A 144,179-nucleotide genomic window follows, 5' to 3' on the forward strand; every position below is an offset into this window, starting at 1 on the left:
AAAAAATCGATTTTTTTCAGATAAGTCAACTTTTTATATTTTCGACAAAAATTAATTTTTTTCTCTAAGAAGTCGATTTTTTATATTTTCATAAAAAGTCGGTTTTTTCGGAAAGTCGACTTTTTTTATTTTCGACATAAAATCGGGTTTTTTCCGGAAAAAGTTGACATTTTATATTTTCGACGAAAAATGGGTTTTTTTTCGAAAAAGTCGACTTTTTAAATTTTCGATACAAATCGATCTTTTTCAAAAAAGTCAACTTTTAATATTTTCGATTAAAATTTTTGGTTATTTTTAAGAAAAGTCGACTTTTTATATTTTTGAAAAAAAACGGTTTTTTTTTTGGATAAGTCGAATTTTTTCATTTTCGAAAAAAATTGTTTTTTCTATTAAAAAAACGGTTTTTTAACGAATAAATCGACTTTTTAAATTTTTCGCCAAAAAATCAATTTTTTTCCAAAAAAAGTCGGCCTTTTAATATTTTCGAGAAAAAATCGGTTTTTTTTTGGAAAAATCAACTTTGTATTTTTCGACAAAAAATTGGTTTTTCTCGAAAAAGTTGACTTTTTTATATTTTCAAAATAAACAATCGTTTTTTCTTTCGAAAAAGTCGATTTTTTATATTTTCAACAAAATATCAGGGTTTTTTTTTTCGAAAAATTCGATTTTTTTATATTTTTCGACAAAAGTTTTTCTTTTTTTCGGAAAGAATCTAAAATTTTATATTAAAAAAAACGGATTTTATTATTTTCGAAAAAATACAATTTTTTTATATTTTGAGAAAAAACGACTTTTCTTATTTTCGACAAAAAATCGTTTTTTACAGAAAAGTCTATTTTTCATATTTTCGGAATAATCGATTTTTTTTTAATTTCTAAAAAATAGTGAGTTTTTTATTTAGTATAAAATATTTTTTATTTTTTAAAATAAAATTAATTTTAAATCATTTAGTTTCAAACAAATTATATTTTGGGACCCTTACTTTGGCCCAATAAAAAACAAAAATATGAGAGGGCTTTGAAATATGGGGCAAAAAAATTAGACAATTTTTTTATCGACCTCTATAACTTCTTAAGAACACGTGGCAATTTCCATAAATGCCTCTATAATTCGGAGATGCATCTCCGAAGACATCAAAAAGGGTGATTTCGGATATGTATCTTTGAAATCATTTTTTTTATTTTAAAAAAGATGTTTCCGGAGATGCATCTCCGAAATCACCCTTTCGAAGATGCATCTCCGAAAACACCTGCGTTTTTTTGTTAATTCAAAACAACCTCCCCCTCTTTTCATTCTACCCAAAACACAAACTTTTCAACACAACCCCCATTTCTTCCAACTTCTACACAAACGAAACCTGCTCTACAACTCATTTCAACTATTGACAAGCATACAAAGTCTCATTCAGCATCAACTCCAATCATCAACAAATTGTAAGTTCTCTTATTTTGAATTCTAGGTTGTTTATGTTGTTAGGGCACTTATAGATTAGTAAAATGTTATAAGTTTAAGTTATTGTATGTCAATGAGTGTGTTTAGATAGGAAAAAAATGGATTTTGAAGCATTTATGGCAAGAACTGGGTTTCGGCAGAAATAGAATATCGCAGGTGTTTTCGGAAGTGCATTTGTGAAATCACCTCTGACAAGTTTCAGAAATGCACTTCAGAAATGTAGTCTGAACTGTTTTTTATTTTCTAAATTGTTTCAGCGTCTTACCGGTTTCAATTTTTTCAGGAAAATGTCAGGAAAACCAGGCATGACTTAGACAGGATAGGGAGACCCAGACGGCATCGGCTCGACACGAGCGGGCTGCACAGCTAGCAGCGACATGGGGACAGGATCTAGTACGAGTACCCGTCCAAAATGGATGAGGCGCCTGCAGGTTCCTCATCTGGATCGAGGAGTAGGTTGGCTCGGGCGTCTTCCTCCCGTGAGGTAAAGGAGGATGTGATGGAGGAGCATCAGTAGTAGATGGAGGCACCTGAGGAGGAGGGGGTACCCAGGGTGGAGGCTTGGGACGATGAGGATGAGGGCTATCCGGGAGGGCCTTCTGACACATCTCTGTTAATTTACTACCACGAGCATGTCGCTCGACGTGTTTGGGAGGGAGAGGTAGTTTTTTTAATTACACTTTATAATTTAATCGTTTTTTATTTAGGTTTTTATTGCACTTTCTTCTAATGGTCTAACTAACATTGTTTTTTGTTTCTATTTTTGTTGTGACAGGAATGGGCGACCATAAAATTCGTGAACCATGCGCGGAAAATATTTGATCTGTTTAAACCATGGGCCCAGTGTTTTAATGACGTTGTAGCTAAGAGCGGGCTTGGTGGGTTATGCATGACCGGATATAGTACCATAAGCCACAGCATGCAGGGGGCTTTTGTCGAACGGTGGCACAAGGAGACATATTCTTTCCACTTTCCTGTTGGGGAATTGACGATCACCCTACACGATGTGGCCTGTCTGCTCCACCTGCCGATCAGAGGGAGGTTACAGGACCATTTTCGGATACAAAGGGTTGAGGCCATAGAGTGGATGGTGGACTATCTGGCTATGGACCCAAACATGGCTGATTATGAGTGCAGAGCGAAGAATGAGGCGCATATCCGATTCTCCAGCTTGAAAGAGCTTTATGAGAACCACTTGGTGGCGGCAGCGGAGTCCGAGCAGGAGGGTGACGGGCTTTTGTTGAGTATCACCGTGGTTGTGCTTTGCGGTGTTGGTTCATGTTCTTGGTAGGCAGTGCACTCTTTGTGAACAAAAGTGCAACCTACGTCGACATGACTTATCTCTAGTACTTTATTGATCTGACTAGAGTTCACGAGTGGAACTGGGGGGCCGTCATTCTGCTATACATATACTAGGAGCTAAATGAAGCCTCCAACTAGAGGACCAGACAGTTGACTGGATCTTTCACACTCCTTACGGTACGTTTCTTTTTAATTATGGTTCATATTTTTTTAACATATTATCGTATTTGTGTATCAGGGGTGGATCATCTCATACTTCCACCGCATCCACGACTTTGACATTGATCTTGTGTACGATGACGCCATGCTTAGGGCCGCACGATATGTCCTCCAAAGGGGGAATAACAAGGTGGGCCCATATCGCGTGTACCTCGACCGCACTGTTCACGATGAAATCTATTGGACACCCTTCACTGATTACGGTAATGTTGTCCCATTCGAACGCACCACATTATATTCTAGATGGTTGGCATGTGGGTGAGACAGTGCATGAGACAGTTTGGACGTGTGCATATGATATTAAGGTCTCCGTTTGAGGTTGCTCCTGACACCGTTACCCGAGTGGGTCTCATCGCTATATTTGAGGAATGGGCGCATCATTTGGTGCCATAGGAGTATCGACTTATGGTGGCCACCTAGAGCTGACACTGTGTAGATGGGTACGTGACATGGTTTTATCGGGTGTCACATTCTTTGATGACGCCTAATGCTCTTGGAGAAACAGCAGGTCGAGGATGACCATGCCACTGATCTCTGGCTCATATGCCAGTGGATAAAGATGCTTGGGCAAGATGCATTGGACAGGGGTATCATTGAGCAGGGCGGTCCAGATGCAGTTGCCATTGTGGAGAGGATGGTCAGTGATGAGGCCGACGCGGCGGCGTATAGGAGGTAAAGGAGGTCGCAGGGTGTTCGCATTAGGCATACTCAGCAGCAGTTGCCTATTTATGTTTTATTCATGACTTTTTTGAATTCTTGTTGTAATATTTTGACACTGATCACTTACCTGCATATTTATAATATTTTTTGTATTTATAATATTGGTATTTTATTCTAATTTACGTGTTATATTTTGTTGTCTAAGTTATATTTTGTCGATTAATGTAAAATTTGGGATTAATCATTGTTTAGAAAAGAAAAAGAAAAACTCAGAGCATATTTCGGAGATACATCTCCGAAACTGGTCTATATGTTATTTCGTATATGCATATCCGAAAACATCCAAAAATAGATGTTCTCGGAGATGCATCTCCGAAATAATTGAAAATGTGAAATGGGTGATTTCGAAGATGCATCTCCGAAATCTAGGGATATTTTGGATTTTTTAACAGGGGTCTTCACGCTAGGGGTCTATAAAGAAATTGTCAAAAATTATCATTTAGTAAAAGGCCTAAAAAAATGGGTCATATAGGGGCCTAAAAAAAAATGGGCCATATAGGTTTTTTTTAAAAAAAAATTCTTTGTAGATCCCCCTATGAAGAGGACCTCCACCGGAAACCCAAAAATACCTCTGCTTCGGAGATGCTTCTCCGAAGTTTTTTTTCTCAAAATTTTCCCATAATTCAGAGATGTATCTCCGAAAACATCAATTGGGGGTGTTTCCGGATATGCATCTCCGAAAACACCAATTTCACATTTTTTTGGTGTTTCAGAAATGCATCTCCGAAATATGCATAAACCTATTTTTTTTTTCTAAACAATGTTTAGTCCCGTATTCTATATTAAACGAATGCTTAATGTAAACATTGCTTGATAAAAACTAAATATAACATGTAAATTGGAAGTGTCCCTAGGCCCTCCCGGGTAGCCCTGCTCCTCCTCCTCCTCTCCGTGCGGAAGGTCAACATCAGGTATCACCTCCTCCTCATCCTCCCGTACCGCCTGATGGGAAGAAGACACCCGAGCCAGCCGACTCCTCGATCCAGATGAGGAACCAGGCTCATCCATCTGGACGGGTACTTGTGCTATACCCCGTCCCTGGGTCGATGCCAACTGTGTCGTCCGCTCGCATCTAGCCGACGCTGTCTGGGTCTCTCTGCCCTGTCTAAGTCGTGCGGGGTTGCCTGCCATTTTCCTGAAAAATTGAAATCCATTAAAATGTGATACAATAAAAAACTTTAAAAAAAACATTTCTGGGTTAATTTCGGAAGTACATTTCCGAAACTGGTCAAGGAGGTGTTTTCGGAAATGCACTTCCGAAACCCCCTGCGAACTCCATTTTTGCAGAACCTCCACACCTTGCCCTAAATGCTCCAAAATGAAAAGTTTCCTATCTAACTATATACAGTGACATATAATAACTTCAATGTAATACATTAGACTAATTTCTAACACCCTAATATCAATTTCAATCCTAAATTTCAAGTTTTAAAAACTTACAGATTTGAGGTGTTGTTGGAGGTGCTTTAGAAGTGGTCTTTGAATGTTGGAGAGCAATAGGATGTTGTTTTGAAGTAGCCTTTTAGTGTGCTTCTGCAAATGCTCGAGAAATTTGAAAAATTTGAAGTTTAGGGTAAAATGGAAATGGGGGAGGCTGTTTTGTTTAAAAAGCAAAATGCGCGATATTTCGGAAATGCATCTCTGAGGTGGTGTTTTCGAAAATGTATTTCCGAAATAATTTTTTTTAAGTAAAAATAAGGTGTTTTCGGAGATGCATTTCCGAAATCACTCTTTTTTTTAACTTCGGAGATGCATTTCCTTTTTTTTTACTCCTCCATTTTACTTCTCAATGGCTTTAACAATTACCCGTAATCGATGAGAATTCACTTTTGTTAGCGAGACCTAGAAGGCTAGAACAATTTTATGTTAAATTTGCAAAAACCCCGCATCAATTCTTGAACAAAATCTTATTTCATGGTGGTAGAAATCAATAATGGCAAATCAAAAGAAATATAAATTGTTAAGTCCTTTACACTACAGAATTTGATGCAGTGTTCTTATTTATAATCAAACTGAATTAACAGCATTCATTATCATTGAAACTGAAAAATGCTAGAGCAAATCATACAGTTTTTGACAGAAACTATCAACACATGAAGATTCTAAATTTTCGCTAAGTAGGAGGTTTCTTATTTTTGCATGATTTGTTCTTACTTCTCTTCCAATCTCATTCTCATCATCCATCACATTCTTCACAGCTTCACACACACTTTCTTTTGTAAACAATCCATCTTCGTCACCTTTCTCAACTTCCACACCAAGTCTCAACTTTCTACTCATCACTCTTGCATTCATGATATGATCAGAGCCGGCACGTGGTAACAAAACCAACTGGCACTTGTTAACAAGTCCCTCGGTTATAGAAGCAGCTCCACAGTGTGTTATGAAACATCCAACAGAAGGGTGTTCTAAAATCAGTTGTTGTTGAATCCAACTTCCATAAACAATTCCTTTTCCTTTAACTCTTTCATTGAACCCTTCAGGTAAAGCTTCTTCAATAGACTCAAATCCATTAGGTGGTTTAAGTGCGGCAAGAAACGGAAAACCTGTTAACTCAAGACCAAGCAACAGCTCTTGAAACTGATTTAGTTCTAACGGTCCTTCACTTCCATATGCACAGAAAATAACAGATTCATGTTTGAATCCCTTAAGCCATGATTCCCATTTTTCCTCCAAATCCGTATTTGATGGCTCGGGTAATAGAGGACCTGAAAGAAGAACAGGTTTTCCAAAAACAGTTTGAAGATAATCAGTATATAAACCATCGATTTCTCTGCAACCTTTGAATGCAACTGCATCCGAAAATTCGGTGCCTATGTCAACGCGATCGTATAATAAAACACCGCTGCCAAATTCTAGCTTCCTTGCGGAAGCTAGGAATCGAAGTTCGTGTGAATGAAGCTTGATATATGAATCAGGGAACTCTGAAGGTGGTTTCATGAGATCAACTTGAGTTAACTCTTTTCCTCGGCTTTTTCTCGGTATATTTCCAAGGTAAGCGGTTGATATTGGATTCCATATCAAGTATTGAAGACTTTTGATACCATGTTTATGAGTCAAATTCGGTAGCCAATATTGAAAATCAAAGAAAACAATTTGTGGATTTAGTTCCTCTAGAAGAAGTTCAATTTGTTTATCAGTTCGGTCCATGGCTGTAGCAATAAGAGGGAATAAAGAAAAGGGTACATCAGAAGTAGTTTCAGCATTATGAGGAAGGCCATCAACATGAGGAACATTGAGAGGGAAAAATGTTATAAGATTTGGATAAAGGTTGAGATGAAGTAACTTGTTGAGTGTGTTTTTAGGAATGAAGAATGAGATTCTGTGTCCTCTTTTGGCTAGTTTGTTGGAGAGATGAAGGTATGGAGTTAAGTGCCCCATAGCAAACCATGGAAACATTGCTATGTGCAAAGAAGCTGCTGAATCCATTGTTGCTACTGAATGGAATAAACTAGGGAGACATATATAATACAAGTGGAAGTTAATTAAGTTCAAATTGTGTACATTGTGAAAAAGACAAATTGAATGTTACAAAATATGCCGCCTATTTGATTCCACTACTCAGCTGTTGGCATGCATGAAAATATTCTGAAATTATTATTTATAAATATTTTTTTAGAGTATAATTTAAAAAAATTATGACACTCTCTTTTATTTAAGTATGTGTTACACCCATAAAAAAGGAAGTAAGATAAAATATTGAACACATTTGCTGGTGCTAGCCTATATAGTGTAGAATACTATTATAAAAACAAAAACGCAACAATTATATGCTGAGTGGTGGTGACAACTTTCGGTAGAATATATTTTCGTAGACTAGTTTGGTGTAGGGATGGCAACGGGGCGGGTCGGGGACGGTTATTATCTCCTCCAAATTCAAACCCGAATCTCAAAACAATCTCCGTTCCCCGCCCCAAACCCAAACGGGATGAAGAATTAAAACCCAAACCCGATCCAAATGGATTCGGGTTGGGTTCGGATATCCCCGCTCCACCATCATCCATTTAGTAAATCTATTTTTTTAATAGAAATATTTACTTTTTCCAAAATTAAATTACTTTATAAATAATAAAATGAAATAATTTCAAAAAAAATCATATATACATTTTAAATGTTTTAAATAATAAATTTAAATCAAAATATCAAAACTTTGGCTATGTATTTACTATTCTAAATTATCAAAAATATATATTAATATATATAATGAAATAAACGGGGCGGGTTCGGGGACGGATTTGGGGTGGGTACTAGTGTCCCCATTACCCGATTCGACCCCATATTTTGTAATCGGAAAAACCCAAACCCAGTCAAAACGGGTTTTCCCCGTCAACTTCGGGGCGGGTTCGGGTGGGTACCCGCTGGTATGGGTTTTGTTGCCGTTTGGTGGAGTATTAAATGGATATTAAATAGACATAAAATAAAAAAGCAATTTGAAAACCTTATCAAAAAACAGAAAATCTTATGTCCAGGATTTGTTTGATTAAAAAACTAATTAGTACAACTCTTTTCATTAACTTGATATTAAATAGACATAAAATAAAAAAGCAATTTGAAAACCTTATAAAAAAACAGAAAGTCTGTATGTCGCTTCTTCACAAAGTAATTTTTTTTAATAATCTTCATTTCAAATCCATAAAGATGAGAATGGGAGTATAATTAATCAAGAGTTAATCTTATCTACGAAATATTTCTAAATTCAATGTCCTTTTTGGAATTTCGGTTGGGTCGGTCTCCCATTTTTCTCTGACTTATTGATTTTGATCGGTTGACAATAATTCTAGCAGTATGAGCTCTAACCTGAATCCTATTATGTGGATTTCCATGACATACAAAACAATTGCAAAGACCCTATATTGTGATTGCATAACAAGTGAGATGCAAATGTAACATAAATTAGGTCTCAACAAAAATACATAAACCTCAACAATCATAAAATCTGTAACATCTCAACATTTTGTTACAAAAATTGTATGACATAACAAAGACAAAACAACATTTTATTCCCTGATTTAAACAAAGGGACAAATATATAAATCCCAACAATCATAAAATCTGTATAAAATCATCTCAATATTTATGATTCTGGTAAAAGAGGAGAAAAGAATGAAGACAGAATGTATATAAAGTCTCTACACTGCACTACTTCTTTCCCGCGCCATTTTTCAACTCATCTTGCACCCAATTGTTGAGTTGACTATGACACGATAACGCGTCCTTAATAGCAGTAACAGTTTCTGTAATGATCTCATAGATAGTTTGAACAGATTCAGGAGGGATACTTGTAATAATGCTAGCTTTGTCAATCAGATTAAAAGATATAGTAAGAAGACTTTCGTTACTAGCAGTACTATTTCCCTTATCACCTTTTTTGGGTAACCCTCCCGGAATTATAGCGAACCCCGAAGGAAATGCAATTACATTGTCCGGGTTGGATCCTTTCGCGAGATGAATCAATGCTGATTCGTCTAGCGGAGCATAAATCACATAGGAAGCTGCTTCGTCTGCGTAACTCTCTTGCAGGTAAAAGATTTCAGTCTTGTCCTCGGAGTTCTATCATTGACAAGTGAAAAAAAGGTTAAATTTTAATGGTAAAGAGCTTCTTCACTTTGTAATTTGAATGGTAAATAAGAGAAATTAAGCTTACACTTGCTCGCAGCAAAGAAACGCGATTCTCTAGATGTTCGCCGACGGTCATGCATGCGAATTGTTGAATTGAAAGGGATTGTGAAAGTATATCCCACTACAAAAAATAATAATAACTAAAATTGTACTAACATTGTGCTATATTGATTGATTTGTTTAGTTTTTTTGGTCATACCTTGTTTCTGGATTTCTCGTGGCGAAGGAAGTTGAATAATCGATTCGGGGAGATATTAAGCCAAATAGTAGTACTAAAAACGATCGTTGTTCCAACGGGATTACTTGAAGTACCAGGCATATTATTCGGAATCATAACTCTAATATCGGTTGAACCGGGAAATGGAGCGAGTCGCATCCATGGATTGGTAGTTGTTGCGCTAAGATTTGCGCAAAATTTTCTCATCATTCTATCAGCCAGTTTCAATAAACTAGCCCTTCCCCTTTGAGGTATAAAAACTGTTTGTATCAAAAAAAGAAACTAGTGTAACAAATGAAAGCAAGTAACATGATTTGTTAAGTTAAATAAAAAGACTTAAAACAAACATTCTATGATGGTAAAAGTGACACATGTGAGGTGTGACTTTTAATTATATCATTTTCTCAATTCCCAAATTATTATCATCAATGTGTTAGCGTCGTGTCTGGTATAAGTGTTTGTGTCAGTTTTTTATAATTACAAAGGAACTGTTTGGAAGAATCCAAGTTCAAAACAAGAAAAATAATCTTACCCTTCCCATCTGAATAAAATTGTGTAGCCTCAAGTGTTTTAGACCAGTCAAAGTGTCGAACAATGGAAGCTAGCCACCGCGTTGCACCAAAAGACAAACCAGAGGTAACTAATGGCTTGAAAAGATCATTCAATTGGCTATGATCAGCTTCCACATGCTCCACCCATGTAACCTAAATTGAATACAACATCAAACCAATTTTTAAGTACTAATAACAAATATTCAATAGTACTTATGCTTGAACTAAATAAGTATCAATATACTTTGCTTATAATTGAGATTGAAATGAGTATATGTATATAACCTTAGAGCATCCATTAGGCATTCCTTTGATCAAACAACCGGAAGGTCTTCTTCGAAAATTGTTAGATGGATAAGGGAAAATATCCTCCAAAGATACATCAACAACAACCCAGTCGTTCGGAGAGAATTGTTTGCAGTATCTTGCAAAACAACACTCTCGAGTCGGTACAACAGGACTAGGCAAATGAAATTCCGCATTCAGCTACAATATACAATACAATTAAATTAAATGTGAATATTAACACCTATGTTGAAATCTTCATAAATATCAGAAATTATTGTATGCTAAGGTATTGTTGGAGGAAAATCACACTGATTGCAACTCAACTCTTAATTGTTGGAAGAAAATGTCTTAATGATATTATATGCTAAGATATTATGCAACTCAATCCAATAATTGTTGGAGGAAAATCTCATTGATTGCAATGCATTAATTCATAGAATCAAATCATTATGATAAAAAACTTACCACATGCAATTTCCCATCATAGCTTCCTTCTACACTATTCATAAAGCTTCCAAGAATCGTAGCTCTTGAAACAATTTTGTGAAATGTCATCCACCATTGATTCTAATCAATAGCAAAATAAAAATATTTCAAAGAGAGATACTATCGTTAATTGTTGATTGCACTATACTAAAATCAAAAATTAAAAAATAACATGATTGAAGGAGAAAAAACCCTACCACATTCATAAGTAATTCAACAATGTCTAACGGACCGGCGTTAATTATTGATGTATCTCGGGAAGCTTCCATCCGTAAACCTTGTACGGAATTTTCATTTGACGTTGAATTGATTGGATTTCCGTACAAATCAAAGCTAGGTAAAGCTTGAAATTCTCCGACCTCAGCCAATTTAACAATATCCATTAACGCCGCATCAACACGGCCAGAATATTTCAAATATTCAATATTGTTAAGAATTTCATATCGATCTGGTTTATGTTGATGCCATAAAGGTTTACCTCTAATTCCGATATTACACAATTCATTCATAGCTGAATTAGCGCGATCGAAGATTCTAATACTGACGGGCTCGGCGAACATTGAAACGCCGAGAAGAAGATCACTTGCTCGTTGCATGTTGAGTGACGGGGTTTCGGCACAAAGCTCAAAATTCTTAACCCTAAAATTTTGTTTGTATTATATTATAATAAAGTAACAATAGACAATCATTTGATAAATAAATAAAATAAATAAATACTCAATCTTTTGACCATATACATCATTAGTTTATATATTTAAATTAAGCCGGAAACAGGAATAGTGAAGCAGAGGGATTAGGCATGAAAGGTTTATTAACTAAAAAAGTTAAGAAACTATGAGTATTATGGACTTAAAATTTTAACAATTAGTCGAAATTTGGTTTCTTGATGCTGATGATTGGAATAGAAAACTTCTACTAGAGTTTTATTTGTTGATTAAGAGGAAAGAAGAGAAGCATTCAGAAGAGAGAAAGTTTTGCGTGGAGGATATTATGAAATTTCAGTTAGAGTGTAATGTAACAACTTCATATACTCCCTATTTTGTAGTTGTGACTAGAAATATTCTATTCTAATCTTTAGAATGAAAAACCAGGTTTAAGATTAGGGTTTAGAGGGTAAGTTTATTCTGGTTTAAATGTGGAAAAATAAATATAGATTCTATTTTATTATTATTTAATCATAATAAATATTTTGTGAGATTCTTTTTGCCATGTTTTAAATTGTGAAAATTTTTTAGAAAGTGTTTTCGTTAGAGGTTTTTATAGTACCAGCTCAATCATTTGACCTACATCAAAATAAAAATAACTCAATTATTTGGCAATGTATATTTGTTCATATATATTTAATTAATTTACTTTAATGAAGGAAAAATTATAGCTGAATATTTGTATTAACATTCAAAATAACAACGATTTTTTTATAAAGATAAGACTCAGACCATATAGTTAAATAAAGTTAAATGAATTTTTGCTATTGATGAAAAATATCTTCTAAAACATTCTTTTATAGTAGTCCTCAAAATTTATGGGTGTACAAATCCGATCCAAAAAAATAAAACAAATTATTCCAAAAAAACTCAAAATCACAAAGAAAAAATCTAATATTTTTTATTGTTTGGCAAAAATCGCTTCAAATTGAAGAAGACTGAATCCATATATTTTAATATTTATTTGTTTTTATTAGTATGTTATATCACATCAATTTATTTTTCTTTAATGTTTAATTTGATTTAGTATTATTTATTACATCAATTTATTTTTCTTTAATATTTAATTTGATTTAGTATTATTTATTAGTTCATTTATCTATTTATTTTTAAATATTTCTTAAACGTAATCTATTGTTTTGTAATTTTAATTTTTAATATATTATATTTGGATATGACTTTAAATTTATTATTTATAGTATTTTATAATATTAATATTAATTAAAAAAGATATAGTTAATAATTTTGATATCCAAAAATCAATTTAAATTAAATCATCCAAAATTTGATGAATTGATTTTTTTTTTTAATTACTCATCAAATCTATTTTGACTCATATGGATATTATTTGTTTTATCGAATCCTTATTTAAGTTTTTTTTGGGGATAAAGTGACGGTGTGCATAAAATCTATTGGATTAATGGGATAAAGTGTGAGAAATAGGTGGTTTAGGGGAGTGGAGGATAAGACAGTTTAATTTACTTTGGTGAAGATTGCATGTTGAACGGGATGATTTCCGATATAAGGTTTTAGTAACAAAATATGAAGTAACAAGGTGTCAGTGTGATGAAGAGACTTGTCTAGAGTAAAGGAAGGGTCGAAGGGACGAGATGATTCCAGACCGATGTTAAATGACCATTTATGTAGTTTACGCTCAAGGTTTCGTAGTCTATATGAATTGACAAAAGATGAAGATTACTGTTTATTTCAATTTTAAAAAAATGAATTTTTTCTTTTTATTTTTAAAAATAAATTTTTTTAAAATATTACAAATTTTTTTAAATTTATTTTTTCTAAAATGAAACACTAATTTTGACATTATATAACATAAATATATATTATTGAAGATCAAAATTTAGTTAAAATCACAATTTTTTCAAAAAGTTGTATTTCAAAAATGATTTTTATGAAATTTTGATATTCAATTTTTTTCCCATAAATAGATGAAATACCTGAAATTATATTTTAAGAATAATTATTAAAACAAAAATTTCTTTGTAAAATTTTTTTCCATTAAATTATAGACCTGTTTGTTTCAGCTTTAAAAAAATAAGTTTTTTCTTTGTATTTTTGAAAATAGATTTTCCAAAATATTATAAGTTTTTTTATATTCGTTTCTTCTAAAATGAAACACTAATTTTGACATCTTAGAACATAAATATAGTTAATTGAAGACCAAAACTTTGACAAAATCGCAATTTTTTCAAAAAGTTGTATTTCAAAAATGATTTTTATGAAAATCTATTTGAAATAGTTTCAAAATTAAGTGATTTTTTGAAATTTTGATATCCAATTTTTTTTCCATAAATAAATATTTAAAATCACATTTTAAAAATAATTATTCAAACAAAATTTTCAATTGAAGCTTTTATAAAAAATTTCTAAATTTACGTAACACTATAAAAATTATTTTAAAAAAAAAAAACCAAAACAAACGACCATAAGTTAGAGTTACTCTAAGGATCTAGGTATGTGGCGGAGGAGACTTTTCCCTTGGAAGGAGCTGGTGCTGGTGATGGGGTTAGAGTGCTGTTCTTTGTTGGATAATGTTGTTTTGCAAGATAATATTATTGATCGTAGAGAGTGAGCTGTAGATTGAGATGCTACTCATTTGGAACACAAAATCACTGACATTTGAAATATCTCATCAACAATAAAATTCTTACTAAAGACAAATAAAATTCCTACTAAAGACAATATGTAGCGAAACATTTATTCCTTTAGTGCCAATTTTTTGGCCAAATATAGAGCAGTTGGGCTGAAAATGAGTCGAATCGAGTCGAACTCGTCTCAGATCAGTTTGACTCGTTAAAAATTAGCCGAGTTCGATTTTGAGTTCGAGTTCATGGCGAACTTTATTTTCAGCTCAAACTCGACTCATTAAGAATTGGCCGAGTTTGAGTTCGAGTTTATCTCGAACATTTTTTTCAGGTCAAACTCGACTTGTTAGAAGTTCACGAACATCTCGATTCAGCTCGTTATGTTTATCTTGTTAGGTTCAACTCACTTATTTTACGGACTTAAAAGTAATTTTTTAAAATCTATTTTTTTTACATATATATTTGACATTTTAAATTAATATTTTTTAAATAAAAAATATAGAAATAAAATAAAAGTTATAAGATTGGAATTTATAAGATGTTAATTTTATTTATATAATTATTTGTATAAATATTTTGCTCACTAGAGAATATAAATTATCAATTAAAACTATTATATTAAAATAAAATATGATACTAAGATTTAGAGCAAATATTTAAACCTACTCTTAAAGATAATATAATTTATCTCATATATAATCGAGTTGACTCATGAACCTAACGAGTCGAACTATGTATAGTTCAAGTTCAGCTCATTTAGTTAACGAACTTAATTTTTAGCTCATACTCAGCTCATTTGGTTCATGAACCTAGTTCAACGATTTAATTTTCGAATCGAGTTTCGAGCTATTTTCGAGTTAGTTTGATTCATTGCCAGCCCTATAGAGCAGTGTCGTGTAGTGGCATAGGATTCTCAAAACAAAAGCAATTCTAGCACAAGAGCCGTAGAACCTTTTCTTAAACCCATAGAAGTAAAGGGTTTTCAGCTCATAGCGGAAGGCCCTGGCTCAAAAGGAAGAGTTAGCTTCCGGGAGGAATTTATCCCCCAAAAGGTGCTCAGCACATCTACAGTCCTTTCCACAATCCCTCTGCATATCTGGCATAGCATCTCCCGCCCCCCAAAAGCGGGAGCCTGAACTACATTAGCAACGACATCAGCGCTCTTGCCCTTCAACTTTTAGTAAGGAGGCTTGTAATTATTTCACCCTTTCATGCATAATTAGTAGATGATCCATAAATTTTTGTTGAGGAAATTAAAAGAGTAATTTTTTGGTTGATATAATTAACCATAATTTGTAGTGAATCCAAAACATGAGAATTATTATTTGCATAATAGTTAAGAAAATATTGCTAGCTAATATTACGTACCTAATTAACAATGAAATCTACTACTGCTAGAGACCTTTTCATTAAGTAATATTAGTTTCTTAGCAAACAGGGACGACCCAACACATCTTGAAGTCTGAAATAAAATTTAAAATTAACAGAGGGAGAGAACATATTAGTTAGGCATAATAGCTGAATGCAGTGTTACTTTTAAGAAGCATTGCGAATGTCATTGGACCAACTCCTCCAGAAAAAGGTATAACTGCATAGGCAACTTTTATGGCTTCTTCATAACAAACATCTCCGGCCCGAGAGCTACTTTGATCCTGTCACAAGAATCACACAAAAGTGCAATGGTTAAGCAATCTTCCTATCAAAATATATACATCAAATATGAAATTTGTTCACCTAAAAGATGGAACAAAAAGTATACAATAACAAGACCTTGAAATAAATCTACTCACATCTACTGGGTTGATTCTAACATCGATAATAATTGCACCCCATTTTATCCAGCTTCCCCCCTAACCATGTTTGGTTGCCCAACAGCAGAGATGATGATATCTGCTTGTTTTGTGATATCTTCTGGGCTACTTCCTCACATGGCAAGTTGACCAATATTCAATGGGTAAAAATATCTTACATCTTTCTGATTCTAACTTCAACAACAAAATCGTTAGGTTATGGCTTATATAGTTATAGTTTAGGTAACAGTAAACCAAGCTACAAGCATAATTTATTGTTGAGGATCAATGAGATAAGGCATTAGAACGTATTTTTTACGTGGAAGGCATTCCTCACCTTTCAAGTAGATTTTGTCGGGTTGAATTAGACGCAACCAAAATTATAATACGGGATCAAAGTCTATCCAAAAACAGCTGGGCCACTCATTATCGACCCACTAGGGTCACACTATATGTCTAGTCCAGGGTGTGAACGTGTGTGTCTTGAGAGTACAATATTGAAAGAGATTGCTTAAAAAAGTGTTTTTATATGGGAGACGGAGACATCTCTCACCTTACAAATGTGTTTTGTCGGGTTGATTTAGACCTAACGCAAATTCTAATAGTCGTTTCTTAAATGATGAATGATTGCTGTAAAAATACATATAAGCTAATTATGGGCTGAATGAGTGTAGTAATATTCTTTCTGAACGAATCTAACAAATACATATACTTACAACGGAAGGAAGCTAAATTGGAATAGACCATGTTTCCCTGCATTCATTCTTCACTGCATTTACGCATTCGATATAATCGGGATTGTTAGATCAATATCAGACGGTTCAAATTTTAAATCAATATTTTTTTAGTTTTAAAATATATTAAAAACTACATTAAATCTAAAGCGTCTGATCTTGATCCAACGACTGCGGATGGACGGAATCTGTGAATTTGACCAAATAGTAACAGCTGGGAATCTAATTTCAATTGGTACCCCTCAAGATTAGCAAAACTACTAGCAACTACACCACATATGCAATCTACCAGAGAACAAAGGAGAGAGAAAAAAATTATAACTATAACTATAACTAACAGCTCCAAAAAGGAAATGAAGTTAGAGGTCTCGAAACATACAGATGGTAAAGGCAGTTGAACAAGAATCCCATGAACCGAATGATATCATTGTAGCCTAAAATATACTTCAAAACTGCCTCTTCTGTGGAATTTTTTGGCAAATTGATTTCAAAAGAATTTATTCCAACAGATTCACAAGCCCCCTTCTTGTTGGCACATAAGTTGCAAAGTCCTTTCTGATCTCCAACAAGGATAACAACTAACCAGAGTCGTCTTGAGTTTTTGAGGCTCTTGTAAATTGGCCAAGGTCCAATCATGACAAAACAATTAGAGCTCCTATTTAACCATTTTTTAACAATAACAAAGATTTTATGAGGCCTTTTTTAAATACGGTTTAACCCGTGACAAATTTTAGGCCTATACAGTAGTTTGTCATGTACGCCTTCAAAGATGGCTCTACAGCTGTCCCTGGGATTACACCCACGGCTTCTTTCATCTTGGAAACTTCACGGCTACTATCTCATCTCTGATTTGCTTTGCCTCTGATTTTCCATCAATCACCTTAACAGAATACTCGGTGGCACTATCCACTGCATACAGTCAACACAGAAACATATAATCATAGGTAACAAAACCTTTTCCTAGTCAATAGTATGCAGAGGAAAAATGCATAAGTATGAACATGAAATGTAAATACAGGCACTTAAAAAAATCTGATATAGGGGCTAACTCATGAACCTACAATCTCAAACTAAGAAGCGATTACAACCAGTTAACAATAATCTAATGGCTAAAAGAACAAAATAACCTTTCAAGAAACTAATAATCCCTTTCATCCACAACTAATATTAATATGTTGACTCCTACTTCTTAAGAATGTCTCAAAGTTGGGACAAATTATCATAGTATTAAATCTAATAGGAAGTTCATTCAGACAAACAACATTTTAAAGCAACTGCAACCACAGCCACAGTGACATAGATGCATGTAGTATCCCAAAAACTCATCAAAGCACTCAGTAAATTGGTTGGAGCAACGTGGACGGGATGGGGGCAGCGGAGGAGGAAATTGGTGGTGGATGAAGGAGAAGAGTGGCAAGAGTGGAAGAAGAAGAAGAAGCCGTTATCATGTAATAACTCAGTAATAATCTACATGCTTGGCTTTGTTGTGCAATGTTGATAGGTGGCAGAGAAGCGATCGCGGCGGTGCGGAGCAGAACTGTCTATAGCCACTAAGGGTGCAGGTGCGGCGCGTGTGGTTTGTTAAGGAGGAGACAAACTCCGGCCCCATAAAGCCTAAACTTAATTAAATAGGGAAATTTCTTTATTCACCTCCCTATGGGTCACCTCAGCGAAAACTCCAACATGTCCTGCTTTCGGAGATGTATCTCCGAAGTATTTTTTTTTTTAATTTTTCCAGATTTTTGAAGTGTATTTCCAAAAAAAATCTTAAAAATTAAAATTTTGATTAATTCTGATATGATATGCATCTTCGAAAAACAAAAAAAAAATTAAAAATTTCAAAAATTAAAAATTAAAAATTTTGGGATATTAATTAATTACATATCATAAATTATCAAATTTATGATAATGAATAATAATAATTATATATTTTGATATAATTTATGAGTTATGAATAATAATTATTATATATTTCTATTCTGATTTATATTTTAAAATCTAAAATAATTTTAATTAAAATAATTAAAATAATTTCAATTATTAAAATGTAGTTATGAATAATTTCAATTCATGTTTCTAGTGTTGATAATGATATTGAAAGAGATCAAGTAAGACTAATTATAATAATAATAATAATAATAATAATAATAATAATAATGATAAAAAAATTATTTTTCATAATGAATAATGATAAAAAAAAAATATTTTTCATAATTAAAAATGAATTATAATTTTTTATTTAGTTTAAAAAAATTAAAAAAAAGATTTTGTCTTAATTTTATTTAATGAATAAATTTTATATTTAATTCTATATAATTCAAAATTTACTTATGAAATTAAAATGTTTTTAATTTATATAAGTTAGTAAAATAATTTTTAACTTTAAAATTGTTTAGAAAATTTTGATTCACCTTGATTTTATACCAATTAATTGTATTGATTCACTTTGATTTTAATTTTTTAATAATTATTGAATTCTTTCGAAAGTGTATATCCGAAACATTTCAAGACCAATTTGATCTTGAAATATTTCGGATATGCATCTCCGAACCTCTTCAAAAAAAGGGGTGTTTTCGGAAATGTATCTCCGAAAAAACCTTTTTTTAGTGTTTTCGGAAGTGCATTTCCGAAATAAGACAAATTTAATAAAAAAAACGTTTCGGAAATGCATTTCCGAAGTTAGGGGTATTTTAAGTTTTCGTCAGAGATGACAAAGAAGACATGGGTGGATAAAGAAATTTTCTTAAATAGTACGTTGGTTTTTGACTATCTTAAACTTCAAAAAATATATATATATTTTTAAACCTTAACCTTCTCAGAGAGTCTCACGAAATTTCTTTTTATTTTTAGAATTCTGAAATTCATCTTCGAATGCACTATTTTTTTTTAGAGATATTTTCTATTTTTCTAAGCGAAAACAGATATTTTCGGAGTTCCATTTTTAAAATATCTTAATATTTGATTTTGGGATTTTTTTTTTTTAATATATTTTTAAAATAATCCAATATTTAATAAAAAAATTAAAATAAAAGTGTATCAATTATATTAATTATATATTTAATTGTACTAATCAAGATATATAATTAAATATATATCATTTTAATTCAATAGTTATTTTTTTAAATTCAAATACAATATTTATATTATTAATTGAATAATTAATTATTCTTTTTTTTTTGTATGAGTTCGTTAAAAAAATGTCTAAGTGGGAGACATCACAAATTCTTTTTAATAGATGGATGCAAAAACATCAATATAGGCGATTATTATACATTTAACTTTTTTTAGTATTATAGTGAATATTAAATTTAATTTAAATTGTATTTATTTATATAATTATATAAATCAATTGATAATTAAATTATATAATTATATAATTAAATACAAAAGAATATTAAAATACAAGATAATTAAATTTTTTTACATAATTTATAATAATTAATTATTCAACTAATAATATAATATTGTATTTGAATTTTTTTTTAAAAATTATTGAATTAAAATGGCATATATTTAATTATATATCTTGATTAATACACTTTGATTTTAATTTTGTAATAAATATTGAATTATTTCGGAAATCCATCTCCAAGACCAACTATTGGAATCCATCTCTGAAAACACATTGATTTGAGGTGTGTTTGAAAATACACTTCTAAAGGATATTTTCGAGTTCTCAGGGGTTTTCCCCAACCCTACAAGGTGCACAAGGAAGTTCTAAAAAAAAGAGTTGCTATTTCGATTCATATATATTAACCACACCACCGCGAAAAGTTTTTAATATTTTTAATGTTCAGAGTTACATCTTCGGACGCACATTTTTACACACAATTTAATGAAATTATTGAAAACCCTTGTCATGTTTAAATTTGGTTCAAAGATGTATCTCTGTAACCCCTCTTAGTTCATTAATCTGTTATTTTTCGAAAATGCATCTCCAAAATATGATATATTAGTTCAAAAGAGCAACATGTAAAAACAATGGCATAATGGAAAACCAACATAAATAACATCAAAATAAACATTACATAAATTTAACATTTCATGTCATTATAAACAGGTTCATTACAAAATGGAGTCTTTTCCAATAAGTACAAACTTCATTCCTACGTATTGGTTTTTCAAGCTCCATCTTCTTTGAAATTAACCAAGCACATGGAAGACCAAAAGTTTTCCAAAGTGTACATCCTTACATTGAGTTATATGAACATGTTTTATACGCTCGCTTGGCTTCATGAAAAATAAAACTCAATATCGGCCGAGATACGTTACTAACTAACTGTGAATAAAGGATGTTGTCTTTGAATCGGTGTTCTAACACAGTAATTCTCTGACCAAAAGATATATGTATCTCATTATGTTGGTTTCGAAGCATTTGGTTCACGGCGTCACAATCTCGACAAAAATCACATTTACTGTTTCCCAACCAATTTTCAGTTTATTATGTGCATATTTAACTTTTTTTTATTCCAAAAATACAAAACCAATTGAGTAAGTCATCTCCCTAGAAGTGACACCAACAATTTCTAAGATTGGTAGTCTATTCTTGTTTGTTTTGTATGTTGAGTTAATGAGCACTTACAGAAAAGTTGTTGAACAACTTCTCTAAGTCAGGATGACTCCAAAATATATCTCGAACGCTAACTTTATCATCACAAACTTTGTACCTCAAAACATAGTTTCCATTTTTCAAAAGCTTCAACAACTGTTGCATTTCAGATCTTGGTCCTCTTACCGCCTTGTTGTCTCGAGCACGCATGTTGCATGTTTGTTTGATATTTGAGATATTTATAGGTCTTTTCCATTTCAAAGATGTGAGTATGTTTTTCGGCACCGCCATGTTTAATGTCATGTCTGAAACAAGATATTTCTCCTCTAAAACAAGGCGACATCCAATGGGATAGAATGCTAGCTTGTCAGTCTAGGCATGATAATGTATACCGGAAATGACATTAAATTTCCATGTCTTATACGCCATATGGTATCTGCGCAATTTAAATGGAAATTCACATTTTCTCGATCATGTGTCATCTTTTTTAAACTTCATAATCCTTGGTTAGTACGTGCCACTTCTTTCGCATATCATTATTACAAATGCTTGTCTTGTATCCGAACCATTATCACACCTTCCAATTACAACGTCAAATCTCATTTGTCTAGCCTCTCCATGGGACCATTGTAGCATATGTTCACCAACAATAAACACTTCTTTATTTGTAGATTGTGCACGAGCATCTACCTTGACAACAATTGGTTAAGCACCCAGTTTAACATCATCATTCACTTCATCTGATTGAACATCAACATTCACTTCATCAAGTTTAACATCATGCTTGACTTGGATCAGTTTAACATCCACGCCTACAATAGCTTTGGGAAACATATTCGGATGCACCATATCTATTACCACCAATAATAGAAAAATAGTGTGAAAACTCAAACTATCAGGACAATCCAAAGATGCACATCCAGACCACCACTTTGTCCGGAGATGTATCTCCGGACTAAACGTTCATTTTTAAGCTAAAAACTAAGATTAATGCAAGTAATAGGGGACGAAATGAATGATCTTTACCTGCAATTCCAACTTGTTTTACAAGAATGATGTTTTGATGTTAAAAAGTTGATTGAGAATTAGAGAAAGGTTTTGTAATGATTTCTTGTTTTAGCATGAAGATGAAGATCATGCAATGCAGTATTTTATCACCTTTTCTTGCTGGGCATTTTTGGAGATGCATCTTCAGAAATATAACTGAGTTGTTAGTTAAATTAGTTGAGTGAATATCAAAACCCCATAAACGAGTGTAATGGGGTATTTTGGAGATGCATATTCGGATACACCTAAACAATATATGGAGATGCATCTCCAGGCCATATTTTTTGAAATTGGGGTGAAACTCATAAAAGAGAATATTTGTGTGATTTTATGTGTGTTTAGAGATGCGTCTCCAGACGTATGAATGGAAATTCGGATTTTCAAAGGTGTAGAATGCTCATATAAGGTTGGAGAAAGCATTTCCTTAAAAAGGGGATTGCTTTTTCCAACCTCCCTTATTAGTGCATAGCCACCTTTATAAAACTTGAACTTATTCTTGGAAAATACGGAAGTTAATATTCGGATGGCCCCAAAACACACCAAAACACTTTGTAAGTCAATTACCTCATTTTTCCCAAAATATAATATGGAAGTTAACATCAGTATTTATGGAGGATGAGTTCGTAGATTAACTTCTGCAATAGTCCTTTAACACATTTTGAATTCAAAAAGTGTGTTTATTTTAGAACTATCGGTGGATAATACAAAACTTCTGTATTAACCCTCATGACACTAAATTTTTCTCCTGGGCAATATTTATGTTAAGATTTTGACGTACAATCAAAATATCATCAATATATGTAATCAAATCATATAAGATACAATCAAAATACCATAAATAATTAAACTAAATCATACACAAATGTAATTCAATCAAAATACCATATATTAATTCAATAAAAATGCAAATCATATATTATTCACGAAATACAACAAGTCAATAATGTTATTCCAACTGATGTTAACCATTATCGTATCTCGCGAAGCTTCGATTTGTAAAACATGTACAAAATTTTCCTTTGACATTGAATTGATCTTATTTTCATATGAATCAAATTTAGGTAAAGGTTAAAGTTCTTCGACCTCGGCCAATTTAACAATATCCATTAGCGTTGCAACGACCCGACCAAAATATTTCAAATGTTCAATATCGTTAAGAGTTTCAGATCGATCTGATTTATGTTAAAGGTATAATGGTTTACCTATAATTCCGATATTCCATGATTCATTCATAGCAGAACATGCACTATAAATGATTTTAATACTAATTGGCTCAACAAACATTAAGATGTTGAGAAGAAGATCATTTGCTCGTTGCATGTTGAGAGACGGTGTTTCGGCACAAAGTTCAAAATTCCTAACCTTAAGATTTTGTTTGTATATTATTAATAAGTATCAATAGTCAATCATTTTTATAAGTTTTAAAAATTTAAGGTCAAATTAAAATTTTGAAAAATAGGGACCATGTTGCAATTTTAAAAATTTAAAGACCAAATTGTAATTTTTGAAAATTATTAAGGACCTGTTTTCAAATTTTCGAAAACTTTAAGGGTCAATTTTTAAAATTTGGAAAATACGTGATCCAACTTGCAAAATTTAAAATAATAATATATAATTGACACTCACATTTTATGGAGTTTCCGAGAAATTTTAAATTATTTGATTTTAGGTGTCAAAATCATTAAATTTAGCTTGGACAAATTACGTAATATATATTTCCATCATTTTAACGATCCTTTCTATTTTTTTTTATTCAAACATTAAAAAAATTTCTATATCATTTTAAATTTCTTTAAAACATTATATTCTCTCTTTAAAATATTTCATCCAAACACATTTTTAATCTATAATTTATGTTGTAAAAACAAACAAAAAATGATTTCTTTTGTTTTTGTGAAAACAAGTTATATGTTATAAGAAACTCTTGAGATTTTTAGAACATAACCGATCTCTAAAAAATGACTTTTTTGTGACACTCAAAATTTATCATTGAAAGCCAATATTTCATACGTAAATGTTATTAGGATTTTGAGTGACACTCATCGTTGACTTCAAGTATAAGAGGCGTGGTGTTATGCTATATTGAAATTCACAATAGGTTTTTAGGTAGGTCTGACAATTTAGCTATAGTTACTACGACTGTCATTATATGCTAGGTTAATATTCAAATTCTTGAAAATATATCTACAGTTTTTTTCCAAGTATATGTGTTACTATAACTTCAATAAATAATCTTTTAATTTACAATATTTTTAAAAAAAATTATATTAAAATAAAATTACTTACTAAAAATATTTTACGAAAGCTAAATATATAGAATTAAATATTTATGCCACTTTATACTAAATTCAAATATTTTAACACAATAAATTTTATTACATTTAAATTAATCAGAACTATTTACAAAAGAATTTTTGTTTTTTACAACAGAAAACTCAACGTATTTCTTTCAACACATGATATTCAATACAAGGACTTATCAAATGGATAACATTACGCCTAACTCAAGAATTGGTCGTATTCGCAAGGAAATGGACAACCAAATTTACTTGACGTGTAATAAGCTTCACCTCAAAGTTGGAAAAAATATGTAATAAACTTTTAATAGACATAATAATCAAACTAAACTTAGAGCCACCCCTGTGGTTGGAGTGGATGGCTTGAACCACCTTGTTGAGAGACGCTTTTGAAAATAAAGGAATCAAGGTTGTGAGAATTGGATTAAATTCTACTGGGTCGAAAAGTAGCTTCTAGATCGATTTATGCATGTCGTCGAAGTATGTTCACATACTGGTGTTGAAGACCTACTACATATTGTAGTCGAAGTGTGTTCTATTATGTGGGGTCGAAATGCTAGGGTTGTTAATATTTCGAATTGGGTCTGTTTGTAATGTCCAATTGTATAAGTTAGCTTGTACCCTAAGTTAGCTTGTAATGGGTATTTGTGAAAATGTCCATTAGTTTAGTATGTTTAGGTTTATTATAAATAGCATACTATAGTCACTCATCATTCTATATTGTAAATCCTAATTTAAAGTGAAAGGATTATTTGTTATTCTTGTAACACTTGTAATCATGATTGAAAGAGAAAGTAAAAAATAGCAGTTATAATCAATTCCTTTGTGTTCTTCTTGCTTCCCATTGTGTTTCCTATTATACTTTATTTTTGACAACAAAGATGCATAGATATAGCATCTTCATTAGCTTTCTTAAAGGGCCGAAGTTTCTGCTTTGAGGATTGAGAGAGTACCAATACCCCAAACTAGTCTATAAAAGAATTTATATTCTTATATATTCTCTAGTAAAATTATTGACTAATTATAAAATCAATAGTGGAAGAAAGTTAAGTCCACCATAAAGAAAACTTTGGCATATCTTTGTTGGGCATGCCCTATCTGTCACCATATGAATTGTCAAACTCTATTAGTTTTGTTTTTCAAGATTCCAAAGTCGTCATACATTTCATCATCATATTTATCTATATTAATTAACTCTTCATTATTAACATATTATATTTCGAATATACTCTTTATATGTGCCTTATGTTAGAACTAGTAGCCACCAAACTCAACTAATTATATTACATCATATGTATTTGTTCATCTTTGTTGGTTTTTCAAAATGAGTTCAATAAGCAAATCTCCTTCGGATAACAACATGATAAATTTTGAGTCCTCAGAAGAGAGTAGTTGGACTAAATACTTTGAGGATTTCTTTAACAATGATCATAACAATATTGATGGTGATGAAAAACAATTAAGTGATCACAGTGCACAAGGTGGCATGAAGTATGTTAAAAGCTTGAGTTTGAAGAAGAGGAAGAAAATCAAAACTAGTTTGGTTGATCATGATTTGGAAGATACTGCAAGTTCTCCTATCAATAGCCCCAAGGTATGAATTTTTGTTTATGGTGAAGGTGTATATGAATTAAATTAAATTTTAATGGGTTAAAGTTTAGTTATATTTATTGTAGTTCATTTAATTCGATTTTATAATAAAAAATTTAGGCTTTATATATGAATCAGATATTCAAGGCAAAAGAGAAGGAAGAAATAGACCAATTTTATGAGGTTAGTTTGATCGATTCAATTAGCACTGATGATTTATTTTTTAGTAGTTTTATTGTTTGGCTTCTATTGGGGTGAGATGATGATTGGTGTCCTACTTTTCTCACTTGGTGTTAGTTCCTTCTTAAACTTTTAAGGCCATACCTAGGAATTTAAATTTAATTACTATTCAATTCATTTGTGGCTAGGGTTTCTATTTAATCACCATGTATATAATTATCCATCTAATACTCTTTAATAATCAAGATAAAAGATTCGATCGAGAGTGTGTTCCTCTAAAAATGACAGTGGAATTGGTCTCTTTGGATTAGTGGTCGCAAGATCAAATATCAAAATAAATAAATAAACACATTAATTACTAATAATATTGATTGGTGTCTATGCTATGAGTATTGTATTTTTATTGATTTTGTTGACGGTGAGATTGGTTCCCTTGAATTAGTCTTTTGTAAGGCCGAATACCAAAATTAAAAAAAAAACTCTTTAATAACTAATATTGATTGGTGTTTATGTTAAGAGTATTATATATTTGTTAATTTTGTAAAATTGATTCAATTTAAAAATGAGATGATTGTAAACTTTACATTTAAATATATTTATGTAAATGTATCAAAGTAGTAAGTCATTCGCTACATTGAACGAGAGTACAAGTCAAGCTCTAAGAGCATAATTATCGGTTATCTTTCAAGGTTCCTACATAGTTTTTTAGAGAACTTTGTCAGAGTTTAATGGATAATTGAATGGGAAAGCCGTTCTTGAGTTTGCAAACGTTATTGCAGTAAACCACGGTTCTCCAACTATTTGCTTCCTTTTCTTTAAATTTTTGTATTAAAAATATTCAAATTAATACAAATGAGTGGTATATTGTGGGGTTTAGTGAGACCCATTTTAAAACTTTTGAAGAGTTATTTGGATATTTGAGAAATGTAGTTGAGTTATTTAAATAATTAGAAGAGTGAAATAATATAAAATATTGAGTAGGACCCATGCATTTAAAGAACTCAAAAGGGTATTATGGATGATGATGCTCTAAGTGGTCATGTTCATAGGTGGAAAAATCGTCATCCTTCGAGGAAGGACATAGGCCTTATATTCTCGTCCAAAGAGCTATGTATGAGGATTAGATTTTCACATATCACCAACCCTTAAAGACATCTAGCTTCACATATTGCATGCATGGTCTCTACTATTATACTCTCTATAAGTACAATTGATGCCCACTGTGGGGCTTTAGTAAAAGTGACTTAGGGCATTCTCTCTTAAGAATTTTTTATAGTTTGATTATCATTTTACAATGGTGAGGGCTACCTAAAGTAATGGTGATCCAGATGGCATAACAAAAATGCAGGTCGTTATGGAACAAATCTTTCGGAAGGTGTACTATATTGAGGCCAACCCTTATCCCCTAGTCCCAAAGTGGAAGGTGATATAGAGAAAGATCCTAATAAATTGTGTAAATATCCTAAGATCAATGGTTAACACACAAACAAATTTCGTCAACGAAAAAAGAGATATAAGGTGCATCGTCTGGCTATGGATGATGATCACAACCTTCAAGGCACTACAGGCCCATAAGTCTTCAGCCAAGTAGATAGAAAGAAGCATGAGAGACACGTGGATGAACCAACACGCCACATTCTCAACACCAACGTCAGAGGTTTCGCCGGAGGAGGTATGCATGTGGTAGGTCTTCTCCGAATCCCAAATCTACATAAATGTCAAAGGTTAACTTTTTACACAAAGGATGTTTCTGGGATATTGGCCCACGAAGATGATTGCATGGTCGTCAATGTGACATTTTTTGGGTTATCGTAGATCATGGAAGCTTTGTTGTTGTCCTATATACGGATGCCTTTGAAATATTATAGCTCGAATCAAAACATTTACAACAATTCAAGGGTTCCATGGTAGATTTCTCAGGAAAATAGGTACAAGTCCAAGGACATATCTTCATTAGAATTATTTTATGGACTGGGTGAGAGGGACCAAATCCATAAGGATCAGCTATTTAGTTGTAGATGCCTCATCATCCTACAACATCATCATTGGTCATCCAACCATCAACAAATTAGAAGCCTCCGTTTCAAACTTATAACTAACCTTGAAGTATCCCATGGACGATGGGTGTATAGGCGTCATAAAAGGAGACGATGAATTGGCTAGGAGGTGTTACCAAGACAACCTTAGAATAAAAAAAGGTGGTGGTGATCGCATGCGAAACACTAAAGTCATACCCTTAAAGCGTGAATTTCATGTATTTGAACACCATAAAAGAGTATTCGAAAGACACATTAGTCCCTACTAAAGATCTGAAAGAAGTCTAGAGCGACAATGAGATGAAATTAAGGTATGGTTCCAAGAAAAATGAAAAATGTGATGTAAAACTTAAGAAAGTAGTGGCTCTGATCAGAGTCGGGAGACTATTTATTGACTAGGAAGGTTCATATAATATGTGTGCGAAGCTGTCACATGGTGCTTGCGAATTGGAAGAGCTCAACGGTGAGGCCATCCATAGGTTTTGAAACTGAACGAGTTTAAGGCACTATTATAGCTAATATTTTTTTATTTTAAGTTAGTAATGCAATGATGTAAATCACCATCACTCCATTTATTGTTCTTATGGTTTAAAAAATCAATAAAGTAGTAGGGTGTTACTCTTTCCCCTGCAAAAGCAAAGGCTTTTAATAATGCACCTTATTTTCTAAGCTTGTCATCTCCTACAATTCAATAGAAGGCTACACATGAATATCATTGCACTCTCTAGGGGATTATTGCATCCTCTTGGGTATTATTGCACCCTCCAAGGTATCATTGTGCCCTCCGGGGTATCATTGCATCCTCTGGAGTATTGTTTCGACCTTTGGGCTAACATTATGCCTCTGGAGTATCATTGCATCCTTTAGTGTATTCACTGCATCCTCTGAGGTATCATTTGTCCTTTCAGAATATCATCTCACCTTTCAAGATACTGTATCACCCTCAGTGAGCCTTAACTTCACGCAAGAAGTTATTAGCCCAAAAACTCACCCAAGTTAAATCTTACCTTCAACGTACATTGAATTTTCAAAATAATTTATATGAGCAGACATTCGCCATCGCCAAAAGTAATACCTCTAAAAAAGGAAAAACATGGAAACATATAACACAAGATAAAAAGATCAAATTCCATAAACATTAAAGCCCTAAGAAGGGCAAGATTACCAAATTCAATATCTAAGAATGGCCAGATAACAAAAGTCATTTAAAATAATCAAAAAACATCAATTACAAACTAACAATAGTGATTAGTTCTCTGGCACAAGGAAGGCATTATCCTCACCCTTACTGGGCCTTGTCTTGACTTAAACAAGCCTCGACTCTTTTTTTAGATTGGGGCTAATATGAAGTAGGCACGATTTCCTTCCAGAAGATGGGGGAACCTATCCCATAATGATATCCTCCTCTTCATTTTCCTATACAAGTTTTCCATATTTGATAACCTTCAAAAGCTATGGCTCGCTTTAATTGAGATCTATATGCAAAAAATAAAACTTGCGCCTTCGCCTTCTCAAAGTCCAATAATGTCTTCTTGTGAAAAAAACTCTCATTCGTCTTACTCAGAAAGGTCTTCCATTTTTCCCACATTCTTCTCCTTCAGACCATACTCTTCAAATATAGCTATTCATAAAAGAGCTTTCATCAACATATAAGTTCCTATAGTTTGAAAAATATTCCTTGAGCTAATTTTCCTTTCCCTGTGTAGGTCATTTGACGCATCAATGTGATTGTATATGAACCTGGTGTTGTCAAAGCCTTCATCCCATAAAGAGGACATCTTTTGAATTTTAGGAGAAGTCGTAGAAGTCGCTCCTTGGGAGGATTCTGCTATACTATTATCAAAGGAAACTCCATTTTCCAAGTCTATAGGAGCACCCGCCTCCAAATGGATATGAGTCTTCCTTGAGTTGATTTTGTTCCTTATCTCTAGGAGAAGTAACGTTGTTTGTGGGAGGAGGTCTCACAACTGAGAAAGGTGTAGCCTGAATGATTTTTCTTTTGTTCAAGGGTTTCCTCTTCTTCAGAATACGATTCAGCAAACCAAATGAGACATTTTCTTTTCTAACAATGACATGTGAGCCATCTTCTTTGCACAAAAACTCAAAGGTTAACAAGAAAATAAATAAGTAGAATCAAAGGCAATACAAACAAAACACTCTTACGTAAATAAGCACCAATCACTAGTTTAAAAGTCAACAATCTCCTTCTTCACTTCACCGAGTTTAACTTAGTCTAAACCTAGTACCGACATAGGTTATCACGAATAATAAAGAGGAAATTGACGTGGCTCGTCCTCCTATAATATAACATCAGAATAATTGATGTTACCTGCACTGGAACAAACTTACCCTTCAAATCCTTGTAATTCAAAGATTAGAGGGTGAGTTGCCCTATCTAAAAAGGATCTTAGAGAAACTCAACTAACCTTATCAACCTTATCTGTCCCATAAAAACAAAAAAGAAAATGCCCACAATAGGCGCGATCTCGAGGGCGTCATAGAGGATCTTGAAAATCCTCATGAAGGCCCGACTCTTAGGATGGAGTTACGAGGAGGCGATGTTGATCGCCTTCAAGATGTCAGCCTTAAAGACGGAGAATTGAATTTTTACTCCCAAGTCGGTTAAAACACCCATATACAGACAGATATACTAACCCTTAACCCATTGAGGATATCAAATTTAATCATTTATAATTATTATTTGTATCATAATATTTTTATTGAAAAAAAAAAACTATTATAACATAAATCATGTTTTATAAAATTTGTTATTAATCTAAAATAGTTTAATATAATATATCGATATGGTACTGCAAAATTAACGTTTTATAAATTTTAATCAAATAGGTTAATTTTAATGAATCACATTAACATATCAAATGATTTTAAATTAATTTAAATTTTATTTGACATTAAAAAAACAATTTTCTTTAATTTTTTTTTTTTTTTACTTATAGACTGAAATAGAGCAAAGCTCCTTTATTGCAGCGGCCATATAGATTGTGAAGAGATTTAATGTTGGTGAATATTTTTCAACTAAGAAGTTGTCATTTTAATGTGTTTTATTTTTGCAGGAGAAAAGAAATAACCAAGGGGAAAAAGATGAGAGGAAAGAAGTTGAATTTAATGAAAGGGATACTAATAATAACCATTCAGAACTGAATAAAAAAGGCTTATGTTTAGTTCCTATGTCTATGGTAATCAACTATATAGCTTGATTATAAGCTTCATCACACCTGTGTTGCGCTTTGTATTTGTATTGTATATAAACAATAAGAATGAGTTGAAAAAGTAAAATAACACTGGAATTTGCGCATCCAGGGAATCGAACCCTGGTCAGTACCGTGGGAGGGTGCTATGATACCACTACACCAGATGCGCTTGTTGGAAAGCTGCGATATTTTGTTATAAATCTATTAAGCATCTAATAAAAGTGAACAATGACTTGGGCGTGTTATATAAATCTATTATAATAATGTTTTGTTTATTGATAAAGAAAAGCATGATAAAACTTGCAATTTCGATTACTGGATCCATTCTTAACTATAAAATTCAACTTTTTATTTTAATATATGGTGCTTTTAAAAAAGTATGTATTAATATTTTATTTAGAGATGGAAAACATAAATTTATTTATCTCTTAAATATCGCTAGTTGTATATGGACTAATTATAAAATGTAATGCATTTTATACAAATTTATTAGTATTATTATTACTTTTTAATATTTGTAAATTTTGTAAGTGAATCTTATAATAAGAGAAGAAATGAATATATTGGATGATGAATGTTTAACCGAAAAATGTAAACTCAATGTTGTAAATAGAGGTGTGAAAACTAGATTCATTATGTGAATGCACCATGGGCCGGATTTTACATGGTTGAACTTAGTTAATGAACGGATCAAGTTATATATATTGGAAAAAATTTATTCCAACCCATGGTCCTAAAAAAATCCTCCACAACTTCGTTTTTTTCCCTCTAAAAACCGGAAGTATATTTCCAATTCGCACCACATCTGTGACAAATAGGTCAAATATGGTCTATACCTTCAAAATGTAAAAAATCATATCGGAGATATATCCACGGCTTGGAACCGGAAATATAATTTCGGTTAGTAGAGCGAGAATTTCTACCACCTTGCCAATTTATATATAACTGGAAGTATACTTCCAATATTATGACAACTATATATAGCTTAAAACAGTAACCAACATGGTCACCTTTTGATCACTCTATTTCTTCACTTTCCATTAAACCTCTCAAAAATCCTTCCATACTCAATCCATTTTTTCACTATAAATTTTCATTTTTATGGTTCATCATATCAAAAGGAGCTCCAGGAAGTGGAATTTAAGGTAAAGTTTATTCTATTCAATCCTTATTCTATACATTATGCTGTTTTTGAAATTTAAAAATAGGTCACGCGAAAATCAGGGGAATATTTCTGGTTTACAGTTGAACTAAACCGGAGGTACATTTCCGGTTTCTGCTTGTGTTTATTTTCCCAATAGAACTGATAATTATGTTGTATATTACATTAGGTATGGTGCATCCTGATAACATTCCCAAACCTAATGTATGTCAAGTTGTTTCACCACTCGTATCTCCTATCGTAACAAAGGTGGTAGATATTCACAAGCATTTTGAAAATGGAGAAGAGTTTGAATTACATGACGACACGTTGCATTGGATTCGTACAGAGGCTACGAAACTAGGATTTGGTATTGTGATTGGAAGGTCCGATAATGGTACGGTTAGAAGAAATACATTTGTGACTTTGACATGGGAAAGAAGTGGGAAATATATTCTTCGTATCCAAAAATTGAAACGTGACGATAGCGGTTCAAGAAAATGTGGATGCCAATTTAGGTTGCGTGGTTATCTTTTGGCAAATGACAAATGGAGATTTAATGTGATGTGTGGTTTACACAACCATGATCTAAGTCAAAAGTTGGTCGGTCATACAATTGCATGTCGTCTTCTTTTGTATGAGAAGACATGTGTTTCTGACATGACTTTAAACTTAGTATCACCCAAAAACATACTTGCAACCTTGAAACGCAAAAGACCCGGAAATACATCAAATATCAAGCAAGTTTACACTAGGCGTTATCAATCCAAATTAGCGCTTAGGGGGGATCGAACCGAGATGCAACACCTCATGAAACTTCTAGATGAAAACAATTATGTTTGTAGGCACCGACGAGGTGATGATGGGGTTACAGTAAGAGATATTTACTGGATTCATCCTGACTCTATTAAATTGTTCAATACGTTTCCTACCGTGCTCATATTTGATTCAACGTATAAGACCAATAAGTACAAACTTCCATTGTTGGAAATTGTTGGTGTCACTTCGACTGAGAAAACGTATTCTGTTTGTTTTGCATTTCTAGAGTGCGAAAAAGAGGACAACTTTGCATGGGCTTTGGAGGTTTCTAGGTCAATGATGAAGGATCAAGAAGATATGTCGTAAGTCACTGTTACAGATCGAGAGACAACATTAATGAATTCGGTTGCAAGTGTATTTCCTACTTCCTACGCTTTACTTTGTAAGTATCATATTACTAAAAATGTGAAAAGTAGGGTTAAACTCGCGGTGGGGACAAAATACATTGCAGGTGAAGATGGAAAATTGGTCAACGCGGGCGTTACTGTGGACAAAATTATGGTTGCATTGAATGTGATAGTAAATGCATCTACAAAAGAGCTATACACTGATGTTGTTTTAAAATTCAGGAATGTTTGCGGAAATATCCCGATCTAGTGAAATATGTCGAAAGCACAATACTTGATCAATTAAAGGAGAAGTTTGTTTGTGCTTGGACCGGTGAGGTTATGCATCTCAGAAATACAACAACAAACTGAGTTGAGTCTGCTCATGCTTTCCTGAAGAATTGGCTGGGAAATAGCAAGGGTGGTTTGATTACAGGTTGGGATAATGTGAACTAGATGATACTAAACCAACATAGCGAGATACAAACATCACTTGGTCGTAGTATCATAGTGTTGGAACACAGGTTCAAAGACATCACTTTATATTCTCAGTTGGTGGGTAATTTGTCTCGGGCAGCTCTAAATTATATTTTTCACGAAGCCAAATGTGCTTCTAATGTCAGTTTTGACAGCTCAAAGTGTGAATGTACAATTGTGAAAACATATGGTCTCCCTTGTGCTTGTGTCATATCTTAGAAGATGAAAGTTGATTGTACGATACGTATGTATGAGATATCTAGTCATAGGAAGAAAGCCAGTTTTGAAGATGACGGTAAAACGAAATACGAATGATCAAGTATTTCCATCTTGACTGAATAGGAAGCGATACAAGAAAGATTTTTGAAAGCCGATGATGCCACCAAACTCCTCATCAAAGAGCAATTGAGGAAGATTTTGTTCCCAAAGACCACAGACTTGAAACCACCATTTCAATCGGTAAAAACTAAAGGGGCACCTAAGAAGGTGAAACCCACACCGGGCGATAGTTCAACTACAGGGAGTCCATCATATTTTGAACACGTTGACAAAGTTTTTCCCGATTCACTTACTCCGAAATATCAGAAAAGTGCTTTCAGAGGCCCCCGTATTTGCAAACCACCTACAACACCGACTCCACCAAAAATATCATTCATCGATCACATGCCAGTTTTTATACATAGATACATTGAACGAATCGTCAATGTGGGGGTGACAGTAACTGTGGTTTTCGAGCTATTTCCCGTTTGCTCGAGAAAGGGGAAGAGAATTACATTATTGTCTGACACACCCTGATTAAAAAATTGAGGGGAAATAGAGATTTATACACACGTGTGTTCGGGAGTAAAGAGAGAGTTGAAGAAATATATGCCTCTCTTGTACCAAGCATGAGTGGATTCGCACCGGAGGATAAGTGGATGTGTTTCCCTGATATGGATCATCTAATAGCAAGTGCGTATAAGAGGGTGTGTATTAATCTTACGAGATACAGTTTCTCGGAGACTTTTATCCCTCTACGCATTTCTCCAACACTAAACCCTAATGATCGTATCATATGTGTTGGGTGGGTTTCGAATCCCCGACATTTTGTTCAAGTGTTTTTGAAATTGGGATGCCCTATACCACCTACATCACTGGATTGGACGATTCATTTCACAATCCCGTCCGAGATCTGGCTAGACCAATTCATTGAAAGGATGCAAGACTACAACAAGTTGAACAAAATTGAAATAGAAAAAATATTGAAAAGCCAAAAGGGGTGCCTCCGGTGGATTTAGCCGACGATAACTTTTTCGGCTCATTTACGTAGTTAGGTCTCATTTTATTGTAAATGTCATCTTGTTCATATATTATGTTGTGGAAATATAGTCATTTTTGTAGTTTGGCCAACAATACATGAATTTTATTTCCTAATGTTGTTGTTTCTGTCTTATCAACTTTAGGGAACTAACCGGAAATATATTTTTGGTTTAAAACCGTAGTTGCACTTCCGGTTTTTGCCTTTGACAAAAGGATGGGATTTGTATGGTTCATGTTTGCATCCAGCTACTATAAATAACCTTATTTGTCATATTTTTTCTTAACACAACACCAAAAACCAGAAAATGAACATCGAATGGCATGTTGGAGTTATCCACTTTACCAGCGCCACATCATCACGAGAATTTAAGCTCACCATGTACACCCCAAGGAAGTGAAGTTTGGCGAAAGAGGCAAGAGAAGAGAAAGAAAACCTAAGAGAGAAAGCTTGAAGAGGAGAACCATTAAAGATTTGTGAGAGTTGCTTTTTATGCTCAATTTGAGGTAGGGGATTGGTTCACTTATGGGTGTTTTATTTACATAGATTATAGAGAGGGGTCCTTACCCTCTTATTCTTCCTTTTCCTTCCTCTACTGATGGAGCTTGAGGTTAGAGATGGTTGTGCAAGCCTCTCTAACCAGGTGTATTTGATTGATGTTATTTAATATGTTATGATACTGAATTTATTGCTATGTTGTAGCATGTTGAATTTGTTTATGGGATTGTGCATCTTATTGATTAAATTTGAGTATAATCAATGATAATGGATATGTTGTGATGATGATGAATTGATAATAATAATATGTAGGAAATTAGTCATGAATTATGAGAAGTCTTGTGAGTTTGATGAGAAATTTGGTGATGTGTAGAATCTGTCATAAGTTTGTTTTGATGTTGAATCAGTAGTGAGAAAACGTTTGGCCATGTTAGAATAGGTTGGGATAGGTTTAGAATGGTGAAAAGTTTGAGAAGGTGAGATAAAACGTGTGATTTCTGAAAAAATTATAGACAACAATCGATTGGTCCCCCCTGGAACAGTAAATTGGTTCACTTAATTAAGGGAAAAATATTTTACAGCAAGCTCTGACCAATTGATTGATCCACCAGCACCAAATGATTGTATCAATCAATTGGTCCACCAGCAACATTCGATTGTTTCCAATACATCAGTTATTAGTTTTCTTGTTTTCGTCATAACTTGAGTTTCATAAATCCAATTGTGGCATACTTTGAAGCGTTGGAAAGCTAACACTTAGTACTACCTCATGGTGGTTTCATAAGAGCTTAAATGTGTAATTATGGTTAATTCTGATGAAAAAGATTATTTTTTATGATGATATTCTAATGATTGATGTGCTTATGTGTTCAATTTAGAAATGTAATTGATGTGTGATTTAGCCTTATGGATTATTATAGTTAGCAAAAAGCTCTTCAACCAAGAAAGTGTCGTTTTAGCAAAAAGCTCTTCAACCAAGAAAGTGGATTATTATAGTTACTTTTCCTATTATACCCTTATTTATTTTTCTCTTTCCAAATAAATTCAATCATTCACTCTCTTTTTCCAATAACTAATTGAAAATTTTGAGGTGGAGTTATTCAGAAAATAAGGGTATAAATGACAAATTATAACATTAAATTATAAAACGACACTTAAATAGGAACAAAAAAATTCTTCTAAAACGACACTTAAAAAGGAACGGGTGGAGTATGTTTTAATGCATGATAATTCGTTTATTTCTTTAAAATTATGAGTTGGGGGCTTTAGGGTGTTACACAATACTTTTAAATATTGTTATAAACATCGGACCGAACCGGCTGGTCGAACTAGGAACGAGAGAGGTCTCTAGCCTGGTTTAATTGTTGGGCCGAGTATGTTATTGAACCAATGAAAACATGCTAGAACCGGCCAAAACCGATAAAAATCGACGAGTTAAATGCTTGTTTTTTTCGGACAAAATGACGTCGTTTTGATTATTTTTAAAATAAAATAAAATATAAATAGACTTTGTTCAAAACTTATTTGAAACAACTTTCCTTTTTTTGCAATTAGATCTTGTTCAAAATTTATTTGAATTTGTATTTTGTATTATTTTGTTGTTTGTGAGGACTAAGTTTAAAATTTAAATTTAAAGAATGAGCATGTGAAATTATGATATTTTAAAATTTTGAAATTTTGTAAGTGTCGTGATATTTTTAAGAGACTGGGTTATTCGATTCGATCAATTTAATAAATATATGGTTTTGATATAGATACTAGTTTATTCAACCAAATTATCCGATTTAATTCAATTTAATCTTATAATTCGCTCATTGACTTTGTGATTTGATAAATAAATCTGTAAGCCAGTACCCTCGTTTTATTAGCAGGTTTTTTAAACATTGCTTTTAAAAACAGAAAAGGTAATTAAATTTTTATAGATAGTTAATAGTACTACATAAGAAAAAGTGTATGTAAATCTAAATTATTAAACGGACCCAATCTAATAAATACTCCATAATTAATAACAAATAGATTATATAAATTAATTAAGTACTATGTTTATGCATAAACGGAAAGAGAAAACATGAGTGCGTATCTGTCTGCATACTCACGCAAAAGCTAACTAACACTTGAACAAAAAGCTCATTCTTCTCCACCGATCCATCAAAAACATTCACATTCACCACTCAAATCTCAATCTCTGAGATTTGAGTTTTCTACCTCTCTCTCACATTCTTCATCTTCATTTTCATTTTCTCGTCAAAATCTCACTCTCTCGCAACCATGATTACTGCAGGCAGAATCAAATCCGTCGATTTCTACAGGTCTCAATCGAATCTCATTCTCTTCACCATCACCATTGTTATTTTTCCCTTTATTCTTTCGCATTTGTGCATTTCGCGTTTTTTGGATCGTTTTTGTTTGCATGCGAATCTTCAGTTGCAATGCCGTTATTTCCGTTATTTTGATCAGAAACACGATGTTTCCAATTTCGTTACGTTGATTTGGATCATGATTTGGTGTAAGGGTTTTTGTATTTATCGTTAAGCCCTATGGTATAATCATTCGCATTGAAGGAAAATTAGCGATTTGGTTTTTTGATATATACTACTGATTCTACACTGTAATGAACCTTATCTGTGCTACTATTTATTTAAGAAATTGCTTGTTATATTGTGATGTGATAGCTCATTTTATATTGAGTGTCCAAAGTGTTATACTCACAGCTGGTTAAATTTAGAACTGATAAAGTAAATGTGGTATGAATAATGTTAACAAGTTTTCAACATATTGTATTTATTGGTTAAAATTTATATGGGTCCCACTAGATTTATATAAATTCATATGGAACCTATATGATTTGGTGGGAGTGGGAGGGACCCAATGAATATCCTGCCATTTGTACTTTTTTCCTATTTCTAAATTCAGCTTAATCTGGGAAAATATAGATTAAAAAAGAGAAGATGTTTGAGACTGAAAAGCAAGATATGCTTGGATAGATTGAAAGATACATTTAATCTGTAAAAGGAAAGGTTGTGAACTTTGTAGCACTGGTACATTTGAAAAAATGTGTTAGTGTCGGTGTCCTAAACCAACACGACTTTGTGGTTACTTTTAAAATTACTACCTATAACGACATGTCAGTGTCTGTGTCGTATTTCTAATGTCCATGTTTCATAGATTGTGAATGCATAAATGTAACTTAAAAGTCTTTAACATTTGTCTTCTGTCAACAGAAAAATCCCAAGAGATTTAACTGAGGCATCATTATCTGGAGCAGGGTTATCAATAGTAGCAGCTCTCACCATGGTGTTTTTATTTGGAATGGTCAGTAGCTTTTGCAACTTCTGTTTTAACATATGCATGATTTGCCTTGGATTGATATATACTCTATGCCTGAATTTAGTTTTGTCAAGTATCATATTGATATATATCATGTAAACTTGTTGCAGGAACTTAGTGAATATTTATCTGTCAGCACCTCTACATCTGTGATCATTGACAAGAGTTCTGATGGTGACTTTTTACGTATTGATTTCAATTTCAGGTAGAAGATTTTGATCTTTATTTTAATATGATTTTTCTCTAAGGGTATGTTTGGGAGAGAGGGTTTTTGAGAAAAATGAAAGGATGGATAACATGTTAAGTATTTAATTTCAAGTAAATACTGTATTGTATAAATTTTGAATTTTTAAAAATTGAAACCTAATTTCACTCTTTATTCATTTTTATAAACACGTCACAACCCTCTTAATTCAAAATTAAAAATCTTATCCTTCAATTCTGTTGGAATTTCCACCTTAATTGCGGTCCACCCCTAGTTGCCTTAGTTGCGGCATTTTGGCTTTGCCCTCATTGCAGCCCCTAACACCTTCATTTTGTTGGCTTTGAAGGGGTGGATTTAGTCCCACATTGCTTAGAGATATGACATGTGTTGTGTTTATAAGTGGAGACAATCCTCATCCTACAAGCTGGTTTCGTAGGAATGGATTAGGGCACGAAGCCTTGGATTGACAGGGGGATAGTTTTGTTTCTCATATTTCAATATTTGATGATTAATTCCTAAGAGTTTCAATTCATGTATCTACTGTAGATAGCTGTAGTATTTCTTTGAATACGCGCAATCAATTTTGGCTATTTTAAGCTCTCATTTTTTCTCTCAGTTGTTTCTTGCTGATGGCTTCAATTTATCTTGTTTGTAGTTTTCCTGCACTTTCATGCGAGTTTGCATCGGTTGATGTGAGTGATGTGCTGGGAACAGTAAGTATCTATTATTCCATCTGACCATCTCTAGCAAAAAATATTTGTTCTTCTGATTTAAGAAATTTTGCTCACTTAGGATTATTAAAAACTTGAATGAGTTATTTTCCTCCTTGCATTCATTGCAATGCAGATAACCTCTAGAAAATACTGTATATTTGTTCTTCTGGAAAAAAAGTTATTGTTTTATTCAGCTACCTACTTCTAACCTTTGGAGCAATTATTCATTAATGGACTTTAAAAGTTCTATATGCACATTCGTGATTCTTGTAATAACTTTCATGTAAAGCTTGAGGCCATGGCATAGAATTATTCAAAGTGCTTGATATGGATACCGTGCTTCAATCATGTACTATTCTTTATATTAAAAAAATGACAAAATCTCCCTCTTCTCATGTATTTTATGATTTCCTAGCCTATGCTATAATATTTTCTTATCTTTGTTATTCTATTATTTTGCTACTTGTCCCTTAATTTGTGACTTCTTGATTTCAGAGCAGGCTGAATCTGACAAAAACAGTTCGCAAATTTTCTATTGATTCAAATTTAACACCCACCACTGGGTCTGAATTTCATTCTAGCCCGGCTGCTAATGTCATTAAGCATGATGAGAAAGTGGACGAAGAATCTGTTGAAGGTGCTTTTGTATTCACATCAGAAAATTTTGATAAATATGCTCATCAGTAAGTGGGTCAATCATGTAGTTCATTTCATTCATTTAATTTTTAGAGTTTAGTTATGTGAGAGTTGAAGAGTTCTTTTCCTCTCGTCTCTCCACTTGTATAGTAGTTGCACATTGTTTACACTACTTTTTACACTGGCAGATTTCCAATTACAGCTGTAAATTTTTATGCTCCTTGGTGTTACTGGAGTCAACGCCTGGTAAGTATTTCATCTCCATATCTCTCTTCCTCCTCAATTTAACAAATATGATGGTTCCTAATATCTTTGTTGTTGTCCAATTACATTTACTTCTATTTTTCTATAATCAATAATTTCTTATTCCTTTTGGGAATTTGATGAGATTATGAATGATTTTAATGACTTGTAGCAAATAGTTGTCTTGGATGCTTAAAGCATGATTTAGATTTTAGACAATACTAGCTAACTTTATTGTATAGTTTTTAATAGAAGAAAAAGTAAATTTGAAAGATAAGAGAAACAAAAAGTATATGATGAATTATTAGATCCTATGATTTGAACTTCTGTAATTTTTTTAAAAGATACGAGGACCCTACAATGACTTGTTGAAAACTTTTGCAAATTTATGATTTGAACTAACAGAGCTTGTGGTAGTATCTCCAAATATGATGTTTTCTCTAATAAAATGATATTTCTCTCTATGCTTAGTCCTCCCTTAAACAAACTATTTGAGCCAAATGAGCTTACAAGTAGCCGATGTCATGGTCATGGCATTTAACTTCATAATTTGCTTCTGCACTTGACCTAGCAACATTATTTTACTCCCTTTTTATGGAAATAAGGTTTCTTCTAATGAATATTCATTGCTCGAAGGTGGATTTCATATGTAATGGTTTAAGGTGTTTATGCATACATTACTCTTTTATATGTTTCCTTTCATTCTCTTCTGTATAATAGTTGAAAGTGGTTGTTTATATATCATTCTTCTATCTCCTTTCTTTCAGAAACCTTCATGGGAGAAGGCAGCTAAAATATTAAGAGAGAGGTACTCTACATTTTTTTTGTGTTTTTCTTTTTTCTAAGATACCGCGATTGGAAATTCTACCTTTTTATCTCTTTCGTAAACTTAGTAACTAACTTGGCATCACTTTACTAACTCAGTGCCTTGTTTGTACAATTGCATTTTTATTTAGATATGATCCGGAAATGGATGGTCGAATACTTTTGGGGAAGGTAGATTGCACTCAAGAAGGAGACTTGTGCCGGAGGTGCCTTTTTCTTATGTTTTTTGAATAATTCACTTTCTTGCTTGTAAAATTTGCGAGAATAGCCAGAAATTTATGATCATTCTCATTGCAACACTTGAAAAATTTGTAATTCTAGTATATGCCAAATTCTCAGTTGTTAAATCTTTCTCTATTAGCTTTTTAATCCACTTGCAGAGGGATTGATTTCGCAGAAATTTAGTTTATTCTAATTACTCCTATATTTCTTTTTTATTTTCAAACAAGGTAATATGATTTTAATCTCGAAATCACTCCTTCCTCCTTTACCTCTTACAAACAAAGCATTGGTCTTAGTAATTTTTCTTTCATACACCAAATACTTCATTAGAAAGACATCAACTGAAACAGCTGAAATTACTTATTTGAATTTTACCAGAAATTGGATATACTAGAAATGCATGTTGTTTTATCCTTTAGCTTTGGAAGATACCCATTCTTTTGACCATACTATGTGATGCATTATATCATTGCATATATGAGTTACTTCCAGGAAGTTTCCACCATTTCTAAATTATGTGTTGTCACAAATAGATGTCATGATTTGATATATGTTTAGCTTACTGTGAAGGTGGAGATTAGCTTTAATAGTTAGTTGAGCATTATTGGAAGTCCATCTTCTTCATCGTAGCTTGATATTTTCTGTTGTCACTGGCTAACTTTGTTATTTTTCTCTTATCATTTCCCATCCGTGCCTCTTATTTCACTAATATTTTCTTGTATCTTGTTATCGATATCCAGGCATCACATACAAGGGTATCCATCCATTCGTATCTTTCGTAAAGGAAGTGATGTCAGGTAACAATGGAAAATCTTTTTTATATAGGAAAGAATCACTACAGACTCATCTGCTTTTCCTTTTTGGATATTGTGTACTTTCTTATTTTCTTAAATATATTACATTTTCCCATGAAAATGATATAAGTTCCTTTTTCTTATTTTTTTTTTTTAAATCATGGGAATGATCAATTTTTCAAAATCGTGTTTAGAGTGGGGGTGATGATCAAATGCCAATAGTAGTGACAAAGACAGTGGGAGGATGTTAGGATGCAAGTACTATAGCTAGATCAGCTTAATATTGAACGAAAGACGTGGGATGTAAATTACTCTAATCTATATAATGTAATAGTAATGAAAGGTGACTTTGGGTTGTTTTGTTCCGATTCCTCCATGGACTTACCAGTGAATCAATTTGATAGACAACGACAATTCTATTTCAATATGTAGTTCACCTTTGTATTTATTTGTATAAATTCTAAATGACTAATATCTTAAGAGTTGCATCCTGAATATTTTATCACTTCGGTCTTAAATTTGGTTTCTAAAGTTCTGGATCTCTGAATATATCTAGTTTTTATTTTTCAGAAGTGACCATGGACATCATGAACATGAGTCATATTATGGAGATCGCGACACAGATACCCTTGTTAAGGTGCAAGTTATATTTAATTTACATTAGCCTGTCTTGAATCAACTTTGCTTTGAAGTGTGTATACTTTGTGTAATTGAACATCACTATTTATCATTAGAGTGCAACCTTCCTTATACGAAGTGTCTCTACTGCAGACAATGGAGACTGTAGTGGCGTCTCTCCCTTCTCAGAAGCTAGCTTTGGATGATAAATTAAATGTTACAGAGAATGCAAAAAGACCAGCACCATCAGCTGGGGGATGTAGAATTGAAGGATATGTACGTGTTAAGAAGGTAAACTCCCCTAGGGATAAAATTAATCTTCTAGTGTAGTGCGGGAAAACTCCTTTGTGCTTCCTAGTTTTTGAATGTGAGCATGAACCAAAATTCTTTACACTGATCTTGTTTTAAATTTGTCTTTTGCCTTTTAATAGAGGCTTTAGTTTTTTTAATATTATAACAGTAGAAATAAATGATATAAGGCATACGACATCCTATTTTTTCCTCTGTATTTTGATTATTATGCTGAATATTAAGCTGTTTTACACTCTGCAGGTTCCAGGAAGCTTGTTCGTCTCAGCAAGATCTGATAGCCATTCCTTTGATGCTTCTCAAATGAACATGTCACATGTCATACACCATTTATCTTTTGGAAGGAAATTGTCACCTAGGGTTATGAATGATGTCAAGCGCTTGATACCTTATGTTGGTAACAGCCATGACAGACTGAATGGTCTGTCATTCATCAATACCCATGATTTAGGAGCAAATGTTACTGTAAGTTAATATTTTGCATAGAAGTCTCATAATTTAGTAATTTTTTTGACTGAGCATGTCACTTTTTACGGTTGGCATCAGGAATATTTATTGTTAATGGCGGGTTTTATTGACCTGCATCTACAAGAGCGAGATGTAATAGATAGCATCAATATACAAGGCCAGATGATGTTTTATTTATTTTTGGAGGCTATAATAGACCTCTAGATCCTTCTTCGGAATGGATACCACATTCCTGTGTTAATTAATTTGGAAATAATTGTGATACATTAGAGTCCCTTCTACATTAACCAGAGCTTAGAAATCAAAAGCTTTGCCCCCTATGTATGTGGAAGTTAGACCAGTAAAAGACCTCCCTTAATCTTCAGACTTCAATCTTGAAACTTTTCAACCTATAGTTGCACTATTTAAAATATGCAAGCTTTTTGGATCTAAATATGTTTGGGTTGGTACTATTTGGGTGTTAGTATCCTCTGAGATAAATATGAATTTGGATTGGGCCTAACTAAACCTTACAAAACCAGTTTATAAGGTAAGAGTTGCCAAAACTTTATAAACACTACAATGAGCAATATCTTTAGACAATGTAGGACTAAATCCAATCTTCCACACCCAAAATGAATGTGTTGGAACTTGCAAGGAATACAATCCAAATGCCACTGTTAGGCTACCCAATTGCCCCCAAGAAGTCAGAGGGACAGACTGCAAAAAACGCAGAATTTTCAACATCACAAATGTAATCTCTGTTATCATTTTATGGCTTTGGCAATAGTTATGCTTTTCTGTATCAATGCCGATAACTAGAGAAAGATTAGCATCTCTAGTGCTTGGGGTTTCATTTCTGTCAAAGTACTGCATATTAATTTGACTTCTATGCATGCAGATGGAGCATTACCTTCAGATAGTCAAAACAGAGGTCATTACTAAAAAAGACTATCAATTAGTTGAGGAGTACGAGTACACAGCGCACAGCAGTGTGGCACACAGTTTACACATTCCTGTTGCGAGGTTCCATCTTGAACTTTCCCCCATGCAGGTCTGCATATGGAGATTATCGGTTTCAATGACTTTCTGCTCTCTTTTAAATTTCTTGTTGATTTACTGGTTTTTTGGGAGCAGGTCTTGATAACTGAACATCAGAAGTCTTTTTCACATTTTATTACAAACGTCTGTGCTATTATTGGGGGTGTTTTCACGGTTTGTATCTCTGATACTGTGGCTCTATACTTTTATCTTCTATCGAGTTGTGGTCCTATAAATATATTGTTCACTATTTGTTTTGTTGACTAGTCTTCCTTGTGGTTTCAGGTAGCTGGAATTGTGGAATCAATTTTTCACAACACTGTTAGGATAATGAGAAAAATTGAGCTGGGCAAGAATTTTTGATAGATAGTTGGAGATTTTATCTAGGTTAGGGCTTTTGATTCACTAAAGCACTTCAATGAGCAGGTTATTCGGCAGATTGTTATCTATAGATACTCTATATATAAATCATAAAAATGTAGCATTTTTCTATTCATTTGGTAAAATGATCATGCCATGGATTGCAAGCACCGCCACATTTTTATACTTGATTGCATTTTGGTAAATAGAATAATCGAGAAGTTATACCAGTGCTGTTAAATGGCGACGCCATGGCGGAATGGCGTGGCTGATTTTTTTACAGTCGCCATAGGCCATTTGTGAAGGAATGCCTACCATGGTGGCGCCATAGTCTACAATGGAATGCTTATATGGCAGACTATTGCCCATTTATCATATGCCATCGGCAACACTGACTTATACAATAATAACATATTATGTGAGATCCTATATCATAAATAATTAATTCAACGTTTGTGTTTGTATATGCACATTGAAAATCAACATATGTTGGTTTCACTTGTGAACATAGATTTTTGGGTGTATTTGAAAGGAAAAGGTCTGTAAGTTGTCATAAGAAGTTTAAAATAAGTTGAAAAACAATCTATAGATATACTATAAGCTATTTTTAAAAGAGTTATATGTATAAATTAATTAAACATATATAGTTTGAAATATGTAATCACTTGTTTTAAAATATGAAATCACATAGGACAATTATATGATTAGCTTAACTGACAAGGAGTCGAAATTGTTAGGTTGAACGTCATTATCAGGGTTCGAATCCTAGTACTCACAGTTGTTTGTGTGAGATTTTAGGACATGCTAATAATGATTACAAATTTTAAATAGCTATCCCTTGTTGGCTCAAGTTCATGCATTCCTACTGTTATTAGTTATATCAGTTTTGGTTGATTTCTGATTTGATTATTATTGTTCCATTACTTATACAATAAACAAATAACATCTGGCATATTTACCAACTCTATGACTCCTACATAACATGGGTTTATTTATTTCAAGTTCAACTTATTGAGTATTCTTACAATCCATCAGGTAAGAAGCACACAAAAGGGTACATTACTATATATTACCACCTTATTTTTCACCTCTCCTCGTAAACAAATATCAAACGGTTCCATAAGAAGAAAAAATAAATAAATTACAGAAATCATACTCAACCACTCATACTTTTCACTTGGAAAAAACCAGAAGTGAAACCATGAGTGCTCCAACAGAACAACCAAAGCTAAGCAAGATTGAAGAAGCAGCATTAGGAGGAGGAGGAGGAGGAGATTCAGAAACCGGAGATGTAGTCGGAGTAGCAGGATTTGTCACATCAGTCCCTAGCGGTGGAGCTGACCCTACTTGCTGAAGAGGTGGTGGAGATGAACCATCTAGCTGAGAAGGTGGTGGAGGAAACGAACCATTTAGCTGAGAAGGTGGTAGGGAAGGAGTCAATGCATCTGACGTGTGCGAGGATAAAGGAGAAGGAGAGGGAGAAACAGGAACAGAAGGAGAAGGAGAAGGAGTTGTTGCTGTTTGGTTTGAGTTTCTGTTGGTTCTGTCAGCAAGAACAATCACCAATAGTTTCTCATTCTTAAGACAGTTATCTTTGATTCCACTTATGAAATAGTGAGGACCTGATTTGTCGAGTTTGATTACCGTGTGGCCATCAGAGGATTTTCCAGATGCATCAGTGTTGCAGTTCTCATAGTCTTGTTGGCTGTTTACTTCAGTGACCGAGTCTTTGCCAGATTGGTAATTGAACACTGTAATTGAAATGTGTATAAAAGTTAAAACATTAGTGCACAACTTCTTTAATACAAACAGAAATACGCAAAAACGATTATGAGAACAAGGAAATCTCATATAGATTTGTTTATGTGCGGTAGTTTGTCTTGCACGTCCTCAAAGACGGCCTTCGGCCTTGAGAATAACTCACCTAGGGAGTCTCCTACTTGAAACCTGCTCTTTTCTGCCCATTGATTGAAAGGATTAGCATTAGGATCACTTGGAACACTCCAACCCTGTTGGCCTCCAACTACAAACTCATAGGAGTCACCCTTATGCATCAAAGCCAAGAAACAAAACATAGCCAGTGCATGAATTAAGGTAGCCATTTGAAATTAGGATCAATGTGAGAAAATGACTATAGCAACAAAAATGATGGAAATGTTGAAACTTGAGGGATGCAATAAGATGGACCATTATCAGGGGTTTTTGTAGGTATCAGATGCATGGAAATTTACAAATTGTGGTAATGAAGCTTTTGAAACTTTTTCTTATTCTCTCATCTCTTGTAAGTTTACTTTGATTCTGGTGCAAAGCATAAGTTCTCTTTTATTTGTGAAGAGTTTGAGTCTCTGAGAATTTTTGTGCATGAGTTTATGCTTTGCTTATAGAACACATCTGTTACAAATAAAAAATAAAATGGAGAGATTAGATTATCTCTTCATTAATTTCAATTTCAAATTATGCTACAAACAAGATGAAATTATAATAAATATATCATCATTTTCTATTTTAATTATCATTTTAAAATTATTTGTACATGCTAAAAAAACAATAGATTTTGCTATTATTGATTAAAAATTATAATATATGTAATTATTTGTTACTATATAATTTAATTCATTTATCTCTCGATAATAAATAATTAAAAAATAATTTTGACAAAAATGGTAACTAATATTATTTTGAACTTTTAAAACAATAAATTTTAAAAAAATTACAAAATCTCAAAAGAACATATAAAAAGAAACAAATAGAATATATTAGCCAGCAAAGTTTTTTACAATTTACTGTAGGAATATAACCTGATGCCTTTCTCTTTGCAAGCAATGATGACTCATGTAATGATAAATGATGGGTCCCCAAATTAATTTTTTGTGTGACAGACCTATGCAAGCATTTTTATATTCCTTTGTTCGAACTCTTTTTAGAGTTTTAATTAACTTTAGCCTTCTCTTCTTTTTGACATTTCTTAGTAATCTTCATTAACTTTTGTCAATGTGTGATTAGTTAAAAATCTTCTGTTTGTGCCAGTTCTGGAATGAAATGACACTTTGTACCAAATTTGTAAAGTATTAATCACATTCTGTTTAAGCTTAAAGTTTAATTACCATATTGTAGAAGTTCTAACAACATTTTGAATCATTTATATGCACCACTTATGAAATTATATGTCATTGGATAGTTTAATCTATGTACTTGCAAAAAGTACATTGTGTAACTTCACTAGAGTGTATATGATTTGATCACCCCCTTTCTTCATCCTATGCACGTCTATATATAATTCAGAGTAGCTTCTATGATTATGGTCACATAGTGGTCATTAGTGATCCTCTCTCCTTGAGTTTCGTCAACATTATCAATTGTCATTACATGTCCTTATTTGTATTGTCTTAGTGTTTTAAGACCTCTTAATGAGTTCGTTATTTAAGACAGCATTGAGTCAGTGGTGTAACACTCCATTTATTTTCATAATTTAATTTAATTAAATTAATTGAATTATGAGGAATTAAGCAATTGGGCTAGAGTTGTGGTTAGTAAGGGAGGGGGTGCATTGGTAGGCCCTATTACTAATTAAAATAATTTTATTTTATTCTTAATAAAATAGAAGGAGTGGTAGAATAGAAAAGGTTACAGTATTGGGAAAAGAAGTCTGAACGTGAAAAGAGAAGAGGAACGGAGAAGTGCGACCGAGGAAGAGCGAAGAATCAACCTTCAGGTAAGGGGGGGACTCTTCCGTTTATCTTCTATTATGGGAGTATAGGTGGTAGGATAGAATTTGATCATGTTAATCGGATCAATTGGGTTATGCTTAGGTTGTAGAAATGCTAGGTTTTGGGAGAATTGATTTATAATGAATTGTGTTGATCATGTATGGTGATAATTGGATGGTTGAATGTATTATAAGTGTGTTATAATATGTGTTACTTCATTGTATGCGAAATCTGGTTGGAGTAAGATTGGTTTGGTAGTGATTCGGTGAAAGAGGGACGAAATCGCAGGCTGTTTGCTGCTATTCGGAGCGCTGGAAATCGCCAGTTCGCGCCGCGTCCAGGAGTTGGCGCCGCGAACTGCGTGGCAGAAGGCCAGGAAGTTTTGTTGTGCTCAGTACGCGCCGCGAGAGTATGGCCGCGCCGCGAAGGCGTAGTTTCTTCTCGTTCCGCGCCGCGAAACCTTGTTTGCGCCGCGAAGGCGTTGTTCCGATTCGTTCCGCGCCGCGAATGTGTGTGGCGCCGCGTGCTGTTAGTTGATGCGACAGGCCGTTTTGAAAAGTTTAAAAATGTGTAACTTTTAAACCGTAAGCCGGATTTTGGTGCCGTTTCGAGTACAGTGAAGCTAATCAAATAATTTATACAATCAAATGGTGTTTTGAGTTGTGGCTTGAATTATTTTTAAAACACTCGATCTTATTTGTTGTGGTGGGATATGCTTATAGGTACACTAACGAATGTCTTACCTGTATGATGATGTGGTTATAACTGGTGTTTTATTATACATGTATTGTTGGCATGGAATATGTGTTTTATTGATGATTATGACATTGATCGATGTATGCGGGTGATGAGCATGTTATGGTTGATGCATGCATTCATAATCATTTTGGTGGCTGGTCCTTGACGATAGGGGTGCTCGCGGTGCGGTTTGGGCGGTTTTGACGAAAAAAATCATCCGAACCACAAGAGAAAAAATAGTGCGGTTTGGTTTGGTTCGGTTGGCTTTTGAAAAAAATCCGAACCAAACCAAACCAAACTAATGCGGTTTGGTTTGGTTCGGTTGGTTCGGTTTTTTACAAATATTTTATTGAGCCATACATACACATATAGATGATAACATAATTTTGTATTTATACATTCATACACTATCAAATAACAACAAAACTCGTCATATTATGACAACAATTTTCCATTTAATATGTAAAAATTAAATTAGACAAAAGTGGAATATTAAACATAAAATAATAGCATAAAACAATATAAAAATTATTATAACGAAACAAAAAAATAGAAGAGACGAAAGATTAGTGAAAGTGAAAAAGAAAAAAAGTGTTGAGAGATTAGAGAAGAAGATATGCGATAAAAACGAAACTGAAATACGGAACATTTACATAAAAATGAGTAGGTGAAAAATAAAGAATATAAGAGAGTAGAGATTATAGAAGAAGAGGGAAGATGTATGTGGCAAAGAAGGTGCGATAATGTTATTAGAGATTTTAGAAGATCGGGACTGAAATTATATGTGTAAGGATGAGAAAATTGTTCGTAATCATAATGCTAATGTATAATAAGTTTAAGTTTGGGTTGGATGTGAGTTAGTAATATTTAGGTTGTAACATAGTGCGGTTTGATTTGGTTTGGTTCGGTTTACAAAATACAAACCGCAAACCGAACCGAACCGTGCGGTTTTGTAAAAACTGACCCAAACTAATCCGAACCAAATGCGGTTTTTTGCGGTTTCGGTTTGGTTTGGTTTGGTTTGCGGTTTTCTATTGGGTTGGTTTGGTTTTGATCACCCCTACTTGACGACGGTGGATCAGTGGTAGCTAATTCCCATTGTGTGGAATTAGTGAGTGGGTGTTACCGTATCCTTGACGATGGTGGGTCGGTGAGTTGGGTTATCCCAGATTTTGGTACCACATGCATGTAGTTGCATTGCATTAGGCTGTTTTGCTATTATAACATGAATGGAAGATTGTCCAATGTTATAATATGTGTTAATTTGATTGTTTGCTTGCTGATGGTATGGTTTGAATCTGATCATAACTGTAATTGGGTGAATGGCATGTGAAATGATATTTTATTATCTATATCTTGTAACATTAGTTAAATGTGAATGAGACTCACCCTTACTGTTGTTATTTTTCAGATTAAGGAGTAGCTCTCGTACTTGGTGAGGATTAGCTCGTCAAGTAGTTCGTTAGAGTCAGTTGGGTCCGTGTCATGCTCTGGTCGTGTAACACTGGGGGCGTCGTTTAGAGTTACTTGTTAAACTTTTTATTTTGGATGGATTTGTATGTTGACGCTCTAAGTCTGTGACTTGGCTGTTTGTTATTCAGATGTTATAGATAATTCCGCTGTGTTAACATGATGAATCTGAATAAATTTGGTTGACGTTCTCCTTTATGGCATGACATGAGTATTATTGTTTAATTATTTGGAAGTTGTAATGCCCTTTTTCATGTTTACTCTGATTATTATTTATTATTTATGCGGGGTATTAGAAGGGTGTTACAATAGTGGTATCAGAGCATTGTTGGTCGTTTGAGTCAGAGTCTTAGTGTCGGTTAATCCCTCGTATGCGATTAGTGTAAGGTTGACACTGTCGATACTTCTTGTTCTAATAGATATTATTTGATATTTAGCAGAACAATGGCTGGAAGAGGAGGAAGAAACGATGATGCTATCGCTGAGGCTCTGGGCATGATTGCTGGTGTGCTGGGAGGGAATGCCAATGGAGCTGGAATTGGTGCTGACAGGCAGCTGAATAGTTTTCAGAGGAACAACCCTCCGTTGTTCAAAGGCACTCACGATCCCGAAGGCGCCCAGAAGTGGCTGAAAGAGATTGAAAGGATCTTCCGGGTGATTGATTGTGACGAAAATCTGAAGGTGAGATATGGGACTCACATGCTGTCTGAAGAAGCTGATGATTGGTGGATGGCTAGTAGGGACGAACTGCAAGCTGCAGGTGTTGCAATCACTTGGGCTGTGTTCAAGAGAGAATTCTTGCGGAGGTACTTTCCTGAGGATGTTAGAGGCAGGAAGGAGATTGAATTTTTGGAGCTGACACAAGGTAACATGACTGTGCCAGAGTATGCGTCCAAGTTTGTTGAGCTAGCAAAGTATTATGTCCACTACAATAATGATGAGGCTAGTGAATTCTCGAAGTGTGTTAAGTTTGAGAATGGTCTCCGCGATGAGATTAAACAGGGTATCAGATACCAGAGGATTCGCAGGTTTGTCGATTTGGTTGACTGCAGCCGAATCTTTGAAGAGGACAATATTAAACTGAAGTCGTCGCACTCTCGCGAGTTAGTCGACAGGAAAGGGAAAAAGCATATGGATCGTGGTAAGCCTTATGGTAAGGGTAACCAGAAAGCTGGAGGCTGGAAGAAGCCTAGTGGGGGAGACTCTAGTGCCCCTATTAAGTGCTTCAAGTGTGGAGAACCTGGACATCGCATTCACGAATGCAAAAGTGAGGAAAAGAAGTGCTATAGATGTGGAAAGGCAGGTCACATTGCTATTGAGTGCAAAGGGAACACTGTAACTTGTTTCAACTGCGGGGAAGAAGGTCATATCAGTCCTAAGTGTCCTAAGCCGAGGAAGAATCAAGCTGGTGGTAAGGTGTTCGCCTTATCTGGTTCAGAGACTACTCCAGATGATCGGTTGATTAAAGGTACGTGTTTTATCCATGGCACTCCTTTAATTGCAATAATAGATACTGGGGCAACTCACTCGTTTATTTCATTGGATTGTGCTAAACGACTGAATTTGGAAATATCTGAGATTAATGGAAGTATGGTCATTGACACTCCTGCGTCGGGTTCAGTGACTACTTCGTTCGCTTGTTTGAACTGTCCAATTGATATTTTTGGTAGAGAATTCGGAATGGACTTAGTGTGCCTTCCGTTGGAACAACTTGATGTTATCTTGGGTATGAATTGGTTGCAATTTAATCGGGTTCATATCAATTGTTTCACGAAAACGGTTATTTTTCCTGAAGATGTCAGTGTTGAGGACTTAGAGATGACGGCTAGACAAGTGGATAAAGCAATGAAGGACGGAGCTGCCGTGTTTATGTTGATTGCATCCATGGAAGTGAAAAAGAAAGCGGTGAGTAGTGACTTACCGGTAGTATGTGAATTTCCAGAAGTCTTTCCAGAAGATGTAAGAGAATTGCCGCCAGAGAGGGAAGTAGAATTTGCTATTGAACTAATTCCTGGAACTAATCCTGTGTCGATGGCACCTTATCGTATGTCGGCATCGGAATTGAATGAGTTGAAGAATCAATTGGAAGATTTACTTGAGAAGAAATTTATTCGTCCTAGTGTCTCACCGTGGGGTGCACCGGTGTTACTAGTGAAGAAGAAAGAAGGTTCAATGAGGTTGTGTGTGGATTACAGACAACTCAACAAGGTTACTATCAAGAATCGGTATCCCTTGCCGAGGATTGATGACTTGATGGATCAACTAGTTGGAGCATGTGTGTTCAGCAAAATTGACTTGAGGTCGGGATATCATCAGATTCGGGTGAAGACGGACGATATTCAGAAAACAGCATTTAGAACGAGGTATGGTCATTACGAATATACAGTGATGCCATTTGGAGTAACCAATGCGCCGGGGGTTTTCATGGAGTATATGAATAGGATCTTCCATCCTTTTCTGGATCAGTTCGTAGTAGTATTTATTGATGATATTTTAATATATTCTAAGAATGAAAAAGAGCATGCGGATCATCTTAGAGTGGTATTGGAACTATTGAAGGAAAAGAAACTTTATGCAAAACTGTCAAAGTGTGAGTTCTGGTTAAACGAAGTGAGCTTTCTTGGGCATGTAATTTCTAAGGATGGTATTGCCGTTGACCCAACGAAAGTAGAAGCAGTGTCTCAGTGGGAAGCTCCGAGGTCAGTTTCCGAAATCCGTAGTTTCCTTGGTCTGGCGGGTTACTATAGAAAGTTCATTGAAGGTTTTTCAAAGTTAGCATTACCGTTAACTAAGTTGACTAGGAAGGGTCAAGCGTTTGTTTGGGATTCGAAATGTGAAGAAGGATTCCAAGAGTTGAAGAAGAGGTTGACTAGTGCGCCGATCTTGATTTTGCCGAATCCGGCGGAATCTTTTGTTGTTTATTGTGATGCTTCGTTGTCAGGATTAGGAGGTGTACTGATGCAGAATCAACAGGTAGTCGCTTATGCGTCGAGACAACTCAAGGTGCATGAGAGAAACTATCCGACTCATGACTTAGAGTTGGCAGCAGTGGTATTTGTGTTGAAGTTGTGGAGGCATTACCTATATGGTTCAAGGTTTGAAGTATTTAGTGATCACAAGAGTTTGAAGTACCTCTTTGACCAAAAAGAGTTGAATATGAGACAAAGAAGATGGTTAGAATTTCTCAAGGATTATGATTTTGAACTAAATTATCATCCGGGTAAAGCAAATGTTGTTGCCGATGCATTGAGTAGGAAGTCCTTGCATATGTCTATGCTTATGGTGAGAGAATTGGATTTAATTGAGCAATTCCGAGATTTGAGTTTAGTATGTGAAGACACTCCTACCAGTGTTAAATTGGGTATGCTGAAGCTGACTAGTAGTATTCTTGAGGAAATCCGAGAAGGTCAGAAGACTGATGTAGAGTTGGTTGATAAGTTGGCTCTGATTAATCAAGATAAAGGAGGTGAATTCAGAATCGACGAGAATGGTATAATGAGGTTTGGTAATCGTGTTTGTGTTCCTGATGTTGCCGAATTGAGGAAGAGTATTCTTGAAGAAGGACATCGTAGCGGATTGAGTATTCATCCTGGTGCTACCAAGATGTATCATGACTTAAAGAAGCTGTTTTGGTGGCCTGGAATGAAAAAGGAAATAGCTGAATTTGTCTATGCTTGTCTGACTTGCCAGAAGTCGAAGATTGAGCATCAGAAACCGTATGGAGCTATGCAACCGTTATTTATTCCAGAATGGAAGTGGGATAGTATATCTATGGATTTTGTTTCAAGTTTGCCGAGGACGGTGAAGAATTGTGAAGCTATTTGGGTTATTGTAGACAGGTTGACAAAGTCTGCTCACTTTATACCAATGAGAATGGATTACCCAATGGAGAAGCTGGCTCAATTGTATATTGACAGGATAGTGAGTTTACATGGTATTCCTTCGAGTATCGTGTCGGATAGAGATCCAAGGTTTACATCCAGATTCTGGGAAGGTTTGCAGAGGGCTTTGGGTACTAAGCTGAGATTGAGTTCTGCTTATCATCCGCAGACGGATGGACAGACGGAAAGGACTATTCAATCACTAGAAGATTTGTTGCGTGCTTGTGTGTTGGAAGAGGCGGTGCTTGGGATAGTTATCTACCCTTGATCGAATTTACTTACAATAATAGTTTTCACTCGAGTATTGGTATGGCTCCGTTTGAAGCTTTGTACGGTCGGAGGTGTAGAACCCTTTATGTTGGTATGAATCTGGCGAAAGTGCCGTGATTGGACCGGAAATTGTTCAGGAGACAACAGAAAGGATCAAGATGATTCAGGAGAAGATGAAGACTTCTCAGAGTCGTCAGAAGAGTTATCATGATAAAAGAAGGAGGACACTTGAATTTCAAGCAGGAGATCATGTGTTCTTGAGGGTGACCCCCACAACTGGTGTTGGTAGAGCACTGAAATCAAGGAAGTTGACTCCGCGATTCATTGGTCCGTTCCAGATTACGGAGAGGGTGGGAGAAGTGGCGTATCGTATTGCGTTGCCACCGACGCTTGCGAATCTGCATGATGTATTCCACGTATCACAGTTGAGGAAATACATTGCTGATCCATCTCATGTGATCCAAGTCGATGATGTACAGGTAAAGGACAATCTGACAGTTGAAACTTTGCCTATGAGGATTGAAGACCGAAGGCTGAAACAATTGCGTGGCAAGGAGATAGCACTGGTCAAAGTAGCTTGGGGAGGACCAGCAGGTGGGAATGTGACTTGGGAATTGGAGAGTCAGATGAAGGATTCCTATCCAGAGTTGTTTGCCTAAGGTATGTTTTCGAGGACGAAAACTATTTAGTGGGGGAGAGTTGTAACACTCCATTTATTTTCATAATTTAATTTAATTAAATTAATTGAATTATGAGGAATTAAGCAATTGGGCTAGAGTTGTGGTTAGTAAGGGAGGGGGTGCATTGGTAGGCCCTATTACTAATTAAAATAATTTTATTTTATTCTTAATAAAATAGAAGGAGTGGTAGAATAGAGAAGGTTACAGTATTGGGAAAAGAAGTCTGAACGTGAAAAGAGAAGAGGAACGGAGAAGTGCGACCGAGGAAGAGCGAAGAATCAACCTTCAGGTAAGGGGGGGACTCTTCCGTTTATCTTCTATTATGGGAGTATAGGTGGTAGGATAGAATTTGATCATGTTAATCGGATCAATTGGGTTATGCTTAGGTTGTAGAAATGCTAGGTTTTGGGAGAATTGATTTATAATGAATTGTGTTGATCATGTATGGTGATAATTGGATGGTTGAATGTATTATAAGTGTGTTATAATATGTGTTACTTCATTGTATGCGAAATCTGGTTGGAGTAAGATTGGTTTGGTAGTGATTCGGTGAAAGAGGGACGAAATCGCAGGCTGTTTGCTGCTATTCGGAGCGCTGGAAATCGCCAGTTCGCGCCGCGTCCAGGAGTTGGCGCCGCGAACTGCGTGGCAGAAGGCCAGGAAGTTTTGTTGTGCTCAGTACGCGCCGCGAGAGTATGGCCGCGCCGCGAAGGCGTAGTTTCTTCTCGTTCCGCGCCGCGAAACCTTGTTTGCGCCGCGAAGGCGTTGTTCCGATTCGTTCCGCGCCGCGAATGTGTGTGGCGCCGCGTGCTGTTAGTTGATGCGACAGGCCGTTTTGAAAAGTTTAAAAATGTGTAACTTTTAAACCGTAAGCCGGATTTTGGTGCCGTTTCGAGTACAGTGAAGCTAATCAAATAATTTATACAATCAAATGGTGTTTTGAGTTGTGGCTTGAATTATTTTTAAAACACTCGATCTTATTTGTTGTGGTGGGATATGCTTATAGGTACACTAACGAATGTCTTACCTGTATGATGATGTGGTTATAACTGGTGTTTTATTATACATGTATTGTTGGCATGGAATATGTGTTTTATTGATGATTATGACATTGATCGATGTATGCGGGTGATGAGCATGTTATGGTTGATGCATGCATTCATAATCATTTTGGTGGCTGGTCCTTGACGACGGTGGATCAGTGGTAGCTAATTCCCATTGTGTGGAATTAGTGAGTGGGTGTTACCGTATCCTTGACGATGGTGGGTCGGTGAGTTGGGTTATCCCAGATTTTGGTACCACATGCATGTAGTTGCATTGCATTAGGCTGTTTTGCTATTATAACATGAATGGAAGATTGTCCAATGTTATAATATGTGTTAATTTGATTGTTTGCTTGCTGATGGTATGGTTTGAATCTGATCATAACTGTAATTGGGTGAATGGCATGTGAAATGATATTTTATTATCTATATCTTATAACATTAGTTAAATGTGAATGAGACTCACCCTTACTGTTGTTATTTTTCAGATTAAGGAGTAGCTCTCGTACTTGGTGAGGATTAGCTCGTCAAGTAGTTCGTTAGAGTCAGTTGGGTCCGTGTCATGCTCTGGTCGTGTAACACTGGGGGCGTCGTTTAGAGTTACTTGTTAAACTTTTTATTTTGGATGGATTTGTATGTTGACGCTCTAAGTCTGTGACTTGGCTGTTTGTTATTCAGATGTTATAGATAATTCCGCTGTGTTAACATGATGAATCTGAATAAATTTGGTTGACGTTCTCCTTTATGGCATGACATGAGTATTATTGTTTAATTATTTGGAAGTTGTAATGCCCTTTTTCATGTTTACTCTGATTATTATTTATTATTTATGCGGGGTATTAGAAGGGTGTTACAAGTGGAACAGAGTTAATCTCTTAAATTAAGGTCATGTTGACCTCAAATACAAGAGAGCTCGCCCATATCTATGAGAAATCAATTTGCCACCCCAAAATTAACCCTGGCACCCCCCAAAATGAATGAAATGACCATAATATTCAACAAAAATTCATTATCACATTTTCTGAAATTTGCGTGAAACATCGGATTTTTCAAATCTTTGGGCGATACCGGAAATTTGAGGAGCGTGCCGGAAATTTTGCAAAAACAAGTAAGTTTCCGGTAGATTTATGAAATTTCCGGTATTTTTTAGCGGAAATTGTGAAATTTCCGGTATTTCGCACCGGAAATTTAAAAATTTCCGGTATTTTGTACCGAAAATTTCATAATTTCCGGTAAATTTATAAAATTCTAAAAATACCGGAAATTTTGAAATTTCCGGTATTTTTTCCCATATCGGAAATTTTGAAAATTTCGATATTTCTATTTTTTTTTTTAAAATGCTATTTTTCTTAGATTTTTTATTTTTTTCAGTGAGGACTAGAGGCAGATATGGTACTGTTGCGGGTCGGGCCATTGATAGAGCTGATGCTCGTGCTCGGGCGATTGTTGATGAGGTTGGTACCTCAGGCTTACGTGTTGGACGCGTTCCTCCGACCGGTTTTAACCGGAAACGGAGGGCCGCAAGATTTCTAGTGGAAATATTGGAGGCAACATGGGGTTCATTGAGGATTTTGAGTAAGGCTGAGCAGGCGGGTAGAGAGTTTTGTGCACCTCGCCGTCGGGGTGGTAGAGCATCCAGTGTTGTGGACGAGCAGGTGCATCAGGATGAGGTTGCTAAGGTTGAGGTGTAACACCCTTCTAATACCCCGCATAAATAACAAATAATAATCAGAGTAAACATGAAAAAGGGCATTACAACTTCCAAATAATTAAACAATAATACTCATGTCATGCCATAACAGAGAACGTCAATCAAATTTATTCAGATCATCATGTTTAACACAGCGGAATTACTTTAACATCTGAATAACAAACAGCCAAGTCACAGACTTAAGGCGTTAACATAAAATCCATCCAAAAACAAAAGTTTAACAAGTAACTCTAAACGACGCCCCCAGTGTTACACGACCAGAGCATGACACGGACCTAACTGACTCTAACGAACTACTTGACGAGCTAATCCTCACCAAGTACGAGAGCTACTCCTTAATCTGAAAAATAACAACAGTAAGGGTGAGTCTCATTCACATTTAACTAATGTTATAAGATATAGATAATAAAATATCATTTCACATGCAATTCACCCAATTACAGTTATGATCAGATTCAAACATACAATCAGTAAGCAAACAACCAAATTAACACATATTATAACATTGGACAATCTTCCATTCATGTTATAACATCAAAACAGCCTAATGCAATGCAACTACATGCATGTGGTACCAAAATCTGGGATAACCCAACTCACCGACCCACCATCGTCAAGGATACGGCAACACCCACTCACTAATTCCACACAATGGGAATTAGCTACCACTGATCCACCATCGTCAAGGACCAGCCACCAAATGATTATGAATGCATGCATCAACCATAACATGCTCATCACCCACACACATCGATCAATGTCATAATCATCAATAAAGCACATATTTCATACCAACAATATATGTATAATAAACACCAGTTATAACCACAACATCATACAGGTAAGACATTCATTAGTGTACCTATAAGCATATCCCACCACAACAAATAAGATCGATTGTTTTTAAAATGATTCAAACCACAGTTCAAAACACCATTTGATTGTATAAATTATTTGATTAGCTTCACTGTGCTCGAAACGGCACCAAAATCCGGTTTACGGTTTAAAAGTTACACCTCTTTAAAACTTTTCAAAATGGACAGTCGCAACAACTAACAGCACGCGGCGCCACACACGGTTCGCGGCGCGGAACGAATAGGAACAACGCCTTCGCGGCGCAAACAAGGTTTCGCGGCGCGGAACGAGAAGAAACTACGCCTTCGCGGCGCGGCCATACCCTCGCGGCGCGTACTGAGCACAACAACACTTCCTGGCCTTCTGCCACGCAGTTCGCGGCGCCAACTCCTGGACGCGGCGCGAACTTGCGATTTCCTGCGCTCCGAATAGCAGAAATCAGCCTGCGATTTCGTCCCTCTTTCACCGAATCACTACCAAACAAATCTCATTCCAACCAGATTTCGCATACAGTGAAATAGCACATATTATAACACATTTATAATACATTCAAACATCCAATTATCACCAATACATGATCAATATAATCATTATGTATCAATCCTCCCAAAACCTAACAATTCTACAACCTGAGCATAACCCAATTGATCCGATTAACATGATCAAATCCTATCCTACCACCTATAATCCCATAATAGAAGATAAACGGAAGAGTCCCCCCTTACCTGAAGGTTGATTCTTCGTTCTTCCTCGGTCGCACTTCTCCGCTCCTCTTCTCTTTTCACGTTCAGACTTCTTTTCCCAAAATGCTGTAACCCTCTCTATTCCACAACTCCTCCTATTTTATTAAAATTGAAATAAACTTATTTTAATTAGTAATAGGGCCTATCAATGCACCCCCTCTTTACTAACTACAACACAAGCCCAATTGCTTAATTCCTCATAGTCTTCCATAATTCCAAATAATTCCCCATAATTTATTTAAATTAATTAAATTAAATTATGAAAATAGATAGAGTGTTACAACTCTCCCCCACTAAATAGTTTTCGTCCTCGAAAACATACCTTAGGCAAATAAATCTGGATAGGAATCCTTCATCTGACTTTCCAGTTCCCAAGTCACATTCCCACCTGCTGGTCCTCCCCAAGCTACTCTGACCAACGCTATCTCCTTGCCACGCAATTGTTTCACCTTTCGATCTTCAATCCTCATGGGCAAGGTCTCAACTGTCAGATTATCTTTTACCTGTACATCATCGACTTGGATCACATGAGATGGATCAGCAATGTACTTCCTCAACTGTGATACGTGGAATACATCATGCAAATTCGCCAGCGTCGGTGGCAACGCAATACGATACGCCACTTCTCCCACCCTCTCCGTAATCTGGAACGGACCAATGAATCGCGGAGTCAACTTCCTTGATTTCAGTGCTCTACCAACACCAGTTGTAGGAGTCACCCTCAAGAACACATGATCTCCTTCTTGAAATTCAAGTGTCCTCCTTCTTTTATCATGATAACTCTTCTGACGACTCTGAGACGTCCTCATCTTCTCCTGAATCATCTTGATCCTTTCTGTTGTCTCCTGAACAATTTCCGGTCCAATCACGGCACTTTCGCCAGATTCGTACCAACATAAAGGCGTTCTACACTTCCGACCATACAAAGCTTCAAACGGAGCCATACCAATACTCGAGTGAAAACTATTATTGTAAGTAAATTCGATCAAGGGTAGATAACTATCCCAAGCACCGCCCTTTTCCAACACACAAGCACGCAACAAATCTTCTAGTGATTGAATAGTTCTTTCTGTCTGTCCATCCGTCTGCGGATGATAAGCAGAACTCAATCTCAGCTTAGTACCCAAAGCCTTCTGCAAACTTTCCCAGAATCTGGATGTAAACCTTGGATCTCTATCCGACACAATACTCGAAGGAATACCATGTAAACTCACTATCTTCTCAATATACAATTGAGCCAGCTTCTCCATTGGGTAATCCATTCTCATTGGTATAAAATGGGCAGACTTTGTCAACCTGTCTACAATAACCCAAATAGCTTCACAATTCTTCACCGTCCTCGGCAAACCGGAAACAAAATCCATAGATATACTATCCCACTTCCATTCTGGAATAAATAACGGTTGCATAGCTCCATACGGTTTCTGATGCTCAATCTTCGACTTCTGGCAAGTCAGACAAGCATAGACAAATTCAGCTATTTCCTTTTTCATTCCAGGCCACCAAAACAGCTTCTTTAAGTCATGATACATCTTGGTAGCACCAGGATGAATACTCAATCCGCTACGATGTCCTTCTTCAAGAATACTCTTCCTCAATTCGGCAACATCAGGAACACAAACACGATTACCAAACCTCATTATACCATTCTCGTCGATTCTGAATTCACCTCCTTTATCTTGATTAATCAGAGCCAACTTATCAACCAACTCTACATCAGTCTTCTGACCTTCTCGGATTTCCTCAAGAATACTACTAGTCAGCTTCAGCATACCCAATTTAACACTGGTAGGAGTGTCTTCACATACTAAACTCAAATCTCGGAATTGCTCAATTAAATCCAATTCTCTCACCATAAGCATAGACATATGCAAGGACTTCCTACTCAATGCATCGGCAACAACATTTGCTTTACCCGGATGATAATTCAGTTCAAAATCATAATCCTTGAGAAATTCTAACCATCTTCTTTGTCTCATATTCAACTCTTTTTGGTCAAAGAGGTACTTCAAACTCTTGTGATCACTAAATACTTCAAACCTTGAACCATATAGGTAATGCCTCCACAACTTCAACACAAATACCACTGCTGCCAACTCTAAGTCATGAGTCGGATAGTTTCTCTCATGCACCTTGAGTTGTCTCGACGCATAAGCGACTACCTGTTGATTCTGCATCAGTACACCTCCTAATCCTGACAACGAAGCATCACAATAAACAACAAAAGATTCCGCCGGATTCGGCAAAATCAAGATCGGCGCACTAGTCAACCTCTTCTTCAACTCTTGGAATCCTTCTTCACATTTCGAATCCCAAACAAACGCTTGACCCTTCCTAGTCAACTTAGTTAACGGTAATGCTAACTTTGAAAAACCTTCAATGAACTTTCTATAGTAACCCGCCAGACCAAGGAAACTACGGATTTCGGAAACTGACCTCGGAGCTTCCCACTGAGACACTGCTTCTACTTTCGTTGGGTCAACGGCAATACCATCCTTAGAAATTACATGCCCAAGAAAGCTCACTTCGTTTAACCAGAACTCACACTTTGACAGTTTTGCATAAAGTTTCTTTTCCTTCAATAGTTCCAATACCACTCTAAGATGATCCGCATGCTCTTTTTCATTCTTAGAATATATTAAAATATCATCAATAAATACTACTACGAACTGATCCAGAAAAGGATGGAAGATCCTATTCATATACTCCATGAAAACCCCCGGCGCATTGGTTACTCCAAATGGCATCACTGTATATTCGTAATGACCATACCTCGTTCTAAATGCTGTTTTCTGAATATCGTCCGTCTTCACCCGAATCTGATGATATCCCGACCTCAAGTCAATTTTGCTGAACACACATGCTCCAACTAGTTGATCCATCAAGTCATCAATCCTCGGCAAGGGATACCGATTCTTGATAGTAACCTTGTTGAGTTGTCTGTAATCCACACACAACCTCATTGAACCTTCTTTCTTCTTCACTAGTAACACCGGTGCACCCCACGGTGAGACACTAGGACGAATAAATTTCTTCTCAAGTAAATCTTCCAATTGATTCTTCAACTCATTCAATTCCGATGCCGACATACGATAAGGTGCCATCGACACAGGATTAGTTCCAGGAATTAGTTCAATAGCAAATTCTACTTCCCTCTCTGGCGGCAATTCTCTTACATCTTCTGGAAAGACTTCTGGAAATTCACATACTACCGGTAAGTCACTACTCACCGCTTTCTTTTTCACTTCCATGGATGCAATCAACATGAACACGGCAGCTCCGTCCTTCATTGCTTCATCCACTTGTCTAGCCGTCATCGCTAAATCCTCAACACTGACATCTTCAGGAAAAATAACCGTCTTCGTGAAACAATTGATATGAACCCGATTAAATTGCAACCAATTCATACCCAAGATAACATCAAGTTGTTCCAACGGAAGGCACACTAAGTCCATTCCGAATTCTCTACCAAAAATATCAATTGGACAGTTCAAACAAGCGAACGAAGTAGTCACTGAACCCGACGCAGGAGTGTCAATGACCATACTTCCATTAATCTCAGATATTTCCAAATTCAGTCGTTTAGCACAATCCAATGAAATAAACGAGTGAGTTGCCCCAGTATCTATTATTGCAATTAAAGGAGTGCCATGGATAAAACACGTACCTTTAATCAACCGATCATCTGGAGTAGTCTCTGAACCAGATAAGGCGAACACCTTACCACCAGCTTGATTCTTCCTCGGCTTAGGACACTTAGGACTGATATGACCTTCTTCCCCGCAGTTGAAACAAGTTACAGTGTTCCCTTTGCACTCAATAGCAATGTGACCTGCCTTTCCACATCTATAGCACTTCTTTTCCTCACTCTTGCATTCGTGAATGCGATGTCCAGGTTCTCCACACTTGAAGCACTTAATAGGGGCACTAGAGTCTCCCCCACTAGGCTTCTTCCAACCTCCAGCCTTCTGGTTACCCTTACCATAAGGCTTACCACGATCCATATGCTTTTTCCCTTTCCTGTCGACTAACTCGCGAGAGTGCGACGACTTCAGTTTAATATTGTCCTCTTCAAAGATTCGGCTGCAGTCAACCAAATCGACAAACCTGCGAATCCTCTGGTATCTGATACCCTGTTTAATCTCATCGCGGAGACCATTCTCAAACTTAACACACTTCGAGAATTCACTAGCCTCATCATTATTGTAGTGGACATAATACTTTGCTAGCTCAACAAACTTGGACGCATACTCCGGCACAGTCATGTTACCTTGTGTCAGCTCCAAAAATTCAATCTCTTTCCTGCCTCTAACATCCTCAGGAAAGTACCTCCGCAAGAATTCTCTCTTGAACACAGCCCAAGTGATTGCAACACCTGCAGCTTGCAGTTCGTCCCTACTAGCCATCCACCAATCATCAGCTTCTTCAGACAGCATGTGAGTCCCATATCTCACCTTCAGATTTTCGTCACAATCAATCACCCGGAAGATCCTCTCAATCTCTTTCAGCCACTTCTGGGCGCCTTCGGGATCGTGAGTGCCTTTGAACAACGGAGGGTTGTTCCTCTGAAAACTATTCAGCTGCCTGTCAGCACCAATTCCAGCTCCATTGGCATTCCCTCCCAGCACACCAGCAATCATGCCCAGAGCCTCAGCGATAGCGTCATCGTTTCTTCCTCCTCTTCCGGCCATTGTTCTGCTAAATATCAAACAATATCTATTAGAACAAGAAGTATCGACAGTGTCAACCTTACACTAATCGTATACGAGGGATTAACCGACACTAAGACTCTGACTCAAACGACCGACAATGCTCTGATACCACTATTGTAACACCCTTCTAATACCCCGCCTAAATAACAAATAATAATCAGAGTAAACATGAAAAAGGGCATTACAACTTCCAAATAATTAAACAATAATACTCATGTCATGCCATAACAGAGAACGTCAATCAAATTTATTCAGATCATCATGTTTAACACAGCGGAATTACTTTAACATCTGAATAACAAACAGCCAAGTCACAGACTTAAGGCGTTAACATAAAATCCATCCAAAAACAAAAGTTTAACAAGTAACTCTAAACGACGCCCCCAGTGTTACACGACCAGAGCATGACACGGACCTAACTGACTCTAACGAACTACTTGACGAGCTAATCCTCACCAAGTACGAGAGCTACTCCTTAATCTGAAAAATAACAACAGTAAGGGTGAGTCTCATTCACATTTAACTAATGTTATAAGATATAGATAATAAAATATCATTTCACATGCAATTCACCCAATTACAGTTATGATCAGATTCAAACATACAATCAGTAAGCAAACAACCAAATTAACACATATTATAACATTGGACAATCTTCCATTCATGTTATAACATCAAAACAGCCTAATGCAATGCAACTACATGCATGTGGTACCAAAATCTGGGATAACCCAACTCACCGACCCACCATCGTCAAGGATACGGCAACACCCACTCACTAATTCCACACAATGGGAATTAGCTACCACTGATCCACCATCGTCAAGGACCAGCCACCAAATGATTATGAATGCATGCATCAACCATAACATGCTCATCACCCACACACATCGATCAATGTCATAATCATCAATAAAGCACATATTTCATACCAACAATATATGTATAATAAACACCAGTTATAACCACAACATCATACAGGTAAGACATTCATTAGTGTACCTATAAGCATATCCCACCACAACAAATAAGATCGATTGTTTTTAAAATGATTCAAACCACAGTTCAAAACACCATTTGATTGTATAAATTATTTGATTAGCTTCACTGTGCTCGAAACGGCACCAAAATCCGGTTTACGGTTTAAAAGTTACACCTCTTTAAAACTTTTCAAAATGGACAGTCGCAACAACTAACAGCACGCGGCGCCACACACGGTTCGCGGCGCGGAACGAATAGGAACAACGCCTTCGCGGCGCAAACAAGGTTTCGCGGCGCGGAACGAGAAGAAACTACGCCTTCGCGGCGCGGCCATACCCTCGCGGCGCGTACTGAGCACAACAACACTTCCTGGCCTTCTGCCACGCAGTTCGCGGCGCCAACTCCTGGACGCGGCGCGAACTTGCGATTTCCTGCGCTCCGAATAGCAGAAATCAGCCTGCGATTTCGTCCCTCTTTCACCGAATCACTACCAAACAAATCTCATTCCAACCAGATTTCGCATACAGTGAAATAGCACATATTATAACACATTTATAATACATTCAAACATCCAATTATCACCAATACATGATCAATATAATCATTATGTATCAATCCTCCCAAAACCTAACAATTCTACAACCTGAGCATAACCCAATTGATCCGATTAACATGATCAAATCCTATCCTACCACCTATAATCCCATAATAGAAGATAAACGGAAGAGTCCCCCCTTACCTGAAGGTTGATTCTTCGTTCTTCCTCGGTCGCACTTCTCCGCTCCTCTTCTCTTTTCACGTTCAGACTTCTTTTCCCAAAATGCTGTAACCCTCTCTATTCCACAACTCCTCCTATTTTATTAAAATTGAAATAAACTTATTTTAATTAGTAATAGGGCCTATCAATGCACCCCCTCTTTACTAACTACAACACAAGCCCAATTGCTTAATTCCTCATAGTCTTCCATAATTCCAAATAATTCCCCATAATTTATTTAAATTAATTAAATTAAATTATGAAAATAGATAGAGTGTTACATGAGGTGGTGGCTGTTGTTCGAGAGCCGGCTGTTGCTGAGGAATCGGTGGCTGTTGCTGAGGAGCAGGTACCTATTGTTGATGAAGAGGTGCCTAGAGTTGAGGAGCAGGTGGTTGTGGTTGAGAAGGGGGTTGCTGAGGAGCGGGGGGTGCATGATACAGACACCACCACAAGTGCATCTACGGAGCCATCAGTACACACTAATGGAGGTTTTCCAGGAGGACCTTCTGACAGGTCCGTTTTGACAGGATATGTTGACCATGTCGCTTATAGGATATGGCAGGGCGAGGTATGTAACATTGCTTAAGTGCTTAATTTTTATTAAGCAATTTGATTTATACTATTGTATTTTAATTGTACTTTTTTGTTACAGGAACGTAGTGCTGAAGCTCACTTCTCACGGGTCGAAGTTGAAGAACTTCCCCGAGAGACCGATGCCTAAGTAGGTGGCGAGGATAGTTCGGGAAATCCATTTGTTGGACTTTGTTGGATGCTCCCTGACGATGTTGGACGCCCCTCTATTATCAACTTTTGTGAGAGATGGCACCCGGAGACATCATCCTTCCATCTTCCATTCGGAGAGATGACTCTGTCTCTAGATGATGTGCATTCCCTATTTCACATTCCAATAGCTAGTACGTTTTTTACACCAGTTCATAGGGACCAGGCGACGGTGGTGCACATGGTGATGGATGCTTTAGAGGTTGATGAGCTGGTTGTGCTCAAAGAGTTTGGTGAAACTTGGGGCTTTCACCTCAGGATGTCTTGGTTGAGGAGGGTTTATCAGGAGCTTGTCGATGCAGGGAGGTACCATGCTGCCGCTAGGGAGTACATGCTACATCTAGCGGTATGTACTCTCTTTTCGGACAAGTCTAGAGTTTATATAGATGTCTGCTATCTTACTCTCTTCAGCGACCTTGAGACCCCATGTTGGGCTTAGGGAGTGGTTGCATTGACGATGCTATACACGACGCTTGATGTCGCATCTCGTCCTGACACCCGACAACTTGTTGGTTATCTAAGCTTGTTATAGGTATATATTCTTACATGGTTTTTTGTGTTTTATTATATTTTACCAGAGCTTGATTATTTTTATTTATGCAGTGTTGGATCTACGAGCACTTCCCCCGCATCTGTGAGCGGAATACCCAACGTTGTGCGGATGCTGACCCTTGTGCAGGGAGGTGGAAGGCCAGACAGACCCTTCTAGGAGACAGACCCTTGATGGAGTACAGGCGGTGTTTGGATGCTCTGACGCTGGATGATGTCATCTGGACACCGTACCTTTAACAACCTGAAGAGGACTCTGATGTCACAGTTAGAGGGGGAGTATAGTCCCGGGGAAGAAATCAAAAGGATCCAAAGGCTTATAACAAGGGTGTCGTTTATGACCGGAGAGACAATACGTTGTTGGGTTGATGTGAAAACCGACCTTGATACTGAACAAATAATGGATGGAACAGATGACATTGTTTTAACCATTGTAATTTTTTAGATTTTAATTGTTTGTTGTGTTGTTGTTTTAGTCATTGTGTTTTTTTTCAATTGTTGCATTTGACGACAAAATTTTATTTCTAGTTATTGTTTATGTTGTATGTCATGTCTGTTGTAACTCATCTGACTAATGAAAAAAAGTCTATTTCATTGGTAAAATAAAATACAAATAACATTGAACCTAAAAACTATGTTGTGGAACTAGATCCATGATTGAGACACTTGTTCTTATTATGTCCTACCTCACGATATATACTACACTTCCTTTGCATTTTTTCAGTGGCGTCCATTTCGGTTCTAATACGCTTGCTGTTTGGTCGACCGCTTTTATTTTGGCGCATTAAATCGTTGTGCCAAACTGTTTCCCCCTCGTACACAGGCCAATATGCCTCCATCGCTACCACCAGAAAGTAATTGTCGTATACGTTGAGCAACGTTAATACCTTGTAAATTTCTGATACCAATGATAATGCATCAAAGTGAGTATGTGAACATGCTACAATGACAAGGGAGCAAGGCATGCGATACGCTTGAAATTGGCCACAGCCGCACCAACGATCTGGAATTGAGACCCTATATTGTTGTCGTGGCAGCCCCTGGTTGTGGTCAATTGTTTCTTTGACACTGAAGATGTGGTCATGGTGGTCGAACTATGTAACTCGATGAGTGTTTCCCTTGGCAGATTCCTGTTGCATATATTTCATGCAGACATCGTTGTATACCTGTTGTGTCTGTAACACTGAATTCCACCGCTTACCTCTTGTGGAGAACAAAGTTGCCATCCGAAAATATGTTGCCCTCACCAAAGCCGTTATAGGTAGGTTTCGTATGCCCTTGAAAACGCCGTTCATCGATTCCACAAGATTTGTAGTCATGTGGCCCCACCTCGCCCCATCCTAGTCCATGTCGCTCTGTCAATGATGTCAATCCACCTCCCCGCATCTGGATTTGACAATGTTATTTCACGGCGGTAGTATTGAAATCCAGGTTGGTTTAAGGCATACCCCGCATTCACCAAATGATTCTTCAAAAATTTATCTTTGATCTCTTGCATAAAATTTTGTTCGATATGCCTAATGTAGTAGACATGCCTAGACGAGGGGTCGTGCCAACCATTTGTCGGATTATTGTATGCGCTGTCAATAAAAGCATGCTTGTCCGAAATCAAACAAAGATCATGTTGTGGAGCAACTTTAGCTCGGAGATTCTTCAGAAAGAAACTCCAAGCAGCAGATGTTTCTCCTTCTACCGGAGCAAAGGCTATTGGAAAAATATTGATATTTCCATCTTGCGCGACCGCCGTCAGTAACGTTCCTTTGTATTTCCCATACAACCAGGTTCCATCAATTTGAATAATCGGCTTGCAAAAACCAAATCCGATGATGCATGGTCGAAACACCCAGAAAAGTCTATGGAAGATTCCATTACCTTCGAGAGGGGTTCCGTCTTGGGATTGTGCCGACAATGTCTCCAATATAGTAACTGTACCAGGTGAATATAATTGAAGTGCATCCAAGTAGCGAGGAAGTTGTTGGTAGGATTCCTCCCAGTTGCCGTAGACTATTTCAATTGCCTTTTGCTTCGCTAACCAAGCCTTTCTATACGACGGTCTATATTTGAACAGAGAAATGCAATGGGAGATAATCGTCTTCACCTTTAGTGACGGGTCAGCATCGACGAGAGGTATTATGGTATGACATATCATGTCATGACTTAGCTTTCGATGATCTTGCGCCATATTTGTGTTAATGCAAGCGTGGGCTTGAGAAATGGAACCTATCACCCAAGCATTAACTTTCTTCTTAAATGATGCCTTAAGCATGTATTCACAATCCGGGTTTCTGCACAAAATATTACATCTTTCTGGATTTGAGCGATCAACATTGAAATCAACACAGTTTGCTAAGTTCCAGTTTTTTATTACTAGCATACAATCGTCCTTTGAACAGAATGTGTCACCCTTTCTTAACTCATCGTCTGACCTCATATATGGGTTGTAGAACATATCAGACGATGGCTCATCCTCCCCAAAATTAAGTGTTGTGAAGTGCATAGGAGGTGAATATGCATGTGCATCGGGTACTGGAACTTGTTCTTCATCTTCGGATTCACGATTCACCAACTCATCAACCACATCTTCTACTTCAGTTTCTTCTTTGACGACATCTTCGGCATGTTGTTCGTCATCAACAACGGAATCAATAACCTGTGACTGCAAATTTTACAACGGAACAATTTGCTCCAACACTATGTACAGCTCCAGATAAATAACCATAATACTCATGGTTAAGGAATATGTTTTGAACCTCTATGTCAGACTGTGACTGTGATTGATAAAACTTGACCGAGTTGTTAGGTTGAACTAGGGGTGATCGCGGTGCGGTTTGGACGGTTTTGACGAAAAAAATCATCCGAACCGCAAGAGAAAAAATCGTGCGGTTTGGTTTGGTTCGGTTGGCTTTTTAAAAAAATCTGAACCAAACCAAACCAACCTAATGCGGTTTGGTTCGGTGCGGTTGGTTCGGTTTTTTAAAAATATTTTATTGAACCATTCATATACATATAGATGATAACATAACTTTGTAGTTAGACATTCATACACTATCAAATAACAACAAAATCCGTCATATTTTGACAATAACTTTCTATTTAATATGTAAAAATTAAATTAGACAAAAGTGGAATAATAAACATAAAATAATAGTATAAAATAATATAAAAATTATTAGAATGAAACAAAAAAATAGAAGATACGAGAGATTAGTGAATGTGAAAAAGAAAAAACAAAAGAGTTGAGAGATTAGAGAAGAAGATGTGTGATAAAAACGAAACTGAAATAGGGAACATTTGCATAAAAATGAGAAGGTGAAAAAGAAAGAATATAAGAGAGTAAAGATTATAGAAAAAGATGGAAGATGTATGTGGCAAAGAAGAAGCGATAATGCTATTAGAGATTTGAGAAGATCGGGACTAAAATCATGTGTAAGGATGAGAAAATTGTTTGTAATCATAAGGTTAAGGTATTATAGATTTAAGTTTGGGTTGGATGTGAGTTAAGTAAAAGTTAGATTGTAACATAATGCGGTTTGATTCGGTTTGGTTCGGTTTATAAAATACAAACCGCAAACCAAACCGAACCATGCGGTTTTGTTAAAAGATGACCCAAACTAATCCGAACCAAATGCGGTTTTTTGTGGTTTCGGTTTGGTTTGGTTTGGTTTGGTTTGCGGTTTTCTATTGGGTTGGTTTGGTTTTGATCACCCCTAGGTTGAACATATGGTTGTTGGTAAATAATTTGATAGACTGGTTCTCTAATTTTGGACTCGATTTTCTTTTTTAGATACGAGAAATCCACTTTAATATTTAGAGAAAAATGTGTGGAATTAGTGTTTCTAAATAGAAAACCGTTTGTGTCGCAGTGGTAGGTCTCACCATTCATGTGAGCTCGAACTTTGTATTGAGGGGTGGATGTCATACTTTTAAATGAAGAAATATTTGTTCAATAAAATGAAGTAGTTGATAAATATGTGTGAACTGGTGTATAATATTTGTGAGAAGTGGTGTATAAATATCATGCATGGAAGACATTAGGTGGAGGAAATAAAACATGTAAGAATCAATTTGGACAAGACTTATGCATGCTTGATGCGTACCTATGGAATCTCTTACACAATAGCCTTACACTTTTGCATGCATGCAGACTGACCCATGCATGTGACATTTACGCATGGAGCAAGTTGCCAACCTAGGTGGCGACAATAATGAAATTAGAGAGTAGGTTCCAGGGGTGGCGACATCAATGGAATTTGTAGTGTTGTCGCCAGTGGGCATGGCGACTTGCATTGTGTACGAAAACCAAAGTTGCATGCACTTGTCTTGTCAAATTTATTTATATGTTTTTATTGAGTGAGTTTGGTTATAAATAGGTGGTGATTCTTGTTCATTTTCATCATCACCAAACAATTTTTCTTCAGAGCAAATAGTTGGTAACTCCTGCAGACATGTCTATTCTAACTATGGGTCAAGAGCACCAGGGAACAATTGTAAACATTGCTGAATACGTAAGTTTATATTTACTCAATTCAATTATTTATTTATTAAGGTAATCAAATATTAATCGGTCAATAATTTTTTTATAGGATTTCACTAGATATCGGACCCGTGCAAAACCGATAGATGCTCCCGACCCTTGGATTGTGTCTTATATCGGGTACGTAATGAATTTAGTACATATCACAATTGATAATAAATTTATATTGGCACTGTGTGAGCGTTGGAGGTCTGAGACTCATACTTTTCACCTTCCAATGGGTGAATGTACCGTTACGCTAGAGGATGTGCACATATTATTGGGTCTCTCAACAAATGGAAAAGCAGTGTTTGGAAATGTCCAACAACCCAATGTTCTATGCGAGCAAATGTTGGGTGTAGATTTAATTGAGGGTGAGGGCCGAGAAAGAGGGAGGGACCAAGGTATTAAGCTATCGGCCCTTAAAGAACGTTATGACGCAGTTGCGTTCGATCAGTTTTCGACCGAAGAAGAAAAAATAATTAAAGCTAGAATGTATATTATGTTATTATTTGGTAAGTTTCTATTTCCCGAAGGCACGGGAAATAGTGTAAATTTTATGTACTCGTCTTTGCTTGAGGACATTGATGAAATCAAGACGTATAGTTGGGGTTCTGTGGTGTTGGCTTACCTCTACTGCTCCTTGTGCAAAAATACAAAATATGATAGTTGTACATTTTATGGATGTGCATTCTTCCTACAAACATGGGGATGGTGGAGAATGCCAGTATTGGCCCCTAAAAACCCACACATATACATCTTCCCTTACGCGTCAAGGTAATTTAATGATCTTATTTCATCTAGTGTATTTATTTTATTATTAATTGTAACTATATTGATTTCTATTTTTGGATGTGTTTAGGTTTAATGCAACTGAGTTGGATTACACCAAAACGCCTGTAAACAAAATAATTTTTTACCGCCAACTTTATGATCGACTTCGACCCCATGATGTAATACCACAAAAACTTTCCATTGTCTAACTATATTTGTAAAATAAACCATCTTCTCTAATTTGTAATTAATTTTTTTTACGTTGCAGTTTATTTGGAGACCATAGGAATTGGGCCATGAACCCGAGCCAGCAGAGGCGACTGTTCGGACGGAAAAATCACCTATCATACGGTTCACCACTATGGAAATGCACCAAAATGACTGTGTCAAGCTCCAATTCGACATGCATCAAAATATTCCCGACCCCCCCCCCCCCCTGAGTGTTTGGAACCTTGGCATCTGCAAAAGGTCAGCCAACAGTGGTACATAAAAATTGGAAGACATTCGCTAAAGAGTTCCGTAAAATATGGGCCTTTCATTCCACCACTGTCCTATATTTTCCTGTGGCGCCGACCGAAATGAAACCAATAGCTGAATATGTCAACTGGTACAGAACGGTCACAAATCCAGAAATGTTTGTGTCTGACCCTTTCTATTTGGCAGACCCGCAAGCAGAACAATCGTGTTTCCAACAACAACAACAACAAAATTTCCAACAACAACAACCACCACAAAATTTCCAACAGCAACAACCACCACCAAATTTCCAACAACAACAACAACCAAATTACCAACAACAACCATTAAACCAACAACAACCAATTTACCAACAACAACAACAATTCCAACAATACCACCAACAACAACAATTTCAAACTCAACCACAAACTCAACCCCACCACATACGCTTCCAAGATTTCAATATGGCGGGCTCTTCTAGATCACCACCACTTACCCCCGACATAGGCATACATGAAGAATACCTTCCATACAGCTCATTTGACCAACAAACATCACAGTACCCCAACCAACCATTGAACTTCAACACACCACCACAACCATTGTATTTTAACAAACCCGATTCCACCACCAACTACCAAAGACCAAACTTCGAGGCCGCACCCACCAGGAGAAATTTCGTTCCACCAAGACAAAGCTTTGAAGGCGTCGCAGGCACCCGCCTTTCCTATAGCGGGAATTCTAGAGTTCAAGGTCGGCTGACAGATTTTGTAGACCCGGAGTGCATTGAAGGGTCATCGACTCAAACACAAGAGGAACCAAATAGAGGGGGCGTCGTAGGAATAAGGGAGCACTACCAACTCGTGAGCCGTCTACACGAGTTATTAGACCTCCTGCGTGCGGATCGTACCAAGGTCACCCGCGCTAGGTCATTCGAAATTTTATTCTTATGATTAATGTAATTGTACTTTTTTATTTTAATATAAATTACTTGTTTTTTTATTTTAATATAAATTACTTGTTTTTTTATTTATATTATTTTTCTAACTAACAAATTAAAGTCAATAAATATAATGCACAAAATAGTAAAAAATAATAGGTAAAAAAAATTGAATAAAAAATTTGAAAAAAAAAAAGAAAGGAGGTGTTGTCGCCTGGGGGTGGCGACAACACCCATTTTTTAAACATGTTCGTCAGGCCCAATGGCGACATCATTAAGGAGATAGTGTTGTCGCCACCCCCCGCAGACAACGTCTAAAAATAGCAAAAAAGTGGACATTTGTGTAAATATTTTGAAAAGTTGGTTATTTTAGAATTTTTTTAAAAAAACTGGTTATTAAAAAAAAAATTCCAAATATGTTCACTACAAAAAATTCTGTGAATAACCAGAGAGCATTAGCCAGGGTTAAAATTTTCCACAAATAAAATGACGTTGTTTGGGGTTAAGCCCATCGCAACACATAATTTAAAAAAAGAAGAAAAAAAATTAACATAGCGGAGGGGTCATCCCTCGCAAAGAGAAGAAAAGAGAAATTTTGATTTTTATAAAATATATATTGCGAGGGATATCCCAAATAAATAAAAATGGCACTAAAAATATTTATTAGATAATTGATGTATTTGATATGAACCAACTATTAAAATACTAAAATTTGTTTATAATATGATATACACTAGATACAATAATTATTCAATAATTTTAAAAAGATAAAATTTATTTTGTAATATGATACGGTGGTGGGAGTAACATGTTGCAATAATAAGACATACATTTCGAATTTAGTATTACGTGATTAATTATTGACGTTCTGGTAAAATCTCACATATCAATTTTATGTGTGATTACTGGTTATGATTAGGAATTTGTATCATCCTCGCCGTCCTTTTTCTTTTTTCAATATATAATGTTTATTAAAAAAGAATGAGGAAGTCTTCTTCCTCTTTAGTCTTTACCCTATATTTTCAAAGGAGGAAAAGACCCATATACCCATTGATCTAACCAAATGTCTAAACTACACTTAGTACCTCTAAACATAGTGTTTCTCTAAAATCTTAAAGACACTTCCATAGAAAAGAGATTAGGGACATTACAATAAGAGTTTATTAAATAAGATAAAAATCTTTTTTTTTAAATGTTAACCTTTGAAAACATTTTTTTTATAAAAGAAGAAAAAATCTTGTAAAATAAAGAAATTCCTAAATAGTACTTAAAGAGTTGTTTCTAAATTTTAAAAACTCATATTTATAAAAGACAAATTCAAACCCGTAATTTTATCCTTTAAAAAAAATATAAACTGATTAAAATTTCAAACATTCTCTTTCAAAATTAATATGCTCCACCTCTTAGAATTATAGATTATTTGGTCATGAATTTTGAGTAATTTAGTTTATCTTTTTCTTGACAATATGATCTTATAATTCTTGATCATTTATAGCTTTTGTGAGTTGGAAAACCATTCAATATTTTCACTTTGTTGATCTATGGAGATAGATATTGGATTTTCAATTACTTTGAGTGATTTCCTAAAGTGTGCATAAAGTCCAAACAATTAAATTCCACAACTTTATTTTTAACCATAAAAAATCTTGAGTTAAGATAAGGGAAAAAGTCTCGAATATGAAAATGGCAGTATAAGGATGAAGTTAACTTTTACCATGATAGAGAAGTTACTATTTATATGTTTGGAGAATTTCTTTGGCCACCTCCCAACCTTCTAGCTCACCTCTGGTGAAAATCCAGAATATCCCTGACTTCGGAAATGAACTTCCGAAATGCAAGAAAAATGTGTTTTCGAAGATGCATCTCCGAAAGCGCCTTTTTTTTTAAAAAAAATTGACTTATTTCGGAAATGCACTTCCGAAAACACCATTTCGGAAGTTCATTTCCGAAATACTGCGCGTTTTGCAGATTAAGCAAAACATCCCCCTCCCCCTAATCATTTACCCTAATCTTCTTCCAAACTCACACCCCAAGAGATTTTTGTGCAAACCAGTTCCAAGCTACCTCAAAGGCTCCAACTACTTGCTCTATTACATTCAAAATTCCTCAAATCCATTCAATCGGTAAGCATTTTGATTTTAAGATCTATGATTAAAATGTATATTAGGGTGTTTACAAATAGCAAAAAATGTATTAGGTTAGGTTTATACTGATATTTAGGATGTTTAGAATGTGTAGACATAGGTTTGATGTTTGGTTTTGGGGTCTGCCATGGGAGTTGCAGAAAACTCCATCGCAGGGGTGTTTCGGAAGTTCATTTCCGAAAACACCTCCATCCCAGTTTTCGGAAATGAACTTCCGAACTGTATCAGAATTTCAATTATTTTTGTTTCTTCTTTTGTCTCGCATATTAATCGATTTCAATTGTTTACAGGAACATGTCAGGCAACCAACCAGCACGCATCAGACAGGGGAGAGAGTCTCAGACTGCGTCGGCTAGACGCGAGCGGGCGGCGGCGCAGCTGGCGTCGACCCAGGGACAGGGGCAGGGCCGGGGACGCCGTGTGCGAGTTCCCGTGGACGTGAGAGGGGGTACATCTGCTTCAGGATCTAGGAGTCGGCTGGCTCGGGTATCTTCTTCCCGCCAGCGAGAGGAGGAGGAGGAGGAGGTGCCAGTGTCATACCACGAGCCGAAGGGTGTACCGGATGTTGACCCTCCAGCCGGGGAGGAGGATGAGCAGGAGGATGGCTATCCGGGAGGGCCCTTTGACACTTCCGTGCTGATTCACTACCACGATCACGTCGCTCGGCGGATCTGGGAGGGAGAGGTATTTTTTTAATTTAACCGTTTATTTGTCACCATTTTTTATAATCTAACCGTTTATTTGTCGCTTATTTAATATATGTCCGCTTATTTAATATATGTCGCTTATTTGTTTTTTTTTTGTAACAGGAGAGAGAGCCGCTGAAAATGGTCAACCACGCCCGCAAGATTTTCGGTCTGTTTAAACCAGCAGCTGAGTGGTTTAACGACCATGTGCGAGGTTCAGGGCTCAGCGGGCTCTGCATGACGGGGTACACCACGATCAGCACCGGCATGCAGGGGGCATTTGTGGAGCGCTGGCACAAGGAGGCGTCCTATTTCCACTTGCCGGTTGGGGAGATGACGATCACCTTGCACGACGTGCAGTGTCTTCTCCACCTGCCGATTAGGGGGCCGCTGTTGACCCACTCCAAGATCCAGAGGGTGGAGGCCATTGAGTGGATGATGCTCTACTTGGGCATGGAGCACGAGGTTGCTCACTATGAGTGCGCCACGACTTCTGGGCCTCATGTCCGGTTCACCATACTGAGCACTTATTTTGAGCACCACCTGGACGCGGCTGCCGAGGCTGGGGGTGTGGGTAACGAGCTGTTCACAGAGTATCACCGCGGCTGCGCTCTCCGGTGCTGGTACATGCATGTGGTAGGCGCTGCATGCTTTGTGGATAAGAGTGCCAGGTACATCGACGTGACCTACCTCCGCTACTTCATGGACCTGGATACCGTTCACCAGTGGAACTGGGGGCAGCTACTCTGGCATATCTCTACCAGAAGTTGAATGAGGCCTCCAACTGGAGGACGAGGCAGTTGGTCGGATCTTGCACACTGCTTACGGTACGTTTTATTTTAATACATTATCGTATTTATTTATTTATTTATGTTTCGTATTTATTTTTAATACATTATCGTGTTTCTGTTTCAGAGCTGGATCATCTCCTACTTCTCCCGCATCCACGGCTTTCACATCGATCCTGCGTACGTGGACGCCATGCCCAGGGCCTCCGGATACGCTCTCCAAAGGGGGAACGATGCGGTGGGACCATACCGTCTGTACTTGGACCGCACGATGCACGACGACGTCACCTGGAGGCCGTTCGTCGACTACGCTCAGATTGTCCCCTTTGACGGCATTGCTCTATATTCAGGCTGGTTGGCATGCGGGACCGGCATCATGGTCCGGTATCTCCCTGAGCGGTGCATGCGTCAGTTCGGATTCGTGCAGCGGATACCCAGGTCACCCTTTGAGGCAGCTCCCGACACAGTGACCCGAGTGCAGCTCACTGCCATATGGGAGGACTGGCAGCATCATGTGGTACCGCAGGAGTACCGTCTCACTCGGGTCACACAGGACTGGCACAGTGAGGAGGGGTACGTCACATGGTTCTACCGGGTGTCCCATCCTCTACTGAGACCCGACGTTCCCGGCGCTCCTAGGCCAGCACATGAGGAGATCCTGGAGAACCAGCAGGCCGAGGATGACCACGCCATTGATCTCCTGTCGATCTGCCAGCGGATAGAGATGCTTGGGCGGGACGCCTTGGATCGGGGTGTCGTTCTTCAGGGCGGTCCAGATGCAGTCGCCGTGATGGAGGCGATCATCACTGATGCGGGCCGTGCGGCGGGGTACAGGCGGCAGAGGAGGGCTCAGGGTGAGAGGGTTAGGCACACCCAGTAGTGGTCGGGTTTATTTATTTTTTGTTTTCGGATTGTATATTGCGCACACTATTACTATTTGGTTCGGCTTGTATATATTATTTGGATTTTATTTATCGTATTAGTATTTTCTGTTTATCTGTTGCTTATTTTATTTGGCGTTTGCGTTTAATTAAAATGCGAGACTGTTTAAGAAAACATAAAAAAAACACAGTTTCTGCATAATTCGGAAATAAACTTCCGAATTCACCCATGAGGTGTTTTCGGAAGTTCATCTCCGAAGACACCCCCCATGAGGTGTTTTCGGAGATGAACTTCCGAATTATGGAAATTTTTTAAAAAAAAAAAACGCTTCGGAAGTTCATTTCCGAAGCAGGGGTATTTTGGGATTTTCGCTGGGGTGACCCCCGTAGGGAGGTGGCTAAAGAAATTTTCATATGTTTGGCACAATAATGTTAAAGTGAGCTTACTATGATAGAGAAATACGGCCGAATTTAAAAACATTTTAATTTATTTAAATGTTTAATTTGGATGATGGAATACAATTTATTATACATCAATATTTATCAATTTATTTTATGCTTATTCTCTTACAATATATATAAATAGTGTTTTCTCTTAATATAATGTTTCTTTTATAGCAAACAAATTATTTTCGTGTATTATAATATGACAGAAAAATAGGCTATGGCTTGCTGGCTTGCTACAAAATGTAATTTATATATTCAAGTAAAGTGATAAGAATACTTGGCTATGATATGGTTAAAACTTAAAACGAACAATGAAATTTATCATAAATTAATAACCATGGGAAATTAAATGGTTAGAATAAAAATTTAAAATTTAAAATTTTAAAAAAAGCAAAACACTTTGTTATTAGCATTAAATGGCAAATTCCTACAACTGTAAGTCTAAGTCTGTAACCATGTAAAAGATTGGCTTCAATATTCATAGCTCTTGACTAGTAACATTGAAGTCCATTTATTGATATGGATGGAGTGAAATTGATATAACAATCAATCGGTGGAAGTATAATTCTCTTGAAATCCGTCTTGTATGTTTTTCCAGTCTATTATCTTTCTTTCTTCAAGGTTCTGACAGGTATTGTATCTCAACTTGAATCTCTTTTTAAAAGATTTTTATGGGGTGGTGGGGCAGAGAGAAAAAAAATTGGGTCCAATGAAATAAGGTATGCAGAGATAAGAAAGAGGGGAGTTGGGTTTAAAAAATATAAAGGTCTTCAATTTAACTTTATTAGGCAAGTGGAGATGGAAGATCCTTAACGAAAAAGACAAGCTATGGGTTAAAATACAAGAGTCTAAGTATAGGAGAAATGGTACAGGTTCGTATAGGATCGACAAGCTTACTTCACTTTGGTGGAGAGACATCTAATCTATTGATAATGGGGCTAGGGGCTTTAAGTCGCTTTGGTTTGATAAAAATCTATCTAAAGAAGTCGAAAATGGAGTGGATTCTTTGTTTTGGCATGACATTTGGTTAGGAGGAAGAAGGCTGAAAGACGTTTACCTAAATCCGTTCTCACTAGCTGTAGATAAGAATGCATCGGCAAGCGATTCGATTAGGAGTGATATAGGTGATTCAAAGTGGATCGTGAGCTGGACTAGTCCTTTGGAGGTTGGTAACATACAACTAGAAAATTGCATTAGAGATATGATGGGGAAAATCAAATTGAAGGAAAATGTCAAAGATAGGTGGAGGTGGTCCAATAACGAGTATTCGGTCAAAGAAGCTTACTCATCAATCTTGAATAGTTCAGCTATAGGTAATAATAAGGATAAGGATTGTGCAATTTCTTGGTGCAATCTAGCCCCTCTTAAGGTGTTGACATTTGTGTGGAGACTTTTGCAGTATAAAATTCTAACTAAGGACAATCTAATCAAAAGAGACATCTTAGTTGTATCTCAAAATTCACGTTCTTTTAGTTGCGGAGCGAGGTTCTAAGATGGCTAAATCTATCCACTATCCTTCACAATAATGTTTTACAGAATTTATATCACTTCCACGGGCTATTTAGTGGAAGAAAAATAGCTTCAGAGATGGTTACTGTAATTTGATTCGTGTGTGTTTGGTCACTGTGGAGGAATCGAAATGAGAAGATCTTCAAGAATATTGGTGTAGAAAAATCAGCAATCTTTGAAGATATTCAATTGCTATCTTGGATGTGGATCAAGAGTAGGGCGGTCGGTTTTAGCTACGACCACAATCACTGGATGGCATATCCAAAGGAGTGTATCATGGGAAGCTTTAACTGAATGTTTGGGATCTTGTTGGTAGTATTATTGTTCCGTAACATCAGGTCCATTTTTAATGAAGTGATGTTATTAGGTGCTTTGGTTTGGCAGAAGTTGTGTCTTTCTGTAAGTTAAGGCGGTTGACGTGGTCCTACTGCTTTTAATTTTTTCGGACCGGAAGCAGGCTACTGCAGGCTTGGCTGGATGTGTGGATTTTTTCTTGTTGTGGTGATGCATATCGGCTGGCTAATCGGGCAGGATCTAGTTTCAGTGTAGCTTCATTTCATTTTAGGTTTTCTGTTGCTATATTTATGCAGGTTGTTGACAAATTCTGTTGCAGATTGGTGCATGGAGTCTGTATTGTGACTTTTTCCCATAGTTAGGAGTTACATGTAGTTTCTGTTTTCTTTCCATCTACTTAATCTATAATTGATCTTCTGTAGTTTCTATAAGGCTGGCCGTTTGGTTTTGAATTGGTGTAACGATTTGCACATCTTGTACTTTATTCTGTTAATGCATTTGGATTTAAAAAAATATATATATCAAAACAAAAGGAATACTGCAACAAGAAGAAAAACCAAAAAATTACCGCATTAAGATGACAAACAAAACAATACTTAAATGATAAAGAGTTAAATATGTTTTTTTTCCTTATAAATGTATCAAATTTTATCTTTAATCCCTATTAAAAAATGATATATTTTGATCCCTACAAATTTTTATACATACAGTTTTAGTTCCAGTTATTTTAAAAAAAATTAAAATTGTTTACTTACCCTTTAACTTTTAAATTTTTAAATAATTTTGTTCATACATGTGTTAGAATACTGTAAAATATTTATGTACCAAATTTCAGAATTATTTAAAATAAGAAGAATTAAATATTAATTTTTTTAATTTAAAAAGATAATGATAAAAGTAATGAAAATCTCGACTTGGAAATTAAATTTTGAGTTTTTTTAAGAAGCTTTTTATAATGTTCTAGACATGTCTGCAAAATAATCATTCAAAAATACACATTGGTTTGACAAAAGAGACTAAAACTACATGCATACTAATTTTGTAGGGAACAAAACATGTCACTTTTTTTCATAGGAACCAAAAGCAAAATTTTGTAATTTTAGGGACAAAAATATATTTAACCCAATGATAAATAGCAGACAAATACATTAGGAAAAAAATCAAATCCATACTAGTCACTATTTATCTTAATATGTGATGCCTAACATAGTTATACGGTCTTACATGATTAGATAAACCATAACTAACCTATGATAAGATTTAATCTACTATACATATTTAATTCACCTTAATTCTCGTCTAACGTAATTCAGGAACTTAGACTTGCTAGAAAAAAAAAAGGAGATACAATATCATATCCCCTACTCTTAACTTGGGATCCATGGTTTGCCTAAACTGGATTTATAATCAAAGTTTCCCATTCCGATACTCATTTATCTACCTCGATAACCAAGATTTGGCTAAAGTGGATATAAAATACAGGTTAGCCCTGCCAGTACCAAGCTCTATGTATAAGAATATAATAAATACTTATACAAACTCTTTGCATAGTCCATCTCGTAAACGCAGGTGAATGCAACGAAAGTCTATCCCACTATAGTCGAGTACATCTCAATTATCTGACTATACAACAGACTTATGAATGAAAGCCCCTTCCACTCTTTAATGTTGAGATATATAATTAATATCACTACGTTGATACATATATAATAATATCCATATATAAATATACATACTTCTCTTACTTTCTTTTAATTCTATTCTAAAAGTCAAAGCCTTTAATCAAGGCCGGTCCTTTGAATTTGGGTGTCTTGGGCGAATCAAAAGAACGGTGTCCCTATAATTTTTTTTTAACAATAAATACATAAGAATAAGAGAAATAATTAGATAAAAAAACACATTTTTATTTGACATTATGTAAAAAGAATACAAGTATGGATCTTTAAATCAATGTTTATACTACATCAAAACATATATCAGTATAAAGAGACTTATTCTTCTTCTTCTTGATCCAATCTTTTTTTCTTAAAAAAATTGACCAAAATTTTAAAATTATTTAAATATCATCCTTTAGCAGTTTTTGTTGCAAAATCATTAATAATTTATTCATAATCAAGGTTTTTCAAAAATTATTTTCAATTGAAATCAACGCAAGACTATTTAATCTACCTTGTGGCATAGTAGATCTCAAATAAGATTTTAATAATTTTGATTTAGAAAAACTTCTTTCAGCCGATGTAACACTGATATAAATAGTCAATATTATTATATAAGTTATGCATGTAATAGAAAAATAATTAAAAGTCTTTAAAGAACTCATTATCATATACATTGATTTTGATTCAACTGTTAAAACTTCTATAATAACTTTCAATTCTTCAAACAAAATTTCACCATCAAGATCAAGAAAATCGTCATGTTTTAAACAAATTTCAAGATGTGTATAACATGCTTTCAAGTCCCTATCAGATAATGATCCAAGTCTTCCAAAAATATTTTCATGTGCTATATTGCTAAAATCTTCTATCAAGTGTGCCAATTGTTTGATCTACAATATATAAGAAATAGTGATTTCAGAAAGACTCTTCAGCAGACTCAAGATTTAGTTGTGTGGGTTGAGATGGATTTTCATCAGTGTTGTTTTCTACGAATTTGACATTCAATCTCCATTTCATTCCCAATCTTTACAGCACTAGCCTTAACATTTACAGATCCAGATTCTCTTTTAATATATATAGATGTAAAAAATATTTTTTTGGTGTCCCTAAAATTATGGAGCCCTGGGCTCCCGCCCCGCGAGCCCGTGCTCAGGGCCACCCCTGCCTTTAATCACTGTCAAAGGCCATAGTCGTTAACTAACTTGGAATGGGGGTTAAAGCATGAAAAATATGGTCTTAGGTACATTTTTCCTTCATGGTTCAAATCAAACAAACAAAAAACTGTTGGTTTTAGTCACATTTGAGTCAGACAGCTTCAATTTGAGTAAAAGATTCATTGATTTGAGTCATCACAATTGTGATTAGAGTCATGAGATCCTTGATTCAAGTTATGAAAACCTTGAGGAAAATCATGAGATTCCTTATTCAAATCAGATAGCCAGAATTCCATAATTTTCCTCTTGATTCAAAGCAGAAATCCCTTGACTCTAGTCAAGGTATTATAATTCTAAATTTTTACAGTCTTACAACATAAAACTCAACTAAATTTAATCGATTGACACTTTGTTCTAATCAACTAAATTTGCTCAATTTTTTTTGGCTTTTTGAATACTCCCATCACTTTTTATGTAACTTCTATATATAGTTCTCGATGTTTATTCTTTTCAAGACATCTTATAAAAAGGCTTTATGTGTGTGTGTGCGCGTGCGTGCGTGCGTGCGCTTATAGCCATATACTTCTTCAAAGAAATAAATTTTTCTTCTACGAAAGTTTCACTCACTTACTAAATTGGGAGATTAATTCCTCTAAGCCTTGTCTGATATATTCTCTTGTGTTGACATTTGCTTTAAGATTTCTTTTGCTCTGTCTGATAAATTATATTGTGTTGACAGTTGCTTTGAGATTTCTTTTGAGACTTTTGATGTAATCTATTTGTTTGCCTTTGTCTTAAACCGTGTTTGATGTTTGAAGCTTTATCTATATCTGAAACTTTGTCAATCCTTATCAAACTCATGACTTGCATCTTTAGCCGCTTAAGTGCATTGATTGACTTGTTTAATTGTTGCATCTTTACTATATAGAATGTTATCTTTCTTTTTTGATCTTTTACAGTTGTCAACATGTTACATCTTTATCATGCTTAATATCTATTCTGTTCTTCACATTTGTCATCATCAAAAGAAAACATATTACCTGCAAAACAAGGTTGCACACAATTATCTCAAATTCTCTTCCGAAGGTCGTAGATTCTGACAAGATACTAGTGAGATGAGATTAGTGGTTTACAAATTGATTTGATGATTTACATATATTTCATATATTAGAGAAATGCTAACAAACTTTCTTTTCAACCCTCTCTCAAACATTGTCTCTCTCTTATTGGGTGAAACATGTGTAGATCCTACCACTTTATGTGAGACCTATTTCTAAAGTGAGGAACCCACAAATGTTTCAACAAATAAGAGAGTGAGTGTTTGACAGAGTGTTGAAAAGTGTTGCTAGCACTCCTCTTAATATTATTATGGAACAATACTGCTTAATTTTTAAAATATTTTTATTTATTTAATATATATATATATATATATATATATATATATATATATATATATATATATATATATATATATATATATATATATATATATATATATATATTAATCTATTTTATTGTTTTATGTTTATTCTTTAACAATACATATAAATGGGTCAAATTAACAACTCAATTTGAGTTCAATAAAAACTTTTTTTATTAGCTTAAACTCGACTCATTTAAAACTTACGAACAACTCTTCTTACTTATTAATTTAACTCGTTCTTAACACGTAATGTAAAACTCAATTTATATTAAAAAAATTATATATTTGACTTTATATATTTTTCAAAGCAAAGAATAAATTAAATTAAATACTTAATAAATTAAAAGTTAAAAGTATATAATAATTTTATTAAAAAGAAACATAAAATTAAAAAGTTTTGAAAGAGTCTTTGATCATATTCATATAATTTCTTTTCTCCTTTTTCTTGTTGAGTGTATAAGGTCCCATTCTCTTGAGTTGACAACTTTCATTTCTGGGTCTGCTTGATCTTTTCAAAAAGGTTCCAATTTCTTGTTACTTGACACGTTTTTGTTCCTATAAATCATCCATTTTTCGGTTTCTCTTCTTCCTCAGAACTCTTTCAGTTGATTGTGATGTGGAGAGATCCAGGAGTTTCAGCTGATTCTTTCTACCAAACTCGCCCTGATTGCACCGATGTGCCCATTTCTCGATTTAAGATCAAGGTCTGGTTTTTATTCCAAAGTTTTGATTTTTGTTTCTGGGTTTATTGTAATGGGTGTTGTATGAGCAATGTAACTATGTTGAGCTTGTTGGGTTGATAACTGATTGAAGTTTGTGTTCAATTTGTGAGAAAGATTGTGATTTTGGATCATTGATATGGTTTTGTTGGTGAAATTTGATTCATAGACAGTAATCTAATTGCTTGATTGCTTCATTAGATAGCTGTAATAAATTGAGAATTAAATCTGAATGTTATGTTGGTAATTTACCTTGGATCATGATACAAATATGGAATGATTAAGTGTGTTTGTTGGGTTTTCGGCTTAAGATACATTGAATGATGTAAATCAATTTGACGATTTTATGCCTTAACAGAAAATTGTTTGCCTTGAGTTGAGATGATGACTTGTAAATTTATTTGGATTTTCTGTCTCGTAATGATTGTGTGTTGTTTTTTATTTATTGTTAACTTCTTGATTTTTGTTACATGGTTCAGCCTGGTAAGACACTAAGTCCGAGAAAATGGCATGCTGCGTTTTCGCAAGAAGGATATCTGGATATCGGCAAGACTTTGAGACGAATCTACCGAGGGGTATTTGCTCTTACATTGTCTGTCTTTTTCAATGTGTTCAATAGTGAATCGTTGTTTGATGGGAAAAATATGTATGATCTTTAACAATGTATGTGTCATGATGATCATATTATTGGTTTTCTTCTCTGTAGTAGCACTGACACCTCTAAAAAAAGTCGTGTCTCTGACAGTTTCGGTGTCCGAAACCGACACCAACACTTGTGATTACGTTTATTTTGTTCATTTTTTCAAATTATTACCGATGTCGACATATCAGTGTCGGTGTGGTGTGTCTGGTGTCTGTGCTTCATAGGTTTTCTTACCCCCTAAAGTATTGAAGATTATGGTTTTGCTTGAGTATACAAGTTTAGAAAGAGTGGAATTTATCTGTATATACGTTGATGTTGGTTGGTGTTTAATTTGTAAAATTTTTGAACCAGGGAGTCCATCCATCAATTAGGGGAGAAGTTTGGGAATTTCTACTTGGCTGCTACGACCCGAAGAGTACATTTGACGAAAGAGATCAAATAAGACAACGTCGAAGGTAATCAGTTTTCCATTTGTTTATTGTTCCAATGTTTTGAAAAACAAACCGGACATTGAATTGGTGAGATCTCTGAGTCATGGTTCCACTGCTTTAAATCATTTGAACCAGGACAAAACTTCATTTGAACTGCTCAACTCACCAAACCATTGACAGTACCGGTTCACAACTTAACTGGTTGAGGTTGAACCGTTCGGTTCGGTTTAGTTTTTAGATCTAAGAAACCATTACTTAAATTTCACTTTTATGTTTATGATTTCAGGAGGCAATATGCTACATGGAAAGAAGAATGTCGCCAATTGTTTCCTCTTGTTGGAAGTGGTAGATTTATCACTTCACCTGTAATTACCGATGATGGCCAGCCGATTCCAGATCCATTGGTTTTGCCAGAAACCAATACAGCCAATGGATTAACTGTACTTCCTCAAGATGATAATAGGCTTTCAAGTATAAATTCTGCAAATAATTTAGAAAATGTGACAGACAAGAAACTGATCCAGTGGATGTTAACTCTCCATCAAATCGGTGTGTGAATTTTGTGTTGTGCAATATTATATTTCTGAAATTTTATGGTAATTAATTATTATGCATATATGTAACACATTTCAGGTCTTGATGTGGTTCGCACCGATAGGACAATGGTTTTTTATGAGAAGCAAGAAAACTTGTCAAAGCTGTGGGATATTCTTGTAGTTTATGCTTGGATAGATAAAGAAGTTGGGTACGGTCAAGGTAGTTTTTGCATGACATCTTGCAAAATTGCAACAAATAACAAAGTTTGAAACACTATGCAACTTCTCTAAGCTTCCCGTTTTAACATTTCATAATCCTTATCAGGAATGAGTGACCTATGCTCCCCAATGATAATTCTTCTTGATGACGAAGCAGACGCATTTTGGTGCTTTGAGCGTCTGATGCGCAGACTTGTAAACATCTTATCTCTATGCTCTCTTTTATCTTTTATTTCTTTTTGGACCATTTATGACTTATGCTTGATGATACAAATTGTTAATAGTTTTTCATACATTCAGCTTTTTCTCAATTTCTTATGATTTGTGTTCTTGAATTTTTCAAGCGAGGAAATTTCAGATGCACTGGTCGCACTCTTGGGGTGGAGGCTCAACTTAGTAATTTGGCTTCAATTACTCAAGTCATTGATCCAAAACTTCATAAACATATAGGTATTTTATTGCATATGTATTTTTCTATTTATTATTTATGGTCAAATATGGAATAGAATTTTCTAACTCTAGTTGGATGGATTTTGTGATGCTTGCAAGAAATTATTAATGGAAAATGATATGATCCGGTTTTTTTGCTATTTACAGTTGAATAAAACTCACCCTCTTTTATGTTTAAGAAATGGAAAGTAACTGTTGTGTTTTAATTTTGGAGCACAGAACATATTGGTGGAGGTGACTATGTGTTTGCTTTTCGGATGCTAATGGTTCAATTTCGTCGAGAATTTTCCTTTTGTGATTCATTGTACCTATGGGAGGTGTGTTTGGTTTCTTTCTGTATTTATGGATTATAGATTATGTGATGGTGTGTGTGCGTGATGATATTTTCCCCACAAAAACAATTAATGGGATAACGATGCCGCAATTTTCTAGAGAATCTTTGTAAAATAGTGACTTAATAGCTTCAAATTTTAACAGATGATGTGGGCTCTAGAATATGATCCTCACATGTTCTTGATGTATGAAGAAGCTCAAACAGCTTCCGAGAAAGCTGCGGGCATCAAAGGAAAAGCAAAGTCAATCCGACAATGTGGAAAATACGAGAGAGAAAATTTGAAAAATGGAGCAAAGAATACCGACACTCCTCTTCCTATATCAGTTTTCCTTGTCGCCAGTGTGTTGAAAGATAAAAGTACAACACTACTCCATGAAGCGCGAGGCTTGGATGATGTTGTCAAGGTTAGTCACGTGACATTTTTACCGTAAGTTGCATTGAATTAGATCTAGCAATCATTGATACAAATAGAATGAAATATTTTATTTTACCTATTTCATAAACAAGCTATATGAAATTCAATGCTTCTTCATCAATTTCATAAAGACGTTTCTGTTTCTCCGCTTCTCTGATATTTAGCGAATAATTTTCCGCAGATATTGAATGACACAACAGGAAATCTAGATGCCAAAAAGGCTTGTATCGAGGCTATGAAGCTTCACAAAAAATATTTGAAAAAGGTAATGCTTTCGATACGTCATAATCTCCAATATGTTTAATGCAATTTCTTAAACTGATTATATACTAAATATAGAAGTAAATTTTTAACTGCTGCAGGCCAAGAAAGCTTAGCACCAAAAATATATTTTCTCCATTTGGGACGATTAAATGATGCGATGCTTCTTGCATGCTGTCAATATTATTCCTTGGGAGACAATAATGGAGTCATTCAAATTTGGACCGTGATTTACAGAATTGATTAAAGTTTCCAATTAAATTCCCCGATTAAACTGTTGTATGTTAAATTCATTTCATTTCTTATTATCTTGTTCTGTATCCAAAAAAAAAAGCAAGTGAAATTGTGTATGAAAATAGAATGTTGTACAAACATTGTAATTTGTAACATATTTGTGATTGTATGAAAGTTTATAAAAGGTTAAAATATTATGGTTGAAGTTTTTATAAACATTAGTCCTCTCCCCGTCCAAAATTTCGAATTTCGAATTCAAATCGCATGAGAAAATCAAAGATATTGATGACAGTTAAAAAAGAGAAAAATTAAGCTATCAACTTAAACTAATAATAGATACACAAAAAGGCCATCTACTTTGTAATATGAACTAGATATGTACTGAACTTTTTAAAGTTCCACTCAATCTTGTATCAGATCATATATACTGTTATGTACTTTTACACAAAAAGATGCATCACTCATTATGTGATCTGTTATAGGCACACACACACCGTCTTGATGATGAGACACGAAATGCAGTTCTTACCAAAGCCACAGTTTCCAACCGATTATCGACAAAAACTCAGAAAAAGCGATCTGTTGTGAGCAAGAATGTCATAAATGCTGTGAAAATGACTGCGATGATGCTGATAGAAGATTTATGTCCTGAACCTTTAGCAGGTCTATGCGGAGGAAGTGAACATTCCATTCCATTGAAGAACACCTTAGAAGGAAAAGCGTCGCGCACGACGTTGAATTCTTTAGTGTATTTCTTGTGAAAAGAAACCACTGATTGTTGTTTCCCGGGCACCCTTGGATCTTTCGCACGAGTTCCATTAGTTTCTCCTGCTAAGTAATTCAACCCTTTCAGTCCTTGAAAGAAAATGGTTCTGATACCGGGAATTCTCGTCCCGTTAAATGAATAAACATCTTGAAAATCTTCGAAAGACCTGTCGAACTTAAGTGCGGCGAACCAATCGTCGAAGCCGAAATTCTCCCAATTGAAAAGTGTTATCCTAGCTGTCCATCCCTCCTTATGATCTGAACTTACATGCCAGTTAATACTTACAGGACAATTATCTCCACAAGGTAACTTACTTGGAACGCGCATGTGTTTGAGTTTTGCCCAAGCGCGTGCCTTTACCGTTCGGTTCTCGAAAGGGACGAGAAGTGCGTCGGGTGGAAGAAGTAAAGGCGAAGCGTTAGGATTACATTTCCTTGTATCATCGCAACCTCCACAAGCACACGTGTTACAGGGGATAGCAGATTCGTTATAGAAAGCCGAGAACGAAACGCAACACCGATTTTCTTTCGGCTTCGGTTTCGTAATGTTGCAAACTACCTGCCAACTTGCAACAGCTGTTGAGATTGCTGTAAGTCCACTAGGATCAGGAAATTGTTGTGCATCAACCCTAATTGGGGGTCCACATGCGTATTTAGGGTTAATAACTCCATCAATATGCCATTTCATTGGTGGTGTAAGTGCTGTTCTGTTATCATCAGGTGGTATTTTGAAAACTTGCAACTGAAAAATTGATCTTGCTTTGTTCTTATCCATAATAGGTGGTAAAACAGTACCATTCCTACAACACCAAGGTATTTTACCAACTTTTTCATCTTCTGCTCTTTCAGTCGGAAGATCGGAGAGAATAGGTTTCTTTTGACAGTTTGCAACCGTCGAGAAATCTAAGTCACCGTAGTATCTTCCGGCCGGACCGTATAAACATTCCGAAGGGTCTTTTATGCGAGCGTAAGCACCTTTTAGAGTGTTAATGAATTCTCCCTTTTGCCATTCCCATGTTATGTTCCAATGATCAAGACGACCTAATGGATGATTGTTGTCTATGGTTACTTGCGCGTAGTAGCTCGTGTGGAAGGCTTGAAGAACATCGTAAGATATGGTTAGATCGCCATAGCGACGGGGAAGGAACTTTGTTTTCTTATTCAGTTTAGCTTTAACTTTTGGGTCCTTTTTGCAGCATACAAACATTCTTGAACCTGCGAAATGATCCACATTATAAATTAAATTGTAACCGATTTTATTTACGTATCAGCCGAATAACAGACATGCATGCATGCATGCATGCAAGAAGAGATAAAAAAACAAAAGATAAAATACCTCTACGACCAGGTTGAGGACATTTGAAGCCATCATTCATAAGCTTAATAGTTTTAGGCATAGGAGTAGCACTTGCACCAAGTCCAAACTGAGTTCCACTCATCTTAACCCTAACAGCCATTTGATTATAATCACCAGCTGTTTCAATGGCAGTTTTCAAATCTGTCATAGGATTTCCAGCAATTGTAGTTCCATTCCCTACCTCGGCCGGAAAATCCTCCGAGTCAACCGGAACAGCTCCATCCGCGGAAACAAGAATCTCCCTATGCTGAAACCCAATATACATTTTCCAATCTTTAAGTTCCTCATCTCCAACATTCATCAACGACACTTCGGCTTTAAACGCCCACGCTTGTTTCGTCACGTTTTTCACGTGCGGATATTCCTTCTCCCTTCCAGTTAAAGCATACGTTAGAAATATTCCGTCGCAGTTGTCGAGTTCAGCCACGGGCGGTGGCGGTGCTGCAACGTCATCTTGTCCATGACAGATATCGAAACCGGACAACAAAAACAACAATGAGAATATTAAGAGAAATGTTTTATACGAGGAAGTCTTTGCTTCCTTAATAAATTTCATGCTTTGTTTATTTTTTTGGTTTTTTAAGGTGTGAAGAAATGGTTACGGCCGCGGTAATACGCCGCGGCTGAAGAAGGAAAAACTATAGGGAGAAGAGAATGTTATGTTATGTTTTATTTATATGATGTAGAGGGAAAATTGGAAGAGAAAGGTGATGGTGAAAGCTATGTTCCACTAGTTTTAGCGTTTGTTTCGGAAGGACAGGTAAATTTGTTTGCTATATTTGGAGATTGTGTTTTTAAGGTTGTTTGTATATTGTATTAATAATGTAATTTGTTTTTGGTTGTTGTAAAGAAACAAATGAAGGAAAGAAAAGAAAGTTAGTAATGAACTGTGTTGTTACTTTTATGTGAACTTTCTTGCTAAATTATGATGAGCTATAGTTTGAACAAATAACTATTTTTCCTCGAAAAATAAGGTGACATGAACCAATTATGATGGTTTTTGTGTATTAGTTAATTAAGCTAAATTTAGTAATTTGGTTGTTCATGAAGGAATACAATAAGGTTGTTTTATAATCAAACAAAATATTCTTGATTATACTAATTTTAATAATATTTGTCAAAAAGTTATTATTATTATTATTATTATTATTATTATTATTATTATTATTATTATTATTATTATTATTATTGTATTTTATGAAGAGAATTTAGTTAATATGTTTTTTAAGACATATCTTAATAATTAAAGTAAAAAAATACATTTCTAATAAAATTTTGACCTTTATTTTGAATTGGTTTTTTTATGTTTTGTTTTTTAAAATGGATCATTTATGTGACATTCTATTTGCATTATTAATCGTTAAATTATCCATTTTACAATGTGCACTTGCTAAAAGGATAATACATGACAATTGCTTGTGATTAAAGGCTATCAGATGCTTTAAGATTTGTTATAGAGTTGAGAGCTTACGGGGGTACGGGGATAAGAGGTTAGAAGATATGTATATGTGATTTCCTTCTGAGAGAATTAGATTGCCCCACTTAATTTCAGTGTTAAATTTCGGGCAACAATTAATGCAACAGATGCGAACAACGCATTTAATAAAAGAATAATATTAATTAAATTTTCCAATTTGAGTTACCAAAAAATAATGCATCACCAAAGCTTAAGTCTAGGCCAAACCAAACTAAGTCGAACCGGATGAATAGAAAACGGCAGCTGGAGCGTGGGTATGATGATTTTTGGTGGTGCATTTGCTCCCTTTTGCAAAATTGTGTACCCCTTAGGGCTCACCTCAAAAGTCGACTCTCCTTTATATAAGCATTACTAAAATGTGTTATCCCTCCAATATGAGACTTTAAGGAAATTTTTCTAATTCATATTTTCACACAATAGGCCATCCTCATATTTATTTCTTACCAATTTCAAGTCAATTTATCTTTTAATTTCCAACAATCCATCATTTGAATTTAAAAAGTGTTTCAGAAGTAACGTCAAATGTTTCTAAGATTGTGCATCAACAGAGATGTCTATAACTTAAACCTTTGCATGGTAACTAGGATTCTTATTCAACAAGAGTGAATCATATTCTTGAATTCTATCTCAGACATTAAACCCACTCATTACCTTTTATTAGAATATATTCTATTAGTATGTGATTTAATGGCCAAGCACGTCAATCCTAGTTTAGTGAAGGCTCTAGAAATCTCACCTCAAAGTTGTATAAGAACAAGCCTAAGTTTCACAATCACACATGTGAGTCTACCAAGAGTACTCTTTTAGCTTGGTACTATACTCATACAGAGTATAATTTTAATTAAAAGTTTCTATCATCTCATTCTCTTATCGATTCATGATTCATGCTTCTTATATTTATACTAGCATGCTCATCTCATAGTACTCGCAACTTGTTACTACTCATTAAAATCAATTCTTGGGATGTCTAGTCTTTTAGATTGAGTTATCATCATGAGTAACTCAGTTATCTATATGCATTAGTCTCATCTTCTTAGATGTATTACGAACTTTCTCTCTACCTATTCCTTTCATCAAAGAATCTGCTAAATTTTTATCATTATATACATGATCCACTCTTACAGTGCCTTAGTAGTATACAAGTGTTTGTGATTCGTAAGCACCTCTTAGCTTTTGTTGCATTAATTGAAAATGATTACGTTTGAAGATGATCCTCAAACAGAAGGAGGAGTACCAACAAGTGCTAAGTGTTATGCAAGGGGACAAGTTCAAACTGAAGGATGCTTATCTTGCTATAAAAAATGAAGAGCCTAATGTATCTTGGTGCAAGATGTTGTAGAACAATGTGGCGAGGCCACATGCCCAATTTATTCTCTGGCTTGCGTGCCATGAAAGACTGGCCACAAAAGAGAGACTGCATAGATTCAAGTTGATTGATAACCCCTAATGTGTGTTCTGTTAGAAAGTGGAGACTACCCACCATCTATTTTTTGCTTGCCCAGGTACAAAACACATTTGGTGTAATGTCCTCAATTGGATCCAGATTTTGCACCAACCATCTAACCGGACAGAGGAGCTTGATTGGTTGGTCAAGTGGCGCAAAGGGAGGGGTTGGAAGAGCATTATTCTCAAGTGTGTCGCTCAAAAACCATATACCACACTTGGAAATACATAAATGTTATTGGGAAGGATATAAATAGTAACAGTATAGTGAAAGAGACTATAGATACTTTGCTGTATAGAATTTGGGAGAATAGGAAATTTATGAAGAATCTAGCCATGCTTATGGTCTAGAGGCTAGTTTTTGTATTCCGTTGTTGGTTTATCTTTGGGGCTGGATCGGTTGCGATCGCCTTGTGTAAATAGTTTTTTTAATTAATATATCCTTTGATTTAAAAAAAAGATGATTTTGTTTGTAATTCGTAAGCACCTCTTAGTTTTTGTTCACCTCTTAGTTTTTGTTAACATGAAGAGAGCAAAAATTCAAAGGTAATAGTAGATGGTGGTGAATGATGGCAGAGGCACATGGAGGACACAGTGGTGTGGATGCGGTGATTAGAATTGATTACTATGAATATGATTTTGTGCAACAAGTTTAGGCAGTGGAGCAAACGCAGAAGCTAATATGATGTGTGTATTTGTCCATTTTTCAATTTATTGTAAGAATACATGTCACATGTGATTGATCTAATAGTTGGTAATAGCTAAAAGTTAGATTAAATTTACCGCCTTAAAGTTAGAGAATCCGGTCCCCAATTTCACATACAATCAATCCTCAATCTCGTTATATTTTTATAATATTTACAATTTGATTTTTTTTTCTTAATAAAACCATTGATTGTCTCCAAACATACAAAAACAATATTGATTTTTACACTTTAGACACTTTGGAAAACTGAACTCCACTTTTAGTTCTTCTCGTCAATCTCTAGCACTTTGTACATGACTGACAAAAATTCAAGTCATTGTTTCAGAATAGGAATAATAAGGTCATATGCATTCTCATAGAGAATAATAAGCCAACATTTGGAAAATAATAGAGGAAGTTATAGTGAACAGGAAATTCTTATGCCCAATATTAAAATTTCTTACAGGTTTTTTTTCTTGACAGTACAAGACTATATTAAAGGTGGGAATAGTTATAAAGCATTATTGCATACAACATCTTGCTATGGAGAGGAAGCAACCAGGTTAAGAACTGAGGTATGAATGTCTCTTGTTTAACATGCTCTACTTCCATTTTGTTTAAAGTTTCAAACTAATTGAGAAACTACATGGAACGAGCAAACCCTGATAGTAAAATTGTTTTGAAGACAAAAATATGGAATAACATTCTAGATACAGTAACTATATTTTTGGCAGAAATATCTGAAATTGGAGTAATCTGCTAAGGCTGTTCAAAGTCATGTACCAGATCCTAATTACCATATTAGTGCATTTTCTTTTATATGTACATCACAAGATTTTCCTTCGCCCATAAGCCAAAAAACCATGTCAGTTGACAGTTATCTCCTCCATGTTACTTATGTCCTCGTTATAATGAGTCTTTGGCTCTAAATCAATGAACTGGTTTGACTTACTAGCTAAGTGGGAAATGCTAACCCTCCCTTGACGTTTAATATAATCAGCAACAGCTTTCATCTCTTCTTGTGAGATGTAAATGAATTTCCCCCTATCATCCATGACACCCGAAAGCCGGCCTGTCACATAAATAAATAAATGTTTATGTTCGTTACCAGATTGCACAAGTAATAAAAAAAAAACTTCAATTTGGTAAATAAAAAATAATAATAAGAATCATAAAACCTATATAGATGCTTAGAGAGTAGGCAGCGATAAAACCTATCCAATTTGTAGGAAACTTCTAAGTAAAATCAATAAGAGTATGGACAGTCCATAACTTGCAACAATGGGATATAAATTATAAATTAAAAAATTTGCAGTCTCAATCATGTCAAAGATTTCTTCAACTTACTGAAGCACTTGCCAATGACATGGCCATCTAATCTAACATGGTAAATTGGCTGTATATGAGTTCAAAAGGAGTAGTTGGTGATGGAGAAAACAAAATCTAAAATGAACAATAAAACAGGGGGAGTGTAATACTTGCTTCTTTTGATGGTAATTTAAAAGAAAGGATACAGGAAAGGCTCTTACCCATACTTTCCAGAGATGCAATGCGATTGATACATTCCTGCATCAGTTTATGGTGTCATAAATAAGAAGCCCGTAGATGAAAAATCTATCACTCAGATATAAGAAATTGATATAGTGCCAAACAAACTGTAAATAGGGTTTCACTACTTAGAAACATTAGAAAAGGATCTGACCAGTCAGCTTAACACCAGTAAAATTATAAAGTTGTTGAGATATCATTCCATTGTAATATGGTTCAGATTTGATTTTGTTGTATCTTATGCTTACATAATCCCGAACTAAAGAGACTGTTTCTTTTTCCTTTTATATAAACATTCTACAAATTATTTATGTATATTCATTATTGAGACTCAAATAGGTGCCAAGGCTTTCCCATCCAGAAACCCCAGTTTTGCATTTGGAACAGAGGAGTAAATTCTATAACTTTAGGGAAAAGAAAATAGATTTTGATGGGATGGCGGTAAGTGATCCACGTGGCTAATGGCTTATGGAGTACCAAGTCAGCGTGTAATACTAGTCACATTTGTTAATATAAACAGAGGGATAACTCATTCTGTGAATAACTGTATATAACCAATCTCTGTATATCACTTGACTACTATGGTCTCTCTATTATAGCACCCTTGTTTTCCCTTTCTCTCTACACTTGTTTTCTTTCAACACTGCTAAACACTCCTACAACTAAATATATAAATAGAAAAGTCAAACAAAATGCAAGATTTCTTACTCTGTTACACTGTGGCTCCCATATATTAGAAGCAAAAAACAATTTAAAAAAATAAGAGGTGGTAGAGGGAATAGATTGGATGATTCCGATAAAGGAAAAGAATGGAAAAAAATACCTGTGTACGCAATTTAAATTCTGCAGCAAGATCTTCTAAGGGAACACATTTGTGCTTCTGAATAATGAATACACAAAATTGAATAGTTATAAGGCATCCCACATAGTTAAAAATATAATCCTAACTCATTTTCATTAGGTTTCAAGGCCCTAGGGAAATAAATAAACTTTGGACAACTTATTAGGAAAATAACACGTAAAGTAAGAGTCTCTATGGTTCAACGGGCGGGCAGGAGGGAAAGGAAGAGATTTTAAAATGATTTGTGTTTGGTTTGACAAGGGGAGGCGGAGAGGTTTTAATGGAGGGAAAATATGAAATTACATTTTCACTCTTATAAGATTTAATGTCATATTAAGTACAGGGCTATTTAAGTCTAAATTATAACTAGTATTCTCTCCCTTCCAAATTCCCCCATTATGAAGGGGAGCTAAAATGAGCTTAGGAGAGATTTGGCTCCCTACCTTCCCCTCCCTTCCCATCAAAAAAGAAAAAGCACCAAACCACTAAAAATAATAATTTCTCCCCTCCGTTCCTGTCCAACTAGACCCTAAGGATATAGAAAGTACAAATCAGAAAATAACCTTTATATATTCAACAAAATTGGCAAGCAAGTCTTCAGTTTTATCCTGCTCCTCTTCAAGTGTACCCTCATCATCAACTGAAAATTCGCCTTTCCACTTCTCAAATTCAAATGCAGCAGCTTCCTCTTCCTTAGCCTTTTGAGCTTTGGCTTCCTCTTCCTACATGAACATGTGCTTTTCCAATCAACAGACCATAAGAAAGCCCATCCTAAGATTAAATCAGAAGAAGGATATTGACTCACCAACTTACGCTCCTGTGCCTCACGCTCTTCATCCTTCAACCTCCGCATTTCTGAATAACGGTCCTGTTTTGACTGCTTTGAATCTCGGGTAGCTTCTTCAGCCTTTCAAAAAGATGGACCAAAATCTAATCAACTACTTAAACTTTAAAAAAAATGGTCCCCTTTCCCGCATCAAATAACGAGTAGGAATACATACATCTTGAAAAAACCAACTGGTCATTTAACCAATGAAAAAGCTAATATTGATTTCAAATTTAAAAAAAAAAAAAAGACAACAAATTGACTACATAATTGATTACTGCTTTAAGTAGAGTCATGGTCGCGGCAATATATGGCTGTTTAATCACTGCCCATTTTTAATATTGAGTTATGACCTGAGAACAAAATTAAGTTACTAATGCCATTTTAGGACTTGCACCTGTTCTCTCACGCTTGTTTTTGTGTTCTGTCATCAGTACTTTTTTACACGGTTGTGTACTGTACACGACAGATTTTAATTTTTGACATGGGGTCATCTGAGTGAAGGGCTTTGGTAAACAAAACGGCTTTGGTTTTTTACCTCAAGAGAGTGTGGCCAGAAGAAGGTTGTTGCTGGCACCCGCAGCTGCAACAAATAACAGTAAAAAAATCCACCAAGAAGGATTTTGATGACACTCTCAATGTTAATGAGTTAAAAGAAAGGGAAAGGGTCTCAACCTCGGCTAAGGGAAGCAACAATGGAAGCCAAACTGTTAAGACTCAAATTGTGATAGTGGGCCCAAAAGGGCAAATAGCACATCAGCTACTCAAGCTCACTTTGTGGGTAGTTTTATTAGGAAAATATAGGAATGAGGAGAGGAGGAATGTGACGTGGCAAAGGGGAAGAGGGGAAGTTAATTGTGTGACTGGTTTCTGTTATAAGGGGAATATGAGGGGAAAGGGGAATTCATTTGGAATATTTTCCGTGAGATGTAATAGTTTCATTTTCAATCAATAATACTATTTTTCAGTTCTCTTAATTCGGGTTATCTCTGCTACTCCATTCCTTCCTCTTTTGTTCCCCCTTCATCTAAAATAATTTCCTTTAGTTTTTCGAAACCCATTCATGACCAATTCCCCCGGTTTTTAATTGGTTTTTGGAAGAGCATTCCTATGGGTTAATTCGATAGGTTGCCAAGCAGAGTTTCTATACATAACAGTTTTGGGATGATGTCAAGTATTCCTCTAAGTAATCCTATCATGTGCATGACAGTTTTTAGACAATATTTTGATATTTTACACAACATAAATGTCAGCATCCAGATTAAACCTTGAAATACATATAACATATTTCATTTCAAGAATCCCTCCATTTCGGTTAGTCAAATTCAAATTACTATGCTCTTTGGAACAGAGGTTTTAAAGACATTGCAAATAACAAGAAGCCAGCCAAATGTATATCATAGTACTTTTCTATAATAGATTAATAATACTAACAGTAAAAGAATGAACCAGATTCAACATGATATAAAGAAAGAATACCTGGCGCCGAGCTTCCCTCTCTTGCCTTTTGATTTCCTTTTTCTTTGATGCTTTGGCCTCATAGTCATCACCACCACCTTCATTGTCACTTTCATCCGCAGACTCTGTTCAAATGTATACAGTCTATCACTTCAATCAAGCACATTTCATGGATTAATTTGATCATCTACTCAAATCTAACATTATCACGAAACACAAAATGAAAAAGTAAAACAAAATCAAACGAACTATATGAGGAACAAGGAGGCAGGAACCTTGTTGCGTTGCAGGCTGAGCCGACGAAGTGCTAGCTCCAGATGCAGCCGGTCTTCTCCGCATGCGGCGAGTAGCGGTGGCACGAACGACGGTTTCTCTCTGAGGAGCCTGATGATTTGTTCACGATTGAACTAAGAATTCGAATTTTCTTGAATAAATGTGGTGAAATTAGGGTTTTGGTTTGGGAATTGCAAACCTGTTGAGGCTCTTCGTTGGAAGAGGAAGATCGAGAATCGTGATGGCGCTTCCATAGATAGAGAGGGATTAGTGCTGCAAGAAAAAGCATCGAGAGTATAGCTACGACTAGTTCATCCATTGTTGATGCAAAGAAACGAAACGCTATCGATCTCTTTGCGGTTTGCGTTGTTCTTCTTCCTCTCCTTTCTTTTCTTTCTCTCGGAATTGATTTCTCAACTGTGAAAATGTTTCTCAAAAAAATATAAAATAAAACTTTATTACAATATTAGTCCATTTTCAACTTTGAAAATGTTTCTAAAAAATATATTTTAAATAAATAAATACGATTTTATTTATAATATTAGTCCCTACTATTATTTGTTTAACGAAAAAATAGATGCAAAACAAACCTAACATATAGTTTTACAAATAATTTGTCATAATTCTTTTATAATTAAAAAACAAAAATAATTTTTTCTCTCTCCTACTCAATCACATATTCACATCTACTTCATGACTCCAATTAAAAATAAATAAATTTAAATTTTACACTCTTCTTATTAGTTGTTTAACATTAAGAATTTAGATTAATATCTATGCAAGTTTTTCTCTATTTAATATGAATATTATTAGTGTTCTGCATATTAGTGTTCTAATAATTTAGATGATGGCAGTTGAAAAAGGGAAAAATTTGATAACGTGTAGGAAAATTTTAATAAAAGATATCATTAGTCCCGAAAAGATATAAAAGCAAAGTATCGAGGTTTTTTTATAAGATTGAAAATCAGTTCAATCAATCAAATGAAAGGAATTTAAAAGTTCTAAATATTGTCTAATCTTGTAATTATTGTCTTAGTCTTGTAATGTTGAGAAAGGGAAAAGATTAATATGAGAGTTGTGCTTTTAAGCAAGTGAAAATATCATAAAAAGATAAACGAAATATAAAGAAATTGGAGATCATAAATTGTAAGTATCAGATATGCCTAAGAGGGGGGTGAATTAGGTACTTTATATCTTTTTCGGTTTTATGGTGTAAAGTGATTATTTTTCTGGTTTATGGTAATGTTACTAAAAGAAGTAAAGTGCAGAAAAATAAATGACACAAGGATATATCCTGGTTCCCCTCACAAACCGAGAGTACTCCAGTCCCCTTACGCAGTAAGAGATTTCAATATAGTTGGTATCTTGTACAAGCCTAACCAAACACCAAGAACAATCCTCTTGGACCAAGAACAATCCTCTTGGATTTTTCACTAAGACCACTTATGAGAACAATCCTCTCAAAGTGTCTAACTTGTTTCCAACAATCCTGGATAACAAGAATACAACAAGTATTTGATTTTGTATAAGAGTTTGAATAGTAGAACAATGTATCAATCTCTTGATTGATCTTCCCTTTCAAGCAATTATCAATGATAGTATAGTGCTCAATGTTTATAATCAATGATATGAATTTTTTCTGGACATGTATGGAACACTAATGCAGAAAAAATATCAATGTGAAAGTTTGAATATTAAAGAGCACTTGAAATTTGAGAGAATAAATGTGTATAATTGCAAAGTGAAAGAGGTGAATATGATATCTGAAAATGAGAGTATATATAGTGCCTTAACACCTTTAAGAAAGGGTAAGATTATGTGAAAAGATGCAATGTTTGAGTGAACTAAAATCTGATTCGTATGCACTGAAAAAGAATGAACAAATGCTACTGTTTCAGCCGTAACGGGTTACGAGAATGGCCGTAACCGGTTACGCTGTACCGTTATAAAGAGAATATTTGAAAATGCGTTTTCGTAACCGGTTACACCAAGAACCGTAACCGGTTACGCTGGAAAGAAAAAGAAAACCAGTAGCAAAAGGAAGTCTGGCTGCGTGACCGTAACCGGTTACGCCTATAACCGTAACCGGTTACACTGAAAGAAGATATAAAAAATTTGTTTCTTAAGACTTCTAAAATGTCAACATTTTCTAGAAAAAGACCTTAGTGATTTTATGCAATATTGTATGTATTTTGAGCACTATTTTATCAAGATAATAACATGTTTATACCTTAACTCCAAAAGTCTTCAAAAGTTGTTTTAACAATCTTGATGCTATATTGAGACTTGGATTGAATGCTCTTTGAATCTTTTTCTCATCCTTTCTTGATAGTTAGATATCCATGTTGTCTTCATCAAAACCATTTGATTGAGAGGCTTGTGTTTACATTCTCCCCCTTTTTGATGATGACAACCAAGCTTTGAATGTTGTTTTTGTTTGATCTTTGTTAAGTAATATGTAAGGCTCCCCCTATGTTGATGACTCCCCCTAAGTCCATGATTCTCTTGAAAATTGGGATTGAATCTATTTGTCATTTAACAAGGGCCTGCAAATTTTGAACAAACAACATACAACATACAAATCTCTTCTCCCCCTTTGTTATTATCAAAAAGGATGGGAAAAAGAGAGGTGAAATTTATACCATAGTAAATCATACACATATAAAGAATTAACAAGACATAGATGATTATCATTAAAAAACGACGAAACAATAGGTATTTTTAAACATTATAAGTAAACCAACGATTCTTGTCTAAAGAAGCAAAATACAACCAACAAAGAGACCACATTAAGCATAAAAACATAGAAGGCTAAAGACTTAAACTAAGAACTAAGAAATAGCATAGATAAAGTAAATATAGATCAAATATTTTGGTCATCATCTAGCATCTCCTCATCTCCTTCATCATCATCTTCTTCTTCTTCATTATGGTTGGCATTGGAGATAGCGGCAAGAATTTCATCACGATGATTGTCAAGGCGTGTGTTGAAGCGAGCTTCCATTGCCACCATATAGTTGTAAAGGAACTCATTAGTGTAACCTTCGGGTGGAGGTGGAGTTGGGTTTGAAGGTGGAATTGGATTTGTAGATGGAATTGGGTTAGTAGGTGGAGGTGTGGCTTCTGAAGGATAGAAAAACACTTAGAAAGGGGGGGGATTGAATAAGTGTGACTTTAAAACTTGAACGATAAAAATAAATTGCACAATTATTTTTATCCTGGTTCGCTGTTAACGAAGCTACTCCAGTCCACCCCCGCAGAGATGATTTACCTCAACTGAGGATTTAATCCACTAATCGCACGGATTACAATGGTTTTCCACTTAGCCGCAACTAAGTCTTCCAGAGTCTTCTGATCACAACTTGATCACTCCAGGAACAACTGCTTAGTTCACTCCTAAGACTTTTCTAGAGTCTACTGATCAACACGATCACTCTAGGCTTAGTTCACTCCTAAGACTTTCTGCTCAGCCAACTGCCAAGACTTCCTCTAGAGTATTCTGATCAACCTGATCACTCTAGTTACAAACTGCTCAGCCAACTGCCAAGACTTCCTAGAGTATACTGATCACACGATCACTCTAGTTCCTTACAACTTAATGTAATCAATTCAAGAGTTTACAAATGCTTCTTAAAAGCGATAATCACAACTGTGATATTTCTCTTACAGTTTAAGCTTAATCTCACTAAAATATTACAACAGCAATGTAGTGAGCTTTGATGAAGATTCTGAGCTTTGATTGAACAGCGTTTCAGCAAGTTAATTTGAATTGTTTTGGAGCAGAATCGTTAACCTTGCTTCTCATCAGAACTTCATATTTATAGGCGTTGAGAAGATGACCGTTGAATGCATTTAATGCTTTGCGTGTTCCGTACAGCTTTGCATTTAATGTTATACGCTTTTGTCAACTACCTCGAGCCTTGTTCACGCTGTGTCTACTGACGTAGCCTTTAGTAGCTTTAACGTTCCTTTTGTCAGTCAGCGTAGTCTGCCACGTGTACTTCCTTCTGATCTGATGTTTGTGAATACGACGTTTGAATATCATCAGAGTCAAACAGCTTGGTGCATAGCATCTTCTGATCTTCTGATCTTGAAGTGCTTCTGAGCGTGATACCATCTTCTGATCTTCAGTGCTTCTGATCTCATGTTCTTCTGATGCTTCCATAGACCCATGTTCTGATTCTGCTTCGACCATCTTCTGATGTCTTGCCAGACCATGTTCTGATGTTGCATGCTGAACCATTTGAGACACAACTTCTGAGCGCTGAATTATGCGTACTCTTTATATATTTCCTGAAAGGGAAATTGCATTGGATTAGAGTACCATATTATCTTAAGCAAAATTCATATTATTGTTATCATCAAAACTAAGATAATTGATAAGAACAAATCTTGTTCTAACAATCTCCCCCTTTTTGATGATGACAAAAACATATATAAATGATATGAATTTGCGATCAGAAAGAGTAGACGGCAAAAGACAAATTACACAGCTATAGCATAAGCATATGAATATGTCTCCCCCTGAGATTAACAATCTCCCCCTGAGATAAATAATCTCCCCCTGAAATAAATACTCGAAGAACTTTGATAAAAGACTTCCCTGATTATTTCGGTAGAGACGATCATATAAGCTTCTGCCTTCAGAGAATTCATAGCTTCTGACTTCTGCTTCCATTGGACAGCTTCAGAACTTGAATTTCTTTAGATCCTTAGAACACTCACAGCTTCTGACTTCTGCTTCCATTCAGGACAGCTTCAGAACTTGAGTTTCTTTGATCTTCAGAACATTCACAGCTTCTGATTTCTGCTTCCATTCAGGACAGCTTCAGAACTTGAATTACTGGATCTTTTGGGACATTCACATCTTCTGATTTCTGCTTCCCTCGGATAGCTTCAGAACTTTAAATGTCTATCAACATCACTTCATGCTAGATTTGTATCAGAACATTGTTGAATGTACCAGAGCATCATCAGAGCATCTCTACATCCTGAAATGTTACAGAACAAAAACTAAACGACAAAAGTCAGCATGAACGAGTTAGAACATAAAACGTATGTTTGAACACATTATATGTATCAGAGCCATATAGGCTGAAATAATGTATCAGAGCAAATAATGTGTCAGAGCCATAACATTATATGTATCAGAGCAAATAGAATTTTGTCAGAACATGATAGACAATGATATTCAAATTCTATTATCAGTGCTTCTGATTCATTCTTCTTTCTTGCTTCTGATCTCTGAAGCTTGACAGCACTCAGCTTGCTTCAGTTTCCATGGTTTTGCTTCTAGTGTTTGCTTTGAAGATTCACTTCACTTCTCTGTACCTGCAAAACACTTAAACCATATAGAACTTGCAGTTCTTGTTAGTGAATGTGTGGGAGCCTTTACCAGCAACTGATAGATTTAATCAAATCATTTATCATTTATCTTTCTCCCCCTTTTTGTCATAACATCAAAAAGAATATTTCAAAAGATTCAGATGTATAAGGCAAAACACATGGAGGAAGAAGATGATTTCATTAAGGTTCAACCAATGTGTACAGAAGTACAAGATGAAAAAAAAAAAAAAAAAAAATCAGATGCACAGAAACAAAACAGATGCAAAGAAAAGAAAGAAACAACATAGACTCAATCTAAGATGGCCCTAGTCTTGACAAGATCTTGGCCAGCATCTGTTTAACATCGTTGTTGTGTCCTTCTTGCCTCTCAATGAAAGCATCATACTTCTCATTGAGTGAGCTTTGCTCATCCTGTCTCCTCTGAATCGCTTCTAGAGTCCTTGCAAGACGAGAAGGTTCATCAGAAGAAGCTTCACCGCTTTCAACCACAGGAATGACAACATGATCTGCAGCTTCCATAGAAGTATCATTTGCTGGGATATCCTCAACAGGGTCTGATTTAGCAACATGATCTTCAGCATCTGCTTCTTGCATAGAAGCATCTCCATATTCTGCAGCAGGAATTTTCGAGTCTCCATTCTCAAGTGCCTGAAGAATGGCAACTAGATTCCTTGGAGCAGAGGGACCTTCAACTTCTGGTGGGTCAACAACTTCTGGAATGACCAAGCTAGGGTCTTTCTTAGAAGGGTTTTTCCTCAGATAGTCAAAGAGAGTCTTGAAATCTCCGAGCAGAACAGGATATTGAGGTATCCAAACCACAATCTCCCTGCAAGGATTTGCTTCCAATGCAGCAGCGAGTCTTAATTGTTCCATCTCATCCACAAAGGGCTTCTCTTCCAACAGATATCTGCCTCTGAGACGAGCAAACCAGAAGTCTTCATAGTTTCTCAGAATTCCACGAGGCCGTGGGGCAGCAGCTACACAGGCTTCCTGAAGTTCTAAAAACAGAGCATCTGATTCTCTGCGAAAGATCCTCCAGAAGTTCCGCATAGCAACATCATTCAATCCAGAACTTTCAGCGAGTCTGAGAGTATCAAAGGTACTTCTGAGAGTCCTCTTTATGTTTTCAAAAACTACACCAATAGGACATACGGGGCGGGATTTTATTTGGGTTTTTGAAAAGGCAGGTGTGGAAGTGAAGTACGGATGAGGTTCTCTATCCAACCTATAAGAAGATTCTGCTTCAGTATCAGAATCTAACACTACCACTTCAGCTTCAGGACGAGGCTTGGGAGTGTAGTTGCAATCACGGAGCAGCTGCTCATGTGATGCAGAGGTTGGAAAAGGAGAATCACAAGGATTGTTTTGAGAGGTGGAGGGAGTATGTTCAAGAGTGGCGTTGAGAGAAGGTTGAGATGGAAAGAGAGTTTGAAGGGGTTGTATATCCAGAACAGGATCTATGGTAGGTGGAGAGGAAGGAATGGTTAAAGGAGAAGATGGAGGTGTAAGAACATGGACATAAACAGGTGATTCTGATGAGGCTTTTTCTGGTTCAGGTGTAGGTACAGTCTCTATTGGTGCAGCTTCTGAACAACAAACAGGAACAGACTTTGGTTCAGAAATGCATATACCTTTGGAACCCCTCAGAAAAGCTTTGGCCACATCCTCAGTCTTTTTCTGCTTCTTACTCTTCGGCTCTTCAATAACCTTTGCTTTTCCGCTAGCAATTTCTTTCCTTCTGACATAAGCCAGAACTTCTGGTTGATTCTCAGCCTCTTGAGCAGCATTTTCTTCATCTGAGCTTTGAATAATCATCTTCCTTTTTCTGATTTTCTTCTTCTCAACAACTTCAACAACTTCAGCATTGTCATTTGACTTCTTCTTCTTTTTCTCAGCTTCCTTCTTTTTCTTCTCAAAATCAGCAGAGACAGCCTTGACAGCCTTAGCAATCACCTTCTTAGAAACCTCTTGTTTAGAGACAGCAGAAGGATAATCATGCTTTCTTTTAGTCCTTTCTTCCCTCTTGCGATTTACTTTGAAAGGAGCACCTTTGTCTTGATCTTTAAAACTCTTATTCTCTTCAAGAGATTTCAGATAATCAGTTTTGACTTCAGGTACCTCACTATTGAAGAAGGTTTCAAAGTCAGCCAGAACTGGTTCTCTTATGGTTCTTGTTCCAGCTAGAGGTTCAGGAACTTTGAGAAAAGTGTCAATGATTTTCATCTTCTTTAAAGAGAAGGCATTCAGACAAGCTCCAGTGGTGACAGCAAGATCTTTGATGATACCTTCAGACTCCAGACTTTCAACAATCTTGGAATGTACCAGAAGGTTTGTAATAATCCTACCAAAAGGAATGGTTGTTCCAGCATTTTCCTTTCTGAAAGCATTCCTGGAATCCTTTACTGCTTTCCACATATGGTTGAAGATAATGTAAATCGCATCAACCTTCTTCTGAGTGGCAATGCAATAAAGAATATACCTTTGATCATTACTGATGAAGTCCGAGGCATGAGTTGATTTCCTATGGTAGAAACACCCGAGAAGGATCTTTGTCCAGATTCTGTAGATATCTTTCAAATTCTTGACATGTGTAGTTTTCTTGACATTTGAATAGAGAGTGGATAGAATATCTTCCACATCTTCTCTTTGATCAGATTCAAAAGCCCCTTCAGGATTTTTCAGATCAAACATCACTCTTAGGATGTTTTCAGTAACAACGACAGACTTTCCATGGACGAAGGAGAGTATAGCTTTTGGTGCAACCACAGCATGTACCCAGAACTCTTTGACAAGATCCGGATAAACAGGGCCAACGAACTCAGCAAACAACGAGGTCCATCCTTGAAAGATGATGTCTTCTTTAAGATGAAATTGATTTTCTTCAAGGTTATCAAAGTCGACCATGAGTTCACACAAAACTTCCAATTTATTTTTGGGGATGGAGCATGCAACAACAGGGGTGAGTTCCTGGTGTGTTTCTTCGTGCATATGAAGAAGAGTAGATGAACCAGCAAAATGAGATGAAGAAGCAGCCATTGAACAGAATGAACGAAAACGAGCAAGAGAAGCGAACTGGGTTTTCGATTAGGGTTTTTAGAAAACGGCTAAGAACTTTTCAAACGGGAGAATGCAAGAAGAGAGAGACAAGGGAGCGAAAAAGATGTAAGATATGATTTGAAAAGAATATATAGAGACGGATAAAAAAAAATTGAACAGTTCCAGAATCAAAGGAAATCAATTTTATTAAATGATGAGTGACGTGAGGAGAGAGAACGTGGTAAATGAAATGATTTAAAACAGTTACCTAGGTCGGCGTCTTTTCAACTGCACGCTTTGTACTAACCGTACAGATACGTGTTCACCATCAGATAATAGATGACAGCTGTAAATATCAGAGAGATTTTACGCCTTCAAATTCTGATTACTGCTTCTGAATGATCTAGTTTCTCTTCTGGAAATACTCCTTCTGAAGTGTGCTGAAATAAGTCTGAATGATCTTCTGATCCATTACTTCTGATGTACACAGCTTCTGAAGGTTCACTTCTTTGTTCTGCAGCTTCTGATAAGACAAAACTGTATCTGCAGAAATTCTTAGGCTCTCTGTTTCATCAGAAACAAGTTTATCATCAAAACAGATGTTTATTGATTTGTCCACAATCAGTGTTTCAATGTTGTATATTCTGTAGCATTTAGAGCATTCAGAATAATCAAGAGAGAAACATCAGGGCCTTAGAGATAAACATCAAGGACTATTCCGAGACTAATAAGCTTCTTTTCTGAATTCCTACAAACATAGTCTCTTCAACAGATTTAAGAACCAGAACTTGGAAGACAATCTTTCTTCCCTTCAAGTGTTGAGAGCAACTTGAGTCCAGGTGTCATGTCATGTTGAATGTTGTCTTCTTTGTTATCAAGAGAATCTGCAAAAGAAATAATCTTTTTCTTTGGTACCCACATCTTCTTGGGTCCTTTCTTGTTAGATTTTCTCAAGTTCTGATTGAACTTGGGTTTGACATTATAAGCAATAAGAGAAACAGCATGATAATTCTTAATGTGAGATTCATGATATTTCCTAGGTTGTGTCACATGCTTCTTAGTGTGTGTAATGTGAAAACTTTGAGCATGTGAAGTGTGCCTAATATCGTGTGAGTGGCCATACTTGAACTGATCATACAATGGCTTGTATGTAATTTTCATTTCATCAACAGGTTCAAGTTTGTATGGGGTTTCACCCTCAAAACCAATGCCAACTCTTTTGTTTCCAGATACGGCATATATCATAGAAGCTAGCTGACTTCTGCCAATACTTCTAGATAAGAACTTCCTGAAACTTAAATCATATTCTTTCAGAATATGGTTTAGACTGGGAGTGGATTTTTCTGAATCAGAAGGAGATCCAACATTATTGGATAATTTTAAAAGTTTTTCTCTTAATTCAGAATTTTCCAACTCAAGCTTCTTTGTTTCAAATTCAAATTGCTTTTTCAGCTTTTTGTATTTGAGACTAATTTGAGACTTGAGTTCCAGAAGTTCAGTTAGACCGGAAACCAACTCATCTCTAGTAAGTTCAGAAAATACCTCTTCAGAATCTGATTCTGATGTAGATTCTGATCCGTCATCTTCTGCCGCCATCAGCGCACAGTTGGCCTGCTCATCTTCTGAATCATCTTCTGACTCATCCCAGGTTGCCATAAGACCTTTCTTCTTATGAAACTTTTTCTTGGGACTTTCCTTCTGAAGATTTGGACATTCATTCTTGTAGTGTCCAGGCTCATTGCATTCATAGCACATGACCTTCTTCTTGTCAAATCTTCTTTCATCAGAAGATTCTCCACGTTCAAACTTCCTTGAACTTCTGAAGCCTCTGAACTTCCTTTGCTTGGTCTTCCAGAGTTGATTTAGCCTTCTGGAAATCATGGACAGTTCATCTTCTTCTTCAGATTCTGATTCTTCAGGATCTTCTTCTCTGGCCTGAAAAGCGTTAGTGCATTTCTTGATATTTGATTTTAATGCAATAGACTTACCTTTCTTTTGAGGCTCATTTGCGTCCAGCTCAATCTCATGGCTTCTCAAGGCACTGATAAGCTCTTCCAGAGAAACTTCATTCAGATTCTTTGCAATCTTGAATGCAGTCACCATAGGACCCCATCTTCTGGGTAAGCTTCTGATGATCTTCTTCACATGATCAGCCTTGGTGTATCCTTTGTCAAGAACTCTCAATCCAGCAGTAAGAGTTTGAAATCTTGAAAACATCTTTTCAATGTCTTCATCATCCTCCATCTTGAAGGCTTCATACTTCTGGATTAAGGCTAGAGCTTTTGTCTCCTTGACTTGAGCATTTCCTTCATGAGTCATTTTCAAGGATTCATATATGTCATAGGCCGTTTCCCTGTTAGATATCTTCTCATACTCAGCATGAGAGATAGCATTCAGCAAAACAGTTCTACATTTATGATGATTCCTGAAAAGCTTCTTTTGATCATCATTCATTTCTTGCCTTGACAGCTTTACGCCTCTGGCATTCACAGGATGTTTGTAACCATCCATTAGAAGATCCCATAGATCACCATCTAGACCCAGAAAGTAACTTTCCAGTTTATCTTTCCAGTATTCAAAGTTTTCACCATCAAATACCGGCGGTCTAGTATAACCATTGTTACCGTTGTATTGCTCAGCAGAGCCAGATGTAGATGCAGGTGTAGGTGTAGTCCTTTCACTTTCATCAACCATCTTTTAAATGAAGCGTTTTTCTCTTCCTGAATCTTTTCTAAACACGGTTAAGTGCTTGCACCTTAGAACCGGCGCTCTGATGCCAATTGAAGGATAGAAAAACACTTAGAAAGGGGGGGGATTGAATAAGTGTGACTTTAAAACTTGAACGATAAAAATAAATTGCACAATTATTTTTATCCTGGTTCGCTGTTAACGAAGCTACTCCAGTCCACCCCCGCAGAGATGATTTACCTCAACTGAGGATTTAATCCACTAATCGCACGGATTACAATGGTTTTCCACTTAGCCGCAACTAAGTCTTCCAGAGTCTTCTGATCACAACTTGATCACTCCAGGAACAACTGCTTAGTTCACTCCTAAGACTTTTCTAGAGTCTACTGATCAACACGATCACTCTAGGCTTAGTTCACTCCTAAGACTTTCTGCTCAGCCAACTGCCAAGACTTCCTCTAGAGTATTCTGATCAACCTGATCACTCTAGTTACAAACTGCTCAGCCAACTGCCAAGACTTCCTAGAGTATACTGATCACACGATCACTCTAGTTCCTTACAACTTAATGTAATCAATTCAAGAGTTTACAAATGCTTCTTAAAAGCGATAATCACAACTGTGATATTTCTCTTACAGTTTAAGCTTAATCTCACTAAAATATTACAACAGCAATGTAGTGAGCTTTGATGAAGATTCTGAGCTTTGATTGAACAGCGTTTCAGCAAGTTAATTTGAATTGTTTTGGAGCAGAATCGTTAACCTTGCTTCTCATCAGAACTTCATATTTATAGGCGTTGAGAAGATGACCGTTGAATGCATTTAATGCTTTGCGTGTTCCGTACAGCTTTGCATTTAATGTTATACGCTTTTGTCAACTACCTCGAGCCTTGTTCACGCTGTGTCTACTGACGTAGCCTTTAGTAGCTTTAACGTTCCTTTTGTCAGTCAGCGTAGTCTGCCACGTGTACTTCCTTCTGATCTGATGTTTGTGAATACGACGTTTGAATATCATCAGAGTCAAACAGCTTGGTGCATAGCATCTTCTGATCTTCTGATCTTGAAGTGCTTCTGAGCGTGATACCATCTTCTGATCTTCAGTGCTTCTGATCTCATGTTCTTCTGATGCTTCCATAGACCCATGTTCTGATTCTGCTTCGACCATCTTCTGATGTCTTGCCAGACCATGTTCTGATGTTGCATGCTGAACCATTTGAGACACAACTTCTGAGCGCTGAATTATGCGTACTCTTTATATATTTCCTGAAAGGGAAATTGCATTGGATTAGAGTACCATATTATCTTAAGCAAAATTCATATTATTGTTATCATCAAAACTAAGATAATTGATAAGAACAAATCTTGTTCTAACAGCTTCATCAAGGTGTTTGTAGAGGCCATCACTATCTCGGAAAATTCCCATATTCTTGTCACAAATGGAGGATGTTATCATATGTTTCCTACCCATAGGTTTGACCGGTTCTCTCCCGATACGCATGTTGCAAGTTTCCAAAATCTTTGAAATGAGTCGAGCATATGGAAGGCCAGATGTGAGTTTCCTTTGATAATCCATATGATAAAGAAAGACATATGCCCAATTTACCTTGAGTCGGTTTTTGATTGCGAACATCAGTTGCATCTCAGTGTCACCAATTTGTGATTGATTGGAACTCTTTGGAACAAGCACGTATGCAAGAAAATAGTGAAGCATACGGTCACTGACAGAAAGTTGTTTGCTTGGTAGGATTATTCTTTGGGATGAACTGTACTGAGCACGACGAGCATAAAATTCTTCCTGTGAGATACGAGCTATACTGAAAAAATAATCCATTTTGGCATAATTTTCAAAAGCCTGAGAACCTGGAACAAAGCCCGGTAAAATTCTTTCACCAGTAGAAGGAACATTCAGAACGGTTCCTAATTCTTCTAATGTCAGCCTAAGAGTAGTGTCATGAACCTTAGATGTCAGGACACAACCAGGTTCAATATGAAAATTAGCATAAAATTCTTTCACTGCGTCCGGGTAAAATGGACCGGAATCAGCTATAAGTTCAGCAAGCCCCTGATATTGAAGAAGTTCTGGAAAATTAAAACTTGGAGGTTTAAAGGTTGAGAGATTACCACATTTTGGTTCAATAAGAGGACGCTGTCGGAACTTTGCAAGCAACCTGCGTTGTTTCAGTGAAGGATCTTTAGGAGCTGGAGGTTCCTCGGAGATTTCAACAACCTTTTCTTTTCCTCTAGCTCTCTTGGAAGATGCCATTGATGAAGCTTTGAAAAGTTAGGGTTTAAGGATGGTATTTTCGGATTTGGGTGTGTTGGTACCAAATAAGTGATTTTGGAGGAAGTGCTTATTTGGGTTTTGTAATATATAGGAGATATATGATAGTGATTTTTTAATGAGATTTTGTTGGTAAATGGAAGGATTTAATTGGGTGGTCAAAGATAAGAATGAATTTTAAGAAGAATGAATGGAGGTAGGTGGATACAATGAATCATTTGACCAAAATAAACACAAAACATATAGTATAAATAAAGCATTAAAAATATAAAGAATTAAAAGTCTGAACAGTGTAACCGGTTACGTATAGGGGCGTAACCGGTTACGCATACGAAACAAAGACACACAGAAAAGCTGGAAGGCCAAAACACGAAACCGTAACCGGTTACGTATATAACCGTAACCGGTTACACTGAGTGAAAAATCAAAAAAATATTTAAAGGAAGGTACATAAATCAAATATTATTTAGATATATTTCCAATATTGAAAGGAATAATAAAAAATGAACTATTTAAAGTAGAAGAAATGGATAGCATGCACCTTAAATGATGAACTTGATTTGAGGATGAGTTGTTTTTAGTTTGTCATATATCATATTCATCCAAAATACCGAGTTCTCTTCGAATTTTGAAGAACGGTTCTTTGGCCAGCGGCTTTGTAAAAATATCTGCTAGTTGGTTGTGTGTGTCAACAAAAGTTACTTCGACATCTCCTTGAAGAACATGGTCTCGGAGAAAATGATGTCGAATGTCTATGTGTTTGGTTCTTGAGTGCATGACCGGATTTTTTGTGATATTAATTGCACTTGTGTTATCGCATCGAAGAGGAATGCATCCGAGATCAAGTCCGTAGTCACGAAGTTGTTGCTTAAGCCAAAGAATTTATGCACAACAACTACCCGCTGCTATGTATTCTGCTTCGGCCGTGCTAAGAGCAACACATGCTTGCTTTTTACAAGCCCATGATACTAATGCATTTCCAAGAATGTGACAAGTGCCACTTGTGCTTTTACGATCAGTTTTACATCCTGCATAATCCGCGTCAGAATAACCAATTAAATTGCAAACACTACCTTTAGGATACCATAAGCCAACATTGGTTGTTCCTTTGAGATACTTCATGATCCTTTTAACCGCCATAAGATGTGATTCCTTTGGATTTGCTTGGAAGCGAGCACAAAGACAAACACTAAACATTATGTCAGGACGGCTTGCCGTCAAATACAATAAAGAACCAATCATACCTCGATACTTGGTAATATCAATTGGAGTACCGGATTCATCTTGATCAACATATGTACCGGAGCCCATTGGAGTATTCATTGCTTTACAATTGTCCATATCAAACTTCTTCAATAGTTCTTTACAATATTTGGATTGATTGATAAAGATTCCATCTTTGAGTTGCTTAATTTGTAGTCCAAGAAAGTAGTTCATCTTTCCCATCATAGACATCTCGAATTCTCCTTGCATCATCAATGAGAATTCCTCACACATTTCTTTGTTAGTCGATCCAAAAATGATATCATCAACATAGACTTGAACCAATAAAGTGTTACTCTTGATTTTCTTAATGAACAAAGTTTTATCAACCTTACCCTTTTCGAAACCCTTTTCACACAAAAAATTGCTAAGTCTATCATACCATGCTCTAGGTGCTTGCTTTAATCCATAAAGAGCCTTTCTCAACTTAAAGACATGTGAAGGATTCTTGAAGTCTTCAAATCCGGGGGGTTGTTTGACATAGACTTCTTCATTGATGTAGCCATTCAAGAATGCGCTCTTGACGTCCATTTGATAAAGCTGAAAATTTAATGAACATGCATAAGCAAGTAAAAGACGAATAGCTTCTAACCTTGCAACCGGAGCAAATGTTTTTTCAAAGTCGATTCCTTCTTCTTGATTATAACCTTGGGCCACCAATCTTGTTTTGTTTCGAACAATTATACCATTCTCATCAAGTTTGTTCTTAAACACCCATCGAGTACCTATGATGTGTTTATTACTTGGTCTAGGCACAAGTTCCCAAACTTGATTTCTCTCGAATTGATTTAATTCTTCTTGCATTGCATTTATCCATTGATCGTCTCCTAAGGCTTCATCAACTTTGGAAGGTTCAATTTGAGAAACAAAAGCCATGTGTAAGCAAGCATCTTTGAGATTTAATCTTGTTGCAACTCCTTGACTAATATCACCAATAACTTTATCAATAGGATGATCTCTATGAGTTCTCCATTCTTTTGGTAGATCATTGGTGTTTGATTCTTGTTGTACACTTTCTTGTTGAACACTTTCTTGTTGAACTTCCGGTGCCTTCACAATTGTATCATTTGAAAGTTCTTTCGGTGCCTTCATAATTGTATCATTTGAAGGTTCTTCCGAGGGTAAATCTAAAGGATCATCATCATCACAAACAACTATTTCCTCTTTGGAGGTGTTAGTCTCATCAAAAGATACATGCATGGATTCTTCAATAGTTAAAGTTCTTTTATTATAAATTCTATATGCTTTACTAGAAAGAGAATAACCAAGAAATATACCTTCGTCGGATTTCTCATCAAACTTACCAAGATTGTCTTTGTCATTGTTGAGAACAAAGCACTTGCATCCAAAAATGTGAAAGTGAGCAATGTTTGGCTTTCTTCCTTTGAAGAGTTCATATGGAGTCTTCTTTAAGATAGGTCTAATGATTACTCGATTTCCAACATAACATGCCGTACTAACCGCATCCGCCCAAAAATATTTAGGAAGATTTGCATCACTAAGCATTGTTCTTGCAAGTTCCACTAGAAACCTATTTTTCCTTTCAACTACTCCATTTTGTTGTGGAGTTCTTGGTGCTGAAAAATTATGCGAGATACCATGTTCTTCACAAAATTCTTCAAATGATGCATTTTGAAACTCTCCACCATGATCACTTCTTATGGATACAATCTTTAATGATTTTTCATTTTGGATTTGTTTTGCATACTTCTTAAAGGCTCTAAAAGCATCACTTTTCTGCACAAGAAACAAAGTCCAAGAATATCTAGAATAATCATCAACAATAACTAAAGCGTATACATTACCTCCGAAGCTTCTTGTCCTTGATGGACCAAATAGATCCATATGCAACAATTGAAGTGGTCTTGTTGTAGTCACCACATTCTTTGGTTTGAAAGATGATTTGGTTTGCTTTCCCTTTTGACATGCATCACATAGTTTATCTTTGACAAACTTTATCTTAGGTAAGCCAATAACAAGATCATGTTTGGTTAACTTATTTAAATGATCCATATGAATATGGGCTGCTCTTTTATGCCATAACCATGATTCATTATTGTTTACCAAAAGACATTTTACTTTCAAAGATAAATCATTTAAAGAAATCATAAAAATGTTATTAATTCTTGTACCTTTGAGTTTTACCTCATTGGTGACTTCATCGATGATCAAGCATTCTTCCTTAGTGAATTTAATCTTGAAGCCTTTGTCACAAAGTTGGCTAATGCTTAGAAGATTATGCTTTAGTCCTTCAACATAAAGAACATCTTCAATGGATGTGAAAGGTGGTGCACCAACTTTGCCTTTGCCAAGAATTCTTCCCTTATTGTTGTCTCCATAAGTGACAAAACCCTTGGCCTTTAACCTTAGATCTGAAAATTGGTTTAGGTCTCTCGTCATATGCTTTGAACAACCACTATCTAGATACCATAGGTTTGAAGTGGTCTTCAAGCAAGCCTGCAAAACAAATTAAGTTTTGTTAGGTACCCAAGTGGCTTTGGGTCCATCATAGTTAGTTCCTTTCTTCACCCATACATAATGTCCACTAGGTACACTAAAGTTTCTTACATAACAAGCATTGGGTGTGTGACCAATAATACCACAATAAAAACAAGTAGGTTCAAAGTTACTTCTATATCTAGGAGGATAAGTTTTCTTCTTAACAAAGTTCTTCCTTTTAGGATAATGTTGAACTACTTTAGGCTTGTTCACTTTCTCTTGAATTGGTTGGTCACTAGCCTTGATAAATATAGTTTTATTGGAACTTGGTTGATCAAATTTTGAAAAGCCAAGTCCACTTTTATCATTTGAGTATCTTTGTGTTCTAAGAACATTTTCCAATCCAATTTGTCCCTTTTCATATCTTTCTAGAACTCTTTTTAATTGAACAATTTGGAAGGAAAGTAATTCACAATTCTTGCATGCAACATTCTCTTCTTGAACACTAATCATTTTTTCTTTGTCATCTTTATGTTCTTCTTCAATTATCTTAACCTTCTCTTCTAAAGATGATATTATCTTCTTTTGAGATGAGATAGTTTTATAGAGAATTTTACACTCATTTAACAATTCATTTATTGCACCTTGTGCACCATTATTAAAAAGAGAATCATCGTAACTAACCTCGCCTTCTTCATCATCGGAGTGGTGTGATGCCATCAATGCTAGATTTGCACTTTCGTCACTATCCGAGTCCGATGAAGAACTTACTTCACTATCTTCCCATGCTATGTAGGCCCTTTTCTTTTTGAATTCCTTCTTGCCTTTGAATCCATTCTTCTTAGAAAGTTTTGGACACTCCGGCTTTATGTGTCCTTGTTTCCCACATTCATAGCATGTTAATTCTTGTGATGAAGTGGATGCTTCTTTATCCTTATGCTTTGAGAATTTCTTCCTTTTGACAAAGTTAGCATTATCAATATTATTTTTATTACCAAAAAATTTGCCTAACCTTTTTACAAGAAGCATGAAGTTTTCATCTTCATCTGATGTATCTTTCATTTTGCTTTCCTTTGAATCTGCCTTTAATGCAATGCCTTTGGATTTCTTCTCTAAGTTCTCATGCTTTTCCAATCTTCCAAGTTCCGTCTCATATTCTTGAAGTTTTCCAAATAGTGTTGCGGAAGTAAGTTTTGATAAATTCTTCTTTTCGGATATCGCCGTCACTTTTGGTTGCCACTCCCTTGTCAAAGATCTGAGCACTTTAAGATTAAGTTCTTCGGTAGTAAGAGTCTTACCAAGTGCCTTCAAGTGATTTGTCAAATGTACGAATCATTTTTGCAAATCGAGAATAGTTTCTCCGGGCTTCATTCTAAACAGTTCGTACTCTTGGCTTAAAGTATTCAATCTTGATCTTTTAACTTCAGCGGTACCTTCATGAGTTTCTACAAGAGTATCCCAAATTTCTTTTGATGTTGTACATGTTGATACTCGGAAGAATTCATCCATACTAAGAGCACCATGAAGAAGATTGACCGCCTTTTTGTCAGCAAGAACCCTTTTTCTATCATTATCATCCCATGACGCTTTAGGTTTCTCCGATCCAACACCATTAACGACCGTTGTAGGAACATGAAGACCTTGTAGGACAGCCTCCCAAACTTCTTCTCCTTGTGCTTCTAGATGAGCCTTCATTTGGATTTTCCAAAAGTCAAAATATTCACCACAAAACAATGGAGGCTTGTTGTTAGAACCACCATCTTTGAAAACCGGTCTTTGATTTGCGGAAGCCATTCTGGATCTTTAGGAACAAGTTACCTATAACTTGCTCTGATGCCAAATGTAAGTATCAGATATGCCTAAGAGGGGGGTGAATTAGGTACTTTATATCTTTTTCGGTTTTATGGTGTAAAGTGATTATTTTTCTGGTTTATGGTAATGTTACTAAAAGAAGTAAAGTGCAGAAAAATAAATGACACAAGGATATATCCTGGTTCCCCTCACAAACCGAGAGTACTCCAGTCCCCTTACGCAGTAAGAGATTTCAATATAGTTGGTATCTTGTACAAGCCTAACCAAACACCAAGAACAATCCTCTTGGACCAAGAACAATCCTCTTGGATTTTTCACTAAGACCACTTATGAGAACAATCCTCTCAAAGTGTCTAACTTGTTTCTAACAATCCTGGATAACAAGAATACAACAAGTATTTGATTTTGTATAAGAGTTTGAATAGTAGAACAATGTATCAATCTCTTGATTGATCTTCCCTTTCAAGCAATTATCAATGATAGTATAGTGCTCAATGTTTATGATCAATGATATGAATTTTTTCTGGACATGTATGGAACACTAATGCAGAAAAAATATCAATGTGAAAGTTTGAATATTAAAGAGCACTTGAAATTTGAGAGAATAAATGTGTATAATTGCAAAGTGAAAGAGGTGAATATGATATCTGAAAATGAGAGTATATATAGTGCCTTAACACCTTTAAGAAAGGGTAAGATTATGTGAAAAGATGCAATGTTTGAGTGAACTAAAATCTGATTCGTATGCACTGAAAAAGAATGAACAAATGCTACTGTTTCAGCCGTAACGGGTTACGAGAATGGCCGTAACCGGTTACGCTGTACCGTTATAAAGAGAATATTTGAAAATGCGTTTTCGTAACCGGTTACACCAAGAACCGTAACCGGTTACGCTGGAAAGAAAAAGAAAACCAGTAGCAAAAGGAAGTCTGGCTGCGTGACCGTAATCGGTTACGCCTATAACCGTAACCGGTTACACTGAAAGAAGATATAAAAAATTTGTTTCTTAAGACTTCTAAAATGTCAACATTTTCTAGAAAAAGACCTTAGTGATTTTATGCAATATTGTATGTATTTTGAGCACTATTTTATCAAGATAATAACATGTTTATACCTTAACTCCAAAAGTCTTCAAAAGTTGTTTTAACAATCTTGATGCTATATTGAGACTTGGATTGAATGCTCTTTGAATCTTTTTCTCATCCTTTCTTGATAGTTAGATATCCATGTTGTCTTCATCAAAACCATTTGATTGAGAGGCTTGTGTTTACATAAATCTGACTCAGCAACTACATATCAATTTTAAATGAAAATTATAATAAAGCAAATTAAAACAAAAGTAATGAAGAGCTCAATGCAAAGCAGGTAGTTACACACAAAAGTACAAACTAGTGAACCCAACGTGAAACCCGAAACCAAATTGCAAAAGACTATATGTACAAATAAACAAGCATTCTAAATGCAATAGAGATGAGTTTGAATAATCAAACTCCTCTTTTAAGTAATGGTGAATATATATAGACTGCCAACACTGACAATAGACATACCAATAGTCCCATGAATTAAAAATCTTAGAAATTTAATAGTCCTTTTTTTTGGGTCGGTTATGTTGATGCTGACTGGACACTCTGAGGAAATAGTATTATTTTTATAACCTTCCTGGTGCACGAGACTTCTTTGTATGACGATGACAAAGATCTCAATTGCAAGTGCACTCAACAGTTCTCTACAATTCACTTCTAATTAATAGTGAGTTTGTTGTGTCATTTCAACTATATATAAGTAAGGCACAAAATTCATATAACAAGTTTCAAACATAATTTCATTTCCCTCTTCTCCCTCACATACTGACTTAAGCGTTAAAGTGCTAACCTTGCAGACCATCCCCCTCTCCACCGCATTTGAAGCTTTGATCCACCATCACCACTATTTCTCAATACATTTTTAGTTCCCGACGAAATAGTGGCGTCGTCTGTGGGAATTGTCTTATGATTTCTATGATTTTCACAATTTCACATTTCTTTTCCGATTTGTCAATTCATAACCTCCTAAAATCATCAAACTATGAGCATTAGAATTGAACATGAACATCTATCGCATTCGATCCCATCAAGCATAATCTCGATTTCAATTCCTCGAAATTCTAAATCTTTAAATCATACAACTCTTATTGATGCCTGGTTTCAAAGTTACTCGATCTGCCACCGCGCGAGAAGTTGTCGATGTTGCTCTAGCAACAATCAATCAACCGTATCTACCTCCTCTACAAGGCATATTATATCTTGGAATGGCGATTCCATTGCATCCATGTTTGATATGGGCTCCTTAGATAGTCGGGTCTGTTCGAGTTCCTCCTATCCAACCTTTTGTTCCGCCTTTAATCTTGCTACTGGAAGCATTGTTTGGCCTTTAGGTGTTACAAGCAAACCTCATTTTAAAAGGCACAAACAAATTTTTAAATAGTACGTACAACCTCGTTTGACAGCAAAATTCACACGCATTCGAAGAAAGGATCCAATGCCTCGAAGAGAGCATTCACAATGCTCCTCCTTATGTAAACATTGTTCAAGTGTTTGTATCAAGAAGGACTCACATTGTCGTCCCGGAGCCAATCGAGACGAAGAAAGATGAAATTTCTAAATTGAGAGATCAGCACAGGAGTAGGAAGCAGCAAGCTCCTCCCTAAAGTCTCGGGAGAGACGGAGGAAGCCTAGCTCCTTCCCCCACTCAAGCAGAAAATCGACTAGGAAAGGTACAATCGAAGCATCCATTGTCTTTCAGTATTTTGGAAAGCAAAGTACTAAAATCCATGGAGAAGCCGCCTAAGTTGGGCGAATATGATGTAAAGGGAGACCCCGACGAGTACGTCGAACTCATCAATAAGCGGCCAAACTACTTCAGCACTGACGAAGCGTCTAAATGTAAGTTATTTTCCTTGACCTTCAGTGGTGGATATATGAGAATGGCCTCCTAAGGTATCATCTTTTCAAGTCGAAGATATGGAGGAATAAAGTGAAGACCATCTAAGAGATGGTGACCATGGTTGAGTCTTACATGATCTTAGAAGAAAAGTTGAACATACGCTTAAAACATCCCGCTTCAGTTGAGGCTTTCTCTAATTTCTCGGCCAGGAAGGAGTCCCATCAGCGTCGAAACGAGTTTGGCTGGGGTATCGAAAGGTGGTATAACAAGTACATTCCTCTGGTTAATTTTTGGGAGAAGATTTACCAGGACTACGCCAACACCGAATTTCAGAAGGGAAGAGTTTGACATTTTGCCCCGTTAAGGAAACATCTCGCACTGATAAAGAGAAATATTACCTATTTCACAAGAGTCACAACTACACCATCGATTATTTCATTCCGATGAATGATGTTATCGAGGGGATAATTAAGGGGGTTCAATTGAACGAATACGTCAAAGGGGAGAAGATGGAGGAATCATATAAAGGCAAATCTCCCTCAAAAAGTGCAGATGTTGGGACCAGGAGCGATAGCAAGGAGGCTAGCAAAGGAAAATTCATGTACACCACCCCTAACAATAGAGGAGCGCCCTGGTGAAATATCCCCTCCAAGGGGACCATGGAGAGGAAAATCATTGAGATGTTACGCATCCACAAAAAGGATGTAGGTACGTCAATAAAGATTTCTGACTTACCCATGTTAGGGTTGAGGGACTCGGAGAAGGTTGAAGGTGTCCTCAATGAAATTTCCCCTGGTAATCACAAATATAGTTGAGTGGTTTGACGTCTCCCAAATCCTCATTAATGGTGATAGCTCCTGCGATATTATGTACTTTGAGTTGTTCAAGAATATGGGCCTTAACCGATGAAAATTATGGTCGTATGAAGGCTCTGACCTCTAAGTGTTCAATGGAACAACCACTCGTCCTTGGGACTATGGGAAGTTGATGGTCTTCGCAGGCAATGGGAAGGACATATAGACGATCAATTCACAATTATTCATTGTTTATTGCATGAGTTCTTATAATTGTATCCTAATGTGACATTTTGAATCCATGTAGGACATTGTAGCCTTGCCAGTGCACTTTAAGCTCAAATATCACAATCTTAAGGGAGAACCGGCCACCATCAACGCCAACCTCGAGGGCTCTAAATTAATTCTATCAAACCCTTCAAAAATATCAAAGATAAGGTGCGACCATGGAGATCAATGTAGTATCCCTCATTAAAAATCTTGGCAGAATGGACATTCGTCCTCCAAGAATTGGCTAGGCTGGCCAGGCAACGAAAGCAAGAAGAATAGGTGATGTCCCATTTATATTAAATGTTATGATTATATCACCACAATCCTTATGTACAAGGATATTTTGCGACTATAAATGAAATATTTCATTTTCTAAAATATTTGTTTCTTTGTAGTTTTGCATAGTAATTATAAACTCAGGGTATGGCTGATATGATCGAGGCCCGACACAAAGAAAACCATGGGTGTTGTAGGAGACGCTTTATACGTATGACTAAAATAATCAATCCCCCATATCTCAAAGCAAGCACAAAGAAAATCAGGGGTGTTGTCACAGACATTTTATTCGTCTAACTACTGTAATCAAATCACTGCCATGCTTCTAGAGACGCTTTATATGTCTGACTATAATAATCAAATTCCACCTAAAGTCAATGGTGCTATCGTAGATGTTTTAAATGTCGTGCTACAATAATTAATTCCCCAAGATAATAACGACCCATCCCTTGTAAATGTCGCGATGTGTCAGCCACATGTTTATCCCTGACCAGTTTTTCATTTAGCGGGAGAATGGAAACTGATCCTTGGACGGGAATCACCCAGTGACGTCTAATTAACTTCGAGTGATTACCTCTTAAATTCGCACAAGATTTAGAGCTTTGCACTCAAGATCCCACAAATACGCCTTAAAAGGTTTAAAAAAAGTATTTCATTCCAAAAAAGATAGTATATACACTTATATGCTTTCATTACAAGGTACTCTGCATGAACTATAAAAATAAAAATAAAAGAGAGAGAAGTGGTCAGTAGGATGACTTCCGCAGAGAAACAATCTCTTCATCCTAGAGTATTTAATTTATAACGCCCCGAATTTAATTAATTATTTAATTAAATTAATCAAAGATCTATTCGTTGGAATTAGTCGAAGTCGGGATTTATCGATATTATTCTAAAGGCGTAATTGGATTAATATGTTGATTTGAGCAGTTAAGTTTATGGTCGAATTTATTAGTCGGATTAGTCAGAGAAATACAAATCGCGAGTTGTATTATTTAAGTTATGGATCAATTGTAGTTGTGGAATATTATTGGGAATAATATTCGTTTATGTTATGTGACTATTTAATTACTTATAGTGTGTTTTGTGATTTATTTGATATCATATAATGAAGTTAGTAGTATTGGGCCTAAGTTAGTGTTAGTAAGTGAGAAGTGCTAATTAGAGTCCATTAGTAATTATATTATTTGGTGTTTTTAATAATTACTTATTTATTTAGTTATTATGTGATATAATAATTATTTAAGTATTTAATTATGTGTGTGTTTGTGTTATTTGGCTTAATTGAGTAATTAGAGAGATATTATGAATTGGGCCTAAGTGGTAGAAATATGACACAATAGATGGATTATGGGTTAAGCCCATTAGTGAGATAGTAAGAGTTAGGGTTTTAGAGTTTAGTCTCATAACTCATTTTGGGGAAAAGAGGTAAAGAAGAAAGGAGAAGAGAAAGAGAATAGGGAAGTAGATTCTTGAAGAGGGTGGACTAGAGATTCAAGGTAAGGGTTAGAATCCAAATTATTATAGGTTTATATGATTAGGTAATGTTGTGTGTATGTTTTGTGTATACTCTCTATTCTTTCAAGTTCATGAATTGGAGAATGTTAGGGTTTGGTAGATTTTATAGGATTTTGTGAATCAAAGCATGTTTGATGATGTTTGTATGTGAACCCATGGTTAGAAACATGTTTAGAAATCTCATATGTGTGCTAAATTGCTTTCAATTGATGGATAAATTGTATGAGGGTTAGTGGTTTTTGTATGAGGTGAATGGGGAAGGAAAATGGTGATTTTTGGGTTTTTACGCAGCACGAGTCGACCTATACAGAAGGCAGGGTCGGCCAGAGCAAACCCGAGGGGGACAGAAACCTCCATGCGTCGACCTGAGGATTCAATTTTTGACAGATTTTTGTAAAGGCCATAACTTTAGTTTCCGGATTCCGATTGATGCATTGTTCGAAGCGTTTGGAAAGCTAACGCAATGAACTATACCATGATGCAATAAAATGATTCATAAGATATATTCTCCTATTATTTTTATTGGGATTAAGTGATGAACTATGTAGTGTTAATATATGAAGCATGCTCTTTGCTATGAATTGACATAACCATGTTGTGGTATAACTTGATGTATGTTTTTCTTATGACGATACAATGCTATTGAGATGATGATACATACTTTCCTTATGATGAGATAATGATGTATCGTGATGAAATAATAAATAAATATGCTTTTAATTAAGAAGTTGAACTAATCATGTTATGTCGTTACTTGAATTGTGTAATGTGATGTTTGTTGTTAATATGATGAATTTGTTGTTAACATGATGAATTTGTTAATGTTTGTTGTTAACATGATGAATTTGTTGTTGTCGTCGTTAATATGATGAATTTGTTGTTGTTGTTAATATGATGAATTTATTGTCGTTGTTGCTAGTATGTGGAAATTGCTGTTGTTGTCGTAGACCCTATGGTCAATGTTGATAAGTTGTATTGTGATTGTTGTTGTGAAGTGAAATAATGTTGTATGATGATACGACATAGTGACGTGATTGAGGAGTGATGAATTACTATAATAGCAATGATATGGTTATTGCCATAGAACCTTGGCATTGAGTTGATGTGGTTTAGACTAGACGATGTTATGACGTATTGTTTATGTTGTATTTGTGAATGTGCATCATTTGAGTCGCATCCATTGCATAGCCTGAAAATTATGGCAAACACGACGGCCTGAAAATTATGGCAAACACGACGGCCTGAAAATGTCAAATGTTTGAGACGGCCCAAGTGGCAAATGTTTGATACTGGAATTTTACTCCAAATGGTACCACATGCATTTGCATAATATTGAGTCGTATATTAAGTTGCATTTTGAGTTGTTGTGATTATGAAGTGAATGTTATACTGTGTTGATGAAATAGTTGTGAAGTTGAATTCGTTATTATGAATGGTTGATGAGTTATGGATGTGATATATGTGATTAAAACATATGTGATGTTTTGTGAATTGAAATAGAGATGAATGTGTGCAGTTGGTGAAATATGTTCATACTTGTGATATGTCGGTGAATTGTGTACATGTCTATATATTTGGAAAAACGTGTATACGTGAATGCAGGGCTGGTCCCGACATTTTAGAGGCTCAGGACAAATAAATAAATAGACCCCTAACAAAATACAGACGTTTTACTATTCTCCAAAATGAAGAAGAATCTCGGAGACAAGATCAAAAATATGAAGTCTTGATTGTTTCTAACAATAAAAAAAATTCAATGCAGATAAGTAGCCATCTACAAATCATTAAAGAATTCAAAATCGAAATATGAATAACTGAATTAAGAATGATAATCTTTTAAGTGTCTTAATTGCTCAAATTTGGAGACAACATCACCATCTCAACAAAAATGAAAGCGACGTTTTCTCTTGCTTTAATTATGAAAAACCAAGTCATATAGCTAAAAAATGTAGGAGTATGCGTAAACCATGTTCTGATCATAATACGCAAGTTTACCTGATACGTTAGAAGTATATTTTTATATAAGAAAATTAATAAATCAAAGCACAAAATTTGATTTCATCATAAAAATGTGATAATAAATGAGTTAATTGTATAACAAATTTTTAAATATTTAATTATAACATATAAATAGTCTCTAAAATTTATACTAAAACAAATTAAAATAAAATTATAAGGATTACAATAAATAATCATCAAGCATAAAATTTAATTTAAAATCTTATTATAAATTTTAATTAATTATTTACAAATTATTTTATAATTAAAATTTGAAAGATGATAATTGTAATAGAAATTTGAGTAAAAGAAAGTTTTTGCCTCGTTAAGACAAAAACAAAATTTAAAATTTTATTATAAATTTTAATTAATTATATACAAATTATTGTATAATTAAAATTTGAAAGATGTTAATTGTCATAGAAATTTGAGAAAAAAAAGCTTTTGCCTCGCTAAGACGAAAACAGAATATTTAAAGTTATTTATCAGTAAACAGTTGCTGTAAAAAATAATAACTAAAAATTCAGAACCCACAAGGACTCGAACCAAGAACACAAAGCTGCATAAGCACAACCCAAACCACTGAGCTACAAACATCCAGTTGTAGCACTATTTCGCTAATAAATATATTAATTATTATTTCAGTCTATAATTTCTTGGCTACACCTCCCTAAATTGAGGCCCCTATTTATTTGAGGCCCTGGGTTGTGGGCCTGCTTGCCCTGGCCTAGGGCCGGCCCAGCGTGAATGTGTGAAGATAACTTGTATATTTGGAATATGATTATGTTGTATACAATTGTTACTTGTTGAATCTTGTTGGGAAGCATATGTACTTAGAATCTATAAATTGGTGAAATACGATTACATACATTGTTTAGTAATCATGGTTGGTTATTTGGAATTGAATGAGCTTCGTCGAATGAGCTAAACAAACGAATCTTGATAAATTGTGTATGAATGCATGTTTATGTGAAGAGTGATGAATTCTTGAAATGTATTCTTGTTGTGTTTTACATTTTCCATATTATGTTTATTTATAATGATTTGAATTCTCACCCTTCTGCTGATATTTCCCCTACCATGAGAAATGGGCAGGTACTCAAGAATAGTTGTGGATGTTCGAAGTAATTTTATGAAGTATTTATGTTGCTCTATGACAAGTCAAGAGGGTCTGGCTCTGATACGTAGCACTCGGGGGAATAGTCGTTATTATTTAAGTTGTTTTATTCTAAGTTGACATTTATTTAAAGTTGAATGAAAGATGTTTCTAAGTTGATTCTAATTTATAAGTTGAAGTTGGAAGTTATTGAATAACGTGGTGTTTTCCGAATGTTATGTATCCATGTTAAAAGAATTACAAGTTGTTTGTGGTTTTAAGTTGAAATGTGACATCCCATTGTATGTTGAAAGTTTTTAAATTACTCTGATTTTCGCTTATAATTTACAGGGTAGATTCGGGGTGTTACATTTTGTAACGCCCCAAACTGCTTTCGGGATGATCGACTGACCCCACAAACCAACACGGGTCTTTTCAGCATGATTTGTCCTCACTCACACACTTTCCGGGAAACTTCCCAGAAGGTCACCCATCCCCGAATACAACTCGATCACGACATCTCATGACAATATTCTCATCAATCCAAAAATCACCACCTTTTCCTTGATTAATCAATGTCATAATGTCAACTAATTTCAAATTCAATTTCTGACCTTCTCGAATTTCATCAAGTATACCACAAGTAAGCTTCAACATACCGAGCTTAACGCACGAAGTAGTCGCTTCACAAACCAAACTCAAATCTCGAAATTGTTCCAACAATTCCATCTCTCGCATCATCAACATAGACATATACAACGATTTCCTACTCTATGCATCGGCTACAACATTCGCCTTTCCAGGACGGTAGTTGAAATCAAAATCATAATCTTTCAAGAATTATAACCATCTTCTTTGCCTCATATTCAACTCTTTCTGATCAAACAGATACTTCAAACCCTTGTGATCAATATACACATCAAATCTCGTTCCAAACAAATAATGCCTCAAAAGTTTCAAAACAAATACACCGGAGGCCAACTCTAAATCATGCGTCGGATAATTCCTCTCATGAACTTTAAGTTGCCTTGAAGCATAAGTTACCACTGCTCCTATTTTGATTTTGTCGGATTCGTTGGAACCGTTTGTTGTGTATTGTGATGCTTCTTTGTTGGGTTTGGGAGGTGTTTTGATGCAAAAAGGGAGGTGAAAATGCTCTACTTGAAGTGGTCGGTAGGATGACTTCCGCAGAGAAACAGTTTGTTCATCCTTGAGTATTTAATTCGCCCTTACGTGCTCCCTCAAGACAACTAGAGGGAGATGAAAATGCTCAACTTGCCGCAAAGCATTCTCAAAGAACTACAAAACTGCCTCAAGGGTAGAACTCGTACAATCGAACAAATGCTGAGTCATAAAATCCTTTTGAAGGCGCAAGGACTTTAATTCCCCCTGAACAGACAATAAACTACCACAAATAGATGTTAGAGTCTAGTTCTTCTTCGCCACGGTGATTCGTTGTCGCACCCGGGTCAAAAGTGAGTTTATAAGGGTCGTATATGGAAACGACACTTAAGTCGTGTCGCAAAGACTCCTGAATTACTTTAACCAACCAAATGGAACAAATGGGGTTTAAGGTTTCGATTATGATTAATAGAATTTGATTACGAATAAGAATAATGAGCTAAGATACTAATTCGGGTTCCGACTTATCATTGGTTGTTATAACTCCAATTCCCTAAGCTGGTTTGATCCCTATTCGATTACAATATCAATTGAACAGGTGCAATTGATACAGTGTGGTTTGCACTCCTATTTTCCGAAGTAAGCAAACGACTAAAGATTACGTGAATAACGAAAAAGCTACGTTAAACGCGATTATGGTTAAGGAACGTAAATCAATTGAATTAAATCAACATATTCTATGAAATTTGAATTAAGCATGCAATAAACACATTATAATATTGAAAGGCATCGAAATTTAATAGAAAAATTATAATAACCTCAAAGTATGGTGGAATCCGAAATTAATAGATCAACTTTTGAAAATTAGCTCTCCATAGAAACTGTAGTCATATTTTCTAATGTCGTGGAAACTTTGAGTACCTAGGAATAGCCGAATAGCACTACCTTTTAACTTAAGTAATACAAGAAAATCATATTAATATAGCGACCCCCGAGAAACTCAAAACCGGCCCAAAGCTAATTACTTTCTTAAGTCTTGAATGTAAACGCATTATTTGACTCCTTTTCACTCTGAATTAGATTCTGACTTAAACATGAAATTTGTAGCTTTTTCTCTCAACTTTCCAACGCATATTAAAATGCGTCAAACGACATTTCAAAGCTCAAGCTATGATTTGCACAGTGAGATAGTGTCAAATTGCTTTTTATTCAATGAATAAGTAACGAAAAATAAAATAAAAGCGGAATCAAACTAAACTTAGAAAATATACTAAAAGCAATAAAAAATAATAATAAATAATACAAAATATTATAGAATTGTCGTAGTACAATAGTGAAAGATTGTGCGTTCAAATGCACTGATCAAATTTCCCCATACTTAAACTTTTACATTTCAAGCAAAACTATAAAATCAAAATTCAGAACAGAGTAAAAACAGAACTTGCAATTTCAAAGACTTTCAGGATCACAAAGGTGTAAGCAAAATATTCTCATTCTAAGCTTCAAGGAATATGGTGTTAGTGAGTAACTTTTTGTGACAATAAAAATGGATAAAATGACAGTTGACCAAGAAGTACATCATAAGTAATAGTATAGATACCAAAAAGTACATCATAAGTAGTAGTAGATAAAAGGACAATGGTCAATAGCCGAAGCTGAAGTAACAAACACGTGTCTTGTCAAGCATAGATACGGGTTTGGAGGGCAACAAATTTTGGTAGATCCCTATGGGTGTTCATGGGTGTGGGTCGACCCACGAATCTGTTAACCCAAACCGAACCAACCCATAAATTACCCGAACCCGTTCATTTACGGGTATACCCAACCCGCAACAATCCAAATAGTTTTGGTTCAGATATCAAATTTGAGTTTTGCAACCCGTGGACCCAACCCATTGATGTTACATTAGTAATTTCTTATTTTTTTAATTATTATTTTAAATAAAAATATAAAATTATTATCTCGGTAGTCACCATAATTTTTCCAAAAAAACTTTATTCTCCACCAATAATACTACTAAATAAATGAGTTTATGTAATTCTAAGACTAAATGTTGTTTCTTATTTTCTTTTGTATCATTTTCAACTTACGTATTTTATAAAAATAATGTGTCTTGTGAAATTTTATACTATTATCTAGTGTTATGTCATGTTGATAAATATTATTTGATATTATATGATGTGCTTCATCCATTTTGTGTGTTAGAAATGAGTATAAATGTATTAAACTATGTTACAATATTTTTAAATTGAAAAAATATATTACTTTTTTGATTTGAAACACAAACCACGAATCCAACCCAACCCAACTCATAAATAAACTGGTCGGTTTGGGTTGATTTTGATAATAAAATTGTGGGTTTGACGGCGAACCCAACCCGTTAAAGTTTGAACGGGTTGGCAGGGCCGTCTTTTAGGGCGTGCAAGACAGGCTACCGCACAGGGCCTCAAATTTTTTACGATTAAATCCTAACTAAATAGGGCCTTATAAATCTTTGCCACTATTAAAATGGAGGTAAATAGGCCTCTAATTGTTTTGTCATGGTTGAAACATAACTAATCTACACAGGGTCTCTAAAAAATTGAGACGGCCTTGCAGGTTGGGTAATAGGTTAGGCCAAACCCAGTCCAACCCAACCCATGTACACCCCTATCGATCCCGACTGAACACTCTAAGAAAATAGTATGGCTTCTAGAATCTTCCTGATGAACAAGAGTTCTTCCCATGGAGATAACAAAGATCTCGACGGCAAGTGCCTCTACGGATCTCCGCAATTCACTAATAACTAATAATGAGTTTTTTTTATTTCCTCTCTACTAAAAGATGACGCCAAATTGAGGTAACAAGTTTCAAACACAATTTTATTTCCCTATTCTCCCTCAAATACTGACTTGAGCGTTAGAGTGCTAACCTTGCAGACCATCCTCCTCTCTACCGCATTTGAAGCCTTAATTTGTCACCACCATCGTTTCTCAGTCCATTTCTGATTTTAGAACATAACACCTTTCAAGCCTAACCAACCTAGACTACAACGAGCAAGTTATAAGAAACAAAACAACACATCAACTATGAGGTATTAAACAACACGAAACACTAGTGCATTGTTAAAAACCCAAATGCCTTAAAAACTGCAAATTTCAACATATTTGAAAAGAACTAGATATCAAAGGCAAAAAACCACCACCAACATCAGTGAATCGTGCAATGAGAATAACAACAATTAGATTTGAAATGAAACCATTTGAAACAAGTCGAGTCTTAGCACCAAAATAACAAGATTGAAGCAATTGTCAACGACAACCCAACCAGAAGAATCGACAAAGTAGAACCATTACCAACAACTAGATATATTTGATGAATGGCGGTGTTTGAATTTAGGAGAGGAGAAGAAGAAAACTATATGAAAAAGTTAAAGAGAATGAGGAACAAAAAAGATAAAGTGCAGAATGAGGGAAAAAAAAAGATAAAGTGCTGATTATATAGATTATTATAAGGTGAAAATTTTTAGTTTAGTAATTATTAGTTTCACTTAGGATGAAATTCTGAGTTGACGGTTGTTGTCTTTGAGAAGAAAAAAAAAGAGATTTGTCATCTTCTTTACTTGCAAATGTTTGATCTATTTTTTCTTGACAAAGTTGTTTTCGATATTTTGCTTGAAATTCATAAGTCTAACATAATTAGAAAAATGTTAGAAATTCAAATATGCAAGAAAAATCTTGAAAGGACAATGCTTCTAATTAAAAGGTGATCCTACAGCAAGAGTCTATAAACAAGTGCATTTTACATAGACACGACATCTAGAATCGTTGGAGCTTATATATCAATCTTTTTTTTACTTGAATCCTTATCGTGACCATATTATCCTTAGAAGACATCACATATTTATGTTAGGATTTCTGCACAATGTCCTAAGCAGAAGTTCTTGTCAATATCTCCCCTCAATTAATCATATCCTACACCCTATCAAATTTTGACTCTAAATCATTGTGATCTAAGTCCTCCTTAGAAAGTGCATTTGCGTGACTTTACATGAGCATATACTATTCAGGCATTTGAAGCAAGTGCAGATGGAACATTCAAACTTACCATTACATTATCTCGCAAGATACTATAAACCCTGAAGTGAGTAGCACGTGGGAGCGACTCATCAAAATCTACCTAATATTTTTTGGAGTGAGATGCTACATAATCCATGTAACAAAAATATATTATTGAATACAAATCATAATTAATATATAAGTTAACTCTTTAAAATTGTAAACTATATATTAAAATGAAGTTTATGCTCTTTCGTTTATAAATTTATTGTCTATTCAAACATGGGTCACAACATTCATTTAAGTATATTTATATGAAAGAGACTTTCATATAGACTAACATGACAAATCATACTTTAAAAGAACTATACTCAAAACTAAAATCAAACATAAGATAGACAGTAGGTCAATCTTAGACCTTGAAGTTTACGCTCAAGTCATACCTGAGTCTTGTAAATTCTAATTCAGTCAAGACTATCGTCACCTGACTAAAAGCCACATTTTCATCATACTTAAGTCTGGTAAAAATTCTAATAGATTCTAATTTCGGTCCACCTTACCTTAACTCTTTTCCCATGTAGTGAATAAAATCTACAATCCCAATTGCTTTATCATGGTTACAACAATTCATAAACTAAACTCAATTGAATAGAAGAAATGGATACAACAATTCATAAACTAAACTCAATTGATTGAATAGAAGAAATACAATGCCAAAGACAAAGCATCATAATAGTCAAAAGAGACTGGGACTCGTGAAGCAGTTTTGATATCAACTTGTAAAGAGTGTTTTGAGAGCAGGTAAACCTTTTAAATTTAGGAGTCATAAAATTGCAAAAAAACAAGAAGATCATCTTAACTGGGCTTGATTTGTGAAAACCATTCAGTTAGTCATTTTTCTAAAATTTTCCTCCAAAACACAAATCAAAAGGGAGAAGTGCCAATTAAATTATTGTAGGTAATATGGACGGGAAACACACGAAAACATAGGCATGGCAACGGGGCAGGTCGGGGACGGTTTTTACCTCCCCCAAACCCAAACCCAAATCCTCAATCAATCCCCGTTACCCGCCTCAAACCCAAACGGGGATGGAGAATTAAAACCCAAACCCGTCCTTAACGGGTTCGAGTATCCCCGCCCCGCCACCATATATTTCGTAAAATCAATTTTTTAATAAAAATATTTACTTTTTCAAAAATCAAATTACATTATAAATAACAAAATAAAACAATCTCAAAAAATTTCATACATATATTTCAAATATTTAAAATAATAAATTAAAACATTAGCCATATATTTAATAATATATATTATGAAATATAAATAATAATGTACATATTGAAATAAACGGGGAGGGTCCGGGGACGGGTTCGGGGTGGGTATTAGTATCCCCATTACCCGACCCATCCCCATGTTTTCTAATCGGGGAAAACCCAAACCCGAACCCAAACCCAGTCAAAGCGGATTTTCTCCGTCAACTTCGGGGCGGGTTCGGGTGGATACCCGTGGGTCTGGGTTTTATTGCCATGTCTACGAAAACAGAGAATGTAGGCAATTGGTGTTGCCAAAAAACAATAGAGATTGTGTTGTATTTCTAAAAAAGAAGAGAAAATAATGGAACTTCATTCCATACTACTCCTAATGGCTCCATTCCATCACTCCAAACATTCCTTAATCCAAAATCATAATCAAGAGGTTTCACTATTCCATATCCCATTTATCCCATTTTTGGGCAAGTGGCAATAAACAAGTAAACAAATTCACAAGAGGGTTTACAATTCACAGACGATGGATTGTTAAATGAGATTCAAATGTCTTCTATACACATGGTAAATCATTAGCAAATTTGTAATCGAGAAAAAAATGAAGTATCCCACCAAAAAAACTGTTTATTATTCTTGTTTATCAAACTATTAACTAATTTATTACAAAATAGTGTTAATTATCATGCTAGTATCAGCTAGAATCCAATATCTAATTTAACAAGAGCCATTATTTTTAGGTCATAAAACTTTTCAGTTGTTAAACAGTCAATTGCATTCAAATGGCACGAATAGAGGCTGGGATAAAAATTAAAAAACACACATCTTCCAAGTATCTGAAATGTTAAATGACGTCTATAAAACTCTATTAAACTCCTTTGATACATATTATTGAAGCAAATATCACATAATGTCATAAATTCCATAATACCACATAACAATTGTTCAAAAGACTAGATCACAAGAAATACGACAATCACTCACATATACCCAGCTCGATGTGAGCCAGATACAACTTAACACTTTCAAGTTTCCAGCTGCTTAGAAACCATGAATTTTAATATGCTCCTTCTTCACGATTCCAGCCTGTAATGCAGAAAAAAAAAGAGTTGATCAAGTTAAAGGCAAATCTAGAAAAAAAATGTTCCTGACATATCCAGATTTATCAATACGAATATAACGGATTGTTGGGAATCATACACAGCAATGATTTACACAAAATTAAACCAAATCAATTCTTACAAGAGACATAGATCCAAATTTCAGAATCAAACTTGTGTAGGTATTTCAAAAAAACACATGTAGTTTAAAAAAATATATAGTTTCATATTGCTGAGAAACGAAGAATGAATTTCAAGTACTCAATACAATTAGTCGTTGAATTAACTGATAAACTTGTGTAGATATTTAAAGGTTAGTGAGACAAAATCATTTTCGAAACACATCTATTTTGATCAACAAGTTTATCAGCTAGCTTACAGACCAACAGACACACAAGACCAGTGTTATGCCAAAGGCCAAATTAAAAAACTTAATCACAGACAGATAAAAAGGGAGGGGAAATTAACCAGAGGAACACATGGAGCACGTGATAGATAATTATTTTAAAAAAATACTGCATAATACCAAGGATGGGAGGTATTTAGCTACCTGGACTAGGAAGGTAGAAACATTCTTCCTCTGATCGCCTTGAAGTTGAATAACCTACAACATAAAAATGTTATTTGAAGCAACAACGGGTAGATAACCTACAACATAAAAATGTTATCTAACAAGAGGATGCCAAGATATACCTGTCCTTGCTCAGGGTCCTGAACAACTGTACCATTACAGCAAAACTCCTTCTTAAGGTCTTTAAGAATCTTGTTGTAACTGAATTCTTTCTTCAATCCCTGGACAGTTGTCAAGCTTTTTCTACCATTTCGCTGCTGTATACGAATATGCACGTACTCCTTTGATGACCCAGCACCGGCGTCCTCAGCATTTGCCTCAGCAAAAGGATCTAAAAATTGTTGGCACATATACGACATAGGAATCAGATGTCATTGGTAATAATATGATAAATACGTAAACATGATTGTCAAAACCATAAGCGTTAAAACCACAAAGTATCAATGCATAAGATTGGATTAAAACCACAAAGTATCAATGCATAAGACCCAATCTTAAACCACCTTAAGTACGCCCAAAAACTATTTCAGAAAAAATATTAGGTAATATTTTAGCAAAAAAGTTCAATGTACAGAACACATATTTAAACATAAAAGAGAAAACATCATTTATTAGTCAATTGTCAGACATATATAATGAAACCTAGATAAAATCAAACTGAGGAAAAACTTCAAAACAAAAGAATGCTAATGCTAGCAATCTGGAAAAGCATTTTCAAGGAACCCAACCATACACAACATAATTGGACAACTTATGACTACCCTTTCCTGAAGGGCTACATATGAAGAACAGAACAATCAATCTAACAGAAAATAATGATCAATAGGTCAAAGATTCCCCACTTACCGAAGGTAGTAGGAATTTGTGCGTCTAATTCAGACATGAACCTTAACTCTCCGAAACAGAATGTCCCACCAACCAGATAGCTCAGACCTGTATTTAGAACCGAAACGTTAGCTGAATCAAACAATAACAACAAGGTCCACAACACTTCAACCATCAAAACCATTGTCAATAATAATCCACAAACCCAGTGGAAACATATATGTATCAACAAGCAATCCCCAATTTGCCCCCTAATATTGCAAGGGCCGGGCATTTACATTCTGAAATTTGCAAATTGACATAAAAGACCATGATTTTGAACTATGCGAAACAACTTGATTAACTTAATCTATTTAACTATCTGATAAGTCAAAAAGCAGGTTTTTTTTGCCTATTCGCAAAATACTGACCTAGTCGTCTATCAATACTGATAAAAGAAAAAAAACATTACTGGACAAATCCACACCCAGGTCGGTCACAGAACCTTAAGCTGGGCTGAACATGGATAGAAATCAAATTACTCAAAATCAAATTCAATATTCCTTAGAAACAAATTACCCCCAAAGTTCATCAACAATTTACAATATCTTACAAGTAACAAACAATTTATTTACCATGTTACACACCATGCCAAAAAAAATTGATGAACATAAAAATTCACAACTAAAATAACCATGTTTGAAAGATAACATATTTATCATCAAAGGTATATCAAGTAACCAACTAGATCTGAACCAAACACTTACTTGTCAAAAAACAACAGAGACAAAACTTCAAGATTCAAGAATTAAAAAATCTCTAAATACAAACAAGATACACGATTTCAATCAACAAGATCTGATCGATAACAAACAAAACCCCCTAAAAATTAGACAAATTGAAATCAAAATTAAACTATTTTTATCGCGGAGAAACCTTAACCAAACCCTAAAATTAAAAAACGAAAAATTAGATCTTAATAAAAGGAATCTGATTATACCTGATCCTAGTTTAGGGTTTCGATGCGTAAAGATCTGGGCGATTGGCGAAGAATAGAAACCCTAAAATTGGATAAGGAAGGACCTTCTCTCGCTGAGATTTGCTTTGTTTGGGAGGAGAGAAAGTGGTGAGAGATGAATCTTTGAGAGGAGAAAATATAGAGACAAATGTGAGGGGTAAATTGGGTGAGGTTTGTTTCTACTCGCGAAAAATAGTCGGGATATTCACGCGCTACCTTTTGTACGTGAGGCCAGGATATTTTTGCAAAAAATCGGCGAGTGGAGTCAGTTGTTTAGTTATGCGAGTGGAAATAGCGTTTTTCTATATGGATAGAACTGTCAATATACAGTATAAAAGTAAGCAAAGTAGAGTATAGAAGCTTGAAAATAACGCTTGGACTTCTTTGCCAATTTTTATTTATTTTTGGTAAAATCTTTACCAAATTTATAAAACTCGATATATTTCTAATACTTAGAGTATTTTCTTTTCATAACTTACAAATAACTTGTATTCTTAGAATGTGTTTGGTTCTGCGGTGAAAAAAATTTGATATTGAATAAATTGATTATGTAAAATTGATTCTGGATAAAAGTGAGTTAAAGGTAAAAAAATGATTTATGTTTGGAAAAATTCTTGCAAAAGTGAGTCGAACGATAAATTTCAATGTAAAAATCACGTTTGATCAAAAGCTACAAATCCTAGCTTCAAGTAGAATCAATTCTGAAAAGCATAATCAATTTTGCTCGAGATCAACCAAACACTTCAAAATTAATTCTAGACATCCAAAATCAATTATAGATGCATCAAACGAGATACTAAGGCAACTCTCACACACACCTACAATACTTCTAAGGCCTTTCTTTACTTACCAAAATCATCTAAAAATGTTTTCAACGCTTAGTCAATTGATTAGGGAACTGTCTGCTTAATTTGGAAAAAAATCTATTTAATCGATTAGATCTTAAACCTAATAGACTAGATCTTGAATATAGTTGATTAGAGGATGCCTAATCGAGTCTATAGTCGATTGTGACAGTCTTTTAATGGTTGGTAATGATTCTATATTAAAACCTTCAATTTTGGGCCACAATAATTGATTATTTGAAGTGCCTAATCGATTAGACTCAGGACCTGGTCAATTAGGTGAGCTAATTGGTCCACGAATTGTTTCCTTTTTAGCCAAATTTTCTCATATATAAAGGAGGTCTCTCCTCGCTTTATTTCGCATAAGAACTCGGAGTTTTCCTAATTCTTTACAATTTATCTCATTCATCTTTCTCTTTAAATACTTTGTTTTCACCAAAGTTACATTGGTGTCTTATGAGTGAAAACTGCTTGTGAGAAAAGACTTGTACCATTGTCGTGTCACTGTTTTTAATTTAAAGAGTGTGATACTCTTGAAGAATTGAGTTTGGTTCTTGATATCACACTACTACGTAAAAGCCATGTCACCACGGTTGGAAAAGGGATACCATAATGGTTGATCAACTGTGGTCACTACAACAAATAACGCTTTTTATGACGAAATTTTTACATCGAACAATGTAAAAACGAGGGTATAGGTCCTGAGAGCGCCATCTTTTATTATTTTTTTAATAAAATACTTTAGCCTTCGGATATTTAATAAAGCCGAGGTAAGATAGCAATAAGGGATCTCGCTTCGACACTCTTTGCATTTTATGTTCTTTTTCAATTGTTTAATAAGTAATTCTCACTTGGCGCCTTTCCAATGAATTTTTTTTATTTGTTCTAACTCAGAGGTAAAATATTTTTCCATTAACAATTTCATAATATTAATTTCAAAATATTATTTTAATACTTTATTTGATATACTTTAACCTCTTGGTTTTATTAAATAGCCGACGTGGTATATATTTTAAATGAATTCACAAAATATTGCGCTATGAAGTTTTTTTTTTATATTTCATATTTTTAATAATCGATTTTTGTGTAAAACTGACATGACACTTATTTCACATGAAATACTTCAGAGTATTATATAGTTTTTAACTTTTCATTTACCTATCAACACTCAAACGTCAGTTCATCATTTCGCAAAAAACCCTAGGCGATTTTCAAGCTGATATTCATCAAAACTCTTTCAAAAGATATTCATCAAACGTCATTTTCGCAAGTATGTTTTTTCTTCACTGAAGCATTATTCTGTATATTCATCAACGTTAGTTTTTCACTAAAATAGTCTCTTGATCATGTTGTTTAGGGTTTCTTCGTTAGTTTGTATATTGATAATTTTGTTTTAACTGAAATGTTATTGTTTGATTCATCTTAATATTCATGGTCGATTCGACTAGCACCTCCCATACAACATTTGTTGCAAACTCTGTTAATACACGTAAAAGAAAAACTATAGGTGCCACGATGTATACGGAGGTGAAAAAGCCAACGAAACTAGTATTCGACACCCTGTTAGAGTTGATGTCCAAACCGGCAGGGCTTTTGGTGAACATGCTGATAATTTTTTGGGTTATGTTGCCTTACAATGTAGAAGTAAAGTGAGTATTTTGATACATAGTTGGCATGTTGTTGATAAAGAATTGAAAGACGACATATGGACCGATATTACGGTATTTATTTTTGTATTTTATCATTTGTTTTACAAGTATATTTTTTGTGCAATACTAATAACATCTCTATTGTGTAAACATAAGATGTGTTCATTGTTACTTCAAATGATATGTACGTGAAAAATAAAATGCTTACTTGTTGTGGTGAGCATTGGAAGGGGTTTAAGACACAACTCGCCCTTGATTATATTACAAATGGAGCAAATAAAGAACAACCTCCATACGAGGTATATTCATTTATAGATAAAGCTATTTGGGAGGAATTTGTAGAGTCTCGCAACACTCTTAAGTTCTTGAAAAAGAGCAAAAAAGGAACAGAAAATTTAGCTAGAAATATCTATCCACATAGGTTGGCTCGTGGAGGATATCAAAGACTTGAAAAAATTTTGATTGAAGAAAAAAGAAAAAAAATGGAGGAAGAGCTGGGAGGTTCTATAAGTCTTAATCGCGCTCCATCTCGACCATCACGACACAAGAAATGGAAGAGGGCACGTCGAAGAAAAGATAGTGAGTACACATTAGATGCTACGCGTGAAGTGGCTCAAAGGATTATAGGTAGATACTTTTTTCAACAATATTTATTTTAGTTAAATCAATTTGGTAAAGATAAAACTTCATGTGTTGTAGGATGATCTTGTTATACAATCCAAGGCCAACATCTTCACTTCATATGATCGTTATGACATCTTGGTATAAGTGATTGGAATAGAGGAGCATCTTAAGAATGTACGTGGTCTTTGCAGAGGCGTTGGCTTCAAGGTATATTCTGGACACTCTCAATCATCTAAAGAGAAAATTAGTAAAAGAGAGGTTGAAGAGATTGTTGCTGTTGAGTTGGGGAAAAAAAGGGAGAAGTGGAAGGAGGAGAAGGATAGGTACTTGGAGGAGGAGAAAATGAGTTTGTTGTAGACGGTGCATGAGAAGTTCTTGGAGGAGGAGAAGGAGACCTTGTTGCAAACGGTGCAAGAGAAGTTCTTTTTAGATGAGAGGGAGAAGTTGTTGAAAACAGTGCGGAAGAGTGTCCAAAAGGAGCAAGATAAGCGAGGGAGAATGAGGAATTGAGGAGAAAATGTTCGAGAAGTGTACCCGTGATGCTCTTGAGGTATAAGTTGTATGTTGTTGTTATTATTGTCTATGTATTTCAATTTTGGATTGTATTTATGTTGTTTTTATGATGCAGAAATTGAGAGAATGTGGTTGAGAAAGTTACGGATGGTGCAAACACGATCAATAGTTTTCCTGCCAACAAGGGTAGTGTTGAACCCTCACCACCAAATCAAAATAGCCTTCAGAGACTAGGGATGATGATGACGAGTATTAATGAAGATCCAGTCTTGGGTATTCCATTAAGACATGATCCAGAGCATTTATTCGTACTTTATAAGCTCTCTATACATGAATTTTTAAAGGCCTTTCCAAAAAGGGAAGCGTGGATAAATCACATCCATTGTTGGTGGACTTCTAAGGGCAAAGAACCCCTCTAAAGGGATGATGAAGAGAAAAATAATTGAGTTAATGATCATGAATAAAGAAGATAACAAGGCTTTGATTAGGGAATCAAAAAGACATATCCTCAGATTTCGGGATAGCAAAAAGGTAGGCGGGATCGCGAACGAGTTCTTTCCTTTGGCCATAACCACTGCCATTACAAATTTTGACGTCTCTTGAATTGTCATTGATGGTAGAAGCTCTTGTGACATTATGTACGCGAAGCTCTTTGAAAATATAAAGCTAAAGAATGAGAAATTGTGGCACTCTGAATGGTATGACTTGCAAGCTTTCAATGGTACCATAACTTTCCATTGGGGGTATCTTGGAGAATTTGGCAAAATAAAATGCCGACAAGAGACAATCTAGTAAAAAGAGGTATCTTGGTTTAATCTCAAAATTCATGCCCATTTGGATGTGGGAGTAAGGAAAATGTTCCCCATGTTTTCTTCCAATGCCTGATATCCTTGGTGGCATGGAGCGAGGTCCTAAGATGACTCAATTTTGAGTATACTTTACATAACTCAGCTCATGTGCATTTTTCGCAATTTGGAGGCTTAATCGGTTTTGGAAAAGAGTACCAAAAAAAAGCTAAGTGCCATTTAGTTTGTGTGTGTCTGGGTGATTTGGCGGAATCATAATAAGCGAATTTGTAAGAATATTGAAGGTGGAGACTTGGAAGGTTGGATGGAAGAAATTCAACATATCTCTTGGAAATGGATGAAGAGTAATATTAGGAGATTTAGCTTTGCTCTTAGCCAATGGATAATAAACCATACAGGATGTTTAGGTGCATACAGAAGTGGGGAATTATGATATCTGCAATTGTTGAGAGTTTGAGACAACCGTTGGGCATTGGTAGTTCGTGTTCGCTGTTAGTTAGTGGCGTCGTCCGACAGTTTTAGCAGCCCTGAAGGGTTTGCAGCAGTTACCCTATGTGTGTTTGTTTTTCTTACTATTATTTACCTTATTGATTAGGTGTTGTCCAATTTTCGACGGGATTGGGAACAGATTTGGTTCTTGAGAGTTCTGAATTTATTTTGCAATTCGATGTATGGGGTTTTGTTGACTTTTTCTCAGTCTCAGGGGTGGATTGCCCAACTTTGAAGTATAGTA

The 144,179-nt window shown here is 35.5% G+C and overlaps 10 protein-coding genes, 1 non-coding gene and 1 pseudogene across 13 annotated transcripts; 4 read left to right on the top strand and 8 right to left on the bottom strand.

Moving 5' to 3' along the window:
- Nucleotides 1-5,648: 5,648 nt before the first annotated feature.
- On the bottom strand, nt 5,649-7,148 carry LOC131647953 (cyanidin 3-O-galactoside 2''-O-xylosyltransferase FGGT1-like). The gene has a single exon (XM_058917763.1). The coding sequence runs from the start codon at nt 7,120-7,122 to the stop codon at nt 5,746-5,748; it is 1,377 nt and encodes a 458-aa protein (XP_058773746.1). The 5' UTR covers nt 7,123-7,148; the 3' UTR covers nt 5,649-5,745.
- A 1,684-nt stretch (nt 7,149-8,832) lies between these two features.
- Nucleotides 8,833-11,450, bottom strand: LOC131651085 (homeobox-leucine zipper protein PROTODERMAL FACTOR 2-like). The gene is made up of 7 exons (XM_058920757.1): nt 11,052-11,450; nt 10,834-10,935; nt 10,366-10,566; nt 10,062-10,233; nt 9,512-9,789; nt 9,338-9,433; nt 8,833-9,243 (listed from the first exon to the last, which is right to left on the bottom strand). Exons 1-7 carry the CDS (start codon nt 11,448-11,450, stop codon nt 8,833-8,835), a joined length of 1,659 nt encoding a protein of 552 aa, XP_058776740.1.
- A 4,213-nt stretch (nt 11,451-15,663) lies between these two features.
- On the bottom strand, nt 15,664-22,080 carry LOC131651086 (bifunctional protein FolD 4, chloroplastic-like; annotated as a pseudogene).
- A 3,748-nt stretch (nt 22,081-25,828) lies between these two features.
- LOC131647954 (vascular-related unknown protein 4-like) lies at nt 25,829-32,269 on the top strand. 2 transcript variants are annotated; one of them, XM_058917764.1, is made up of 4 exons: nt 25,829-26,169; nt 26,286-26,348; nt 31,456-31,578; nt 31,703-32,269. In XM_058917764.1, exons 1-4 carry the CDS (start codon nt 25,900-25,902, stop codon nt 31,790-31,792), a joined length of 546 nt encoding a protein of 181 aa, XP_058773747.1. In that variant the 5' UTR covers nt 25,829-25,899; the 3' UTR covers nt 31,793-32,269. The 2 variants fall into 2 exon arrangements, with proteins under 2 accessions (XP_058773747.1, XP_058773748.1); XM_058917765.1 differs by having other exon boundaries at nt 26,304-26,348; nt 31,703-32,266.
- TRNAG-CCC (transfer RNA glycine (anticodon CCC)) lies at nt 31,692-31,762 on the bottom strand. The gene has a single exon. It is a non-coding gene; the product is annotated as a tRNA-Gly (tRNA).
- A 6,000-nt stretch (nt 32,270-38,269) lies between the features above and the next one.
- On the top strand, nt 38,270-46,003 carry LOC131647956 (protein disulfide-isomerase 5-4-like). The gene is made up of 15 exons (XM_058917766.1): nt 38,270-38,460; nt 39,373-39,463; nt 39,589-39,683; nt 40,339-40,396; nt 40,892-41,079; nt 41,221-41,278; nt 42,043-42,083; nt 42,232-42,306; nt 43,063-43,119; nt 43,687-43,753; nt 43,888-44,025; nt 44,287-44,508; nt 45,392-45,544; nt 45,628-45,705; nt 45,817-46,003. Exons 1-15 carry the CDS (start codon nt 38,420-38,422, stop codon nt 45,892-45,894), a joined length of 1,440 nt encoding a protein of 479 aa, XP_058773749.1. The 5' UTR covers nt 38,270-38,419; the 3' UTR covers nt 45,895-46,003.
- An 855-nt stretch (nt 46,004-46,858) lies between these two features.
- Nucleotides 46,859-48,103, bottom strand: LOC131647957 (early nodulin-like protein 9). Of its 2 annotated transcripts, XM_058917768.1 has the most exons (3): nt 47,816-48,103; nt 47,280-47,642; nt 46,859-47,249 (listed from the first exon to the last, which is right to left on the bottom strand). In XM_058917768.1, the coding sequence occupies exons 1-3, from the start codon at nt 47,991-47,993 to the stop codon at nt 47,065-47,067; spliced, it is 726 nt and encodes a 241-aa protein (XP_058773751.1). In that variant the 5' UTR covers nt 47,994-48,103; the 3' UTR covers nt 46,859-47,064. The 2 variants fall into 2 exon arrangements, with proteins under 2 accessions (XP_058773751.1, XP_058773750.1); XM_058917767.1 differs by having other exon boundaries at nt 46,859-47,642; nt 47,816-48,090.
- A 25,419-nt stretch (nt 48,104-73,522) lies between these two features.
- Nucleotides 73,523-74,344, top strand: LOC131651087 (protein MAIN-LIKE 2-like). Its single transcript, XM_058920758.1, has 4 exons — nt 73,523-73,688; nt 73,821-74,061; nt 74,147-74,237; nt 74,327-74,344. The coding sequence occupies exons 1-4, from the start codon at nt 73,523-73,525 to the stop codon at nt 74,342-74,344; spliced, it is 516 nt and encodes a 171-aa protein (XP_058776741.1).
- A 12,521-nt stretch (nt 74,345-86,865) lies between these two features.
- Nucleotides 86,866-90,890, top strand: LOC131653614 (uncharacterized). Its single transcript, XM_058923859.1, has 11 exons — nt 86,866-87,145; nt 87,640-87,735; nt 88,155-88,258; nt 88,521-88,783; nt 88,868-88,990; nt 89,096-89,184; nt 89,334-89,439; nt 89,659-89,756; nt 89,917-90,177; nt 90,370-90,453; nt 90,551-90,890. The coding sequence occupies exons 1-11, from the start codon at nt 87,056-87,058 to the stop codon at nt 90,563-90,565; spliced, it is 1,329 nt and encodes a 442-aa protein (XP_058779842.1). The 5' UTR covers nt 86,866-87,055; the 3' UTR covers nt 90,566-90,890.
- A 79-nt stretch (nt 90,891-90,969) lies between these two features.
- LOC131653613 (COBRA-like protein 10) lies at nt 90,970-93,460 on the bottom strand. Its single transcript, XM_058923858.1, has 2 exons — nt 92,785-93,460; nt 90,970-92,663 (listed from the first exon to the last, which is right to left on the bottom strand). Exons 1-2 carry the CDS (start codon nt 93,359-93,361, stop codon nt 91,249-91,251), a joined length of 1,992 nt encoding a protein of 663 aa, XP_058779841.1. The 5' UTR covers nt 93,362-93,460; the 3' UTR covers nt 90,970-91,248.
- Nucleotides 93,461-97,076: 3,616 nt separating this feature from the next.
- Nucleotides 97,077-101,791, bottom strand: LOC131653616 (DDRGK domain-containing protein 1-like). Its single transcript, XM_058923860.1, has 8 exons — nt 101,556-101,791; nt 101,359-101,467; nt 101,105-101,208; nt 99,605-99,706; nt 99,363-99,521; nt 98,782-98,838; nt 97,940-97,976; nt 97,077-97,482 (listed from the first exon to the last, which is right to left on the bottom strand). Exons 1-8 carry the CDS (start codon nt 101,673-101,675, stop codon nt 97,277-97,279), a joined length of 894 nt encoding a protein of 297 aa, XP_058779843.1. The 5' UTR covers nt 101,676-101,791; the 3' UTR covers nt 97,077-97,276.
- Nucleotides 101,792-136,380: 34,589 nt separating this feature from the next.
- On the bottom strand, nt 136,381-139,150 carry LOC131653617 (protein translation factor SUI1 homolog). Its single transcript, XM_058923861.1, has 5 exons — nt 138,992-139,150; nt 138,034-138,120; nt 137,310-137,518; nt 137,167-137,220; nt 136,381-136,602 (listed from the first exon to the last, which is right to left on the bottom strand). Exons 2-5 carry the CDS (start codon nt 138,068-138,070, stop codon nt 136,558-136,560), a joined length of 345 nt encoding a protein of 114 aa, XP_058779844.1. The 5' UTR covers nt 138,071-138,120; nt 138,992-139,150; the 3' UTR covers nt 136,381-136,557.
- Between the last annotated feature and the right edge of the window lie 5,029 nt (nt 139,151-144,179).

Source organism: Vicia villosa, linkage group LG2 (assembly GCF_029867415.1).
Source record: "Vicia villosa cultivar HV-30 ecotype Madison, WI linkage group LG2, Vvil1.0, whole genome shotgun sequence".
NCBI lineage: Eukaryota > Viridiplantae > Streptophyta > Magnoliopsida > Fabales > Fabaceae > Vicia > Vicia villosa.

Excerpts from the sequence above, each read along its gene's own strand:
- LOC131647953 (XM_058917763.1), bottom strand. The coding sequence starts at position 7,122 with ATGGATTCAGCAGCTTCTTTGCACATAGCAATGTTTCCATGGTTTGCT.
- LOC131651085 (XM_058920757.1), bottom strand. The coding sequence starts at position 11,450 with ATGCAACGAGCAAGTGATCTTCTTCTCGGCGTTTCAATGTTCGCCGAG. Across the intron at positions 9,790-10,061 it reads ATTTTATTCAGATGGGAAGG|TTTTTATACCTCAAAGGGGA; the intron begins GTAAGATTATTT and ends TGATACAAACAG. Across the intron at positions 9,434-9,511 it reads ACGAGAAATCCAGAAACAAG|TGGGATATACTTTCACAATC; the intron begins GTATGACCAAAA and ends TATTTTTTGTAG.
- LOC131647954 (XM_058917764.1), top strand. The coding sequence starts at position 25,900 with ATGAGTTCAATAAGCAAATCTCCTTCGGATAACAACATGATAAATTTT. Across the intron at positions 26,349-31,455 it reads AAATAGACCAATTTTATGAG|GAGAAAAGAAATAACCAAGG; the intron begins GTTAGTTTGATC and ends TTATTTTTGCAG. Across the intron at positions 31,579-31,702 it reads GTTTAGTTCCTATGTCTATG|GGAATCGAACCCTGGTCAGT; the intron begins GTAATCAACTAT and ends TTGCGCATCCAG.
- LOC131647956 (XM_058917766.1), top strand. The coding sequence starts at position 38,420 with ATGATTACTGCAGGCAGAATCAAATCCGTCGATTTCTACAG. Across the intron at positions 43,754-43,887 it reads ACACAGATACCCTTGTTAAG|ACAATGGAGACTGTAGTGGC; the intron begins GTGCAAGTTATA and ends TCTCTACTGCAG. Across the intron at positions 45,706-45,816 it reads TTATTGGGGGTGTTTTCACG|GTAGCTGGAATTGTGGAATC; the intron begins GTTTGTATCTCT and ends TTGTGGTTTCAG.
- LOC131647957 (XM_058917767.1), bottom strand. The coding sequence starts at position 47,993 with ATGGCTACCTTAATTCATGCACTGGCTATGTTTTGTTTCTTGGCTTTG. Across the intron at positions 47,643-47,815 it reads TCAAGTAGGAGACTCCCTAG|TGTTCAATTACCAATCTGGC; the intron begins GTGAGTTATTCT and ends TTTCAATTACAG.
- LOC131651087 (XM_058920758.1), top strand. The coding sequence starts at position 73,523 with ATGGGTGAATGTACCGTTACGCTAGAGGATGTGCACATATTATTGGGT. Across the intron at positions 73,689-73,820 it reads AGAAAGAGGGAGGGACCAAG|GCACGGGAAATAGTGTAAAT; the intron begins GTATTAAGCTAT and ends TATTTCCCGAAG. Across the intron at positions 74,062-74,146 it reads ATCTTCCCTTACGCGTCAAG|GTTTAATGCAACTGAGTTGG; the intron begins GTAATTTAATGA and ends GGATGTGTTTAG.
- LOC131653614 (XM_058923859.1), top strand. The coding sequence starts at position 87,056 with ATGTGGAGAGATCCAGGAGTTTCAGCTGATTCTTTCTACCAAACTCGC. Across the intron at positions 87,736-88,154 it reads TGAGACGAATCTACCGAGGG|GGAGTCCATCCATCAATTAG; the intron begins GTATTTGCTCTT and ends TTTTTGAACCAG. Across the intron at positions 89,757-89,916 it reads ATTCATTGTACCTATGGGAG|ATGATGTGGGCTCTAGAATA; the intron begins GTGTGTTTGGTT and ends AAATTTTAACAG.
- LOC131653613 (XM_058923858.1), bottom strand. The coding sequence starts at position 93,361 with ATGAAATTTATTAAGGAAGCAAAGACTTCCTCGTATAAAACATTTCTC. Across the intron at positions 92,664-92,784 it reads TCCTCAACCTGGTCGTAGAG|GTTCAAGAATGTTTGTATGC; the intron begins GTATTTTATCTT and ends ATCATTTCGCAG.
- LOC131653616 (XM_058923860.1), bottom strand. The coding sequence starts at position 101,675 with ATGGATGAACTAGTCGTAGCTATACTCTCGATGCTTTTTCTTGCAGCA. Across the intron at positions 99,707-101,104 it reads AGAGGGAAGCTCGGCGCCAG|GCTGAAGAAGCTACCCGAGA; the intron begins GTATTCTTTCTT and ends TCTTTTTGAAAG. Across the intron at positions 98,839-99,362 it reads ATTTTGTTGAATATATAAAG|AAGCACAAATGTGTTCCCTT; the intron begins GTTATTTTCTGA and ends TTCATTATTCAG.
- LOC131653617 (XM_058923861.1), bottom strand. The coding sequence starts at position 138,070 with ATGTCTGAATTAGACGCACAAATTCCTACTACCTTCG. Across the intron at positions 137,519-138,033 it reads ACAAATTCCTACTACCTTCG|ATCCTTTTGCTGAGGCAAAT; the intron begins GTAAGTGGGGAA and ends AACAATTTTTAG. Across the intron at positions 136,603-137,166 it reads TTTCTACCTTCCTAGTCCAG|GCTGGAATCGTGAAGAAGGA; the intron begins GTAGCTAAATAC and ends TCTGCATTACAG.